This window comes from Candoia aspera, chromosome 1 (assembly GCF_035149785.1).
Source record: "Candoia aspera isolate rCanAsp1 chromosome 1, rCanAsp1.hap2, whole genome shotgun sequence".
Lineage (NCBI taxonomy): Eukaryota > Metazoa > Chordata > Lepidosauria > Squamata > Boidae > Candoia > Candoia aspera.
This window is the reverse complement of record NC_086153.1, coordinates 67,412,893-67,522,101: the sequence shown is the minus strand read 5'-3', so window position 1 is coordinate 67,522,101 and position 109,209 is coordinate 67,412,893. Positions and strand designations below refer to the sequence as shown.

At 37.6% G+C, this 109,209-nt stretch overlaps 4 protein-coding genes across 9 annotated transcripts; 2 read left to right on the top strand and 2 right to left on the bottom strand.

Moving 5' to 3' along the window:
* Positions 1–14,555: 14,555 nt before the first annotated feature.
* DPY30 (dpy-30 histone methyltransferase complex regulatory subunit) lies at positions 14,556–21,231 on the bottom strand. 2 transcript variants are annotated; one of them, XM_063305922.1, is made up of 5 exons: positions 21,059–21,231; positions 20,537–20,594; positions 20,384–20,431; positions 18,959–19,101; positions 14,556–14,775 (listed from the first exon to the last, which is right to left on the bottom strand). In XM_063305922.1, the coding sequence occupies exons 2-5, from the start codon at positions 20,570–20,572 to the stop codon at positions 14,703–14,705; spliced, it is 300 nt and encodes a 99-aa protein (XP_063161992.1). In that variant the 5' UTR covers positions 20,573–20,594; positions 21,059–21,231; the 3' UTR covers positions 14,556–14,702. The 2 variants fall into 2 exon arrangements, with proteins under 2 accessions (XP_063161992.1, XP_063162000.1); XM_063305930.1 differs by lacking the exon at positions 21,059–21,231 and adding an exon at positions 20,801–21,052.
* A 3,852-nt stretch (positions 21,232–25,083) lies between these two features.
* SPAST (spastin) lies at positions 25,084–63,833 on the top strand. Of its 5 annotated transcripts, none has more exons than XM_063305886.1 (17): positions 25,084–25,743; positions 30,476–30,559; positions 35,198–35,281; positions 42,080–42,175; positions 47,559–47,746; positions 49,243–49,376; positions 49,699–49,792; positions 53,027–53,101; positions 53,826–53,897; positions 54,940–55,015; positions 55,657–55,748; positions 56,168–56,247; positions 57,673–57,715; positions 59,052–59,131; positions 59,540–59,610; positions 61,436–61,476; positions 62,361–63,833. In XM_063305886.1, the coding sequence occupies exons 1-17, from the start codon at positions 25,356–25,358 to the stop codon at positions 62,481–62,483; spliced, it is 1,821 nt and encodes a 606-aa protein (XP_063161956.1). In that variant the 5' UTR covers positions 25,084–25,355; the 3' UTR covers positions 62,484–63,833. The 5 variants fall into 5 exon arrangements, with proteins under 5 accessions (XP_063161956.1, XP_063161947.1, XP_063161971.1 ...); XM_063305877.1 differs by having other exon boundaries at positions 30,473–30,559; XM_063305901.1 differs by lacking the exon at positions 42,080–42,175.
* A 4,017-nt stretch (positions 63,834–67,850) lies between these two features.
* SLC30A6 (solute carrier family 30 member 6) lies at positions 67,851–91,139 on the top strand. Its single transcript, XM_063305842.1, has 14 exons — positions 67,851–67,954; positions 68,944–69,030; positions 71,174–71,258; positions 75,673–75,715; positions 77,295–77,360; positions 78,723–78,803; positions 79,047–79,082; positions 80,490–80,584; positions 81,860–81,908; positions 85,455–85,574; positions 85,664–85,766; positions 87,197–87,244; positions 87,599–87,667; positions 87,878–91,139. The coding sequence occupies exons 1-14, from the start codon at positions 67,952–67,954 to the stop codon at positions 88,373–88,375; spliced, it is 1,383 nt and encodes a 460-aa protein (XP_063161912.1). The 5' UTR covers positions 67,851–67,951; the 3' UTR covers positions 88,376–91,139.
* Positions 91,140–92,182: 1,043 nt separating this feature from the next.
* Positions 92,183–108,676, bottom strand: QPCT (glutaminyl-peptide cyclotransferase). The gene is made up of 7 exons (XM_063305854.1): positions 108,328–108,676; positions 101,051–101,197; positions 97,621–97,902; positions 97,349–97,528; positions 95,352–95,451; positions 94,431–94,547; positions 92,183–93,029 (listed from the first exon to the last, which is right to left on the bottom strand). The coding sequence occupies exons 1-7, from the start codon at positions 108,457–108,459 to the stop codon at positions 92,881–92,883; spliced, it is 1,107 nt and encodes a 368-aa protein (XP_063161924.1). The 5' UTR covers positions 108,460–108,676; the 3' UTR covers positions 92,183–92,880.
* Between the last annotated feature and the right edge of the window lie 533 nt (positions 108,677–109,209).

The following is a 109,209-nucleotide window of genomic DNA, read 5'->3' as shown; positions in this document are numbered from 1 at the left end:
GCACCAAGGACTCCACACAGTGTGTTGGCTGGAGTTAACAACTGAGTTACTGTTAAGTTTGTTTTTTGACCAAGCTAAAAGGAAGTACAGCTTCAGATTTACAGTGATAAACAGAAAAGCCACCCAGAACTGAGTTCAAGAAAAGGACAATGCATCCATCAAATGTTTTTTTTCTGGATTTTTCAAACAAAGGTGACCTCTTGCTTTCCACCAAAAAGGGGGCTATAAGAGAACACAAATTTTGGTAGTATACATAGGATTATGTATATACATGGGTTTGGGGTTTTTTGGTACCTTTGAGTCAGTATTGAACCTGGCGACTGCCTGGACTAGTCCCTGCAGTTTTCTTGGCAAGGTTTTTTGGAAGTGGTTTGCCATTGCCTCCTCCCTAGGGCTGAGAGAGAGTGATTGGCCCAAGATCACCCAACTGGCTTCATGCCTAAAGGTGGGATTATAACACACAGTCTCGCAGTTTCTAGCCTGATTCCTTAACCACTGCACCAAACTGGGTCTCTTATACATGTACTTATATAAATATAGAAAGAATTACTGTAATTTAAGTTCAAATACATGCTACCTAACCATAGTGGGGAAGATTTTGTCTTCTACTCCACACAGATGTTATATCTCATCAGAGTGTCAACTCTAGGAACAGTCAGCATGGGTGTCCTGTAGAGATTTACACAGCAAGGTAAAAAGTGAAGCTAAGCCCAAGGTTAAGTAATTAGCACAGGAGGCTTATAAAGCAAAGATATGGCCAAGGTCCATTCAGAGTTGAGTCAAAATGTTTTGGTATCTCTAGCAAGTTTCAGAGTTGCAAGGTATTGGCATGGGTCTGGCAGAGCTCAAAATATACACATTGTCGGAGCAAGGACCAGGTTCAAGGCAGAATATGTACAGCTGAACTGTCACAGATATCATTCAAGAGTATGAGCCCAGGCAAAGGTTTTTTTTATCTTAGATAACTCCTGATTTCTACCCAAGCACAGCTGGACTGTTAGATTAAATTTGTTTCTCTACTTTGTAGCAACAGCCAACTCCCAACTAGACTGCTACTCACATGCCATGTCTCCATCACTCTGGGAGTGGGTGCTCAGTTCAGTGACAAGGCCTTTCTAGTATTTCCCACTTATCTCAAAATTATGAAAGATGTACTTTATGCCCATTTTCTAAGAATTGTGAATATTGTGTGGTTCTGTCTATTATGGGGCTCCTGAACAGTAACTGCATTTTGGAAAACTAGTGCAATCACACATGAAAAATAGTCTACATAATTTTGTGTATCAATATTTATACTAAATAAATAAGCCACTCAGTTGGCTAATGGCAACATGGATGCCACTACCTTTTCTCCACATGGCTTCTTAATAAGGTTCAGTGACTTTTCTATAATTAAGCCTATCACTGAAACACAATTTCCTATTAGCACCAGAATTTGAAACCAAGGTTAATTGTTGGATGCTAAGGCTCTCTGGATACTAATTGAGAATGGCAGCTGCTCCTGGTTCAGATTATATTCTTAGCCATAAGAAAGCAACCCAAGTGGTTTAGGATCTCATGAGGACCAATGTAATACAAGTAATGAGCCACTGAGCAGATTCAAGATCTAGAATAGGAACAGGAAATTCTGGGAGAATATGTTGATGGAATGGCATTCCACCTCCTAGCTAAGAGCAGGCTGGTGTGATCATACTCAGAATTAAAGATGTTTGTTTGTTTGTTTATTTCAGGATTTTAGGGCCACCCAACTCAGACTGTGTGACTCTGGGCATCATACTACATAAACACATAATAAATCAAAGCAAAGAAAAAAAGCAAAGCTATATAACAACAAACAATATATACAGTAAATACAAAATCTATTTTGTATTTATTGAAAGCTAAAGCTTACAAGTGCTTTATGTTAACTAAAACTAAAAAATCAGATGACAAGTTTCTTTCTTGTCTTTATCCAGAGATGCTTCTTCTCCAGGAACATTGCAAAGCTTAAAATCTCCTTCAACCATTTCCTCTTTAGTAGATCTTCCTACCAAGTTTTGGTGAGCTGCTACTTTTCTTGAGATCAAAAGTACATTAACTATTCCTTTACTCAAGGTTTTCAGACAAGATTCTTTCCTAATATTAGTTGGAGATCCCGGGGATTGAAATTGGCACTCTTTGCATACAAAACCAGATGTTCTGGACTGAGCTATGGGTCTTCTCCAAGACTGATGCAGCTGTATAATCTCAAAAATAGCCACTTCCTTCGAAGTCTCCAGTGAGCTACAATTTTCTCATGTAACAAATGCAAACCCATTGCCTTGATTTTAGGACTGTGAATATAGCAAATTTCTCATAGACAGATCACCACAGCAGATATTCCAATTTTGACTCACCTAACAAGCACATGTTTTAAGAGAAGGCAGTTATGATAGCTAGATGGGACTCCAAAACTGCAACCTAGTATATTTTGCATTATGACACAAAATACATTTTTGCAGCTGCTTGGAACAGCAAAATGTAGTGGGCTATTCCCCAAACAAATTGGCCATAGGCAGAGATTTATAAAAGAAAAGGTAGATTGGAATACAGGCCAAAACAGAAAGGCAAGTGAGAATTGTATCCAAATCACTTCTGACAGCCATATGAACTCCAAGCTCAGGAGTTTCTGTGTGATAGAAAGCTAATAATTCCCAAATGTAAAGTCCTACAAGCATGGAAATGTTTGTTTAGTTTAAACAGCTCAATAATCTAGCAACAGGAGGACTAAAATATGCACACTTTTTACTGCTGCACGCTTGGTTTCACTTTGATGGGATGAAACAGGATCCTGGTAGGTTATACAAAGGCAGGCACTTAATCCACTTCAACTGTTCGCCCACCTAATTTGTCATCTGGTATATTATTGGACTGCTGCCATGGAGACACCAACAGCCCTCAAAGGCCTCTTCTTCAAAAATAGCTAATAAGGTTGAACTGGGAAAAGTGGGGCGGGGGGGATTACAATCATCATTGGACAGGAGAGGGGGAGTAAAGAAAGGCAGAGCCAATGAAGTCAGCAAAGAGGAAGAACAGAACAACAAAAGCTAAGGTGTATGGAATGGAATTAGTGCCTAACAATGGAATCTCCCAAATGTTCATTAAAGTTCCATTATTGTTGTTATTTCTGTAACAACAACAACAACAATAATTTCAGATGCTTTAGAGTAACAGATACCAGCATCTAATATAATATGCTGGATATTCATAAGAAATAGAAGATTTGGCTGATGTTGGTCTTCATGTTTTCTTTTCCCAGTTCATGAAATCGCTATGAAATGCTGTATGCGAGTCTCATAGGCACTGGCAGTGGTAAGCAGCCTTCAGCTTTGTGGAATGTACTTTTTTTTTTGCTTTGTTTTTTTTTTTTTTACAAGATCTTGAGAACCTCCACCAGGAGATTGCACGAGTCTTGCATGAAATAATTTGTTTCTGGTGCCAAGACTGAAAGGAGCTCCAAGCACTCCTGCACAAGAATCCACTATATCTTATTCTTCTTTATAAACGGTGTGATTTTGTTGCCATTATTATTAAGAGAAAGAGAAATCACCTGCAAATCATCCAGATATCTATAATAAATTGAGAGCTGCCCTCTGCCTGTCTCTGGCTGTGTCCAGAAGAACTTTAAATGTATAATGCATGTGGCTAATGACCACATTTTTGTGGAGCCTCTGGATGACACTCTATTAACTGAATTGGGATAATCCATTTAAGTATGAAGACCCAAAATAGAACTGTCAGTCTCTCAAAGCATGGATATATTACTATTAAGCTTAATTCAGTGACACTTTGGTAGGCATGGCTTTACATCAGCAGTAATGGTCATCTTTTCTCCTTGGCCCTGCTCATCTCATATTGCCCCTCCCCCATCACCTTACTGTAAAAGAGAAATACTTCTGCAGTGATTTGTGTTCATCCATAGATATGCAGGAAGCTATTTCCTTTTGAGATAAGCCACACACTATGCAAAGCATTGAAAAGGAGTAAGAAATGGTAAGCAATGAAATTAAAGGCATGAAACAACTTGCTCTGGGTTGGAGGGTTTTTTTTTGTGGGGGGGTCATTTATATATAATTTATAATTGTTTGCTTCATTTTTCCTGGCCAGCATAACTTTCAGTCTTTGTTACATTTAATTTTCAGATCCATTCCCCTTGTTGCATGATACAATCTATCTAACATTCACTGCAAATCATTTAGGTTTCCAGCCAGCCACATGGTATCATCTGTGTTTAAAGATAAACGCATATTTACATCCCCAACCATCACACATCTACCATTACCACAAACATTCCTTATGTATTTATCCATACATATAAAATAATCAAGGAAATGTCAAATACTCTTGCCTTACTCCTTGCTTACTCAGAAGTATTAATTAAGCATTCAATTTATTCTCACATAAGCCATATATGTACGGCTTTTATCAAGTTCAGCAACTAACCTTCAACACTGAAAAAGTATTAGAAGGTAATTAATCTGCCAATAGAAATGAATAGAAAATGGACATAAGGAAAGAGAATGTGGAAGCTGCTTAGAACAGATTAAAAAGAATTACAGTATGTTCCAGAGTGCCACAAAAGTTCTATGGAGTTATACTAATGGCAAGTATAAAAAAGGTTGCTTGGCAAAATGATGATGTGGTGAAGCTAAAGATGAGAGGGAAATGCGTATAAGACAACAGTGCTACAATAAATGTGCATGAGAGCACTCTATTAGATAAGTATATAGAGAAAAAAGATAGTTGCAAAGAATGTAGTGAAAGAGAGCCATGAAGATCTAAAGCAGTTCTTTGAGTAATTATTTGTTCTGAAAATAAGAAAGGTAGAATAGAATAGGCCAGAAATAGTCAGAGACTACATTCCAAGGCCCACCCTTATTTTCCATCTCATGGAAAGAGAGCAGCAGCAGGTGTCAAGATCTAGTGAAGATCTCAGAGTGAAATATAATTATTTGGTTACAGACTACTGTATGGAAATCAAACAAATTTAAAAGCAGTTAAGTGCTGTATTATATTTATATCATATATTGTAATATTATATTTCTTCTAAGCAAGCCAAGACAATTAGATCACTTTTATTTGTGTACTATTATCCCACCGAGCTGAATTGGAGCTCAGCTCAATGGGATAATTGCAAGATGAGTTCATGGCAATTTTAGTAGAAAGAATATCTGGCTGCTTTACTCTGGTGTCCATTTCATATGCAATGGATTACATGAAAATTTTCTGCATCTACATGTGGTAACGAAGTCTATATTTAGAACTAATAAAACAGAAAATATCTGTGATCCATAATCAGCAGCATGTGTGTATGTATCTAATTTCAATTTGTTCATGTATATTTTGAGTACAAATAGTCTCTTTAGTTGTTAGATTAGCTGAAATTAAGCTCTTAGAATGAGCACAATATATTAATTCCCCATTATTTTGTAAGTATACAACCTGCTCACTCCTATCCAGTGCCTTGAATTTGCTCAGCAAAAGCTGGTATCTGGACAGCAGGTAACAGACACTTAAGTTATCTTTCTACAATCATTCATACTATGGAGAAATAAGTAATTGTATTTAAATTATAGTCAAGTTTCATCTCTTAAATTTCATGCCACTTTGGGATAGTCACAGAAGGTAATTGAATACTAAATGTTTGAAGCTAAACATATGTAGCCTTTGGCTATTTAATAAAAATGAAAGAACTGACTTTTTAATACTTTGCTTGGCATTGTGAATTACTTGTGATAATTCTCTAACTTGTAGATCCTTTTGATTTGTCCTTTGCTTCTGTTTAAACACGTTATTTTTGTGGCTTACTTTTCCTATACACATTTTCCAAATAATTATTTACGATGCAAATATATAATCTTGGAAAGCATCCATGTATGTGTGTGTATGTATGTATGTATGTGTGTGTGTGTGTGTATGTATGTATGTATGTATATATATATATATATATATATATATATATATGCTTTCCAAGATTATATATTTGCATTGTAAATAATTAAAGTGTTCAATATACCATAAACATTACCTTTCTGCCCCTGCCAGAAAATACACACCTAATTTAAAATGTTCTACTGGTCCTGAAGACAGGAAGATAGTTGAGACACAACAAAAACACATTGTTGCCAACCAAAGTTGTACTTTATAATACCTAAGGATTGTTAGGATTCTTTGAGAAAGTAGAAGATTAAAGGATGCTTCCTGAACACTTTTGGAGACAGGATGTTCCAAAATTTTTAGACATGCAATATATAAAATGTATTATTGTAATACATTTTAAAGACTGAGAAAGCCAAGTGTATACCTCCTTAAAAGAAAATGCTGTATTTTGAAGATGATGCCCAGTATTTTCCTCCACTTCTTTTCAATGACCTGGAACTAGGGTGGCATCTCAAACTGTTCTTTAGCTCTATTAAGTGTTTGGGGAATTTCTTATATATACTAGCATTGATGCCATTGATCTCACTAAACAAAATAAATGCAACTGCATTTTGGTCCTTCACAGTTGCTTTAATTTTGTTATTTTCCTGTCAATCAGATTCTAGATTGGTCTCTTCTTGCTTCAGACACTTCCAAATATCCTATCTAATAAGCCCTTTGCAAATGATTACTTTTGATTTATTATTTTTTCTTCCTCCTGTCTTGCCCAGATAACGGGTGACCCATTATATTTTGAGCAACGTTGACATGAGAGACAGCTGGATGATAGCAATTGTGACTGTATACAGCAGCTGAGCTAGCAAGTATGTTAAGAAGTTTGCTCTTGGAAATGCAAGTTAGCTCTTCCAAAGAAATAGCTCCTAACATTATTTGAAACTTGTGCTGTAAAATGCTTTTCAAACCCAAGTAAATAACACTTTTATTCATCATTAAATCTTTTTCATATCATTCCCTCTCCCTCCCCACTACACGCAGCAATTAGACATAAAATATCTCTCATTCACTCATTCACATTATTTACAGTAAATCCAAACTGTTAAGCAGAAATGTGGTTAGGAGAGATGGGCAAGACCAAGAAGAAGACGTCGTTGCCCATATCTGCCTTGGATCCCACTCCTCCCATAGGTGTATCACCACTGAAACATAATGTTTCATTAGTAGAATGGGAAGTTTGTGGACTAAACAATGGGAACCATAATTCACTGTTTCACTGCTTCAGAGAGACAGATGACTCAACTCAAGTTGTTTTAAAAAAATCAACTGACAGCCTTCTGTTCAATCCTTGGGATGTGGACAGTCACTTTAGTTATGGTGGAAGGAAAAAAAACTGTGAACCTGAATATTTGTACTCTTGCTTTAGATGTTTTCTGCTTTGAATCTGAAACAATATTGTTTTATTGCTTAATTCTGCAGCTACAGTATTTCCCTTTTCTACTTCTGATTTGTGCCTGTTCTTAGATTATAAATCCCTTTATGGTAGGGTTCTGTTAAAACACTTTTTAAAAATATGCTATTAAATATATAGACATATAAGACTCACTTTGTGTTTAAAATACCTAGGACGACTCTTTAGATTTGGAAGAGAACCCACTTAGACTACAGATGCATACAAATTGGATTAGATGACTGAGCAATAATGGGAGAACACATTATGCAGAGGTGTAGAAAGAAAAGTTATCTGTTTTCCCAGCAATTATTAAATGATCCTCTGTGATCAAATTCATCTATTTCTATTATTTCACCAGTGGAAACTGGTCATGGATCCTGGATCCTTGAAGAAATATTTTAAGTAGAAGAGACCAGGGGAAATTGGCTCAAACCAGTCCAGCATTACCTTAAAACATTATTGAAAAATGGTCTTATGAATATATTATAGAATGGTAGAATTCACTCACTGTACAGCAGTCAGCCTCTTTTCTCCTCCTCAGTTACGTTTTTCTTTGAAAGTTTAATTGCAGTCTCTGGTTAGTCTTGCTTTGCATAATATACTTTACTGAATAAACCCCAATTGGCTAGGTGTCAGCCCCACTATGTAGACCAGATCAAGAAATCAACTCCACAAGGTGGCTAAAACTACTTTTATTAATATTGGCTATAATAACAGAATCTTGCAAGTCTGATTGTGCTTTACTTCCACCCCCACCCCCCCAATACATATATGAATTAGGGAGGTATCTGCATGAGTCACTTGTGCATGCCTCCTTGTTTTGACTTAAGCTCTGTTTTCCCCTTATCGCTTTGGTAACAGATCTGGCCTATCTTTGTCAAGGTCATCTTCCTTACTCTGTGTACTGGGTTTACGCAAAATGTTGAGCCACAAAACAGGTATTATAAACTACACTGGCTAGTTCTTGTACAATGCTAAGCTGAAGAATCAACATCATAGCCTTGTATGATGTGTGACCTAGTCATTAAGACTCTACTCAGTTTCTCCCTACACAGAAAGGTCCTACTCTCCTGGCACCGCAAGGAACATGGTGCCATTGCTGTGGGGGGCTTAGCTTTGCCTTCAGACAGCATGATTGTCCAGTTCAATCTACTTTTTAAAAATTTAACCTTTTTTTGCTAAGCCTGTTCCCAGCATCCTTGGACCTAATCAGGTTAAATTATTACAATGCAATCTACAGTATCTGCTTCCGAAGACACTACAGTATAGCCATTTCAGCTGATGCAGATTTTAGCAGATTTTCTGCTTACAGGCTTTTTGATATACCTTATCTCTTTGATACACCTGAACCAGTTTTCTACTTGTTCTTATATTTAAATGATAGAAAATATTTGATAATAAGATTTAAATGATCTACATGATTTGGGTTTTGATTAACACCCAGAAATATCTTGTCTTATATGAACCTTCTGCCCCACCCTGCCCACCAACCCCTGCTCCAAATTTTATCTTATGAGAATACAAGATTAGCCTGGAAGTCATTTGCTAATGCTGTAGAACTCGCTTTCTAATGTAGTTAATCCAACTTCTTTCTCTTAGTCCTTAGACAGCAAGTAAAAACATGCCTGTTTCAGTTTGTTTTTGATAATTGTCTGGTTTGGTACCATCCTATTTTGGTTTTTGCCATATGGTTTTCCTTATAATTGTATGACTTTAGATGTTAATGTTTCACAAATATATACTTCAAGACAGCCAAAATAATGAAACACAACAATAAAAATATTCCATAACTATGGTAAGTCAATTCAACAGGCTACAAATAAGTGAAGGCAGAAGAACGGGGAAAAAAAGAATAAAAGAACCTCCTACAATTTTATAACAAACCAAAACAATTTTCCTTTAAAAAAAAAAGTCTCTTAATTTTAGACATCGTGGCTTCAATATGCACCTTGGAGATGAGAGAAATCACAGGAGCCCCCTTTTTAGCACCATTCAAAAGAAAACAGATGTTTTTCTCAAGGGTTCCCTCTCCTGGTTATGCCTGGGTCAGCAGTACCAGTGATTTAATTAAACAAGGGCAACTTTTCTTATTTATTTGTTAGTTTTTCACCCTGCTTTCCTCCAAGAGAGGAGCCCAAGGCAATGCACATAACTCTTCCTCCTCCAGTTTTTCCCACAGTAACAACTTCGTGAGGTAGGCGGAGAGAGCTTGTCCCAAATCTCCTAAGTCAGCTATAATAACTAGACCATGCTGACTCTCAAGAAGTATGATTACAACTACTCAGAACATTAAAAAGCATATATATGGCTGATGAAGCCGGAGAAATGTAAAAAAGGAGGATGAAATTTAAGGCAAAATCAGAAAATTCAGTGTACATGTGCCTATATGTAAGCATGACAGCTAAATACAAATGAATTGATCCCCCTAATAATATGGCTACCTCTAATATTCTGCAAAAAGCAGTACTGTATTTGATTTAGGGTTTCCAACTAATGGACTAACATTTCAATTGATGCATTAGTGGAGTTTGAAAATAAGATACTTTATTGAAGCTACTTTGGTTCTGGTTTCTTATGACAGAATAGGAACAGTAAAGATTTCTTTAAAAAATTTTTTTTTAATGATACTATTAAAAACAAGTAAGGGTGGGATCTGAATGGATTATCAGGTCAAAAGAGTATTCAGACATTTCTTATAGACTCTCAGGAATCTGAAATAGAGAAATAGACAGGTTGTAGCTTTACTGCAAAATGGGGCAGGGCCAAAAGATAATGTTAAAGGTGAGTGACACCAGGAAAATTTTATATAATAGTATTTTTATTTAACCACTAATGAGGTTCCATATCATTATTTGACAGCAACAAAATTGGAGCTTAGCCAGAGGAGCTGTTAATATGATTCTCTGGATGCTCTCAAAAATACAAATCCAATTTATTTTGCTGGCACTTATGCCTACTCAGTTGCATGTGTACATATAACTGTTTTTCAATCTTTACCCCTCATCATAAACTTAGAATTTTCTTCTGATTTTGTTTTAGATTTTTTTTAATCCCACCTTTATTAGTTTTATAAATAACTCAAGGTGGGGAACATACGTAATACTCCTTCCTCCTCCTGTTTTCCCCACAACAGCAACCCTGTGAGGTGAGTTGGGCTGAGAGAGAGTGACTGGCCCAAGGTCACCCAGCCGGCTTTCATGCCTCAGGTGGGACTAGAACTCTCAGTCTCCTGGTTTCTAGCCCGGTGCCTTAACCACTAGACCAAACTGGCTGTAGTGGTTAAGTGGTTAATAACTTGTTTAAAATCAAGCCTACTACTGTAAATCCATCCATTTCACCACATTGTTTTTTTTTATATTGACTATGGTGGGGGAGCAGAGATGGTTGTGGGTAGCTTCTAAGTGATGAGGTGAGTATTCAGGGACAGCAGGGGTAGAATTCCAGACTACTGCCCCATTGATGGATGTGGATGCCAGTTGTTTGCTCCGATCAGGACAGTGGGGAGGGGGAGGCAGAATTGTGGAGCCTCAGGGGTTGAGAATGTGGGGAAACAGATAGGAATCTACCATGGTTAATGTATTTGCAAACAACTGGAAAAATAAAGAGAGATTTCAGAGGAGGAGGAGGGATCTTGAGAAAAATTGTGTAAGAGTTTGAAACATTTATTGTCACCCCTTCCAGGTAAACCAGACAGGAAACACAGCTAGATGAACTAATTCTATTTTATTGTAAGGCTACATTAACAGAATCTTGCAAGTCTGAAAGTACAAATCTCCCGCCCTATTTATTGCTTCATCGGTCAGGGCGGGTCTTTCCTAAGTTTCTTCTTTAGACCGTTACCCTCTCAGGGACTTCCTTTCCTTTTATCTGATTGTTCCCCAGGCAGCATCTCTTCCCTGTTCTCCAAGGTCACCCTCACATTCCATCACACTTACACAGAACCAATGTAATTTATTTATTTGTTACTGAAATATGATAGGGAGGCTGAACAAATAAAAAGTCATATGATAAAATGGATGCAAAATTTTACAGAAGTAATACAGTATTGTTATGGCAGTTTTTAGTCTGGGCGGTCCGTTTTATGTTTTTGTTTTTTTTTAATCCCTTATTTAGATTTTGTAAGCTGCCCAGAGTCTACTGGAATGGGCAGCCATAACAAATGTAAGCAAACAAATAACAACAGCAATAATATTGATTTTTTAAAAAAATAAATGTTACTTATGTAAATAGGGATTACTCTATGTATGTAGTCATATGCATGTATGCATTCTATAACTCACCCTTTTTGTTTTTCCTGTTGCTTTTTACTTAATAAAAATATATATAAAAAAGTTAAAAACAGAATGTGGGATAACATATATGCATATTTATAGGCAATGAGAGGTATAATAGGGTGGCTGTTACAGAAGGGGATCATGCAGTTGTGCTGATCCACACTGCCTCTTCGCTGGATCTAGGGAGTAGGATCACTGGGTACTTTGGCCACCAGTTGTTGCTGGTTAATGTCAGGTCTGTGAGCAATCAGAATGAATCCCTACTCAGTTTGGTGGTAAATGAGCAAATGGATGTGGCCTGAATCATGGTAACCTGGTTGTCCAAGTTTTACTCTCCTATGCTCCTGCCCAGAGGCTGCTATAACTGATTTTCATGCTGCAGGGAGGGGATGGTAGTGATTTTCCATGAGACCTTGTCTGTAACCAGAGGTGTTCACTCTGCAGGTAACCTGGTGTGAGTACTTGTATGTTAAGTTGGGCCTGAAAGACAAACTGGGGCTGCTATTAGTGTACTGTCTACGCTGCTGCCTGCCTTGTCCAAGCTCTTAGATCTCATAGCTGGGTTGATGGTAGTCCTCCATGCTGTCAGTGCTGTGACTCCATATCCTAGGGATAGGAACTGGATGGATTTGGGATTTCATGCATTTGTGCCAGATAGCTCAGGAATAACGCATGTAAACAATCATACACTAGATCTGGTAGTTACTGTACCTTGCAGCAGTAAAAATGTATCTAAAAAAGGACGTTGTCATCAGTCCTTTGTCATGGTCAGATCATTTTTTTAATCCACATGCATATTATCACCAAGCTGACTTCTACCGGGGTGGAGACTGGTTTGGTCTGTGCCAGCCTAGTGACATTGATTGAAAATGAAGAGTGACTAACCATGGTTATGTATGCAAGTTCAAGATCAGATAAGGTAATTGTGGTGATAAATTAAGCATAAATACTTTTGCATGATTTTTGCATCTGCAGATTCTTGACCAGCACACTCATTCAAGATTATCTGTACCCTTCAGAGGAAAGGATGAGCAGATATCTTGCAGGCTTTTAAGGTTCTTTGCAGATAAAATTACTCATATTTAGTCTGAGCTAGATACTGCTTGAGCAGTTGATTCAGATAAAGTATTGTGAGTTTATCTGTAATTTATTTGAGCATTAGGAGCCTGAGGAGGTGGATAAGGATCTGTAGTAATATCAGCACCACCATTTGTTATTTAACATCTATACGAAACCAGTGGGGGAGATAATCCATTGGTTTGGGGTGAGCTATCGTAACTATGCTAATAATACTCAACTGTACTTTTCCACCTCAGACTGGACTGCAGTTATGGAGATCCTTATCTGGTACCTGGATGCTGGATAGGATAAAACAAGCTCAAATTAAACCCATCAAGGCAGAGAGTACTATTCTCACTGGCTTTTGGTTCCAGTCCCAAAATTCATTCTGTACATGGTCACATTCCTTATAAAGCAAATCCATGACTTGAGGTCCTCCTGGATTCAGTTCTTGCTTGAACAGCAAGTGGAAGCTGGGACCAGAGGGCCTCTGCCCAGACTTAGCTAGTGTACTAGCTGTAGGCCCTTTTGGACTCAGAAGTTTTTATAGCAATGATTCACACCCTTCTTACCATGCATTTAGATTGCAATACGTTCTACATGGGGCTGCCTTTGAAGATTAACTGAAAACTGCAGCTGGTCCCAAATGCAATGGCCCGACTGCTAATGGGAATAAGTGTAGCAGTGTAATTCCAGAGCTTGGTTGCTGCATTGGTTACCAATAAACTTCCACTCTGATTCAAAGTACTATTTTGATCTGTAAAGCCCCATCTAGCTTGCCTCCTGTGTATCTTCAAGACCATCTTTTGTCTAGATTTGATTTTTATCCTGCCTTAATTTTTTGTCAACACAAGGGAGCGTACACACTTAACACTTTAGCCCATCCTGAGCATTTATCCCAAGAGGGGATGTTATTTTCTTGGATTAATAGTAGCTTTCCAGGGCCTTATAAAGACCAACCTGGCTTTGGAAACCTTTTGAAGTAGAGATTCTAGAGACAGGAACAAAGGTATACATCTTTGCAAAATGTTTTATCAGTGTTATCACTGAACAATGGCCTCCATTCCCCCAAATCATCAGAAATTGAAAAGGGGACAGTGTGAAGCTCCATTATCCTGAAATGCTTTACCTATCCATTAGCTATAATGCTTATGTTTAAAATGTATTTAATTCCAATGAATTCAACATGGTTAAATCACTAAAATAGCAGTTTAATGGGGTGTGTTTTTACAGCCACACAGCAACATTTATATGGTTTGTAATTAGTTGTGCTGTTTCCTTCACGTTAATCACCTCATTGTCATGATTTATTTTTATTTCTTTGTTGTTTTAACCTCAATTATTCATATTCTGTAAGCAACTTAGAGTCGCTATTGTGATTGAGACAGCTTATAAATTAAAGTTTCTACAAAGCCAATGAATCAGTTTTTATTCCAAATATTTATTTTCAGAAATAAGATGTCGTGGTAATTTTCCAACAGTGCATATAGTTGCACATGAATACATATGCATCCTTCCCTATTTCTGCAAAACATACTGAATACTGTACCACAGCAATCGTATTTTTGGTTATTCAATAGTTTGAGGACTGATAACCATTATCCTCAGTAGAAAATTAATATATCCTGATAAATATCTTACTACAGAGCTCTCCTATGGATGCTTCATTAGAATTAAGCTCTAAATTCTATTGGATTTATGCTAAATTAACTTATAAGTAGGACTTCAGTTTTGGAATTACTTATTTTCACCTGTGAAGTTTCCAAGGGTATCTGCAGTAAATGGGGGTCAAATGACAAAATGTGTTTGTGATGTCAGCTCTAGCCTTTTTGTATTTATATCATCATGGAGGCTGAATCATGACATCTTAATGCACATTTCATCATTTATGTAAGGTATTTTATTAAATAATTCAATAAATGGTCTGTACATGAGAATTTTGGTTCTGCAGGATTTATGTATTAGACAATGATTCATGTTTTTAGTACATAACACAGCAATCAATTGTTGCTCTCCAGATGAATTTAATTCCTGTCTTCAAACTGTGCCTTATTTTTTAACAGATACGATGCTAAGAATTCAATAGGGTTTGGAGGCCTGAAAAGAAAAAAGAGAAACAGTAGCTATGAATGAAAAGTTCTTTTAACTTCAATTAAAATATTAAATATTAAATCCATAGACATAATTCAAATCCATAATTTTAAATACTGAAATATTAAATCCACAGAATATGCTATTTAAAAAGAGGAAGAAAATACTTTGATCTTTGCTTCAGTTTGCCAGATACTTTATTTTACAACCAGCCTCTGAAGTATACAGAATAAATAATGACTAAATTAAAGCCCCTGCTAAGTCAAGTCAGAACTTCAATTTCATGTATAATGTGTGCTTCTGTTCTCATTTCATCTATTACTAAAGGGGAGATCTTTTTCAGTTGAGGACTGTGTGCTAGCTGTAGATCAAATCATCCTCTTTCTGAAATCTGTTACTTTGTGATATGGTCCTCCTCAGGGCCTTCTCTGCATATACCAATATGTTTTAATTCCAACCCCCATGCTTTCTTCTCTTCAACTCAATGTTTTTCCACATGTTTGATATTGCAAGTCATCTTTTAGCTGGTCATTGCCCACCACGAAACTAGAACTAGATGGAAGGACTTCTGGGGAAGAAATGGTGAACTGAAGATGACTCCGCTAAAGGTGGAGCTGATGACTGTGGCGGAATGAAGAGGCAGTGAGTAGACCAGCTCTTCATAATTCTTCTCCAGACAAGGTGATACTTGAGATTGCCCACAAGTGCTCCAGACAGTTACTGCTTGCGAGGAGACTGCAAGACAGCAGTCTCCAGCAGGTTTAGAGATCTGGGAGATGAGGGAATAGCCATCTTGCTCAAACCACAGTCAGCACCTTTAAAAGGACACTGGGTTCACATACTTCCTTTTCTAATCACGTTTGGAAATTGCCTGTTAACTGCTTTTCAGCTATTAGGAACCTCTGGATTGACAAGTCTGAAAACACAGGGTGAGTTTCCTTCAATCCTTAGTGAAAGAAGTTTTAAATACAAGTTTAAGGACTTAACTTTTTTTTCCTTTTGGAATAAACAGCAAAAGGGTGATTAGAACTTTGATTCTGGAAAGTTACAAACAGACTAAGGGTCCAGATGGATTTGAAATAAGATTTTAGAATTAATTATAAGAATCCTTCCTGTGGGAAAATGCTTTTGTTTTGAACTTTTAAAAAAACCGAGTAAGACTTTAAAAATTGGACACTAGAGGGAACTAGAGATTACAATTAAAGGAGAAGAACACTTAAATTTGATTTACAAATACATAATGAAGCAAAATATTTTAACATTGGACATACTGAAGGATATTTTTGAACAATGGACCCAGAGGTTAATTTTAAGAGGGTCTGCCTCTATAGATAGACTATGTTTAAAAGATGTTATGGAAGAGGAACAAGTTTTACCTTACAAGATTGGGACTGATTTGAAAGTAGATTTAAAAATGACTGCCTACAAGAATGATATGGAAAAAGATGCTACGTTGGACATACAAAAGAAACTGGCTGATGTCTTAATAATTAAAAGGGATATATAAAAATTTCCAAACCAAGAGAGGGACCTGGATAATTTTGCTATATTGGATTTACAAAAGAGGCTTGTTAAAGCTTCGAAGAATTTTGTGAGAAGGGACAAAATTGGCTGACATCAGGTCTGAAATGACGAGGCTTTAAGGATTTGTTTATAGATAAAAGATGGGATATGGGAAGAAGAGATTGTTTGTTGTATTTTAAGAGGAGGCAGTAAGTTACTAAAATAGTTTATACTTGTTGTGATGAAGGGAAAGTCATTTCTTTATATATTTCTTTACTATTCTTTTTCTATTTTTCCTTTTCTGTACCTATTTTTTCTTTTTATTCTCTTTTTTTAGTTTGTATTCATTTGTATTGTTGTAATTTCTAAAATCAAATTACTATAAAAAAGACATGGTCACTGGCTTATTTAATATTTATTGAATCACTGGTGACTAGTAAAACAAAGTACTGATTATTTGAGTTTTGCTTTTCTAGCTTGTTTCTGCAAGGGTAGAGGGCAAGCTCAAAGAATACTTGTGAGGACTCACATAAAAAAACTGGGCATGTGCATGATCCACCATAGGTTATGCTTATCATGTTATCCAAATGCACTGTGTATCTAATACACAAATACAACAAAGTTGCAGAGAAAGTATTGGAATAATGGGGAATGCTGGCCAAATACCACTTATGAGCTAATGGTTCCCAATCCCAGTATTTCAGGCTAAACTTTAATACTGCAAAAGAATGATAAATGTATACATATTCTCATTGGATCTGCTTTCCAATTCAAACTTATTTTATTTACAGTTTTTGTATACTGCCCAATCACTTGGTCTCTGGATGGTGCACAATAAGCCAAACAAACTAGCAGTAAGGCAAAGAATGTAATGTTTAACATAATAAACAATACTTGCTCAACAAAAATACTATGTGCCAAAGGACGCTTAGAATAAAAGACTCTAGGGTTTTTCTAAACAAAATATTTTTTATCATTTCTACACTTACAGAAAAGCCCCATGGCCTTGTCCTTCCCTCAGGGATTTCTTGGGAATCCCATTGGTGGGAATGATTTTCTCAACAGGTTCTCTTTTGCTGACCACACTTGACGGGTAGATTCAGAATCATGCTTGGTAAGATGGACCCTGGGCGCATTAACTACTAATATCCAGTCCAGTGCCTTAAAAATAGGTCTAGTCCTACAATAGCAGGTTTACCCAGCTAACAGCCTAGCCATCATTTTCTGAACCAGTTGTAGCTTCCATATAATCTTCAAAGGCAGACTCATGGAGTGTGTTACAACTGCCCCAATCATGTGATAATCAGAGCATAAGCAACTGTCATTAGAGAATCCTGGTCCAGATAGGGCTTTAAACTGGAATACCAGCTGGTGTTTTAGTACCTCATACTGGAGCACCCAAGGACTTGACTACTCATCCCCTACAACTACTATCTAAAACCATCCACTCAGCTAAGAGCAGAAACACTGTAAAAAGGTACTGCCTCCTCCCAATCCTTGGAGGCAGTCCAGTAGGATACAATGGTCAATAGTATCAAACACTACTGGGGGATTCAATGGGAATTGAGTAGGCACACTCCCCTATCCAAGTCCTGAAAAAGGGAATCTAGAATGACCTCTGCTGCTTCTGTTCTATGCCTGGGCCTGAACCCTGAATGAAATGGATCCAGGTAATCTGCTTCCTATAGGATCCTCTGTAGCTCATTCACCATCACTTAGTCAACAAGGTTGGAGATAGGGCAAGCTGTCAGGATTCACCAGTGCTTGAGATCGACCAGTCTAATTGGCCTAGTAGTAGTCCAAATAAGCTATAATCCAGTTTGACTAGAAAGCATCTAACCATGACAAAAGAGAGATGTTAATGTCCTCCACATCCAGATTATGATTCATATGCCCTGAGATAAAAACCAGATCAAGTTTGTGCCAACCTATGTGCATCAAAAATGAAATTACTTGTGTCAAGCCCATGGATACCATGAACCCACTAGACTGTGAAATCATCTTTCAGAAAACATCTTTTAGGAAACAGAGGCTGCAAAATCACTAAAGATCATAAGCTTTGGGGATTCCAATTCCAGCCCCAAAATGTGATCTGCGAAATGATGAAGGGCTAATGACAGCTAGGCAGTCAGTACATGAGCAACAGCCCTAGCTTGTCTATGCAACCCAACTTAACATACAGATACTTGTAACAAGTTACATCTGGAACGCTCTACTGGTCACTACGATGTTTTCACCCATGACTGCAGCCCCCCTTTGTCCTGACCCTGGTGTTGTGGCTGTTGCAGCAAACCCAGATGGGCATTATTTCTGATGGGATTAAACTTGCATTGCTGTTCAGCCAGGTCTTGTTAATACATACCATGTTAAGTATAGATTCAATCTTATGTTCAGCAGGAGTTGGCTACTTGGGCCTAAGGTAGGGGCCACAGCTTAGATTAGAAGAAAGGACCTGCATTAGCATGGATAGCCCATCCACACCCCTCATCATACTTTCCCCTCTCATGACAGTTCCAATATACTGGGTCAGTTCTTTATATTTTTCTATTAGGGAAAAAGCTATAATTCCTAAGATACTAATTCCTTCAGCAAAATCCTGCCTTCTCTCCTTCCACTTGGTATGTATAATGCACACAAATCAAAAGTCATTAGGACTAAACTCACAAAACACAAACAAGCAACTTACCTCTCCTTTGCAAGGACTGCAAGGCCTTGTAATAAGATAGGCACAACTGTCTGATCCAGATATGCACGTGTAGGTAACGACTGAAGGTCCACTTTCTGCTTTGATGTTTTTTCTGTACCTGCTTTCTCATTATCCACCATCCGCTTAAAATTATAAACATATGCTCTGTGAAGATATCTATCCCATCTTTAACTGAAATCCCACATTTCTTAATTAAATTACACACAGCCTCTGGCATTCCTTTTGTGGCCCTCAGAATGAGTGGGACCAAAAATGTGGGAGGTTGGTTTCTTGCATTTTTGAGGTTTTAAGGAACAAAATTAGTGCCCTAAAATTTGGAGGTACATAAATCATCCAGTTAAAACTTTTGCAGCCTCATCCATTTTTGCAGTGCAACCTTCAACTCATCACGTGTAGCCTGACATGCCCTTCAAGCTGACAGAAGTTGCATGCCACCTATTCAGAATGTTTCCAAAGATCCATGGGTTTTATTTTAGTCTACACAAGGAAAATAATAATCTTCTGAATAGTACAGAACCCCAAGCAACAAAGCTGATTTATTTGCTTTAAAATGCTCATGGTTACAAGTTCTACAGCAGGTGATTGAACTGTGTTATACCAAATTACACATATGAACATGCAAATGTATTCTGGAGATTTGGGTGACCAATCCAGAATCCCATGACTGCATGAGCCTTTGGAGCCCCTTGAACTGTAACAGCTGAAACTCACTACTGCGGTTTCCCACATTTTTGAGGCGTGAAACAGAAGGGCTTAAAGGAAGCTTAGCGTAGTTTTAAAAATGCCATAAATACCCCATAGGTACTCCCAAGCCATGAAAAAAAAATTCAGAATTCCATCTCTAACAATATTTGTAGCATCACCCCTCCTACTTTGCATCATTGCTCCACCTACAGTGGCCTTCCCCAACTACCAGAAAGCAGCCTACCCCTGCCTAAAATAACTGTACTCTGAACATAAAGATTTAATCAACAAATTAACCAAGGAATTTATCTTCATTTTATTTACTGTGCTTTTAGGCTGCTCTGAACGCTTGTACCTTTCCAAGGCAATATACAAAGAAATACATTAAGAATATAAATATTACAAATAAACACAGCAGCCCCAAAATACAGCGTAGAAGAAAAACATAATGAGAACTACAGAGCAAACAGCCAAAGCTTTTTGCAAGGACAGTTATGAAAACTAATCTTGCATTCCAAGATTTTTTTTACAAAGCAATACAAATCTCTCCAATTCTCAGTACCGCTATCAGTCTCAGAACCAAGATTCAATCAAATATTCTAATGCATAACATACGTGAGGCTCCACTCACCAACTGCAGTTCCATAACCGAGATTATATACTGTAAGACAATGCTAAAAGGACACTAATTTCAGTTAGGAATAATCAAATCTCAATTACCTCTACATTCTCTGAAAGGCCATATTCTGCATGTGGATTTTCTGGAACCTGAAAAGCAATACACATCCATAAATTGACAACAAAGGAATATTTACCTTTTCATAAAACAAGAACTTCAAAGAATTATTATTACCGTTGCTGTTTTAGCCTTACCTGTGGCTGGCCCTCCATAATCTGTTCAGTATCCATGGTGTACAGAAGTTAAAAAAGTCTGAGAGAACTTTAAAAAATGACAATTGATAATTGATAATACAAGTTAATATACTGAGACATATAACATTGTTAATAGCCTGAACCTCAAAGGATATTTTGCTATTCTTCCAGATTCTGAGTACTTTTTATATTAAGCCAGTAAAACAAAACCCTTAAGAATGCGATAAAGTGATCTCACGCCTTTGGTTAGGTTATCGAAATTACCTGGAGGCGATAGACTGAGGAGGAACTAATCCCATTAGTAGAAAGACTGCGGATGGAAGGTATATTTATTGATTCAAAAGGAAGCCCGATTCACTTCAAGTAAGCGGAGATGGGATTGTAGCCTTTACTTGGCGCACTAACAAAGCCCCCCCTCTTTTTTTTTTTTTTGGCATAGAAAACCCAAGCATGGAGGGAAAAAGTGAATCCGGGATATTCTCCGGCCTAAGGCTTCAAAGCGCTTCTCCTCCTCTTACTTACACTTCGTCAACTAAATTCGGTTCGCTGATATAACCGGCAAGAAACGGCCCGTCGCGGAGCAACAAGAGAAACAACCCTCGTTGCAAGTCGTAAAAAGATCTTGCCTGTCGTACAATGTTGTGCCGTAGAAAGCAGGGAAAGTGCACTTCACGGGCGACGGTGATTTTGCTATTTGTGCGCCTGCGTAATAATGAAACGTCTCCACCCCAGAGCGCCTGCGCGGAGGCGGTAGGTGGATGTTGACAGATACACCCCTCTGACTTGCTTTGAGCGGTTTAAGGAGCTGGCTAAGCATCTTCAAACTCAAAAGGATTCTTAGCCACAAAATTAATCAGAGTTAAAGAAGCCCTACTTTCAGATGTTTGCTCTAAATTTGAGAACACAGAGAACAAGCTATCACCTAAAGACCTTAGAATGAAGCAGAATTTTGTTCTGGACCGAGTACTGGTTCATTTGCTGTGATAGGCTTCTTTAAGTTACGAGGATTCAGTGTTTTCCCTACTCAGAAAAACTCAGACGGGGAAAAAGTGAGGCTATCAGATCTGGGCTGCTGAAATCCAGTCGACTTGGTGTTTTCTGTATGTTTGTTGCCATCTAATGATTGTCCAGATTGTTGCAGCCCAGCTCTGCAAAATGGAGGGTATAAAAACTGCTTGTGTAGATCCTGATGTTTTAAGGGTCTTTGTAGAGGCAACTTGACCTTCATAAAATAAACAGCTTGATTCCAAATGAATTCCCCAGTGAAAAATTACTGTAAAGTTAAGTCCTGCTCTTCTAGTATCTTTGTACAGTCAATTATTTAGTATTTAGCACACTCCACTGTTCAATAATGCTCCAACTAGGACACATTATCAAATATACTTAACTCTTTTCCACCATGCAACAGGGCAAGAATGCTTCTTTCTGCCTTCAGAGGACAACTGTTATTTCTGGCACAGAGAGCAGAAAGGAAGTTTCCTGCTTCTTTGGGTGGGTGGAGCAGGACTGGTCACTGCATGAAATCCCTTGGAAGGAAAGGGTGAAGTTTTCCACTCCTTTCCTGATTTATTGCACAGTTTAGAATATGTCAGATCACACTAATGTGCCACAAGTAAGATTTGATAAACACTTTTTACAATTAGGCCATCAAGGAAAAGAATGTATCACTTAATGCCTTAGAATGAGAATGTTTACAACATACAGTCAGTGACATAATCTCAAAAGTTGGAGGGAATAAGGATTCACTGCAGTTCTTTGATGCAGCTTCCTCTGAATTGAAGGAAACCTTTACAAACCTTTACAAAAGAGGCTTGTTAAAGCTTTGAAGAATTTTGTGAGAAGGGACAAAGAAAAAGTGAAAAGAAATCAAGTTTCTAGGACGTGATTTGAAGGGACTAAAGATCAAGATTGTTAGAAGTAAAAGAAAGGAATATAAACTTGGTTTATTTGATCAAGGTTAAAATAGGTATGTTGTTATCTCTGGTAACCCTTAATGGACTTTTGCTGACATTAGGATTGAAATGATGAGGCTTTAAGGATTTGTTTATAGATAAGAGATGGGATATGGGAAGAAGAGATTGTTGTATTTTAAGAGGAGGCAGTAAGTTACTAAAATTGTTAATACTTGTTGTGATGAAGGGGAAGTCATTTCTTTATATATTTTTCTTTACTATTTTTTCTTTTCTATTTTTCTTTCTATTTTTTCTTTTCTGCATTTATTTTTTCTTTTCATTTTATTTTTTTAGTGTATTAGTTTGTATTGCTGTAATTGTAATTTTTAATAAAGTTACTATTAAAAAAACAGAACATAGCTAGTGTGATCTTTTTCTGAACAGATATATAAGATTGCAGTGTAGATCCCTTATACACTGATAGACTGTGGTGTATACTGTCTTCCAGTTCTTTAAGATTATGCAAAAAAGAGAGAACAGCATTGTTGTTGACAATGATCAAAATAGCACTGGAATACCGAATATGGCTTTTACTATGTTCTTGTTTGAAATCATGGGGCTTTTATTTCAAGACATAACAGTTTGGACTGGGGCATCAAAAAAGTCAAGATGATGGATGCAACACTGAAGTCTCCCCTCTCTATGTGCATCGTATGAGGCTCATAAAAAAGTGATGGGCTTCAATTGCATGGTTGCAGCTGCCATCTTAAATTTTTTCATCCCAAAGTGCCCCTGATTTAGACATCACGCCATATGAATATTTCAGTAGAGCATAATGAAAACCTATTATTTTCACACATTGTTGCTTTTGTTTGTAATTAGTTTTCTTGGAGTGCGGCAGTGCACAAAAATAATTTAATTAATAAACAAGGCAGTAAACGTTATTTTTCTCTGAACCTTTTTTAGGGATTTGTTGAAAATTTCTATCATATAATTGTTATAGCCAAAATGAAAGCAAGAGTGGGCAGATTTTAGATTCAGCGAAATACAAGTAATAGTGGTAAGTTTCTAAAAGCACAAATTTCATAGCCTTCAGAACCTTTTGAGTGTGTCAGATTTACAGATCTTCTGATGTTTATGTAAGAGGTAGTCCTCCACTTACAACCACAATAGGGACTAGAAAATTAGTTATTAAGCAGTGTGGTCATTACATGAGGCATCATGCAACTGCACCCAATTTTATGACCCTTTTTGCTGCAGCTGTTAAGCAAATCACCCACGGTCGTTACATGAGACATCATGTGACTGCGATTGGTGACCTCCTGCTGGCTTCCACATTGACTTTGCTTGTGGGAAGCTGGCTGGGAAGGTCACAAATGGTGATCACATGACTGCAGGACACTGCAACTCTTGTAAGTGCAAGCAGATTACCAAGCGCCTGGATCGCGATCATGTGACCATGGGGATGCTGCAATGGTCATAAGTGCTAGGATCAGTCATAAGTCACTTTTTAGCACCATAATTTCAAATGGTCACTAAATGAATGGTCATTAAGTGAGGGTTACCTGTAGTGAAAACTCAAGGCAGAACAACATTGTATCATTTGAGTTGATAGACTGGATTTTACATTTCAAGACTTTAGGTGACAGATGACAGTTTAAAGTGCCCCCCCAATGCAAACTTTGTAAGAGCAAAGCTATCATAATAGAGAAAAGACTGAGCTTCTATAAAGTTCTGTTTTGTGCATTTGAAAATATCCATATACCTGAAGTATGAAATCTGATTGCTTAGATGAGCAAATCTGACAGCTAGGAAGCTCCTGGTTTCTCAGCTAGCGAGTTGAGCTCTTAGTTCATCTATGTCTTAATATGTAGGCAATTATGTGCAAGATTGCAGTTGAATTTATCTACTTCTCCAGAGCTAAAGTTATTAATGAACATGAAAACTATTGTCCTTGTATGTTTTAGGAATGACAGGAGAGGAAAGGGATGTTTTCATAAGAGGAAATATAGTCACAAAATAAATGAACAAAATTTGGAAGCAGATATTTTGATACATGGTATACTGATTTCTGTATTGCTTATTCAAGTCAGTAATTTTGTAGTTGTTCCTATAGCACTTGGAAGTAGTATAGCAGTAACTGACAATCATATAATCTTTGTAGATCTAATGATCTGTAAAAAATAAAAAGACTGAACTCTTTTACTATATTATTTCTGGAATGTCATGTGTTAACATGAAGTAAAAGAAAAGAAAGGCAAAATAACCTAACATTCGGTATAAGTCTAAATAGGAGCTATAATTACTGTATTTACACACAACGCTAATCTGAATTTTTTAAAAGAATGATTAATTGACCAAACCATAATGGCATGGCTCACACATGCTTCATCTTACAAGACTAAGCCCAAAGCAACATTACTGTTTATTGGGGTGTGCAAACCAGGCCACGGAGTTCGATACATCGTATCGCTTTAGTTTACATCAGGCAAGAAACAGCTCTTGCTAATTTTGAGAACACGGAGGAGGTTTATAAAGCAACCACATTTCCAGGTTTTATATTCTGACAAGAGATCACGAGGAAAAACATTCTGACTCCCATTAAGCAAACGCTCCCTAACGACTACATTACCCAGAGTGCATTGCTCTCATACAAAGGGCTAACAATCTAAAGTGGAGCGGACCTCAAACTTCCGCTATTCCTGTGAAAAGCATTGCGTAGTGCCGTTGAACGCGCAAACTAACAATAGACCTCCGAAAGGACCTTACGGGGCCTCTTATTCAGAAAGGCTCGCTGCGTAGAATTTCTCGTGCGTGCGTGTGAGATAGTGGGGTTGAGCAAAAGGGGCGTAGCCTCCGCTATGGCAGGCCCTTGCAGGTGGTGGTTGTCAGTCCGTGGCAGCGGGTTATGGCGACAGTGGTGATGAATGAATTCTCCGGGAGCGAGAGGGAAGAAAAAGGGCTTAGGCGCCTCCAGCTCCCCAACTCGGGCCGCCGGGGCCTCCCCTTCATCCGCGGCCGGCCCGGCTCCCGCCCCACACCGCCAACAGGCGGCGGTGGCTTCTCCTCACAAGCGGAATCTCTACTATTTCTCGTATCCGCTTTTCGCGGTCTTCGCGCTGCTTCGCTTCCTCGCCTTCCAGCTCGGGCTGCTCTTCGCCTGGCTCTGCGAGCGTTTCTCCCGCGGCGGGGCGTTGATGGCAGCCGCCAAGGGCACCAGCCGGGCCGGGGATGCGCCCGAGTCGGTACGAACCTGTCACAAGCGCGCCTTCGAGTGCATCTCCACGGCGCTGCGCATCGACGAAGACGAGGCCGGTAAGCCCGGGGGAAGCGGGCAGGGCCGGGTCACGAGTTGCTTGAGGGGGAAAGCGGGGAGACCGCGGGAAGGCTGCGATGCTCGGGAGGAGGAGTTGGGGGGTTAAGGAAAGCCCTCCTATTTCGGCACCTCACGCTTACTTCGTTTCAATGCAGGGTCGGTGTTTCCTGCTTCGTCATAGCCGCCGTTTTACTCCCAGGCTTTTTGGCGAAGCAGCAGCCGGCATTGCTGTACAAGGACCATACACCTGCCGCTGCCCTGTTGCTTAATGTGGATGTGCATTAGAGCTGCTTCACCTGTGTTAGCGACTCATCTCTAGGAGCAGGCGGGGTGGTGGCGGCTGAAGGGGCAAGAATGGTCTCAGGCTCTGCATGGATCGAACTTGCATCCAGGATTTGAGCGCCAGCAGCTCTTAAGATCACTTTTGGCTCAATAGGAACAAAGAAGATAGGCTCTTATATAGGCCCACAGTGCTGGGGGCGGGATTGCAAGGGTTGAATTGCCATGACCGAAAAGACCCATGTTAGAGCCACAGCAGTAAAGGGTTCCTATGCATGGAGGGTATTGATAGGAAGGGCTTGTGGGTGGAGTCCATGTGAGGGAGGCTTTGTTGTGAATCTGAAAGAGACTTTGTGCTTTTCGGTTAGTCTCTTTGTTCTCTAGGTTCAGGTTGCATCTTATTCATACATTCTTCCTAGTCTCCTCTGTTGTTTATAGTGACTCTTGGGCTTGCATTTTTATGTTGTTACATTATTAATGTGGCTAGCAGGGTGAGTGTATGCCTTCGAGTCGATTTTTTACTCCTGGCGACTGCCTGGACAAGACCCTGAAGATTTCTTGGCAAGTTTTTTGGAAGTGGTTTGCCATTGCCTCCTTTCTAGGGCTGAGAAAGAGTGACTGGCCCAGGGTCACCCAGCTGGCTTCATGCCTAAGGTGGGATTAGAACTCACTGTTTTCCGGTTTCTAGCCTGATTCCTTAACCACTACACCAAACTGCCTTAACTACTACACCGAACTGGCTCTATGGCTAGCAGCACAGAGGAGAAAAATATTTCTGGTAAAATGGTGAGCTATGGAGGCAAGCTATCCAAAATGGCCTTTTCATTATACAGCTGGGCTGATATACAGTAATAACTTAAGAGGAGTGTGTTAGTATTAGGAGTTTGGATGGTACAAGTTGTGACATGTCAGTAGCAGACTTGCAATGACTGATACCAGCTTGCTGACAGTAAAGTTTTGGGGCAGAGATAACCCATTGATAGAAGTGCTTAAATATCTACACCTTGCAAATGTGTAGATTTTGCAAGATCCATTACTAGAAATCTTTCTTAATGAAGTAGATGAAACTACCTTAACGTGTTAATTTTGATCAGCAACACTATGCTAGATTAGATCAGAACAGATGGATTCATTTTTTGCCTTCTGTAAAATATATTCAAAGCAATTCACCACATACACACTGGAAGCAATAATGGTTAAATAGTAACACCTGTAGTGCTGTTTTCTTGTGCCTACTTATTCAATCATGCATCAAAGTGAGACTTCCCCAAATATACTTGTTGGAAAACAATATATACAACTACCTTATACTGAATCAGACCATTAGTTAATTATTGCCTAATCGTAGTATATTTGAAAGCCAACAATTCTCCAAACAAAAGATCCGCCACATCACTGTTACATAGGATTTTAAAAACTGGAGATGCCAGGCATTGAACCTGCATACTTATATGTGCTAATAAACGTTGAAATGCTCTATTACTAGGCAGTAATTCAGTTTTGCTTATTTTTGAGTTTCATGTCTGTGTTTAAAAAATTAAAAGCTATTTTGAGAACTTGATGAAAATTTCTGCTCTGAAGTTCTGTTTGTATTCTGCAACAAGTAAATGAACTTTCTGCTTTGTATACAGCATAAGATTTACTCTAGTTAATTCTGTACAGTATCACAGGATGAAATATTTTGATTAAACTTTAACAGCAGTGATGAATTTCCACTATCTATTTGGCTGTGGTTGCATGACATACAGACCTACATACTTTAATGTTCATATTCAATCAGTGCGGTTAGTTTATGGCAAATTGAGTAAACCATGGTTAACTATGAGTTAGTGTGATGCAGTCACAGCCATCCTCAGATCTCTGTTTGTATATGGGGAAATTGTTGTCCCCTCTTGCAAAGTTGCTTGTTTGTTACTAAGCATGTGTCTCCCTCAGATGATATATAAATACTAGTTATTAAAGGATTAAAGGCAATTATAGACTTACGTGTGAATTTGGTGCTAGAGGGATACTGTTAACCCATCAGAAGACTTGGTCCCTCTCCTTCTGGTAGCTCTGAAATTGCCCTTTGATTCTTGAACTAAAGTCAACAAGAATAAAAAAATACTTCTAAGCTGAGAACTCCACAAGCACACATAGACATTTTCCTCATAGGTTTTATGAAACTAACAACATGCTTTAAAGTGGCTTCTGAATGCTAGCAATGAAAAAATCACTGAGCTTTATTTAAGATTGTATTTTCTTGTAATATGGAAGCTAATAAAAGTAAGAAAAATATACAAAGTGAAGGATAGCAAAATATAATATAGACATTTTAATTAGGATTAAAAATACTGCCTAATGCACATACATTCCACTATTGAAATGATTGTTAATGCATGTTCACCTATATTCAATGACAAATCTATGAGAACAATCTGTCATCCAGTTCCCAGATAATCAAACTGAGTATCTTGAAAAGTTCTATAAAACATCCTCATACTTTTAATGCAGGCATATGTGTAGAAAAAAAATTCTGGATTGTTGATTTCATTAACACAATCACATTAAAAGCTTTGATAGCTTGTAGATAAATGATGTAGTACTGCCTGTCTCTAATAGTTTCTGCCCACCTGGTATATTCAGGCAGAGGGAGTACTGTCCAGGTTCCCTCAATTAAATGTTGTCATCTTGAGGAAGCGTGCCTTTTGTGTCACAGCTGGTGCCCTTTGGAATAGCATCCCACTAGAGAGAGAGATGGTGCCAACTCTTCTGAAGGCCTTTAAGACCTGGCTCCATTCTCAGGCTGGTGTTAGAGTGTTTGCAGAGCCACTGCTGTACTTTTGAGTGTTATAGTTGATCTCTTGTTTGGGCTGTTATTAATTTATTAATTTATTTATTAATCAAATTTATCACCACCCATCTCCTGAAAGGGACTCTGTTATGTTTTTTGTTACATTTTTAATGGTTTTGATATATTTAAAGCATATATTTTTGATACATACGTTTCAAACATATATTTTTGATATGTTGTAAGCCACCCAGAGTAGGCAGTTGCAATTTATTTATTATGATTAATAGTAGTGATAAATAATGCACTTCAATTTTATTCTCTATGAGGTCACAGAGAAAATCATCAAAGAATGTTTTGATGAAGACTTTATAACTACAGATAGAAAACTAAGAGGGAAGTGACCCATGTTCAGAATAAATTATCTTGCTTGATAACATGTGAATGGTCCCTGCAGAAGTAAGAGAACTGTATTTGCACCATACACTAACCATAGCTTAGCGTGATTATTTTTTGCTAATTCTCTACTTCTTTGGTTAGTATACATCAGTGTTTGTGGTGGCTGGCAGCTGCAATTCCTGAGTGTTCTTTTATAGAAGAGTAGTGATTTAACCATTCATGTTTTATTATTCACATGTGTTTTCTATTATGAAATATGAATAATTTAAGTAAAAACTAAAAAAAAACTTATTGCATAAATTGAGTAATGATTTATTTCAGTACCTCTATGCTGCCACTCGGGATAACCTTCCTAAGTGATTTATAAGCAACATAAATAATTGTAAACAAAAATAAAGTACATTTTTTGAAAAACATAGAATCCTTTCTGCAGGTCAGCTGATAGTAATGAGGGCAAAGAAGAGAATCCAGTGCAACAGGTTTCTGTGGTAGCTGTCGTCATTGTCTGCCTTCTTTCTGGCCTTTGAGAGATACTTCCCAAAGGGCAGTTGATGGAAGATGGAGTAGAGGAAGAGTCAAACTGAGTAGACTTCCATGATGGCAGTGATTGCTACCTGCCTTTCAGCATGTTCCTTCAGTTTTTATATTATAATATCTGTAATAGAATCAAATAATATAAGTGTTTGGGCTTAACTCTTTTAAGTGTTCCGGAAAGTACAGTATTAAATGGCAATCGTATACATTTAACTACTCATGCTATTAGTATGTTAGGCTGCTTTATTTCCTCTTTGTAGTGCTGACTTTGTCAGCTACATACTTTTTAAGCTACTGCTGGGTTTAGATTATACTGCCTTTCACTGATTCTGATATAATGCTAGTTGATATAGTCATTTTGCCTCTATTTACTTTTTTAAAAAATAACACGTTTAACATGTTTCAGTTAAATTCTGTGCCTGTGGTGGGGTCTGGTACAGGACAATTTATACTAGATGTCACTGCCTACCAACATGCTGTGGATTGAACAGATCTTGTTTGTAAAATCAGCGTTTACTTTTTTTTGGGCAAACTATGTAGGATCAAATTTACAAAGTATAGTTGATTTTTCTGCATCTCTTTGTTTTAATAAAGAGAAATATATCTAAATTTCTCTAAGACTACTAGGAGTACTTGTGTTTATATCTTCTTGCAAATTTTGGTTATTGTAGCACAAATAGTTATGCTTTGTCTAGTGTCTGATGTTTCTTCATAATGAAAATAATAGAAACAATTTTTTTTCTCAGCAGGACAAAAGGAACAAGCTGTTGAATGGTATAGAAAGGGAATTGAAGAACTGGAGAAAGGAATAGCTGTATTAGTTACTGGTCAAGGTAAGTTCATTTTTGGTGTTACATGAATGAGAGAAGCTGGAATGTGGTTTAAAAATTCTGAGTAGATAAATAATTTGGATGAAATCTGAAAAATCCCTAGGATTTATTTGTTTGTTTGTTTGTTTGTTTCAAAAATTGTATACCACCGAATTATAGTAATATGAAATAAGCATCCCAATGGTCTCAATTAAATTCAGATAAAATGTGCACTTTTTAATAAAACGACATGCTGGTCCCTTAGCACAGCTTAGACACCAAAAAAGTTGTTTTGTAATGTTTTAAATGTCAAAAGAGAGATGCCCAGGTACACTGCTGGGGCAGTGTATTTCATATTGTATATGTAACCATGGAGAAGGCCTGCCTTTTGGTCCACAATTTTCTCATGTCACACCAAGGCAGGACCTTGAGGAAGCCTTGCATAAGTGTGAAGTTTCAAGTTGATGAAAAGCAAGGATTTGACCTGTACTTGATATGCAAAATTAGCATGTAAAGTTTTCCTCAATATGGAAATAAACTTTCTCATTTCAGTGACTGCACAGCAAACTGTTGTTAAAGGAGCTGTTCAGTGAGAGGTTAATTTTGGAAGTCTTTATTACTTCCTGTACAATATTTCTCTGTACAATAAGTTTGTCTGAATTATTCTAAATTCTGTATGTGTTAAATTATTACTTGTTGATGCATCTTTCTCCTTGTCTAGATATCAATCCCAAACAAAGTTAGATTAAATTCAGATGTTCATTTCAACCATTATTTAGTTCAGGATGCGGAACTTTTGGCTACCCATATGTTGGACTATAATCCTATTGATCCTAACCATAATGGCCAGTGCTCAGGAATGATTATAATTGTAGTCCTGCATCGTTTGAAGAAACATGACTTTCCTATCACTGGTTTAGATTATCACGACTGTAGCCTTACTCTTTCAGAATTCCATTAAGGAGTTGCTGTATTCTGTACTATGTGTAGGTAGTCCTTGCTTAACAACAGTAATTGGGACTGGAATTTCCATTGCTAAGCAATGTAGTTGTAAAGCACAACATCACGTGACTGCATCACTTAGTGACAACAATCCCAGCAGTCCCAGTTGCCATCATTAAATGAGGATTGCAGGTTTTTAAGCGAGGACCTTGTGTGACTGCAGCTTGTGACCTCCTGCCAGCTTTCAACAAGCAAAGTCAATGGGGAAGCCGGCAGGAAGTTGCAAGTCCCAGGTGGCTCACAAGCAGGCCAGTGGGTGGGTGAGTGCCATGGAGTGTAGCCGAGTGGAGGGATGGCTGCTGCGGAGCAAGTGCAGCTGGGCAGGGGGGTTGCTGTGGGGTTCGGGAGGGTGCACAGGTGGCTGTTGCGGCACGAGCTCAGGGGTGCTGCGGCTGAGCGGGCAGGCGTGTGCTATGGAGTGCGGTTGGGGGGTGTTGCAGGTGTGCATGCACTACAGAGTGTGAGTTTCCATAGCCAGGCTCCTCAGAAGAAAAAGCGGGAGCAACTTGCAACCTTCCCTGCCAGCTTCCCCATTGATTTTGCTTGTGGGAAGCCAGCGGGGAAGGTCGCAGTTGGTGATCATGTGACACTGGGACATTGTAACCATTGTAAATGTGAGCTGGTTGCCAAGCGCCTGAATTGGTGATCATGTGACCATGGGGGCACCGGGATGGCCAGAATTTTGAGGAGTACCACTCATTCAGTGCCGAATGGTTGCTGAACGAGTGATCATTAACTGAGGACTACTTGTAATGCACTGCAGGGCTAACTACCATTAGAAGACTTGCTGGTTGTTGCTATAATGTGTATTCTCATAAAAACTCAAATACATTTGGCAAATCTAGATTACTATGATGCTTTTAATTTTGAAGACAAGAAACTTGTTCCAAAATAAAACTGCAGAGTCGCTAACTGGAATTGGCTGATATCATATCATACCCTTTTCAGTCAGGATTCGGGCTGGGCTATAGTATTGAGGCAGCATTGGTTGTACTTGTGGATGGCCTCTGGAGAGCTTGTGATGGTGGTGGTGTGTCCATCCTGGCCCATTTGGATCTCTCAGTGGCTTTTGATACCATTGACCACGGTATCTTGCTGGACTGGCTCCAAGGATTGGGAGTGGAGGGCACTGTTTTGCAGTGGTTCTCTTCCTTTCACCATGGCAAGTACCAGTCAGTGTTTGTGAGGTGAAGAGGTCCAGCCCTAGCCCCGTGTTATGTGGGGTGCCTCAGGGTCTCTCTATTCTCCTACTTAACACCTATATGAAGCTGCTGGGAGAGGTCATCAGCCAGCAGGGGTTTTGGTATCATCAGTATGCTGATGATACCCAATTACAGATCTCTTCCCAATGCTGGGCAAGTGATGCTGTTCAGGTGCTGGCTCAGAACCTGGAAGCTGTAGGGGCCTGGATGGGGACAAACTGGCTGTGACTCAACCCTAGCAAGATGGAGTGGTTGTGGGTTTTTGGCCCCCCAGAGTCAAGAGAATTGACATCTCTGACTCTGGACAGGGTAACATTCCCCTAAACAGATCTGGTGTGCAATTTGGGGGTCCTCTTGGATGTGGCTCCTGCAGGTGGCAGATGTGGCCCAAGGGTCCTTTGCACAAATCCATCTTGTGTGCCAAATACCCATTCCTGGACCAGGAGACCTTGCTCAGTCGCTCATGCCTTAGTCACCTCCGATTTGGATTACTGCAGTGTGCTCTACATGGAGCTGCCCTTGAAGACCATGCAGATGCTGTGATTGGTCCAGAATGCAGCAGCTGCAGAGTTTTGGATGTCCCGCAGTTTATCTGAGTACACCACTGCTGCATGAGCTGCACTGGCTGCCAGTTGCTTTCCCGGTTCAATTCAAGGTGGTGGTTACCATTTTTAAAGCCCTACATGGCAGAGAACCAGGTTACTTGTGGGACTACCCCTCCCTGAGGGTATCTGCCCGTTCTACTGGGTTAGATAGGGTGGGCACACTCCAGGTCCCCTCCCTTAAAAGTTGCCATGTGATGGGATCTTGGAGGTTTGCCTTGGTGGCTGCCGCAGTCCAGCCTCCCACCTGAGATCCAAGGGATCCCTACCCTTTTAGCCTTCCAGAGGGCTAGAACTATTATATGAGATAGACGACCATATATGTCCTGTAAGTAAGCAAGTACATAAATATCAGTGGTCCATCTACTGCACTGGCTATTGTACTGCTTCCAGATCCAATTCGAGGCTGATCCTTAAACCCCTGAACGTTTTGGGAAGAAAATATTTCATAGGAATACTTTCTCCATTATATATGTTCTCAGGCTGTTCAGTCATTGTTCGAGGCCCTCTTCTGTGTTATTCTGATAGGTAAAGTGAGGCAGAGACAGTCTTCTCTATTGTAGAGTTGTTATGGAAGCTCTTCCTAGGGAGGTATGGTTCCTGTGCTTTGCTGCCAAGCAAAACCTTCCTTTTTTTTAAAACTAAAATTACTATAGTTTGTGTTCAGTTTGAATTTTTATTACCTGTATTACCCTGCAATGGTGCATTTTATATTTTATAGCTATTCTGCACAACTGATTGATTGCATTGCCTTCTACTATTGCTTCTGTTTGTTTTGCTTTTTAGTGTTAATTTTTTCTTAATGATTTCAGTCCTGTTATTATGTAATCTGCCTAGATAAATTGGATTGGCTGTTACTTATATTGAAACTGATCATTGGCTAAGAATAATTGTAAAATAATATAGTTATGTTATATTAAATAATTAAGAAAGAACTATGACAGAGACATTTTCTAGAACATGTGGGTCCTTTTCCACCGTTTATATCATGTCTCTTGCCTTTTATGTTTTTGAAAGGAATGGAATGGACAGGTCATAGAAACGAAAGAATAATAAGAATCCTCCAAGTTCATAGCTCATGCCAATTTGCAGGGATGAGTTTATTATGCAGCAACTGTTTGTTTAGTTGAATCAATAATTAGAACATAAAATCTGGATTTGTATGTTTTGCTTTAGTTATGATTATGGCTTTAGTGAGTTTTTCTGATGATAGTTTTAGCTGGGAAGATGTGGTAGTATAAAAGTCAGAATTTTGGATCATGTTTATTTTGATTCCCTGGTATTAAGATGGCAATAGAGATATACTTAATTAACAGGCAATGTACTATATAAAAATTGTAATGTGAGTTAATACATTACAATTATTTTTTTATAATTTAAGACACAAGGCTACGATCCAATCAAATAAACACCTTGAAGTACTTTTGATTTTTATTAAAGATACTTAAAAATAATTTACTTTTTGAAATTAATAGTCCTCAATAGGACAATAGTACTTCCTTTGGGCTAGATTTACAAATCTGTAATTGTAGTGTACCACTTTTCAGAAGGAACCCTAAAACTGGTAGTACTTCTTTGTGAGTATTTTGGAACAGAAAATACATATTTTTATTTCTCATATCTGCAGCTATTCTTAGAGAAGACTACGGTTTGTAACCCTAGGTAATTGTAGAAGCATCCTAGAGGTTTCTAGCCAAACTTTTCACTTCTAGATTCATTTGTTCCAAGTCAGTACAGTATTATATTATATAGTAGTATTATATTATTTACTATTTGTATTTATATTTTCTTTTGATGGAGTAGAAGATAGATATTGCTATTATACCTATGCCTGAATGTTTAACTTTCTCTTTAAGGAGACCGTTATGATCGAGCTCGTCGCCTCCAGTCTAAAATGATGACAAATTTGGCAATGGCCAAGGACCGTTTGCAGCTGTTAGGTACTACTTAATGTTGTTACTTTAGAAAATTGTGGAAATGATAGTTATACAGTATATATTTAAGAACTTATTTATCAATGATGGAGAGAAAAATGATTTAAAACTCTTAATTTATTAAAACTTTTGAAACATAAGTTTCAGCAATAGATTTCAGTTGCACAAAATTGGTGTACAAGTTCAGAGATGCAAGTATACTCTCAATGTTTGGCTTCCTGATATTTTAAAAGGGAAGCTGAAAAACTAGTGGGATTTTTTTTTGCAAAAAACATTTTAAAATGCAGAGTGAATATAATTTGCTCTTTGAAATGGCTAAGACTATTGGTGCAAAATTAGCATTAATGGAACATAGTACAAAGTGCATCTTAGAAGAAAAATCCATAGGAAAAAATGATTCGAATTTAAGCTAAATAAGTTTTAACTGCAGATACTTTGATGAAAAGTGGTTAATTATTGAACAAAATAATCTTGAAGTCAGTTCACCTTTTTGAAATACCTAATGAGCTTAGTGATGCCTGTTTCATCAGACTGTAATAAATTGAAGTCCTTTAAATCAAAGGATATATTGAGTGAAGCAAAATAAAACTAGATGGCAGCGTATATATCTGGAGGGGGCAAGGAATGAAACATGCCATGATCTCATGAGGCAAGTTCTGCAGTTTACCTACTTGGATCAAATGCTAGGACAGAAGTAAAGAAGGGTGGGGTTTGTATCATATTACCATATACGGTACATGTCATTTTTCAGTCATCTCAATTATCTGTCGATATCCAGGGACAGCAGTAGCTGATCTAATTTATTTTCTGCTGGCTTCCTCACAAATGCTGTTAAAATCATTTAAAATTATAGCATTTCCCCTTTATCTATGTTACATGGTTTATGTAGCATAGATAGGGCTGTAGCTGGGATAGCACTGTATGCCTTGCTTATTTACTAGGTGGAGCAAAGACATAGAACCCCTGCCTAGAAAAGATGAAGTTCCCAAATCAGATGGCTTATGATTTTGTAAATCCCGTTTACTATCTGTTAAGTGACCTTGATTGTTTTTGAAACCAGCGTTCACCAAGAAATACAGGTTTTTATTTTATATTTATTTATTTATAGTTCAAATTTCGTCAAAGCCCATCTCGCATGAAAACAATAGGTACATTCCTTAGTTTCCCTAGTTTGTTGTTCTGTAAAACAGTTGTAGCGCATTCCCATGTGTTTTTCAGGTTTATTCAATCATTTTTAGTACATTTCTTTTGCAATTAGTCTGTAGATCTAGTTGTCATTTTGAATTAGGTAGTCTCCAGAGCCACCATTTTGTTGCGGGACCCAACAGTATCTCAAATTTCAAATGTACCTCACAGGCTAAAAAGATTGGCAATCCGTGGTGTACAGTAATCAAAATCAGCAACAGAACATTTATGTTTGGAGGAATGGCACCAGGAAGAGAATGTTTATTCTTTTTTTTTTTTTGCTTGAAATTGCATCTCTAAATGCATCGACTCTGAGCAGAAGAATTGTGAGATAGGAAAACAGTAAGTAGCCTTTCCCCCACCGTTTTTTCCATCAGATATGCAGCTGTGCCTTATCTAATTTATGAATATGTAATTTATAAAAATAAGTATTTGATAGCCATTTACAAACTCCAGCTTTTTAAGAAGAATAAAGTTACGCAGCTGCAGCATATATTGGATTAACATACATAGCCGTTAAATATATGAGGTATCAAATGTAAATGACGATTCTGTGATGTGGAGCTGTACTTTTTGTTGATTCCTTACCCTTTCCTGTACCTCCAGTTTTGATAATAGTGAGTTTTTTTCCCTACAGGGCTTATAGAATATAACTTCAGTGTTTTTTTGAAAGGTTCCCAATTACTGTTGCTCTCTTCTGGAGGCCTAGAGCAATCTAGAGTCTTGGCCATGGCAAAGGATAGAGTTTTAGCTACATTTTTAAGGTGTTATAGGACACTTTGCTTTATTTGGTTTTGCTTTTAGAGACTTAACAAGGCTACCTCATATGTCTATAAGAAGATCAATAGGTAGGAAAATGTACCATAACACCTTTATATTAATGAGTCTCTACTTAAATATTTCCATTTACTTTAGTAGGACTTATTCCCGGATTATTTATTTATTTATCTATCTATCTGATTTATCCCCACCCATCTCCTCCCGTCGGAGGCCTCTGGGCAGTTTACAACAAGTGATTAAAACCATCAGAATAATACAAAAAATAAAATACAGTAAAAATACTATAAATAGAAATAAAAAATAAAGAATAAAAAATCCAAGCGATGAAACATCTAAGTATGCATATGCTTATAGCCAAAAAATCAGGGGTATAAGCCTGAAAAACATTATAGATATTATACTGGCAGCAGTTTTTTGGAATTTTGAGAGTTTATATTCTAACTTGTATTAAAATAATCAATTTTTAATTTTTATTGTGAATTTTATTTTAAAAATTGAACAATCTATTATAAATTATTATCATTTTTAATACCGTGCATTGGCACAAGCCAGCATACAGATGAAAGCCTTTAACATTGAACATGATATATAAACATGCCTTATTTAATTCCTAATCCTTGAAATTTGGTGCAACAAAAATATTTAGTTTTTGAATGTCTACTGACAAGGTTTTATAGTAATTGCTGAAATATTTCGTAGTTAATTAAGTGACTGAAATGCTGCAGTTACCATACTGTGGGTCTCAAAATATGAAATATGATTTGCTTTTTCTACACATTATGACCATGTTGTTCCTGATCATTTTTATTGTTATAACTCAATTTTAAAGAGATGACTACGTTCTCCAGCCATGCAAGTCTTAGTTATTGGATATAAATGAGAGGAATTTTCAAAGAGAACATTTGGAACTATGTTTTGACAACTGAGAGCTCTTGAGAGTGAAGAGTTTATTTAAAATACTTTAATGCTCCATTCAAAATTTTCACAATAGTATACAACAATAAAACACAATAAAAAGAGTGAGAGCTAAAAATCACTGCCTTGATATGTTGATAGTTTTGACGCTACCAAGGTCTCTGGTGGTGTCAAAAAACCACTAGCGTAAGTACCAGCATCCCCTATATGAACTCTCAGGAGAAAGTTCCATGAATAAGGTAAAGCACTACAACTAAAAAAGTCCTCTCCCATATAGCCTTTCATCTCTGTTCAGATGGCAAAATAGCTTGAATATCTTAAGGAGCTTCAGAATTATGTAGCAACTTTTTTTTTCCACATAAGAAATAAGGTAGAAGAAACAGAAAACACTGGTGGTAAATGTAGGAAACAGTGTCATCTGAAACTCTGGTCCATTCTGTGAATGAAGAAGGGGGATGGTACAATAAAGATTTAATCTAGAAGCCCCCTTTAATTATGCGCAGGTTGTTGAGTCCCATTCTTTAAGTGAGAATGATGGAAAGTTGGAGAAGAGCCACTGAAGCTATCAAGGGTAACCACATATAGATCTTATTGCAGTAGCCATGTTCGGATGCAACCAAAATGTGGATTATTGGTACCAAATAAGATTGGCTCAGGAAGGGTTACAGCTAGTGCAGTAGCTGTAATTGTGTAAACACATTCCCTGTCACCTGTGAATTTGAAGACAAGTACTCCCAGACTGTTGGCCTGGGTGAGAGTGCATTGTTATCGAAAACAGGTTGAACACCATCCCACAGTTCAGTCCTATTTATAATAGCACCTCTCTCTTACTGGATTTAATATCAGCTTATTCAGCCCATTGTCAAACTCAAGTAATGTTCCAGAATTCAGTTGCTTTCTTGGAGTTGGATGAAGTATTGCACTGAGCAATAGGGCACTGAAGTTCTCCTAGTGGTTTCAGGTAGATATTGAACAGTATAGGGGACAAGATGGAACCATGTGGGACACTATTATTAATGGTTTAGATGTTGAAGATAGCAATCCAGCACCATCTTTGGTACTAGGCCTGAAAGGAAGGACTGGAACCAATGCAAAACAGTATCACAAGGCCCATATCAACCAGACGATGTAGAAGAATACCAAGCTAGGTGGTACTAAAGCCCCAAAGGTATCCAAGAGACCTAGCAAGGTTGCACCACCAATTTAGTTTATAGAGTAGGTCATCGTCAGAGTAGTTTCGGTGCCATATTCTTGTTGAAAGCCAGTTGATACAGATACAAATAATTAGTATCATCCAGATGTATCTGAATTGGGAAGTCATGTCCTTGTTAATCACTTTTCCAGAAACTGAATATTTGAGATTATCCAATATTTGCACAGATGTTCCCAGGTAAGAGCGTGTTTTCAGTAGAGGTCTTATAATTACTTCCTTTAAGCTGGGGGACAATATCTGTCACTTACAAAGATGTATTGATAATTGTGCTTAACCTGAGGCAGTTGAGTAGGTAGGTGCTAGTTTTCATATTGCCATATACCATTTGCATCGTTGTGATATATAAGCCAAAACAGGACAAACAATTGTGGGGGTTATATCCCCGAGACCTGCTCCAACATCGATGTTCAGTTCAAGTGGGTCTTCTCAGTTTAACTAAAGAGCGTAATACGTTCTGGCCTCGTCCTTCCACTTCTTGGTAAAGGAGATGCCTCGTGCTGAGAAAAGCAATTTTTGTCTGTTCTGTTTAAACATAATGGGGTAGAGGAATAAGTATTTTTTGCCACCATGATGCTGAACTTCAAACTGACCTTTAGAAAGGACTGATCTGTCATTGGCCCAAATTCCTTCATTTACTTCTCAGCTGGTATCCTGTCCTCTTCACTGACCCCTACTAGCTATTTAATAAACCAGTTTGGTTTTGTATAGGGAAGAAAGCACTTAAGAATGAAAGTGTCAGCTTGAAAATCTCTGTATGGTTTTGCCAGTTATATTTCTATCCATAGTATATAGTTGGCAGTATGCCCAGTCACCACTTCTACTCTGCCATGTTATCAGTAATTCTTATGGGAGATAGTCTCTCAAATACTAAGATTCTACTGTGTAAGCAAACATCAGTGCTGTGAATTATGTTTGGAAATGAACATGAAGGCAGTGAAACTTTCATTACTTGTTAGATACATTTTTCATGCATATGGACAGTAGCCCTAAACTAGTGTTTACCCTGGAAATGAAATAAAGGAAGCATAAGGAGTTAATTTTCATACAGTTTTTAGAAACGATTTAGCAGTCTTAATTAATTATATCCTAGATCAGCCTTTCTCAACCTTTTTACCCTGGAGGAATCTTTGAAATAATTTTCAGATCTCAGTGAACCCTGCATAAAAATTATACAGCTATTTTTTTGCAAAAAATATGAAAACTTTACAGTTTGTTTGTAACCCATACAATCCACATTTTGCAACATTTCCAGCAGCAAAGTGGTGGCCAGCAGCTGAATTGCGATGCATAAAAATTCCCACTGCTGTGAGTGCTAGCATTGTGTGATGCACAAAGTTAAAGGATTTTTTTTTCCAATCATGATGTCTCTCAGAACCCTTAGAGATCTCTCACGGAACTCCTGTTGAGAAAGGTTGCAGTTGAGAAAGGTTGACGTAGATAATATGGAACAAATGTTCTGTATACATACAGTATGCCTTTGCAATGTGATGAAATGACCACCTGAGGGTCATCTTTTTGACTAAGGACTGTTGGGTAACATATACAAGAAAGGAGCATAGAGAAGAAATATTAGATAGGTATGACAGTCTTCAGTTTCTTTAACCTTTGGCCATCTTATTTAAGGTTTTAGAAAGGACTGGGTAAGAATTTTTTTTAAAAAAACCATATATTAAAAATTGAATTTGTGTTTTGTGTGATGCCTCTTTTAGTTAAAGATACATTGCAGTACTCTTTTGTATGAAAATACATGATAGTATCAAAAAGGAATCTGGATTGTGCTGAGATGGTGACAAAGTAGTAATTACAGAATACCATTTTTTTTCTGAGCTAAATGTGTATTGAAAAGCTATTGATTTTTTTTAAATGGCTGGTTTTATTTTTGAAGTACAAAAAAGAGATTAGTATTGCCCTGTTTTCCAAAAAAACAAAACAACCCCCCCATGCTTTTACAAATAGGTTATGCATGAATCTAAAGATTGTTGTGAACTGGTGACCAGTCAGATTCAGAATGATATCTAATAAGTTGTTCATTCAAAAAGGTAATAAATGATTCTAAAACTAATACAAGAAATTGTTGTAGAATTTTTTAATGATCATTTGTGAGCCTTCATCAGTCTAATTCATTTCTGCTACTTATAATGCAGTGCTAAATCTTATTGATAGTAAACTAGTAATTATATTTAATTATGTAACAATAAATAATGGAGGATGTTCACTTGGTCAGAAAGGAGGGCTCTTGCTCTCATTTATATAATTTTGTAGCAGCTTGAAATAAGCTGTAGATTACAAATGTATCACAACATTAGCTGCTTAATATGGAATGTTAATCATAAACAAATACTTGTTAACAAAACTTAGTATGACATCTGTTGCAAATTGAACCAACAGGTTTTAGACTGTCTTAGATCTATACCGTAGGTAGAAATCATCATAATTCTTTGCACATTCATTTTAAAGTATCCCACTAGTCTTTTTCTTTGATATTTCTGAATAATGCAGTTACTGACTGCAGTTCACAGCTTTTACATAAACTGTACTTTATTAGATGTGACTTCATAACACTGTAAACATTAGACATAAGCTTTGTAACATTAATCCATATCAATCCAACTGAAGACAAAGTCATTTTGGTGTTACTAGTGTACGTAACTTTCATTGGTTCATTTTTTGTCTTTTATTTGTCCTTTTCCCTCCTCTGTTCCGTTGCATAGAGAAGATGCAGGCAGTTAAGCAAATTCCCAAGCCGCAAATGGAAGTCTGTAGTGACAATACTAACCTGGTATGCCGCAATGGACATCTCCAGTCAGGTGGGTTTGGTTTTCCCAGCACCTAATTAATTAGGGGGATGTCTCTCAGTATCTACTCTATCACAGACAAAATATGCAGCGCTAAATACCCTGCTCCTAATATATTTTTAAAGGATTCAGTCTATGCTGAGTCAATGTTGTTTTCACCAAACTGCTTTCCTTATATATTTTAAAGTTTCTTAAAACTTTAAAAGACAAGGCATTAGTTTTAAAGTTTATAGTATTTTAAAATGAAGTTTGGAATTTTGGAAAACTATTTAGAGCCCTTATAAAATGCAGTAGTAGAAAAAAATAAGCTGAGAGATTTCATTTAAAGATATGTGAATCTATATTAGATGATGTTGATTGCTATTTTCTATAAAAGCAAAAGTAGAGAATAAGTTTTTTCCTGCACCTCCTATTGAAGGATATTGCTTCCTGGCTTTCTTTGTCAGCATGCATGCATAAGATAAAACCATGAGAAAACCTGCTTAAAGTTCATTTATAAGAGAAAATTATTGGTGCTCATCATTCTTAAAGTATGTATTAAAAATAAGAGGCAAATTTTAGGTGGTGTACTGTGAATGTTTAGTGATCTGCTTTAGCTAAGATGCTTTGGAAACTTATTTGCTATGAATTTTTATGAGGTTTGTAGCTTGTAACTTCAGTCATTTTTATTCTTCATAAGACATGCTTCTGAAATAACTCCAAATACTATCAAATGTACAAATAATTTTCTCACTGATATTTTTGCTCTATAAAGGGTTAGATTTCTTTTTTTTTCTTAAAGAATACAATCTGCTTTTTAAAAAAAAATACATGTAATATTTAGATTTGGACCCTTTATGTCTTTTTTTGCCACTAATATTTTTCTCAGACTCATTTGAGAACAGTATGCTGTCACTAGTGGATTTAGGGATGTGGTGCTTTGCTTGAAACAATTAATGCTGGTATACAGTATGAATCTACAGTTGGCATTTTTCTTCATTCTGGTAACTAGAATTTGTCAAAGTATCTGTACATGGCTTTGTGCAAGACAGTTATGTTTGTAGGAGAACAGTGTGACTTCATCCATTGTGATGTACTGACAGCAGCTCTAATCCTGTATAGGAAGCAGCATAATGGGAATCGGCATTTCACTGTAGAAGAAAAGCCTGGTTACTCCTTGCAATTGCAGCTATTTTTCTTGGTATTTTACAACTCAAATAACGATACAGACTAGGTTGTATGGAAAGCAGTTTGTGTTCTAATAAATGTCACACCTGAAAGAAATTTCAGTAGAAAATAAGGTTTTGTGACTTTTCCTGCTTCTTCCTTTTAACTTTCCTGCAGATAATCAACTATTCAATAGTTTTGTTGATTTATCGAATTAAATTATTTGGCATACCTCACTAAACAAAAACAAAAAAAACAGATTGCAATTCTGATCAGCATAGTTGTCCCTTTCTGTGCCACTTTGAAAAATACAGTATGCTTATCACATCTGTCAGATCCCCCCCGATCAAAGGGTTCACAGAACCCCTTATCGGAGCATCTGCCATCATTTCCTTGTCAAAGGGTATAGACTCTGTGTCGCCAGATGGGAGGGGGTGTGAGGTTGGAGTGTGAAGTGTATTATTATGGCTATGGAAGACATCAAGGACAATGGGTTGAGATACCCCAGGAACACCACCTGGATGGGAGGGGGGGTGACATACTTTCGTGGGAAAGGGAACCAGTTAAGGGAATGTAGTTTTAAATCTAGGTTTGAGCGGGAACTCTCCATTCGCAGCTTTACTTCTGTACCGTTCATTTTGCTTCATTAAAGCAGTTAAGGGATCCCAGCTTCCTGACTGTGATTGTGTGAATGCTCGAATGAACAGGTGCTGACACCTGAATTGGGAATTTATGTGAAGTCCAGCATTTGCTTGGTGTGAAGTGTTATTGTGAGTGGTATTTGCTTGATAAATCGGAGTACAGATTTTAATTGGTAATAATTGTTTTAAATATTCTAGAAAATATATTTATTCCTTACCCCAAGAGCAAAGCAAAAAGAAGAGGGCTAAATAATAGAAAACAATGATAAATTAGCTTTTTTGCAAAATCTACAGGAAATCTGAAAAAGAAATTTGCTGAGAAGTATTTATTCAAAATAGAATCTTACAACAGAAAGCAAAGGTACATCTTGAGGCTTCCTATTTCTATTACATTTTTCAATTAACATGTACACAGAGAGTTGCTAAATACTATTTATTCGTATATGCTAAAAGTTTCTCATAGGTTGTATAGCATTATTCATATAAACATATCACAGTTACTTTTGAAATGATATAAGCAAACTGTTCCACTGTGTATCTTTTAAATAAGGGGAAAATAAAGTTATATGAGCCTTGTTCATTCCTTCCTTCATGTGAAAGTTTACCAGTTCAGCCTGCAATTCACATCTAATCTAATATTGCAGGACAAATTAGTCAATTATTGTAGCATCGAGATGTGGGCAAGATGCTTGTATGGGACCAACAATATATGTTTTTGATCTTTCCTTTCTTGACTTATTAATCTAGTACAAACCTGGATCCAAAGGTGAAGTGCCTCTTTAATGGTCTAATTGGGGCTTTTGAAAAAAATCTCTACATGTTTTTGAAATTCTTGTTAGCCAATTCCAAATTTCTCCTCCCCTGGCAAAAAACCTTAAGGGGGAAATTGCCACTAGATTATTTCAGTTAGATTGAAGTTGAGTTGATTTGTTTATCCTGATAGATAATTGATACTAGAAGAGGTAAGGGGTGCAGTGAATTCTCTTGGATTTTTCAGCAGTCTCTGGTATTGTATGCCATAGATAGGTTATCTGAGTTGGGAACGGAGGCATTATATTGATTTCACATGTTTGTAAGAGATTAATTTCAAGAAGTTGTCTCTGTGAGTTGTGCTATAGCTTGCTGTCGTGGAATTTAAGTTAAGTCTTGTTGTTTTGGTCCCCTGAGCTTTTAACATATATGGAATTATTGAGTAAAATCATTCCGGGATTGGGAGTTGGGTTTTACCATTATATGGATAGTACTGAAGAGACAGATATGTATTCAAGAGACAGGCAAGTATTCTATCTCAATTTTACACTGGGGTCAGGAGAGGCACTATAAGTACCAAACTGTTATTTAGAATCAGTAGTGGCTTGTACAAAGACCAGAAGATTGAAGTTCCTGTATGGAATGCAAATGGACAATGGTTGCCTGGTGATACTGAAATCAACCTGTTCTGGCTGGGGCGGCAGGTTGATGATACTTTGGTCTAGTTAGTATTACTGTAATATTTTTATTTAACGTGCACTTATATCTAAGTCCAGTGCAAGATCAATCCCCCCCCCAAAAAACCAATTTCTGTTGTGTGTAATATTTTCATTGCTTAAGCCACATGGACTAGCTTCTGGGTTTTAAAATAGATTATTGCATGGCTTTAGTTATACACTCCTGCACTGCCTTTTGAAGCTTGTCTGGAAATCTAGTTAGTACTTTCATTGTCTTTTGACTATTTTCAAACAGAATTTAAAGCCTTGTTTGGAGCCAGGTATCCTGGGACCTAGTTTTTCTACTTTAACTTCCACAGATATTAATATGGGCTTCTTCAATACACTTGTGGCTCTAGCATCCAGCTTGTGGAGTCGTTATTCCTAGGCATCTTGCATGGTGTCTTTGCTGCTGTCTTTTAGACATCAAAGCAAATAAGGTTGATAACTTTATTGTTGCTCAATTTGTTTGATATCTTTTAATCCTTTGTGATTCATTCTGAAAATATTTAATTGAAAGGTGCTACATAATGTAAGTGAAGAGAGTGAATCTAACATTCTAAGATGTATTCAGAAATATTTTAACTGCTTGCTTTCTTGTTGATAGCCTTTACAGAGTAATCTAGAATAATGAAAATGTAATTCGGTAAAGAGAAATAGTCCATCGTATGTTAATTCATTCCACTTGGATCCAAGATTTCATGCACTGGGTCAGGGGTGGGTAATCTTTTTGCCATCAAGGAAGACATTCCCAATACAGTAATCGGTAAGGAGCCATATGTCAGTGGTAAATGGGACTTACATAAGTAGTGGATGGGAGCAGATCCATCTCTCTTTCGGAGATGCTTTTTTTCCCCTGATTTTTATGTCCTTAGCTATAGAACAAAAACTACTATTTCTGAATCTCTAAATTGATGGGTTAAAGGGTTCTTTTTGACAACGTTGAACATCATATGACATTTGTTGCCCAGGCTTGGGTCAAATTATATAGTATAGGCTAAATTATTTTTGAATTCTGAATTTCAAAATTATTTTCACTGTAAACATGCAGCACAATTTGAATAACATAAGAAATCAAAGTGCCAAAATATATTCCTTTAGAATTTTTATATTGGTCTTCATAGCTACATTATAATTTAACATTTCATGCTTCTTTGGCTGTATAGTAAAGTGTATGTTACCTTCTTCCACTGAATTTTTGATTATCTCAAGTCGCAGTCATGTGATGTCTTGCTTAACGATCACATCGCTTAGCGATGGAGTTGCTGGTCCCAATTGTGGTTGTTAAGCGAGGATTATCTGTACTGTGTTTTATTCTAAATTCATGGTGCTTGAATACTGCAAAGATATCTATATGCTGCCTGGTTAAAATTGTGCTTCTTCCATAAATATTGTAAGGAGTTTTAAGAAAAAAAAAAAGCTTTTTTATAAGGATGTTTTTGGTTATTCTTAATATATTTAGTATTACCCTGAAAGAGGCACAGCCCAGATATGTTGGCTATGCTTGCAGGAAATGATAGGAGTTTTAATCCTAAATTTTTCTAATAAAGCAACTTACACAATAATAATTATAAAACTCACTGTATAGTAAATCATATATGACATACATACATGTATGTATGTATGTATATATATATATATTATGAGGGATTAATTTACTACAGGTGCAGGTTATTTGGCAGCATAAAATTTATTTGTAGATAATGGGCTACTTTTTAACTATAGTTGGTAATTGAAAAATTAAAATAACTAATATGACTTGATGGTAGTCAGATGTTGTATTGATTTCTGAAGTTTTATGTAACTATTCTAATACCAGTGCAAACAGAAAGCAACATCTAGATGACTTGTTAAAACAGATACTGTCATGTTCCTGAGGTTGTCTGTTCACACCGATAGTTTGTTTACCCACTTATCTCTAATAGCTATAGATTATTGTGCTTTTATATTATTACGTGCTTTTATATTATTGTTCATTAGGTACTGTATCCTTATGTTAGTCACCCAGAGTCACTTTGTGAGATCAGCAGCCTTATAAATGAACTAAATTAATAGATAGTAACAATTTAAACTTAAGTAAATGTGCAACATGTTGATTGATTTGAATGTTTCATGTAACAAATTTGTTCTTTTTCTTTGTAGAAAGTGGAACTGTTCCAAAAAAGAAGGATCCATTGTCTCACAGTAGTAATTCACTTCCTCGTTTAAAATCTGTGGCAAAGGCTGGATCTGGAGGACTTTCTGGGCAGCAAAGAACACCTAGTTATACTGGAGTTTCTAATTTTTCTCTACCTAGAGTAGGAAGTGTTCCTTCAGCTGCAACTCAGAAGGTAAGACAATAGCTTTTGGGCACAGTATATTGCATATTTGTCAGCTTAGGAAATAGAAAAGTTGCAATTCAAAATTAAGGAATTGTATTTTATAAATCGCATGTTTTGCATGCAGCAGAACTTAAGTTCAGTTCTGGATAGTACTAGGTAAGGCTGGAAAAGACTGTTGTTTAAAATAGACCATATGAGCTAATGGAGCAAAGGTATGATTTAGTATAAGGGTGTTGTATAAGTTTGTAATCTCAAAGCTCATTTTAGGGAGAAAAAAACACTACTTTTAATAATGTTGTTTTGCTCTTAATTTTGATTGAGGTTGTAGTTATATCCAGTGACATTCTTGTTATCAGTAGAAGATACCTGCTACAAGAATGGAAAAATGATTTTCAATGTTTCAACAGTTGCAGAAAATACAAGGGGAAGGGCAAATCAGTATATAGCATTCTTCCCCATTTTGCTGATGGGAGGCTTCTATCATTGGAGATGGATTCTCCCCATATTTTACAAGTTGGAAACTCAATTGCAAAACTGCTCCAAGGATATGGAGATAGGGTGAGAAGTGATTTCACTGATGTTATGGGTACTTGCCAGAAGATACCTGGAGAATATTGGCATGAAAAGGGATGTAGAAAAGAGGAAACAAAATGATCAAAGAAGTTGAACACTTTTTTCTATTGGAAAGGCTAAAATATTTATGGACCTTAAATTAACAGTGTTGTGTGCATGCATATAGAAATTTTTATTTTCAGAATAGTAGAACTCTTAAGGATTAATGTAGAATTCAACTATTCCAATTTATTTTGCTGCCTATTTTAAAACCATAGATGTAAAATGTGGATGTGGTGGTACTGAGATTATTTCCTTCTAAGTTTATTATTCTAGGAATAGATAAACATAAATTAGTTTAAAATATCACTGCCATCATATCAAAGTGGTAATATAGAGTTCTTCTATACATTTTACGTTTTCTTTTTATCAGCATGGTATGTTAGGCATTGGGAGGGAAGGTTATTATATTCTGTCTCTTATTTATTCAGACAATCAGTTTAAAAGGAACTAAAACTTTCTTTGATAAATAATATAGGATAGAAGTTATTTCTGTTTAGAGGTATGGAACTCTGTTTATCTACAGAATAATATTGTACTTTACCACAGTGGTTTCTTTCCCTTCTATATTGTATTATATACTTGTACGTTTTTCCTTTCCTGAATTTATAATATTCTATGTTACATTATCATGGAGAAAATATATGTGGTCTTTAAGAGTTGGTAATAACTTGATGGCACATGATCAATATTATATTAAACTTTTGCAACATTTAATTAGCTGTTTTTTTCTCAATTTTAAAAAAGTAAAGTTGACTTGTGTCATATCAAAGTTTTGTTTCCTTGATTAGCCAGATGCTGAATGGAAGTTTGCTTCTTCTAGATTACTGAAGCTGATAGCTAATTTTCTTTTCAACAATACTGAAATACATTTGAAATAATTATTTCTTTAGGCTACTCCAAAAAATAATAGAGCTACCAGGCCTTCTACTCCTTCAACTGCTGTACGAAAAAAGAAAGACATGAAGATTTTTAAAAACGTGGATAGTAACCTTGCTAATCTTATTCTCAATGAAGTTGTAGACAGGTAAGTGGCAGCAGTGGCAGTTTTAATAAAAACTGGTAATTTGGGAGAGAAATGCTTTTTCATAAATATCAAGTGTGTTTATTTTCAGGGCAAGTAATGCTCATATTATTTTTTCTGTATCAGTTAACAGTAGGATTTGGATTGGAAGAACTAAAAAATATTCTTAGGAAATAGAATATTTTAATATACATGAGGATAATTTCTTAACTGTAAGGGGTTTTTGTTTTTGTTTTTAAATCAGTTGAGAGTATGAAATACTCAGCTGCACTCCAGAAGAATGAGATGCCTATTGTTGCACTAATTACTATTCTGTATTTGTTAGTGGGCCATCTGTCAAATTTGATGATATTGCTGGGCAGGAGTTGGCTAAACAGGCACTGCAAGAAATTGTTATCCTTCCATCACTTAGACCTGAAGTAAGCAATCTGTTTTCTGACTTGTTTTATTGCATCTTAGAAGTTTCCATTATGTGGTAGATTTTACTCTGATTTTTAAAAATTTACCATTTTGGATGTATTCAAGTAACATGTATTGGAGTAGTTTAGGAACATTGCCAAAGAAACTTTGTTATATTTGCATCTATTAATGTGTAATGATAACTCATGATTTTTCTATACTGAAGTCCAGTTGGAGTGAAACTGGCCGCCTGTTTCTGCTCCGCTTCCAGTAAGCGGCCAGCCAAATAGGAAACGGTAACGTCTTGTTCGTTTAAAGCCTCGAGGCTCGCCACAAATTCCATAGAGAAACCAGTGTCCATAATCCAATAAACGTAGTCCAGTGTACAGTAAATCCAATATCCAAGTACAGCAGTCAAATTGTCAAACAAACCAGCAGAGTAACAGGAAAATTCTTGAATATATAAAAATCAAATGGTGACTAATTTAATATTGGATTGATTCTGAAATTCATGTTTCGGATTTCAAATTTACCTGTGAGGCATAATTCTTGTGTTTCATTATTTTATTAAAACACATGCTTCTTTCCTTTCACTGAATTTTTGAGATCTTGTGAATTTTGCTGATGGGTGGTTATTGCAGTCTTCTCTTATTAGTGTTTGCTATACATCCTGTCCTTTTAGTCTGTTGTGAAAATTATCACAGCAAGAATCTAAAGGCCCCCATTGTGTTTCATACATACACTATTGTACCAATCGAAGCGAATATTTGTAGGTCAGGGTTGACCTGTGGAGTCCTTGGTGCTCTCTGAGCCTTGTTGTTTTCTTGCAGCTGTTTCATTGCCAGACTAGGCAACATCTTCAGTGCGAAGAGGGAGTGGGCCTTGCTCTCAGTTTATATACCGTGGCTTGCCCTGCTTGTGTTGGTAGGGGTGTTGCTCTCTCCTTGGGAGTTCTTTGATTGGGCTGTTGTTTGCTGCTTGGTTGATTGCCTGAGTTAACAGTTCCTTGATTAGGGTGCATTGTGCTGTTTGATGGTTCATCTGGTGTTAATCCTAGTGTTGATTTTTGCATATCTGGGTGTTGATTGCTGGCAAGGGAGTGTACTGGTCTTTTGGCTTTCCTATTGTCTCTTTTGAATGGTATGTAAATGTTGTTTACCTCTATGTGTCTGGATGTGAAGAGAGCTGTAACGTTGAATGATACCATGATCTCATCTTCTATTTTTATGTTTTTGATTTTCTGGAGGCACTGTAGTGGGGAGTTGATAGAATGTTCACTCTCCTCTGTGAGGTGTCTGAGTTTCTTTATAGGCTCTTTAGCTATGTTATATGTGGGAGTCCCTGGTAATGATACAATGGGCCGAAGTGGTATGCCCAGCTTGTGTGTCTTGGGGCGTCCGTAGAAGCGTGGGAGGACAGGTCCACTGCTTTTCATCTACCTCTGTTCTTCTTGTGTAATTTGACCTTTCTTGGTGAGGTCATTGAGAACTCCTGGAAGCCTGGCACTCAGACAAAGCAACCATCAACAGACACATAGAGGTAAACAACATTTACATACCATTCAAAAGAGACAATAGAAAAGCCAAAAGACCAGTACACTCCCTTACCAGCAATCAACACCCAGATATGCAAAAATCAACACTAGGATTAACACCAGATGAACCATCAAACAGTACAATACACCCTAATCAAGGAACTATTAACTCAGTCAATCAACTCAGCAGCAAACAACAGCCCAATCAAAGAACTCCCAAGGGGAGAACAACACCCCTACCAGCACAAGCAGGGCGAGCCACAGTATATAAACTGAGAGCAAGGCCCACTCCCTTTTTGCACTAAAGAGGTTGCCTCCTCTGGCAGTGAAAGGTCTGCAAGAAAACAACAAGGCTCAGAGAGCACCAAGGACTCCATACACTATTGTGTGTCACATTTTTTGCATCCATTGCAGCTCATTCCCTCTTCTAGCTATGTTTAAAGATATTGTAGTAGGAAAGGAAAAATGACAATTTGTTTGTTGTTGGTGCTATAATGCAAAACATCTTTGTATGATCATTCCAACTAATATACTCTGAATGTTACATATTCATTCTCTTAAGATAAAAACTAAAGGTAATTCACAAAATAAATTCACAGTAGAAATTGGTCAGAAAAGACCATTGGAGGCAGTCTTGCTGTCTCTTATTTCTTCTGCCAGATGGCCTGCACCTGATGCTATCTAAAATCCACTTTTTGTGAAGGAAATGTAGAACTGGTGTAATCCTGGATAAGTGGCTATACTAGTATTAGTGGCTTGAAAAATGAATAATACCCTATAGTAATAAAAAGGTAAATTCATTCCATTCTGGACAATGTACTAGAGGTAGTCCTGAACTTAGGACCACAATCAAGACCGGAATTTCCGTTGGTAAGCAATGCAGTCATAAAGTGAGATGACATGTGACCACATCGCTTACTGACCACATTCCCACCAATTCCCCTTGCCGTTGTTAAGCAGATTTCACTGGTCATTAGCTGAGGACCCACCTCAATCCAAGCTATTCTGGGCTTGGTCCCTCCCAACACCAAGCCTCAGTAAGGTAGATGGGAGGGATAAGTTGGGGCGGGGGGAGTTGAAGCACTCCTATTGTTGTAAGTGTGGGTAGGCTGGCAAGTACCCAAAGTTTGACCACGTAACTGGGGGCACTGCAACAGCCATAACTTCAGGCCTGGGCCATAAGTCCCTTTGTTCAGCGCTGTTGTAATTTCAAATAGTCGCTGAATGAATGGTCATAAGTCGAGGGCTACCTGTAATTGTTTCTATAGCACTTACAGCTTGGTGAATCCCAGATAATATCTCTTAAATTTATTTATTATTTATTATTCAAATTTAATACTGCCCATCTCCCCCAAAAGAGGGACTCTGGGCAGTTTACAATAAAATCAAACTATAATCATAAACGTTAAAATCTCATAAAACCTCATAAAACGTTAATTTAGTAATTTAAGCATTAGTTTCACAATTTTCTTTTGTACTATTTGATTTTTTTGCAGCCTGTTTTGGTTGTCTTTTCCTTGACTCTTACTTTAACCTGGTATCAAGTGAAAAAAAATGGAGCTAAATGGCAGAGTACCCAGTGATCTGGATGACCTGTGTTTTTCATATCTTTTGCAAAACACATTACTAATGCCTTACCTTAGCTGTAAAATTACCAATTTATATACTGTATAGTTTAGATTATGCCATGAAACAAAATTTAACTCAGTCAGTCTTCTAGTTGTTTACAGGACTTAGGGCTCCTGCACGTGGATTGTTGTTGTTTGGCCCACCAGGAAATGGGAAGACGATGCTGGTAAGAGCTGCTTTCCTCTGTCACATGGGTGGGCAATCTCCTCTTTTGTTCCCCAGGAGCCCCCTCTAAATCTGATATTTGCTGAACATTGGTGGTGTGTTTTTCTGTCATTTTAAGACAGAAAACAAACATGTGAGTTCTAAAAGAGGCTCAATTTTTTTTTAACCCTCAAAATTTCTCCCCTAAATCCTGAAAAATAAAAACAAAATCTCAGTTATGCCCATTTGTATCCTCAGCTCATTCATTGCAGCCCTTGTGCTCTTCCCAAACTTAGGTGCTGCCTTCAGCCACAAAATATTGTCTGTCTGTGCTTTGGCATATTGCTTATGGAAACAGTGTTTGAGCATTTCATTTTATATGTTTACAAAAGGAATATGCTTTCCTTCCATTTTTGAAATAGGATTGTATTTTCATGTTGGGCCATGGGAACTCCAGTTAGAAGAATGCTGAGAATTTCACAGCGCTGTATCTTACAAGAAAAAGTAAACTCTGAACTATATTAGCAGACATTGCCTTTAAAAGTAAAATATACGTTGCTAAATTGTTGATAGATTGAAATTTCCTTTACGTATCTAGGTAGTAATTTATGGGGCACATATTACTCTCCAGTCCAGCAGAACTCTGGCTAATAAGCATAATTATATTATGGTTATACATAGCTGAAAGCATATTATATGCTTTGTATTGTGTTGCAGCCTTAAATTAGTGTTTTCTTTTACTATAGGCCAAAGCAGTGGCTGCAGAATCAAATTCAACCTTCTTTAGCATAAGTGCTGCAAGTCTGACATCAAAATATGTGAGTAACAATATTATATTCTGGCTGTGGTTAAAGAGACACCTTAGGAACTTTTGAAAAATAAATGGAGATGTATTTGCACCAGACTCTAGTACATTGGAAATAATTTTATCTGTTTCTACAACTATTTCTAATTTTGCATATATATCTGTGTCTAATTTTGTTTTATTTCACTGAAATACTTAAAACTTCAAAGCTGTAATATAAATGTCTTGGAAGAAAATCTTTCATTCTTTTCCCTTCCCTCTCTTCAGTCATCTGTGCCCCTCTGAATAATGCTTTTATGGACTGTTGAAGTCCTCTTGGATATGGGGCTACAGAAAGAAATATTCAGGTGATTCTTTTTCCAATATATCCCCAGAACTGCGAATCTATCCAGATACCATGAAATGGATTTTTCAGGAATGGGGATTGGGTAAAAGAATTAGTAGGTGCCATTGGAAGGACATACCTGCATTGATTGGCAGCAATAGATTGTTGCTATGTATTGTGTTAACGTTTGAATTTATTTTTTTTTTCAAGAAAGGAGCAAAAAAGACTCTCCTGCTATATAGTCAAAGTTTTTGGAGTTTTATCACATACTTTCCAGGCTTTTCTCTTAAGCTATGCTTATCAATTCTGAGGCTGTGTTGATTCTTTAATGCTGTTGTATGATTTTGTATTTTTCTTTTGTTGATTAGTTTAGAATAATAAGTATGCATTAATTTTTTAAAAATCCATTTCCTTTTAACTCCCTTTCCATTCCACATTCTTCAGGATAGCCTGCTGACCTTCTTAAAAGCGTTTTATTTGCATGCCTGTCTATAGAGGGAGGTAGAGGTGGAAACTTTAATGAGCTTCTTCAAATGAATTTAATTAGGATCACAGTATTAAATTTAATGTTTAATAAAACAAGCAGTAAGTATAAATATAGCAGCACAAATTTAATGTCAAAGTCAGAATGGATCAAGTTGGCTGTGTTTTTGTATCCACTGATGATATGCCAGTTGGAAAGCATGTGACTCAATGAAACTGAGGTAGATATCCCCTTTTTTCCCCACAGGTTGGTGAAGGGGAGAAACTAGTGCGTGCACTTTTTGCAGTCGCCAGAGAACTTCAGCCTTCTATCATTTTTATTGGTAAAATTTCATGTATCTGAGAAATCAAAATGAAAGCTGAGTAAATTAAATTTAAAGTATAAACTTTTTAAAAATATTCCTTTAATTGAAAAAAACTAACGTTTTAATTATTATCCATATTATTGGTTTGAGTTGCACTTCAGAAATAATCTGTTCATAACCCATAGTTTTAAATTTATTTGATACTGTATATTACACAGTCTGATAATCCATACTGAAGAACAGGATTTTTTTTTAAAAAGCAACATTTTCCCCAATCAATGAGCTTAACAGGTCCATGTTCTTCTCTTAGCAAATGTATGGAAATGGAATCCCGTTACCACCTTCTTTTTTAACTTCTCAGTCTAGCCTATTATCCTAAGATTTTCTGGTGCGTCTCTTACTCAAGTACTAACCAGATCTGACCTTGCTTAGATTTCTAAGATAAGCCGTGTTTGGCTAAGTGCTTCACAGAAAATATACTAACAACCTGGACCATGAATTTTAATTGTTGTCATTCCTAAACATTTTAATAATTTACTTAACAGCTCTTGAGCAGTAGATGCTGTTCAGAATATACAATAGAGTATTGCACTATACAAGCTATTTTAAATTGTATTAAAATAAATACATTTAATATTGATTGCATATTTATATTTTAGATGAAGTGGATAGTTTATTATGTGAAAGAAGAGAAGGTGAACATGATGCTAGTCGACGTTTAAAAACAGAATTCTTAATCGAGTTTGATGGTGTAAGTATTAACTGCAGCACAGTATTACAGTGCTGGGTGTTAGTAGTTATATAGTATTTTTAACTCTAAAGATTGAACTTCTTTTTATTACTGAATTCTGTAATAAGGATAGGAAAAAGAAAGAGCAGTCAAAGTTTTTCTAGAAAAAGATGAACTGTTGCTGTTCTCCCCCCCCCCTTTTTTTTTTTTTGCTCAAGTTCAAATATTCTCCAATGTGCTTGCTGTTAAACATCAAGACCACTAAAACCAGTGAAGTTCTTTACATTTTTACAACGTACAATGAAATACAGTATTTATACATAAGGGCAAAGTGGTGGTGTTCAAACTATTTGTACCCATTTACAAGAGTATGTATTTTATTATAGTGTGATTTTTCCTTTTCTGATTTTATCTAAATTTTGCTTTCTGGGGAAAAAAAGGTACAGTCTTCAGGAGAAGATCGCATTTTAGTAATGGGAGCAACTAACAGGCCACAGGAGCTTGATGATGCTGTGCTCAGGTACATTAAATCATGCACGATTAATTAGTAATATATAATGTAAATTTACCTTTGGTGCTATTCTTGTTATTGCTACACTGTAATTTGATACGCCATGTATAGTAATGCTTAGAGTATATTTATTTTGGTAAAAAATGAAAAAAAAAATGCACAGGATCATCATCCAGGAATTGTTGGAAATATTTTCTAACTGTATGTTTTAATGCGGATCAATAGCTTATCTTCATTTTGCTATTGAAGGCAGGTTAAATACATTAAAAATGAAATATAAACTTCCATTCACCAAAACATGAGAGAACTTTCTGGCCAAATCCCATTCTGTTTCAAAGCATCTGTCAATTCTCCTATTTTTTTCTTACATGAATATCAGTTATGTCAAAATAATTGACTAAATACTAGCCATCAAAAGAGAGAGGGAAGAATCCCAACTGCCAGGGGAAAATTTAGTTTAGGCCCTACACATTTTGGAATATTTATTGCTTTTTCAGGGGTATTGTAGAAACAGAAACAATACAAAAGGCACAAGAATGACTTGCAACAGACTGAAAACAATATTTCTAAAAATGGGCAATTGAGTTCAAGAAACAAATATAAGGATATTTTCTGTAAATAATTTGTTTAGCTGTAGTTATAATTTGGGGCTATTTTATTTTAGATTTTTACTGAATTACTATAAATATAGACAAAGAGAATTGCGAAGTTTATAGAAATAGTTACTAAATATAATACATACATATTGAAAATTATTCTGGTATCCTTTTTTGCATTGTTTGTTTTTACAGCACACTGGAAAAAGCAACACATTTTCCAAAATGCATTTTTGACCTGAATTTAAATGTTATTAATGGCACTTATGATTCCCCTCTCCCTCTCTCCCTCCCTCTCTTGTTCACTTCACCTCTTCTTTCACTGTTAAATTCTAGTCAGTAAAGCCACTCTGAGCTATATTTTTAAATAAATAGAATTTTAGTAAGATGTCATTTTTATATATTTTAGCAAATTAAATTGGCACATTCATACAGAATTGGAAACTAAGACCTATGCCACTAAACAAATACATTTAAATGAAAAGTGCAGCTGCTTTGATGTTGAGTTGTGGCTCTTCCAGTTCTATTTATTATTTCCTGTTTTCTCATCTTTCCCTTTTCTTTTTTTGTTCTCCCTGTAGCAGCCTATGTTTCACTGTAGAACTTTCTAAAGCCCAATGTATATTTTTTCCTTATCTCATCTACAATTGTAACTACTCAATGCCAGCTTGAGTAGTGTGATCTTCAAATTCTAAAATTAACTGCTAGCTATAAACATAGGGCTAATTTTAAATTTTAGGATAAAAAAAAACAATTTTGCTAATTACAATCCTGGTTTGAAGCTTTTATTATACCTTGGATCTTAAGCTGAGCTTCTGTATTAATATCCCTTTTTCAGGCGATTCACCAAACGAGTATATATATCGTTACCCAGTGAAGAGGTATGTAGATTATGGTGGCATTTTTAAGTAAGAATGTCTCTTACCCAGTTCTCCTCATCAGTGCACATTAATGATAACAGCAAAACTGGTTTGTTCATGTTTAATTAGAGGATGAATGCTTATTCTGTCACAAGGGCTACCAGAGTTTCCGTAGTGATACCCTTTTCTTTTCCTCTTTTTTACTCTATCCCTTTGTCAACTGCCCTCTCTTGGCTCATTTCCCTAAATTTTCTTAGCTTTCTGGTTATTTTCCTTATAAAGAAGTGACAACTTTAATCTACATTCCAGCTGAAGAACAAACTACCATTACATCAGAATTACACTAAAGTATGGATGGAAGTTAATTGTCACTACATCATTTCTGAGTATGCCGTATTTGTAAAAGGATTGCATAAACAGAATTCATCTTTCTACTTCACAGTTTGCTTATTTTTCATATATTTGGAAATCTAAGCTTTCACTTTGTATCTGAAAGAAAACATTAAAGCAACAGCCAACTAAAATTAAATGGTATATTTGCATGATATGCCAAGCCAAATCTGGTGCTTACCATGGGATATCTATTTAAACCCAAGGTGTACTAGGTGTACTAGATGTTACAACAAATTATGTACTAGATATGTTACAGCAGATTATGGTCAGCTGTGAATTGCTCATTACCTTCAGTATCAGTCCCAATTAGATTATCATGGCTTTTTACATATTTAACTAATGTGTTATTAGGACTGATTGGAACCAATATTGTAGATTGAATAGGGGAATGCTGAACTCTTGCAATTTGCTCTGTGTTTTTATTAAGCTATTGTGAGGGTGAAAGGTCCCCTGTGCAAGTACCGAGTCATGTCTGACCCTTTGGGGGAATGCCGCTTTTGTGGCGCTTTCTAGGCAGACTATGGTGGGGTGGTTTGCCATTGCCTTCCCCAGTCGTCACCTTCCCCAACAAGCTGGGTACTCATTTTACTGACCTTGGAAGGATGGAAGGCTGAGTCGACCTGAGCCGGCTACCTGAGAATTCAGCTTCCGCTGGGATCGAATTCAGGTTGTGGGGAGAGTTTCGGCTGCAATACTGCCGCCTAACACTCTGCGCCACACTAGCATTTTGCTAATATTTGCATAATAGCAAGACACAGGGGCATAAGAATACTTTACTACTTAGCATCACTTTTACACCATGTGGTAGAACACAGTACAGGGAAAAAAATGGATTTCAAATCTAATCTTCTATGTTGGCTTTGCAAAGTGAAAATCCTTCTGTGCAATTTTCAGATGTATAGTGCCTTTGCTTCATTATTTAAACAGTTATGAGATTGCAAATAGAGAATGTTATATTTTGCAGACACGACTGCTTTTACTAAAAAATCTCTTGAGCAAACAAGGAAACCCACTAACCCAGAAGGAATTGGCACAGTTAGCTAGGTGAGTAAATTCTAACTTACTGCTAATTCTAGGTGGAGTGTATATAGTGCCTAGTGATATTTGCAGCTGTTGCTCATAAGAAGAAATGCTAAATATAACTGGCTCTGAGTAACGGCATAGTCATGTTTCCCTTCCTGACTTTGTATAAAGAAAAGATATCAGCACTTCATCCTTCACAAGTATAGTATGCTGATATCTTAAATGATAAGACTGCAGTTTAATATCATTAATATTAGAAAATTAAATAAAGCCTTTCTGAACTGTAGACCTAATTATTTTATTCAAAACTTACAAACTCTGTTTTACTGATTTGTATTGTCCTGCTTATAATAAAGAATGTAACATTGTAAACTTCATTAGCTTTCTGTAGAGCATATGAAATTTCTGAAATTGTGTTCTCTTCTAAAGAATGACAGACGGATACTCGGGTAGTGACTTAACAGCATTAGCGAAAGATGCAGCGTTGGGCCCTATACGAGGTAAGCATGATTAGCTTTCAGTAAAATGCATTTGTAAGATGGCTATAAAAAAGTGCTCACATGTGCCTCTTCTATTAAGTGTAATGGAATGTGAGAATGACCTTGGAAGATGGGGGGGAAGAGATGCTGCCTAGGGAACAACTTGATAAAAGAGGGAAGAGTCTGCAACTGAGTAACAGGCAAAGAAAGAAACTTAGAAGGGACCCGCCCTAACTGGTTAGGTGGTAAATAGGGACAGCGGGAGATTTGTACTGTCAGACTTGCAAAATTCTGTTAATGTAGCCTAACAATAAAGTAGAAGTAGCTCATCTCGTCGTGTTTCCTGTCTGGTTTACTTGGGAGGGCTGACATAAGCTAAGATCCAAAGAAATAGTTTAGTTTGCTCAAGACCTTGCTATACCTAATGGGATTTTAAAAATAATTTAAATAATCAGAATTAACTAGCCAACATTGGTTGTGAATTAGATAGATGCATATATATACACACACACACACACACACATACACATATACATATACATATACATACATACATATGTATATCAAATTTTTATTGGTCATAGTTTAGCACAGTGACAGCGTATAACAAAATTTGCAACCAATCCAATAAGGACAGCCTAAGCAGTAAAACATAAACTAAACATTAGGAAACCTGATAACAGTAGAAACAAGGTATAATTAATATGACAATTATGCAAAAGCAATAACATAAAAGTGAAGTCTAAAAAGCTGCAGTAATTAGAGTGATAAAAATATAGAGTATAAAAAGACAAAGTGCTAGCTTAAACAAATTTAGTGTATCAGATTGTTAAATGTAAAATAGTTGTAATATTTTCTCTTTTTGCTTTATAACAGGTAATATTAGCAAATAACCCTAATACTCAACAGTCCTCTTTGGGTTCTAGAGGCAATGTAACATTTAAAGAAATATTTAACTGTTGTTTTTTTTTTTGCTGTTTTGGGGGTTTTTAAGAATGGAAGTGAAAGTGGGAAGCCTTTTGGGAGGCAAATTCCTTCCTCTTCAACTTGTAGAAGTTCCCCAAATCATTGAAAGCCTAATGCTGCAGATTCAGTGGCAAAATGCCCAAATTCTGGCAGTTCAATTTCAGGCCCTTTTTGATGGGTTTAAGGAAGCAAATGGAAATGGTTTGTATGCTTGTATTCAGCAACATTTCCCCTTAGTTTCATGTGATTTAGTCCCCAGTAAGACTTTGGACAGTTGTTCTTTTCTGCTTCCTTACATCCCTTTAATTCTCAACAAACTTAGGGGATTGGGAAACAGTTCTAGAGACTGTCTCCATATTTTAGCTTAAAGCAAGATGCAGGCCACTCTTCAGTACCAAATTAGTAATACAGTCTTACTCAAATTGAGCTTGATTCCTGGTGACTTCACTGTGCAATTTTCTTGGAAGCACTGCAGAGTTGCCTGAGATGTTTCACAGAACTAAAATAAAACTAATGAGAATACCTTGACATCATTTTGAAAAAAAATCTACTGCTTAGAATTAAGCCCCATTGAGATCAATTACCTTATATAATTATGTACAGGAATGCAGCCTCCTAGAAGCAACTGTTTATTCAAACAGGAAGCTTCAAAGTCCCTTGAAGACTAATCATATGGTCGGAGAACAGTAAAATATTGTAGATTCTGCCTGCTCTTAATCTGCCTAGAGCCTTATCTTCAGGGTAAAGAAGCATGAACTTGAACATTTGGTTTAAATCAGATTTATTGCCAGAATTCAAAGAGTTGTCTTGCTTCAGAGATTAAGCCTTCTGATAGGATACATATTGATTTTGAAACTCATTGTGTTTCTTTAATTTACAGAGTTAAAACCAGAGCAGGTGAAGAACATGTCTGCTAGTGAGGTATGTGCTTTGCTAACTTAAACAATTTAGTCATTCTGAATCTTTTGTATCTTTTATTGTTTTCAGAGCACACTGAAAGCTCAAAGTCGTAAGTATTATTTAAAAATGCTGCTTGAGATATTTTTGAGAGCAGAACATTTATGTCTTAAGTTTTAAATGTGCTAAGTTGTCAGGTTGGTCTATGTAATACCAAAAAAGCAGAATGCTGCTAAAAGGCAACCAAACATCCTAAAAATATGTCATAGAAATAATCCCTCTAAGTAGACAATCTCTAACCCTAATTTTATGTTTGAGAACACAAACCCAGCTAAAAAGGACATGCAGCACTTTATAAAGAAGACTAGACATATAGCCACTTACACAGCACTATATTGTAAAAATTCCATTCCATGAGTACAAGATAGATTTTTCTATTCCATCCTGCAACCTTTAGTATGCTCTGGAAAGTCCCTTTAGAGACTCAAGAGTTCTTCTAAGTTTTCCCAGCCCAATGTTGAACTTCTCCCTTTCCTATTATGGCACAGTAGATTCTCTGTCTTCTAAAGTTTTCAGAAAAATGAAGAGTACAAAGACTGAAACAAAGAGCAGAGAGATCAGTGTGCGCTGTTGCCTTAAACCCTTTGTATTTTATTTAAGTCATTTTAGTAGGCTAGTAGTGGGAAAAAATGTGAATGGTATGAAATGATTCACGTACTTTAGTGCCATCTAGTGGAATCAACATGGTAAAGCTTATATAAGTTGAATTACTGTACTTTTGCTCTGCTTTTCAGTGCTGGTAGTCCCATGGTAATAATTTTTGAAAAAGTGATAGTTTAATAAACACATTTTGAATCCAGTTAACATGTGAGACCAAAAGACAGCTTAATTCTTTTCTTTGCTTTCAGATGAGGAACATTCGGCTGTCAGATTTTGATGAGTCTTTGAAGAAAATAAAATGCAGCCTTAGCCCTCAGACTCTAGATGCTTACATTCGCTGGAACAAGGCCTTTGGAGACACTACAGTTTGACAGACAGCTTTATCAAAGGAGGGGAGAATGCTGTCAGGAAAGGACAGCTGATTCAAACCAATGCTGGATGTTTAGAAGACATCAGCAGTTACTGCACTAAAGGCAAGACTGGTTTTTAAAAACAGAATACAATAGTTGATGAGCTCCCTAAACTTTAATACCAGGATTTACACCCAGCACACTATGAGAGCACAGTAAAATGAGTAAAATGGGGAGGAAAATTCTACCAAACAAATGATAGGGAAAAAATGTACTTTGCATTTTTTTTGTGTTTTACAAAAGTTGCTCATGATATTTACTTTTGTTTTATTTTTCTTAATCAGTAAGCCTTGTTTCTCTGTTTCTTGTGTATTGATAATGTGCCAAATTTTAAAAAATCCGTATGCATAAGGGTATTGTTTTGAAAGGCCCACAATACAAAGCGACTCTGTAGTCTGTTCTTTCTACCTGTGGAGTCCCACAGTCAATATAGTAGTATAACCAGCTGGTATACCAAATGGCTTAAAGTTGTCAATCTTTTTCCTGCAGTATTTCTTCAGTGCAGTTATAAATATCCATTACAGGATCATTGTTTTTGTATCATAGTCAAAGAAAGCTTGAATAGTACTAATTCAAATCAATGGCAGAGTTTCTCTTCAGTGCTAGGTTTGTGTTCACAATGACCAAAAGCCAGGGAATTTTTCACTCTGGTGATTTTCAAATATACGCACGTGATCATAACTGCAATTACTTGTTTAATTGTGTTGGTCTTTTGTATCTTCCATGTACTTCAGATTATAGTTAGGCAACAATTTTTTGAAGTTTTTATTAAATGACTTGTAAATTGATGGGCTTTTAATATTAAAGGAACAGATCTATTTACTTCTCTAATATGATTGGTGTTTACAAAATGGATAATTTATTCAATTATATGTTTGATTGCTATAATGGAAAGGATATGAAGTAAATACGTGACTAAAGACTAATTCATTTTTTAAAATTTAGTAGCTGTGCAAAAGGATAGAAAAAGTGAGACAAAGGCATACATTTCTGTTAAAATGTTGGCACTGTTTTTTGAAGGGTACTTTGGAACTTGAAGCAGAATTTCATGAACTTTATTTAAATTTTATTTGACAATTCATAGTAATATTTGCAAATCAACAATAAACTCCTGATCTTCAACTAAGCTTTTCACATTTCTACAGATCCCTTCAGTTGCTATATCATAGAAGAAACTATGCCATATGTGCAAAGGCAAATCTAAAAAACTAATATATTGTTCTATTTAGCTATTGCTAAATTGTTGTATGATTTGTTAAACCATCACAGCTTTATTTAAAATATAATACAAGTATATTACATGGCTCTTAATAGCTTGACCGAACAGGGCAAATATTTTAATATCTGAAACCTCATGGTAAATGAATTTTGATTTATCTTTGAGAATTTGGGAAACTGGCTTTCATACTATTGTGGACACCCTTTAATACCCTTCTCTAAAACTTCTCCTCCAGTTTTCTTTGCTTCCACATAAAGTGTGTGTGGGGGTGTATGGATGCATGCCTCCAGCAAATATTTGTAAGACATACCTGCTATGGAGTAAATTTAAGGTCTCCTTTTCTTATCTCTGAATATATTCAAAGCTGTATTAATGCATATGAATACAGAAATACTGCATAGTAAACTCCCTTCCCAAATACATTAATTAAAGAGGTTTGTTATAAAGGGCAATCCTGAAAGATAAATGACACCAGCTACTCCTGCTGTACATCTTACTCTTCATACTGGTGTGATTATGGCAAATGATACAAACAAATAATCATATAGTCTTATTTAAAGTTGTATTAGTTTTAATCCTTGAGCAAAGTATACTCATCTAAACCTGCCAGATCACTCAACTCTTTATTCTGAAATTGGATAATCTAATCCAAGGACATGGAACATTTTTATTTTGATTTTTGTCCTTGATATAGTTAAATCTTGTGGTTGCCTGAACTCTCAGTAAGGAATACCAGAATTGTCATTTTAAAACTACAAACACATCAGGCTTCAAAAATCAAATAATCAAAACTACTATTTGGCTTTAAGTAAAGGCTGCGGTAATCTGCCTTATTTTAACTTCAAGGACTAGACATTCCTGAATTACACTTGCAGTCAAGGCATGATTAATGAAAGCAAAGATTTTCTCAGGCAAGAACTATTTTTATGCTGTTTGAATCAGTATTACTGAGGTGATTTAGATATGTAAAAATAGAATGAAAACTGCCAAGTCAATTGGCTTAATTCCTTTTTATACATGTGTTAGGAGTATTTCAGATGCTTACTTGAATAGATTCTACAGATCCTAGTAATCTCCTTTATATCCTTATCAGTGTGTAGTAGCTTTGATTATTCTCTGTATTACAGGTTTTTTCACAAGAATTCAAATGGTTGAATTTTGAGTTTCATGTATAATTTGGTAAATGCAATGCTACCCCCTTTATCCTTAAGCCTTTTTTTCCCCCTGGGGGCAAACATCTGAAATTTCAATTATATATAAGTACTATAGTTAGCAAATTTTGAAAAATGGCGGGAGACTACATACTGTCTGCTTTTATGCAATAAATGTTGCTTTAAGACAAAGACAACACTTACACAACTTCATTCAAGCCATAATCCAATAAGAATTGTAATCATTTCCTTATATCAGATCTCTTTAATAGAAATATGTGTGAGAAACATTTAATATTTGTCTCATACCATTCTAATGATTCTTCTGTTGACCACAGTATTTTCTAGGAAAATAGTGTACTAGGCTCCTCTTCCTTTTTTTAATGTGCTGGCATTAATGAGAACCTGATAAAAGTTCCAAATTCATTCCAAGATAGATACAGGATTTGTTCATCATGTAGTGTAAATTGTTGCCATGTTTCTGCTCAGTTATCAAGCAAACCAGCATAATCTACCCCATGGCAGTTGGGTTTTTAACTGATGTTTGTTGCTTACTGTGTCATCTGGACCCATAAGAAATGCATCTTGGATGTCCAGTGAACAGACATCCTAGGCAATTTAAAATTTATGTTTTGAGATTCTTCTGAGAAATGTGTTATGCTACTTATAGGAAAAAATAGAAGAAAGTTTTCCTATCTATATATGTAACTTCCTGGAAAGATACATCCTAACAGGCATTTGTTATCTTTTGTGTAAAGAATGTTGTTCTCAATTAGTTATCTCATTTAATAAAAACTTGACATGTAAATATGTTTTTAATTTTAAATCAAAGGTGCTACTAAACTTAGGATTCTTCTTATTGAACAGATTTTCTGCTATGAAGAGATAACTTTGAATTCACTTTGAGAAAATTCTCATATTCTAGCCATTGCTATTAAGTATCAAAATATGAAATGTTATTGGGAAAACAAAATGTGTATAAGCATGAAAAATGTTCACATAGAATTAGATTGACAAATTTATTCGTTGCAGTTTGTCTTAATACTCAGTTTTACTCCATTTTGAGTTCCTGACTCATGACTTCCAAATCTGTTGCCTATTATTTTTTGCTGTTAATATTTCTCATATCATAATATAATGACTTTGTTGTGGGATATTTCCATTTGCTATCTCTGAAATAAGACTAGAAATCTAACTATTGAAATTCTAATTAAATGTGTTGAAAAAGACTATTTCATTTTATTTCCTGAGTTGTTAGATTCTAAATAAAAATGTGGAAACAGTAATTTGACTATTCAATATTTTATTTAAATATATTAAAGCAGATTTATTGTGATGTACATTTACATTCATTTTTTTATTATACTCAAACCAGATATGAAATATAACATTCCTCTACCTTGATCTAACTATCCTATGAATTAAGCCACCAGACAATATTTACTATAATGAGTTTTTGCACCTGTATGTATGTATGTATGAATTTTTGCCACCACCCATCTCCCCCCAAAGGGGTACTCTGGGCAGTTTACAATAAAGATAAAAACATCAAAATACCATAAACATAAATATCAGACACAAATATAATGTAAGCATATATACTGTATAAAATCCAGATGACAATAGTTGTACTGCTCATGTATATCTAAAGGGCCATTTTAGGGCACTATCCATCTCCAGGGGTGATTACTTCCCTTCCCACCCCAAGCGAGGTAGCAAACCAGGTCTTCAGTTGTTTTCGGAAGGACACAAGAGATGGAATCTGTCTTATCTCTGGGGGAAGAATGTTCCAGAGGGCAGGAGCCACGCAGAGAAGGCCCACTTCCTGGACCCCGCCAGATGGAATTCTCTTACAGACAGGGTCCGTAACATGTCATCCTCTGCATGATCGGGTGGGACCATCTTGGTGCTTCAGAATATTAGTCACTAGTTCTGTAACTAAAGTAAGTAAAAAAAAAAAAGCGCCAAATAGACATTTAGACTACAGATTTAGCACGTTAATAAAAACGTTCTTTAAAGCTGTTTTCAACTGGCTTTCTGTGCTGGTTGGGCACTCACTCTATGATGTGTCATTCTATTGGGATGGCATGAGGCTCCTAACACTATATAAAAAGAAAACGTTCTTGCCTTGGAGAACTAGGGAAACCAGGTCTCAAATGTGTGTGTTTGAAAATAAGTCCCATTGAAGGACAAATTACATTAGCATCACACACAATATTCTCCACCTCGAATACTATTTGGGGGGGGGGCAAAGGCTTGGAAAATAGAGGTGTTTTCCATGCAAAGGGCTCCTAGCAGTACTAGCACTACTAATCAGGAGTAATTAAGTCTACATTTTGTTAACCTGATTTGGTGGCTCACACAATGCCCAACCTCACCACATATGCTTGGTCTTTCCAGCATGCCAGATTAAAATATGGTCAGCTGGTTTATGTCTCGGAATCTCAAAACAGCCATCTTCACTGTGTGTTTTACGAACCTAGCCAATTGCAGCTTTTGAAAAGGGGCGAAGCCGATCTGTGATCGACGGCGTCCTGTATCTAACGGGAAGAGAGTTGGTTCCTCCACTGGTGCCCTCTACTTACGCTGAACTACAGTTCTTATAAGTTTTAAACCATTCCATTTCTCGTGGGTTTTGTTTGTGCGCGCGCGTGTAGTTCTTAGATGCCAATTGGTGACCGCAGCTCTGATATTTCTAATTGCAGTTCTACGGTTGCTACAAAGCATTCTTAACCACTTCTATCGGACATCGCTTCCTGAAAACCGTCCCGAAACGAAGAGCTTACCCACACCGAGAAATGAACCAATTTAAACTTTATTGGGAGCTACGGCTATATTACACACGCCCTCCGACGCAACGGAAGGCCGCACATGCGCATTTCATCCTCTGCCTGCTTCAACGCCGAGTGGGGCGCCCAGGGCGGAACGAGTTGCGTCACTTCCTGCTCGGTTCCGGGCTCGGCCAATTACACGTCAGCTCACTCAATTCCCACTCTTTTGTTTGGTGACAGAAGAAGCCCGCCTTTTCCGGCCCCGTTGGGAGCCGCTAGTTCCGCAACATGGTGAGTTCCCTTCTTTGGGGGCGGTTGAGGGCCTTGAATGCTGCGTGGTGAATCGGTATCTACATGCAGCGGAGGTTAACGTGGTGCACCGTGGGAGGGTGCTAGGAGGGGGACGTTGGCCGGCTTCCCCGTTCTGAAAGAGGCGACTTCCCTGCAGCAGGGAAGGGCAGCTGTCAAAGTTGGCATGGGTTTTCAGAGGGAAAATTCCGAGCTTTTCTGCACAGAAACCTCCAAGTGTGTAGAAGGCAAGCCTTGTTAATCTGCTGCAGTGGCAACCCTGTGCCACCTTAAAAACAAAATGTGGCTGGACTATAGTCCGCTGTATCAGAAGTGTGGAGTTTCCCTGAGGTGGGGGTGTGGTGCAGTGGCTGGAGGGATGGCTTGGCCCATGCTAGATAGCCTGGAAGTATTGTTTAATTAGGAATTTGATCAATTGGTGGTCATAAGTAGTTGTTTTTAGTTTTAGTTACATGTCAGGAAAAAGATCACTGGCTGACCTTTAGCTTTTTATTATATGACATCCTGATACTTCAATGGAAGAGTAGAAGTATAATTTAGTAGTAAATAAATAATAAGTATCTGTGGTCTCTGTTCAAGAGATAAGAGCAATCAATTAGCTTGCTGGGTGGCCTGGGTTCAGATCCTTTTTCAGCCATAAAAATCCTAAGGGTATCCATAAAGTGCCAGCTTTCAACCTAAGAAATGTTATGATGATCAGAAAGCCACCTAAAACTCTTTAAGGTTCTTAGCAGATAAGTGAGGTAAAAATGTAAAGAATGAACATTTTAAAGCTAGATGTTAACATATATGAGTGCATTTACCTTCTTTCTAAATTGTAGTGAGTGTTTTGTTGCTTTTTTTTAGTTAGCTAACATGGAGATAATGTTTATTGTGATAGATTGCAAGTAGAAATCAAGTTCATGATTTGGGAATGCTAAGAAAAAAAAATAGAAAATTTAGTAAATTAACTATTACTACCATGTTTGTAGGGAACAATCCATTTGTTTCGCAAAACACAGCGATCCCTTCTGGGCAAGTTGACACTGGAATTTAGATCAGTAGCTGCTGATCGAAGGGTAAGAGTTTTCATGTACTGACAAGAAAACATTCTAATTCAATAGATGCTTAAATATTTTTAAAAAGAGTCATAAGCATGTATTTATACATGTTTATAAATAAATGTTTTTTATTTAACTTTTTAAATTTTGGAGGAACTTCAGACAGTCACGACTGCTGAATTTTGAATAAAATAAATGATTTATTTATTAAAATCTAATGAATAACATGTGTTTTAATTGCTCTGGTTATATCATTTGGCTTAGTGTTTGCCGTACAATCCTATGGCTGTCTGCTTAGAAATAAGTCCCATTGACTGTCAGGCAAACATGCATAGAATTGCAATCTTAAGTGTTATTCCCTTTCAGATTTCTGTCTTAGAAGACTAGTTCACAGTTTCCCATATATGTGAGCTGTTCCCAGTGGTGTCCACAGCAGCTGCGAAACAAAATGTTAATAAGAATGTTTTTATAAAAATATCAAATTAATAAAGGAAAGTCTAAATGTCTCCCCATGCCTGTTGGGAGATTGTGATGTGACTTCTGCCTGTACATGCTTGTGTTCTGATGTCTCACACAAGTATGGAAATCACAGTATTTGCAACGTGATGCAAGTTTCTTGCCACCTTCTGCAGTTGTCCATGACTGTTCCAACCATTATTTGCCCACATATCAATTTGGTATTGTGGATTAGATACCATCATACCACATAGTTATATACTATAGTATTTTCTTACAGTAGTTGGTGAAAAAGGTGCAGGTGTGATTACTGTATAAAAAGGTTGATGCTCATTTTCATTCGTTAACTTAATTATGCTAGTGTTTCTGTTTTCATTGCAATGGCTGTTTGTATGTAGGGAAATAAACTGTGTGAACTGCTTAAGATTTCTTCTTCTGGTTTGTTCTTCAATCACTTTCAACCTACTGTATTTCATGTGCAAATTGCTTTCCCATACTTTCCTTATATTGTCTCCCATTGTTAGCTGTTTAACATTTTATTTATTTATTCTAGTGAATTGCATAATAACTCTGTCACTTCTTTGTTATGAGCAGCATCTAACATGCTGTTATTAAGCAATATGAAATATAATTAATAGTTATAAACAAACCTTTGACATGAAAGTGGGTTTTGGCTGATGGAAGCATGTTGAGATTTTATTCTTATTATTTTCTGGTGTTTTCCAATATGATTTAATTAAGCTTTCAGTTAAGTTTCATAATATTTTAAAATTATTCTTTTAGCCCTTTGAGTGCCATGTGGTTGTGGAAAGGGAGAATGTCAATCTAACAAGCAAACAAATGGGAAAAATGTTCCAGCAGTATTTTCTTTATTAGTTGTGAACATCTGAGATTTTGCTTTCTCTATTTTGTTACATCTGTTAATTTATCTAAGTCTATGTCTCTTTGACTTTTAGACTTTCCTTTATTAATTTGAGAGAGAGAGAGAGAGAGAGAGAGAGATGGTTATAAAAACATTCTTATTAACATTTTGTAGTGAGGGAAGCAAAATGTCCTCTAAATGCTTTGGATTACAATTCTCACAATTCTTTGCCATTGGTTATACTGCCTGGGGATAATGGGAATTGAAGTCTAAAGCATCTGGATGGCATAAGGTTGCCTCCCAATGGTTTAAAGTAATTGCAACACAGCAAGGTAAGGGGGAAAAGTGTTGTTCCTTTCCTTCATATGCCCTTTTTAATGTAAAAATGGTAAGCCATCTCTACTGTATTATCAGAAGCTTTCAATACAATCTTCTAGGAAGTCTCTGAGAACTCTCATGTTGCAGTGAACTTTTTGATTACTTTAGTCAGATTTTTAGCTGATTATGAGAATATTTATAGGGCAGTTGTCTATCTGTATGCATTTTATTTTTATTGGATTAACAAATATTAGTGTTCTGGGCCAAGGAACTCTGTCTAATGCTGAAGAGAGACAAATAGAAGGGGCTGTTGAACTTATCTGTAGTTCAATAAATCATAGTTTGTGAAGAATTATAAGTACATTGATCCTAGACTATCCTCCAGGATTCTTATGTCAGCAAAGAGATTAAAGCCATGGGAAATCTGAGCTGAATGTTCAATTTTTTATGTGTATGCTAGATTGTAAGGTTTTTTCCAATAAAACCCTGCTTTATTAAACTTGTTTCAATTGTTGTTATTTACAGTCCTGGAAGATCTTGCTGTTTGGCGCAATAAATGTAGTATGTACTGGTTTCCTGCTTATGTGGTGTAGTTCTACAAACAGCATAGGTATGTTACCTTGTTTTAATGAAATCATTCTAGATAATAAATGGATTATACTAATATAAGAAGGTGGTTTAATATTGATACAAAATGAGTTATATTTGTGAGCATCACTGATTGCTAGCAGTTTTTTTATTGTGCTCTGTTCCTAAGATCTTTCTTGTCACTTCTCCACTGATGATTTCTTTATTCAAAGTGCAAAAGGATATAAAGATGACTCAAGATTAATTCTGCTAAATGTAAAGCTTTGCTTAGATTTATTGGTGTCTACAACTCTACTAGTTGGATGCACATGCATCATGATGACATTGTGTTGAAATGTCCAGGAACTGAAACAGCTATTGCAATTGCAGGTAGTCCTTGAGTTACGACTACAATTGGGACCAGAATTTCTGTTCTAAGTGATGTGGTCATAAAGCACATAATCATGTGACCGCATCGCTTAGTGATGGCAATCCTTGCAGTCCCCGTTGCCGCCGTTAAGCAAGGATCGTGAGTCATTAAATGAGCACCTCCTTGCAACTTCCTTCTGCCTTCCAACAACCAAAGTCAGTGGGGAAGCCAGCAGGAAGTTGCAAGTCCCAGATGGCTTGCAAGCAGGCCAGCAGGCAGCAAGTGGCTGCTGCTGGGTGGGAGGGTGCGGGAGTGGCCAGGGAGGCGTGGTGCAAGCTCAGTGAGTGCAGAGGGGCTGGGGGAGGGTGCGTAGGTTGGGAAGACTTACCTGAACAACTTGCAACCTTCCCTGGTGGCTTCCCCATTGACTTTACTTGTGGGAAGCTGGCAGGGAAGGTCACAAATGGCAATCACGTGACCATGGGGGTGCTGGGACGGCTAGAATTTTGAGGATTGGTCATAACCACCACTTATTCAGCACTGTCATAACTTTGAAAGGTCACTGAACGAGTGGTCATTAACCAAGGACTACCTGTATTAGAATGCCTTTGTCATTCCCAGGTTATACAGCATAGATTATCTTTAGTGTTCCTTGTTATTCCTTTTTGTCCAGAGACTCAGGATATATAGAAAGAATTCCAGCTTTAAAACGTTTATTTTCACTTTCTGAGCGAAAAGCTCCACATAATGACTCCATTACTTACCTAGGTATATCCATCCAACTCAAAGTCCAGTTGGTCAGACTATGTCTGAGTTCCAGAAGAATGCAGAGAGGATGCTCACTGTGTGTAGTAGCTTGTACTGTATGGAGGGCTCTAAAGGACTACCATTTCCATGCATCTTTATAGTTTCCAAGGAAACCTGACTAATCAATCTTCACACTTCCCGGTACTTTACTACATGTCATTGGTTCATCCAGTTCAGTCAGAACCACATATTGTTCTGAGAACTACCTTTTGTTGTTGTGCCTTCAATTTTTTATTCTGGTGGTTTTTTACACACTGCATAAACTGAAATCTTCCTGAGCAAACTTTTCTACCTCTTTTTGGCCTGTTCTGAAAGGAACTAGCATATTTCATGTAAGTCAATTCATAAACGTACATGGCCTAAAGCTATATATTAATCACTGTGTGATGACATTATACATTGATTGTCATTAGTGATAATATACTGGCATGAATATACTGATGCATGGTTCACTAATTAATATGGCTATACATGATTAATATATTCTAACACGTTCTCCATCTTGATACCTTTAGTTTCAATGGTAGCATATATAGATTAATGAAAGGGTATAGTTGTTACATGCCATCCTTAAAAGCATGCAGCCTAAGATATAAATGCCTGGCTTTAACATGCATATATAGATATATATATTATTGCAATAAACAAAACTATGAGTCCAGTTCATAGCTGTAAAACAAGATGAACAGCAGTATTTTAAAACCTTGTGGCAGAGTGTCAGCTCCCTAGGTAGGCCAGGCAGGAAATCAAGCCCACAGGAAGACTGAAACTACTTTTCTTGAGATTGGCTATAATAAAAGAATCTTGCAAATCTGATTGTGCTGCGAAAAGAACATTTATATTAACAAAGATCCCACAAAGTAGGATGCGTAACTGCTTCTTATAGAGGTAGCGTTCTCCTGCTCTCCAGATGTTCTCTGGAGGAGCCCTATTTGCCACAACTTACAGAAAATAATCAGAGAGGGGGCTACATACATAACAAACCACCTTCTCCAACCTACCCTAAGCAACTACACCCGATAGTCAGCTATCTGGCAAAGCCACTCAGACTGGCTTAGGAACCACTTACCAATACTTCTGCACACTTCTTATTCAGCCCAAAGCCCCCTGAAAAACAGAGGGTTTTCATGGCAGCCTACCACTCTTTCACTAATGCCCAAAGGCTGAAGGGGCCACATCCATCTGTTCTCTCAGTCTAGGTAGGGGTACATTCCAGTTATCTCCTTCCCACCTGGGGAGGCCAGCCACATCTAGCACTTCAGCTGGCACCCACTGGGTAACAAATCTCCACTGGGGCAATAGTACAGATGACCTTAAGGAGCCCCTTAAGTTGTCTGGTGTAACCTGTATTGAACCAGGACCTTCAAGCACCAGGCCTTCAAGCACCAGGCCTTTAGTCCAGTACTGGGATCCTGGACTGAAAATACAGCTTTTTTTCCAAGTGCTCTAGGCAATACAGAACAGCATGTATCCGCATACCTCCCAGGCAAAGAAGTTGCTGGCAGCATCTGCCCTGGCTCCCTCCATTAGGCCCTGAAATATGCCTTCTGCCAACAAAATCACTCTGCCAGATCTCCTTTCACTTTCAGCCAGGTGGTGCTGTCACAGTCCTGCTGGTAAAATCATCCTTTCGTTCTGCCAATAATCATCTACCAGGCTGAGAGGATTTATTGATTTATTGACTTGTTTGTTTATTTATTGGCAAGTCTTATAAGCCATCCTAACTGAAGCCCATTTTGAGTGGTGTACCATTCCGCATTTTTGTAAATTCAGATTCAAAACAAAATTCAACAACAATATACTGGTAGTCCTCACTTAAAAACCACAATTGGGACCGGCAACTCCATCACTAAGTGACGTGGTCATTAAGCAAGACATCACGTGACCTTGATAGACTTACAACCCACTTCCTCTGTGGTCATTAAGTAAAACACCCACAGTTGTTAAGTGAGACATCACGTGACTGTGACTTGCGATTTTACTGCCAGCTTCTCCATTGACTCTGCTTGTCAGAAGCTGGCTGTGAAGCACGCAAATGGTGATCACGTGACCGCAGGACACTGCAACAGTCATAAACGTCTGCCAGTTGCAAAGCTCCCGAATCTCAATCACATGACCGTGGGGATGCTGCGACAGTTGTAAGTGCAAGGAACGGTTGTAAAGTTATTTTTTCAGTGTGTCATAAATTTGAACAGTTGCTAAAGAGGGCAGTCATTAAGCGAGGACTACCTGTAATAATAATGGCATCAGGGATCACTGCCAATTTGGTAAAAAGTCTTCATCTGAGGGTCAAATCCTGCTCAGGTCTCCAGCTTAGGCCACCTTCCTGCTCTATTCCCAGCTAGCTATAGCCATGTCAAGTATTGCATTTGACACTTGAACATATCAAGTACTGCAAGGCTGGCAAGCTGAGGAAACAGGAACCACTTTTCTGGAAAATCTTTATTGCTAGTAGGGTAATGAAACAGAGTCTTGAAAACCTACAAAACTAATCCTTCTGCATTACTTACATCTACTGTATTTAAGGCACAGTTACTCTGAGCCTCTTTCTCATGCTTCCCCCTTCCCCTGGACTCAGTAATTTCTTTTGTAACAGTCTGTGTCCTCCCTTCATTGTCTTGCTGCCCCCTCTGTGTTCCTAATGTCTGCTGGGCATTCCATCACACAACAGGAGACTTGGGCTGTCTAAGAGCCCCCACCCCACCCCACCCCCCAGTTATGACTTTGCCAAACAGTGTAACTTGCATAACCACACAGGGACCACTTTGACACCTCCACCTCATCCAAGGAACAATTCAACTAGGAACTAGGCTTCTCCAAGAGCCAATCAATCTCCAAAGGGTGACTTTCTGCTGCTGGTCAGATACTCTGTTTCTTTTCCTTAACTCTTCCAGTCTTCACTCTGCACTCCTCCATCCCATAGCACATACAAAGCTCCTGAAATCCTACCACTAAATCCTTACACCTATCACCTCCTTGTTGAATATCCACTATTATGCCATCCACAATAACATCCCCAAATTCCCACCCAAAACTCACTATAAAAAGCAACCCTCTGCCAGATGCCATTCTACAAAAACGTCCCAGAGGCCTAAACAGCTTCGTTGAGATGCCTTGTGATTCAATGGAGATTTATTTGGTAGATGCACATTTATGATGTAGGAAGTTGCATAAAGCCTGACAATTGTTTATTAACAGCAACATTACATTTATTTACCTTCAGGCAGGTAAATTCATTATTTATTTATGTGAGAGTAAAATGGGCATCTTCTTTCCACAGCTTTAACTGCATATACCTATCTAACAATCTTTGATCTTTTCAGGTATGTTTCCTTTTTAAATTCCTGAGTTAATTTTGTAACACTTGTGAAAAGATTATCCTTTTATCCCAATCCATGGGTTATGACAAATAGCTTTTAATATTCCCTAATAAATCCTGTTTCTGTTAGGTGGGATGCAGTGCTATTTATATCTACGCAGAATTAAATCCTATGGAATTAAGTGGAGATGATTGCCAGATATGTGATAAAAGATTGCAGCCTAAATGTCTTTTCATTTTATAGGAGATAAGTCCATAAAAAATGGTTCACATTGTTTTTTGATGTCACACACAGCTCAAAAATACTTTTGTCAGATTTCTGCAATCAAATGACATTTAAGTGTGCTTAAGTCCCATTATGACAGCAGTACATATTTTCTTTCATTACATTCTAAAAGTACCATTGTATTTCACACCTGAGAAGAGATTTAACTTAAATCTTTCCTATTTTATTCACCCCTAAACAATAATGGTGTCAATATTGCTGGTGTCAAGAGGACAGGGATGTTAATGAATATCATTGTTAAATCTTTAATCCTACTGTTGTTTTCTCTGAAACTTGGTGGTAAAAGCATTTGCTTCTTTAAAAAATGACAAGCACTTAAAAATCTTTGTCAGCCTCTCAAGGTAGGCCAGGTCAGGAAACAACTGGAAATCTGCTGGTTCCAGACACCACTGGCAGGGCTGCAACTGTGGGGGGGGGGGACAAGTGGGGCCTGTGCCCTGGGCACTGCACTGGGGGGTATGCCAAAATAAGCCCTGGGGGGGCACCAAAATGGGCATGGAACCCATGTTTGCCCCAGGTGACACCCTAGTTGCGGTCCTGACCACTGGAACTCTACTGTATTATCGTCAGGTATAATAACAGAATCTTCTGTACCTAATAGGTTTCTCCTTGTTCTGTTTTATACCAAAGAGAATCAAGGTGGTGTGATCTTAAGTTTCTTTCTCATCCCCTCCTCTTTCTCAAGACTGAGTTGATGTTTACATAACCACTCTTGCATTCCTTTTTCAAAATTAACTCCATACTCCCCACATTAACTGAGTATATATTACACTCATGTTTTATACGTGTTCTTACAAAAAAAGTACATCTATTAACACAGTGGAATTTAATTCTGACTAAACATGCATAGGGTAGTACCACTGCGTTAACTGATTTAATGAGCCTGTTAGTCAGAAAATCTGCCACAACCTGAAAGAAAACACTCGATTTGAGGACTTCAGATATAAGAGACAATTTTTGCAGGGGGCATCATTTGAGCTTAATGTGCCAAGTCCATTGTTTCTGAAATAGTCTGGTCAGTTTTCATCAGTTTTCATCATTTATGTCAATATACGTCATTTACATAATGATATAATTACATACATTAATGTAAATGACGTAAATTTGGATTTAACAGACATTCAGATTTAGCATATAGACCCCCCCTTGAATAGGCTGTTAAACTGAGGGTTTATTTTGTTATTGGCAATTCATCAATATGTTAAATGATAATTGAATTTTGAAATGTTGGATTTATTTTTATAAATTTTAATAGCTAGATTTCTTTTATTTTAATTTTCATTCCTTTTTTATTTAGCTTGATAACATGCTTAATAAGTTATTGGGTAATGATGAAGAAGCCCAGTCCATCGTATTCATTTGGGTAAGTTGGATAATTAATATTCTGTGTCTTTTGTAAATATTCTCTTAGTATGAAATAAGCATGTTATTAATTTACAGTATTAGAAAAAATGTTTGTTTATGAAGAGATACCATTTTAATTGAGTTTCACTAAATTTAAGAAAATTGTAATGCACGCATAAAAAAGGCGTTATATGTAATGTTTAATTCTATACTGATTTGTGCCCAAGAAATTAGAGGATACTGAATTTGAGATATGCATACTACATTCTTTTGATCAAGTCTGATACTACTAGCCCAGAAATTGCCAGCCTGTGGTTGATAGATCAGATCAGTCTCTATGCAGTTTTATGTAGCATCTGGGGACCTTTTTTTAAGTTTTACTCTGTTTATGGAAATAAGTAGTCTGCTTGTCACACAAGGGGAATAGTACACTTTTAAATTTCAAGAATGGAGAAGTGCTTTCATTTCACATCCCTCACTTAAAGCTGTGCACAATGTATTCCGTACCTCTGAAATCTTTGGTGCCTTGGGGGTTCAAACTGCATAGCTAAATAAACCTCCAATGTGTACACCTCTGTTTCAATTAGGAATGGTAAAATTAGTGGTGTGTAGGCTATGTCCTTTTAGACCCATTTTCTTTTATCAGTCGTATGCAGTTTTATAACCTGCCTTTGTCATGCAAATGCATTATCCAAGCCAACTTCTATGAATTGAATTTACAATATAAAATATAACAAGAATAACAACAATATAAATACCAAAGTGCAACAAACAGAAGTGCTATGTCCATACTGTTGCTAAGATAACTATGTGGACATCTTTGTGAAGTCTCCAAGAGACTAACCTAAGTAAGACTTTGCCCCTTTTTCAGCCTTGGCAAGTTCATTATGAACAGACAGCAGAGAAGACACAGTTTTTCATCAATATCAGTAACATATAGAATAAACAGTCTTATCTGCCACAAGGCAAAAATTGAGCTATCCAAACTTTAGGGTGCCCAACTTATTGTTTTGGAATTTGCTTGTAAAATCATATCTGATCGTGAGCTGTGCTCCCTAACAGTGATGCCCTTATTGCTAGGTGGCATGAATTAAAACATAGAATTAGGTCATGTTTGATAGAACTGAATACAGTAATTCCAAAATATATAGAAGTTATCCATAGTAGATGAAATACTACCCAAGTTATCTGTCCTTCCCTTAACGTACCACTAACATTTAAAATGTTTTTAATAAAAAAACTAACAGCAAATAAGTAAATAATACATGTTAATTTTCTAAACATGTTTTCTTGTACCCATCCCAGTTAATGCATTATACTTTCTGATTAATATTCTTTTTGGTTGTACTGATTTTTAAATACTTAATCTCCCGAACTGCAGATTTGAGAGATTTGAAGTCCTAGCAGTATTTGCTTCCACGGTTCTTGCACAGCTTGGAGCACTTTTTATTCTTAAAGAAAGGTAGGAACACCCCTTCCTTGTGCTTATAATGGATACATAACTGTTTAGCCACTGTGGAAGATAAGTTTTTCCAGTGCTAGAACACTTTTTTAAAAAAAGAGAAGTTCCAAGGGGCACTTTGATGTTTTATCTACAGTGAACCTCATAGGCTTGCTGGCACATGCAGGATGATATATGTGACTAACAGATTTCTAAAGAGAAGTAATAAGTTGATTGTAAAGATACCATTCTTGTGTCTTTCAGTGCTCAACGATTTCTTGAACAACCAGAGATTCATACGTAAGCATTTTTAATTGAGAAATGTTATTAATACTACAAGTATACAAAGTTGTATAATTAATACAGCAATTAGTACATTGTATTATGCTTTAAAGCGCAAAACTAAAAGTTATATGCTGTCATGACTTTGAGGTCAGTGGCAAAAATCCACTTGAGTTTGATGATCTTGGATAATTATTTAATACAGATGGATTTTATGTATAGATAATTTTAAATATAAGAGACACACATGTATATATAGTTAACTTTAAATATAACACATAATGAATTGGGCAGAAGTCTTTTTAAAAGGTTATGCGTTCACTACTGAAGATTTAAAATTCTGAGATAGATAGATAGATAGATAGATAGATAGATAGATAGATAGATAGATAGATCAGAAAGCTCCAGCAGTATCTCTTGATGAGGAACCATTTCCCCTGAAGGAGCTGGTCCACAAAGTTAGGGTCCTTCTGCACTCACAGCTCCTGCTTAAACAGCAGGTGGAAGCCATGGCCAGCGGAACCTTTGTCCAGCTTTGGCTAGCATGCCAATTGCAGCTCTACCTGGGGCAAGAGGACCTTGCTACAGTGATCCATTCCCTTGTTACCATTTACTTAGATTACTGCAACACATTCTACATGGGGCTGCCTTTAAAGACCACTTGGAAGCTTGCAGCGGCCTGTGTGCTATCTGGCACTTGCCAGTGGGAGTGCATTACACCTGCGCTACGAACCCTGCGTTGCCTTCCTATAAGCTTCCGGTTGCAATTTAAAGTGTTAGTGTTAACATATACTGTAAAGGCCTTTATGATTCAGCACTAAGCTACCTTCTAGTTCACCCACTAGAATTGATTTGACCTGTGTAGGTCATATGCTGGCTGGGGAATTCTGGGAGTTGAAGTCCACACAACTTAAAGCTGCCAAGGTTGAGAAACACTGGGCTTGACTATTTAGTCTTTAGAATTCTATCAGCTAGTGTTTCACCACTTTCAACAGGAGCAGAAGGCTGAGATGCTGTTTTTCCAAAGAAGTGCCCTTCATGTAGGCTGGCTCCAACTTTGGCTACCATCCAGAAGCAATTGAAAAATGATCTCTTCTGGAGGGTTGTTGAGACTTGAGGCCTAGTTGTTGTACGTTTCAGGGTTTTTATGATTGTAACTGGACTATGGGTGTTTTAATGACTCATGCATTCCTGTAAAACCACTGAGAGTCCTGTACGGTGGGGTAGAAGTGTAATAAATAATTTAGTTTATTTCTCTCTCAGCTAATAAATTCCCTATTTTGACTAAGAATTGAATATAATTAAATTGAATCCAATTAAAACTTTAAAATACTGTGATTAATGGAGCCTAATGGTAATGAAGAGTAACTATAACTATTCTTTGTACCCGATGACATGCTATATTGATAAAGATTTTTTTTTTAGGGGTCGATTGCTGGTTGGTACCTTTGTAGCACTCACTTTCAACTTGTTTACAATGCTTTCAGTTAGGAATAAGCCTTTTGCTTATGTGTCTGAAGGTATGTAATGAAAACTTTGAAAAACACAAAATGTTTTTAGTTTAGAAAAAGCTAAAAAATAACTGATGTTATATTAATTGGTAGCCAGCCATTATTTGTTGTTGCCACCAAGCCCACCACTTCCATCCCCTAAATCTTTTGATAATACATAGAAGAACTAAGAAGGAACCAGGGGTAGAGCAGAGGCTTCCTCATTTTCAATGTTTAAGCAAATGTGAAAAACACATTCCCAAACTGCACTGCAGGTGAGAACTCCCTTGCTGAGGATCTCTGCACTGCTGGATTTTCTCTTTCTATGAGGACCATAGACGACTTGGCCTTGCAAGTGGATTTTGGAAACTGTCTTATCTAGATGGTCTTTTATGTAAGAAACAAGGTTATGTTTATGCTGAACTACACAAATGACTTGTGTAGTTCTTCTAATGATTTCTTCGCCTACATATTTGTAACATTAAAGAGAGTTGCAAGATATGGACAGTCCTGCAAACCCTGTACCCAAATGCATGGCTGATTCTAAGGGACAGAAAGTGCAAGATAAGAAAGTAATTTGGGCTCATTGCCCAAATCAGTTTAATCTCATTTCAGATCTTAATGCAATGTGGGCAAAAATTCTTTAAAACAAAGATTTATGTAGAACTCCTAGGAGTCTCATATGCCCACTCATGTCCCACCCCAAATTCTTTCTGACTGATGTGTGTGCTATTGAAATACTTCCGGGTTTTATGTTTAATTGTAATTTAATTCTAATGTGTGATTTGGGTGGCAGCTTGGTCTTGAAATAATACCTGCAAATAATCCTTGACTTGCAAGTTAGTTTTCTAATAATCTTATATTCAGTTGGTCTTGTGATTCTGGCTAATAGTATTTTAAAAATATAATAACCATGCTGGCATTATAACTGAATAAAGCCCTTTCTCTTATTTTCTTTTTAATTCAATTTGACCAAAACATAGAGTTGTACTTTCAGTTAGTAGAACAGTATGTTGTTTATTTTCATTTAAATTTACTTTTAGGTTGATTGTAATAAAGAAAAGCAATTCCATTTACCCAGCATTCCAGAAATACAATTGAACGAAAAACCAATGAAACAAGTATGACTTAAGAGTGTCCGTTTTTTTGGTGGAGGGGAGATAATTTGTTATTGAAATAAAATTTTCAGATAGATAAAATACTAGCTGAACTTGGCCTACAGTTAAACTTGATACAGATTTGAGCAGGATTACATTAGATTTATGGTGCCTTGTTAATAATGATCAATTACACTTCTCTCTACAGCTGCAAGTACAAGTTGGCTTCAGGAACACGTTGCAGATCTCAGTAGGAGGTAAGTAAGACAGAAAAACATTCTGAATCAGAGTAAGCAACTTTTTTGGGGCTGATGGGCATATTTGGGATTTTGAGACTGTGTTGTGGGTGCTCTCACAAATAGTTGTAGGCAGGAAAGACTTTTTTTATTAACAAAATGGCTCCCATACTAAAACACCCATTAAGTAGAAGACTGACTGATGAAGTAGTTCCTTGTCATGGCTCAAAGTGGTAAACCTGAAGCTTTAGGACAATTTTTTTCAAAGTTGGCAAATTTAAGATGTGTGGATTTCAACTCCCAGAATTCCCCAGCCAACATGTTGCCATGTTTGAAAAAACACTGCTCTAGGACTTTATGGAGCCCCAAACTTTTTTTTTCTGCCTCCTGTGGTGTAAAGCATAGTTAAAATAACAACTGCTTTCCCACAGGCCAAAAATAAGACAAAATCCTGGTTTGATCCATGTACACAACAAGGCTCAATCCAGTTTGTTCCAGTATTGGTCTTCGCTTGCTCTCCTCCAAATTCAAAGTGTGGTACTTAGGCTACCCATAGCTCTTTTATCTCTGACATACTTTCTCCCACTACCAGCTTACCTTACTGTAGTCTTTCTTTTTGCAGATGAGTTTGGTTTGAGAGAAAGTCCTGGGTTGAAGCCACTCACTATTTTTATTTTCTAGGAATGCTTATTGTGCTCTAAAGCCACTGGGTTGCAGGGGTGATGCCAGAAGCTGGTGCTTACTTTGAAGCATGCCAGCTGGGCCATTACCTAAAAAATTAAACATATTTGTAAAATGAGTTGCTAAGCAGAGATAGTATTTAGAATACAAGGGTAAAACATCTCTAGCTCTTCATATGCATCATGTGCGCTTAATATTAGTTTAGAAACCTAATATGCTCGCATAGCCAGTCGTTCTAGATTTCAGCTTGATCTTTGAAGGAGTGGGTTCCTGGGACATGTTGTAAGGAGTAATAAATTTAAAAAGCTCAGGAAAAAGCAGACGCAATTTATTACAATGGTTCCTTCTTAGGCTACGCCCCTCTAGTTTATTTTAAAACAGCCCTCCCTGAAAATAGCTGGACAGTTTCTGTTTCTTAGCAACTTTGTGCTGTGACATAGACAGAGACAATGAGGCAAGCAGCCCAAGACTTGGGTGTGGGGCATTGTGCCATTCTTTTGATTTGCTGCCGTTGCCAAATAAATATCGTTTGGGGCATTGAAATAGCATCTTCCTGTCTTTCTTGTTCATAATCACTTTCTCAGAGAAGGGTGTTGGTTTTTATTTTTTAAAATACGTTTATTTTTCCTTTTGAGGAATGGCCAGATAATTTCTGTTTAATACGAATAAGGCTGACAAACTGTCATAGTCAAAGTTACAGTCATAGTGACAAGAATATGAAAATGATTGAGTTTGCAAGAAGAATATTAGATCAAAATGTATTCTTTTGTTAGGGAAGTGGCATGCTCCTTCCCACCCATTCCATCATCTTGTGCTACAAAAACAGAAACTGCTATGAAAACGCTTCTGAAAAGGCACTCTGAAGCGATTTGTTTTTAATACCTTTTGAAAGCCTGCACTGCAGGAATCATGGCTAGGCTCTTCAAACCAGCCCATTTCCCCAGCCCAGGAAGCCCTACTCCTTTTGGCGGAGAGTGTCTTTTAGATAGCGTAATCTAAATTGGGCATAGATTCAACAAGTAATGTATACCTTAATTGCAGTTGGTAAGGTACTAATACTAATAGACCTTGTGCAAAATTGGTGTTGTTGTTGTTTATTCGTTTAGTCGCTTCCGACTCTTCGTGACTTCATGGACTAGCCCACGCCAGAGCTTCCTGTCGGTCGTCAACACCCCCAGCTCCCCCAGGGATGAGTCCGTCACCTCTAGAATGTCATCCATCCACCTTGCCCTTGGTTGCCCCCTCTTCCTTTTGCCTTCCACTCTCCCTAGCATCAGCATCTTCTCCAGGGTGTCCTGTCTTCTCATTATGTGGCCAAAGTATTTCAGTTTTGCCTTTAATATCATTCCCTCAAGTGAGCAGTCTGGCTTTATTTCCTGGAGGATGGACTGGTTTGATCTTCTTGCAGTCCAAGGCACTCTCAGAATTTTCCTCCAACACCACAGTTCAAAAGCATCGATCTTCCTTCGCTCAGCCTTCCTTATGGTCCAGCTCTCACAGCCATATGTTACTACGGGGAACACCATTGCTTTAACTATGCGGACCTTTGTTGTCAGTGTGATGTCTCTGCTCTTAACTATTTTATCGAGATTTGTCATTGCTCTTCTCCCAAGGATTAAGCGTCTTCTGATTTCCTGACTGCAGTCAGCATCTGCAGTAATCTTTGCACCTAGGAATACAAAGTCTTTCACTGCTTCTACATTTTCTCCCTCTATTTGCCAGTTATCAATCAAGCTGGTTGCCATAATCTTGGTTTTTTTGAGGTTTAGCTGCAAACCAGCTTTTGCACTTTCTTCTTTCACCATCATAAGGCTCCTCAGTTCCTCTTCGCTTTCAGCCATCAAAGTGGTATCATCTGCATATCTGAGATTGTTAATGTTTCTTCCAGAGATTTTAACTTCAGCCTTGGATTCCTCAAGCCCAGCTTGTCGCATGATGTGTTCTGCATACAAGTTGAATAGGTAGGGTGAGAGTATACAGCCCTGCTGTACTCCTTTCCCAATCTTAAACCAGTCCGTTGTTCCGTGGTCTGTTCTTACTGTTGCTACTTGGTCATTAAATTGGTGTTATGTGCTCCAAATTTCTTATCCCTTCCAACATTCTGATAGAAATCAAACGCATCCCTCTCCTTCCACAGAAGAAACTGCCATGGCCAGTTCTGGCCAGTCTCAAAAGAGCTAAGCAGGATCAGACTGTTTAGTAGTCAGATACTAACTATGTACTAAGTACTAAAAAAATCCTGGAATAAGGCAATGGAAAAACACTTTTGTTGCCAAGAAAAATACATGGACATATATATGTAGTCATGAGGAATTGAATTTGACTTAAATGGGACGCGGTGGCGCTGCGGGTTAAACCGCTGAGCTGTCGATCGGAAGGTCGGCGGTTCGAATCCGCGCGGCGGGGTGAGCTCCCGTTGCTCGTCCCAGCTCCTGCTCACCTAGCAGTTCGAAAACATGCAAATGTGAGTAGATCAATAGGTACCGCTTCAGCGGGAAGGTAACGGCGTTCCAAGTCGTCATGCTGGCCACATGACCCGGAAGTGTCTATGACAACGCCGGCTCCAAGGCTTAGAAACGGAGATGAGCACCGCCCCCTAGAGTCGGATTCGACTGGACTTTACGTCAAGGGAAACCTTTACCTTTACCTTTACCTAAATGTGATTATATGGAGTCAAACTGTTTTCTGCCTTAGCTCTCTTTTGTCATCTCTACCAGCAATGTCCTAGATCTCTATTATTTGTTTCTTGCATTGTAGATAATCACGTTGGTATCAATCTATCTTCAGAGAGCAACTGAGGAGCTACTGCCATACAAATAATAAGAGTGTGCTGGCTTTTAGCTTCATCTTTATTCACTAATTGTTATTATTTATTGTTACTTTTAGCTTGTGCGGTATCATTCCTGGACTGAGCAGCATCTTTCTTCCTCGCATGAATCCATTCATCTTGATCGATCTTGCTGGGGCTTTAGCTCTTTGTATTACATACATGTTAATCGAAATTAAGTAAGTACTTCTGGATGGAATGATAATATTAATCGGCACCGGGTACTGAAAACAGGAATGCCCTGTAATGTTGTAATTTTCTCTTTCAGTAATTATTTTGCAGTTGATACTGCCTCTGCAGTAGCTATTGCCTTGATGACATTTGGAACCATGTATCCCATGAGTGTCTACAGTGGAAAGGTCTTGCTTCAGGTGAGATTAAGTGAGTTAAGACCTGTGTACTAGCAGTTAGAGAATGGATTTTAAAAAATAGCATTGCTTACTGTGGTCAGCAAAACAACCCCATTAATTCACTGTGTGAAAAGTTTAAACATTATTCTTTAATGCCAGATTCAGCATCAAAGAACTTGCCTTATAAACCTTTTCTTAACAATGTGTTGTTTAAAAATAGAGGTTAAGAGCCACTTTTTGCATTATTCCAGTGACCTCTAAATAGCTTTCTTTCTATAACATAACTTCTAACTTTATGTAAAATTAGTACTATCTAAAACTAGTTTTATCTACCTATCTGTTCATTAGCATATCTTCAGGGCTTGGTAGATCATTGCAATATGCATAAAGCTTTGTGGCATTCTTTCTCCAGTAGCTGTTACTGTAGGAATTAGTTAATTAAATTAATTTATTTAACTTATATATCCTTTGCAAGAAAGGAAGGGAAGATTTTCCTAGTAAGAAGAGCTGGAGTTAGAAGTTGATGGGAGAAAAAGAAAGATAGCAGACAGGGACAGCTCTCTTAAAAGGAAATGGTGATTCATCTGCTTCCTGAGGGGACAGACAGTAAGGTTAGTTATTTCAGAAAGGAGTAGAATGGGATCTGTGATTACCTAAACCATTGTGCTTATTTGTACTGTAAATTGCATGTGTACAGTTTGTTCTCTCGGTCTATTCTTAGTAGGTAGCTTGGATTAATACCAACATCTTATATGTAATTAGAATGATAGTTCTGTACCCAGACGGATCATCACCCCCTTAGTCTTGTTGTTCTGCAGTAACAACATTCTTGAAAATTAGAAAGCAAAAGGATTGTCCAGACTCAAAGATTGGGGGAAGGCTAACCTCCAACTCTAACAGATGATGGCAGCTCATCCTGGAGCAGGAAACTGCTGCTGTATCAGGCTCCTCTTTTGAGCTGTTGGGTGGCACCTGGCATGAGAAAAGGCCTGGGTTGGTCAGGGCATTAAGAGAAGAGGTGGACTGTGAGATGGAATGGACAGGGTTTACTCCACTGGGTGCCAATTAGAAAAATGGCTACATCTCTAGACAAATTCATAGTCAAATAAATAGATGGCACACAGTGTTATTAGATTTTTTTAAAATAACATGACAACTTTGAGCTACAAAAGAACAAATTGTCAAGGACTGTGTGGTTTGGTATGTCTGTATTCAAACTCAGAAAGGATGCTGTTTATACTGTAAGCTGCCACCCTCTCAGCATGTCTTTTAGAAAGCCATACCTGAATAATGCGTCTTTCTTTTCACACGCATTCATGTAATGAAGAACAACTAGTCAGACTGATTCCCTCATGTTGATTGTTCATACTTCAACAGCATCATAATAGTTAATATTTTGTATTGTGGCTGAATTAATTATATTATGAAAATGTAAATATTTTATTTTTTAGACAACACCACCTCATGTGATTGGACAGCTAGATAAACTTATACGAGAGGTAAGTTAATATAAAATGTTTCATATCTACATAATGATCAGGGCTATTCTTTCACCCGTGCATACACAGAGATATTTCTGTGCTCCCAGGGATAGAATTTGAGGGTGACTTCAGGCAGAAGCCTTTTTTACCTCTTGAATAGCTGTGGGGCGGTGTTGAAAAGCTTCTCTCATTTGGTTGAAAAATTTTATGGGATTGCTGGAGAGGACCTGTATACTAATTGTGGAACACTTCTGATGATAATCCGAACATACCTTCTTATTCATAAAATCGCTAGATCTGTTTTATTAAGTTATTACAAACAGTCATATGGTTTTATTACTATATACTGTATCTTTGTATGTCTTGAACCAGGTTTCTACTTTGGATGGAGTTCTAGAAGTTCGAAATGAACACTTCTGGACATTGGGGTTTGGTTCTCTGGTATGTATTTATCCACTTTAATGACTTTTTTCCCTAAAAAGCAAGTATGGATAACATAATGAAGAAATAAATTGTAATAGTTTCTCATCTAGGGATTGCAGGATGTACTAAATTCTTTCAAAGGTCTGTTTCCTTCTTATTGTGCATTTGTCCCAGTCTGTCAATTTTGTATGTCTCAGTCTGATGAGTTTTTCTTAATTTGCCTTCTAGGCTGGATCGGTTCATGTGAGAATTCGAAGAGATGCCAATGAACAGATGGTACTTGCACATGTGACAAATCGGTTAAATGCGCTGGTATCTATTTTGACTGTTCAGATTTTCAAAGATGACTGGATCAGGCCTACTTTGGCCACTGGACCTATTGGAAGCAATATGCTGAACCTTTCAGAACATTACATTATTCCAATGCCACCTCTAAAGGCAGCAGAACATTCCAACCCTGCTACATCCACTCCAACTAAACCAAGCAGTCCACCTCCAGAATTTGCTTTTAACACGCCAGGTAAAAATATGAACCCTATCATCCTCGTGAATACTCAGACAAGGCCCTATGGACTGAACTTCAACCATGGAACTGTACCGTATAGCAGTGTCTTCCCTCAAGGCTTTGGATTGCCAGGAACAGGGGTTGCCCAGGGATTCAGGACTGGCTTCATCAGTGTTCCTCAGAGATATGGAACTGGCACTCGAGGTCAATCTAGACCCTAATGAACTGTTTCTATATTTATTGTTTGAGATTACTTCTTCAATTGTTTTATTGCTTAGTTTTCTACAAGACTATTTGATTTCCCGGTAACTAGTATCAGATGTTTTCAAAATCATGAAAATGTGCATTCATGGATTGACTTAATTTTTGATGCAGTTATCCATTTCTGACTGTAAAGCCATAGCTTTATAAAAAGTCATTGCAATCACATTTTATTGCTGGTCTTGTAAATAATTTCAGCATGGTATGTGAAAGGAAGTCCAAAAAAATGACAATTTTGCAAAGTGGGATTCTGTATTATTGTCTTAAATTATTAGGGGAGTGTTGTCTATTAACAAAGTTCTTTTCATAAAACTTTGTCTCTGATGTAATCATGCAATCTTTTTTAAAACTTATACTTTCTGAACTAGGGAAAAGTGATTATTTGGTGAGTCCAGCAAATGCTCCTGAAATTCAGTTTGATATTAAAATGCTTGTGGGTAATCTTGTTTGAGGAGTTCAGGGGAGAACTAAATGAAATATGGCTGTGTGGGAGAACAACGAAGGTCATCCAGCTACCTGTAGCTGATCGTTATAAATATCATGTCCAACACATTTCTCACATGCACAGTTACTTTTCTGGAATAAAGGTGGCATCAAAGATTTTAAACAGGAACATGGGGACGGTTAGACTTTAGGAGGAAGATTCCCCCACCTCCAAAAGCATAGGCCTGAGGGGGAAAGCTGAAGTGGTCCTGGACGCCTGAAGAGCTGAAAATTCCAGAGAAAGGCCTACAACTGTGGTAGAGACCTAGAGAGAGGGATGCCTATGGTGGCGCCCAATTACGGAAGAGAGAGATGGAATTGAGAGCAGAGATGGAGCTTCAGAAACAGGGTGCAGCAAGGGAGGTCCTGCCTGTCTTTTCCTCCCCCACACCCCCGTACCAACATAGATTGCAGGCTGAGGAGAACTGCTGCAGGTGAACCAAAGGGAAAAGGCATTTGGATTTCCTGAAAGCTGGCAGGGAAGGAAATGCTAAAGAATACAGTCCAGAGCTGCCTAACAGTAAAATGAGCCTGATTTTGTCACCACCTGAAAGAACCTGCAACAGGATGGTTTTGTTAATCTAGCAGCCTGTTGTTGTGGAAACACTAACAGTAATTTCAGCATTCAACTGCTTTTTATTCTTTTCAGCCTGATTTGAAATAAATTAGTGCTGACTGCTCCATTTTAAGCTCCCTCACTCCTTCCCCTTGATTATGTGACCCAGAGCTTCTGCAGCCTTTGCTATCCTTTCTGGTGCACACATATGCACAAGCTAATATAGACAGCATGACCTCGAGCAGAAACACTTCACGTTCCTGCTACATGATACAATATGGGGCCTTCCATGGCTACTGCTGGGGAAGGGGTTGGAAAGAATTCCAAAAGCCATGTTCTGCAAGTTTTCCCCACCTTGTTAACACCCCTGGATGAAGGGCAGCAGGAGGTTTCACACGGGAGACCTAGCTCATATCTAGCTGGAGCCACAGATCGGCCCATCGGCTTTTCACCAGAAGTGTCAGGTTGAATATGTTTTGTCCTACTAATAAGTATTTGTGAGTGGTAGATAGTTGTATATTTACCTAGTTGCACTGTGTGTCATAATTGGTTTTCCCTCAGTGACATCTTCCGTTCTAATGAAGAAAATCAAGGGTAGTAATGACCAATTTGGGGCTAGCAAAGATTTCCACTGTGGGTAATCAGAAAGTGACTCACTTTTTGAACATTCAGCGTGCTTGGAACCCCATTTCTGCAGCAGCAGTGTGGAATCACTGCCCTTCTTTTTTTTCCAAAAAAAAAAAAGTGCCAGTTTACCCTGCAGCATTCAGTGTGGGCATGATTATCTCCACTGGATAAGTCAACCATTCCTTTATGACTAGAAGGTTCTTTGAAAACTCTGATTTATTTCCATCATGAAATTTTCCAATTATAAATGGGCAAATTGTTCTCTATAAATCAGAATTGTGGCAGCATCGTGGTGGATCTACAGATAAACGTTTTCTTGATCCATGCACTCTGCTCTCCCACTGAGATTATAGGCAATTTACTTGTAGCAGATACAAAGCTGGTATGGATCAACATACAGTGGTGCTTAAAAGTTTCTGAACCCTTCTGCATTTTCAATATTTCTGGATAAATATGACCTAAAACATAATCTCTTTTCCACGCAAGTCCTAAAAGTAGATAAAGAGAACCCAATTAAACAAATGAATCAAACTTTTAAGCACCACAGTATATGGATTAAACTGAAAACATACATTACTTGTAATTGTAAATAAAAGAAATTGTGGCTGACAATCCAGCATAATTCCAAGAAATTAAGCAAAGAAGGAAAATGATCACCAATTACAAGGTTGTATTTTATTGAACAATGATACATGCCTATTTATAGTGGTGCTCTCTTTCTAGCATACTTAAACCAGATTTTAAAAATTAAACTAATAGCCTCTGTTACCAAGTGCTATAACAAGGTGATCAGTTTATTTTCACTGAACATAATTTATGTTGGGTGCACTGCAATCAGTATTAAAAAGAGAAAACTGTACCTATGTGTGCTTTTTACCTTGGCCATAACAGTTCAGCCATTCTCATATTGTATATTCTCGCTCTGACACATTTAAATCTGCTGTGATGCACAGGAACTCCTACTGTCCAAAGTTATATTTAAACGTTGCTCCAATATGAATAGCTTCGCCTTCCCTAATATACAACTGTTATACAGATCATAAAATCTATGGAATTTCTTCCTTTTTATGCACTGTCCTCATTTTGTATATTTCAACTAACAACTCCTCCCTTGCACCTCTTTATATAATTACTACAGGGACAGAAAGAGCAGAATGTAATCTTAAAGACTTGGTTTTAGTGACAGCTACTGCTTGTTCAACAATATATGTGCAGAATCGACCCCATTAACTACAGTGTATTTATACTACCTTATATAACCTCCTTTCCATATTGAATTCTTAGTATGTCAAAAAAGTTCTGGGAAAGACAATGTCAAGCTGCTGACAGAACCACATATTGCCTGTCCTTAAAGCAAGATATGTTTAGATGAACAATGCTTATAGAATTAAGGTCTTGGAATTCAAATGTCTCAACTGTCAATATGGCACAATAGGTTACATAAAATTGGCTGTTATGTTCTCAGGCCCAGCACATGGCGCTGATACGATGCCATCACTGAAGAGGATTTTTTTCCCAAGAAGGGCTTGTTTTGTAATTTTAATTAGTGTATTAATATCAATTCACCCTTTTTATAATTAGGAGAGCCAGTTTGGTGTAGTGGTTAAGGCACTGGCTAGAAACTTGGGGATGTGAGTTCTAGTCCTACCATAGGCCCAAACCAAGCTGGATGTCCTTGGGCTACTCTCTCAGCCTAGGAAGAAGGCAAGGGCAAGCGTTTCTGAAACTGTTGCCAAGAAAAGTGCAGGGCTTGTCTATGTAGTTGCCAGGAGTCAAGACTAATTTGAAGGCACGCTTTTTAAATATAATAAATTGTTGAATCATGCTGCCATTTTGGGCAGTGTTTTCGGAGGGACTTCAGGGAATGCAATGAATGGATGGATGAATGAATGTTTGCTCACTCCTGCACTAGATGCTTAAATGTAGCCTGAAAATACGTTCATTGAAAATATTAGGGTGAGTTTGAATATTTAGTGGATATTCAATTTTCGCTACTGCCCATCTATGATTCACTTTCAAATTTGAATGTCATTGTTAAATAAAGGGATAATGGTGTGCTGAGATGAGTCAACATCAGATAAACAACTGGAATCAGGCAATGTATATTAACAACATGATTTAATGTGATGTGGACTGATGATTTCCATACCTGGTTTAGAACTGTAGTCCAGGCACGGTCACTCCCTGGTTTTTATTGGCACTCACAGCTACAGAAGACGACAATATTGGCACCTCAAACCATACTTGGGAATAATTTGAACAGCAGAATATTACAGTACAATAAGCCACATATATACTCTGTGTGGGTGTGTATTTTGCAGCCCTTGTCTTCTGCACGTGTGTGAATTGGCAAGCCAAAGGTGCTTAGATTCTCACCCTGAGATACTTAATAGTACTTTGTTCTTCTAAACGTTGCTGTAGTCAAATTATGAAATATGGATATTAAAGATTAATAAAAATAAGTTAATACCTAAGATGTGTAAAGGCTTCCCATTAATTCTTAAATTAAAAAGTGGATTAAATTAAAAGTGCTTCTTTTGATATTTTTTTTCATCCTGCTTCTCATAATAGCATAATTAGCTTTTACACTGCCAGGTATTTGTTGCTTGGGAATAAACTTTAAAACTTCACTAGCATTATTAAATCTGGATGCATAGTCTTTCTTTCAGTTTTTGTCAAGGGCAAGACATAAATTAGGAGGTCTGACTGCTATATCTACAGTAAAGGCCTATTCTTGGAAGAATCCTAAACAGAGGCTGGTGAAGTGTTCAGAACAAAGTATCAATTTAAGGGTAACAGTTATCCCAGGCTGAGATATTCCAATACAAAAACTTGCAGAATTTTGCTAAGATTGTCAATAGTTGGCTTATCAAGATTCTCTTCATTATCCTCCATAGTGTGCCATACTTTGGGGAAAGGTGATGGTATCAAGTGTAGGATTGGGACACCTGTTGGGAAGAGAGAACAAAAAGATGAAGGGTTGGTCCAACTTTTGAGACAACTGTATTTCTCAAGAGTGTTGTACAATATGTAAACTGAAGGCATGATGGTGTTAATGTTCTCGTCTTGTTATTTAGTCTACTGAATTTTAGAACATTATTAAAAGTCCATTGCTGTTAAAAGTGTAAGGACATTTAAAGAGCAACCATAGCTTTTTTGGCAAAAATAAAACAGGTTTTGGCTATCAGTGGTAAGTATTTTGAAGTGGGATCTATCTCTAAACATAAACATTCAAGCCCTGTGTATAAATGGCAAATCCACTTGTCATGCCATATTTTCCTCTGTACACCAGAAATGGCAAAAACCACGTCATCTGTTAACATTAAACATCTTTCTGTTTTTCACTTTTCGTATTGATACAAATAGATGTACCTGAATTTAAATGGGAGCTATTACGAGGGAAAAACTGATTTTGTTGATTAAAACAATTGCACAACTGTAGCATGTACTCTTAGCCTGTGTGAAAAGCCTCTGAAAATTAGGCAAAAATTATTCAACCTGGAATATGCTGGATGCACAATTAGTTAATGATTTAACCAAGGACATGAGTATTTCACATACCTTCTTGAATTCTGGAGGGCAGAAATCAGGAGGAGGATGTAAGATACAATCTTCTAGAAAACTGCTGCAATTGCTTCTGTGGCATTTTGATATTAGAAATGGCCATGAGTGAAGAAGAACAGAAGTGCCCCAAAGGGAGTTCCAAGCTTCTAAATATTTCACGTACCTCTAGAGCAGCAGTGTCCACAGGAAGGGTCAAAGAGTCTGACACAAACTGCTCCTTTTGTATGTGCTCTTTGAGGATATCTGCATATCCCAAAGGGCAAGGCTTATGGACACCCCTGCTCTAGAGAAGAGTATTTGGAGGAATAAACAGAAAAGAAATATGGCACAATGCCCTTTGAGCAAAGTCACTTTCTTTGTGAATTGGATAGACATTTGGCTTTAAATGTTTCATTTACATTTCCTTTTATGCTTATATAATACTGTGTTGGCTGACCCCTGCCAATGTAATTCCCTTAATTTGTATTGTTACTCTGAAAAAAAAAGATCCAGAACCCCTTAGCCTATCTTGCAGGGATGGGATGGAGAAAAGAAACAATTGTGCAATGTCTTTTAGCATAATTATAGTCACTGATTTCCTTGTTTTAATGTAATTGTCCCAGTATGATTTGTCAAAAGCAGAACAAGCCATAATTCTGAAAAATAGTTTGATGACAAGACCTTACTCTATAAAAATGAATGCTTGTACAATTCCATAAGTCTAGAGAGAGATTTGTGTAGATAAATGACACTTCTACATATGTTGCTGAATGTATATGAGCTAAAACACATTAAAATTTCCATACCTCTTCTCAAAAATGGAATATGGTCATCCTCAACTGGATGTCGGCGTAAATTACTCCGGAAGTACCGTCTCTCAGGAGAATAATTATTTAGCAAACCCAAATCATGAAGGTTTCGTTCTGCAGTTTTTTTTAAAAAGTAGTAAGTTGTGAATATCAAGGTGATTATTTAAAAAAAACCCTCAATCTGCAAAAATGAATTTTCCTTAGAATTTACATACCCTCAATGCTTTGTGAATACAAACTTGTTGTGATTGCTACTATATCCCAGAAAATGACCTCAGAACAGATATTTTGCTAAAGTCTTAATCTGTATTGTACTGTTTTGGTAGTATTTGCATAGTTTCTATCTTAATCAACAAAGTCCACAATGGTTAAAAAATATATGCATATAAGCAGCGGTGGCGCTGCGGGTTAAACCGCTGAGCTGTCGATCGGAAGGTCGGCGGTTCGAAACCGCGCGGCGGGGTGAGCTCCCGTTGCTCGTCCCAGCTCCTGCACACCAAGCAGTTCGAAAACATGCAAATGTGAGTAGATTAATTGGTACCGCTTCAGCGGGAAGGTAACGGCGTTCCGTGAGTCATGCTGGCCACATGACCCGGAAGTGTCTATGACAACGCCGGCTCCAAGGCTTTGAAACGGAGATGAGCACCGCCCCCTAGAGTCGGACTCGACTGGACTTTACGTCAAGGGAAACCTTTACCTTTACCTTTAAGCAGCTAGTTAAATTCTTGATATTTTTGTAATGCAATAAAGGACTTTTTGTTTAAACATTTCCTTCAAAGGGAAGAAGAGATGTGCATAGCAACACCTGTGATGTGAAATTCTAATAGCATGGTGCTGCTAGAAATACTCCACTGTATAAAACTAGGTGAGTGTCCCTTTACTAGGTGGAACTGATACTTTACAAAAGTAAGTCCTTACCAATTGCTTCAAGTCTCCCAAACCATCGAGCTGTGTTCAAGAAGTAAACAGGAAAAACAGGGTTTCGCGCACCAATTAAATCCAATAACACAAAAAGATCCTATGAGAAATCAGTCAAGACATTATCCCTTTTAATACCACTCCCTGAGCTCTATCCATAAGAATATATTAATGACTGTCTAAAACCAGTGAATGCTGACAATTCCAGAAAAGTATTTTAGAAGTCATACTTGCTGAACATAAATTGTTGAATATAAACATCTCATTGAGCCTGAAATCTACTCACAAACCTTGGTGTAACTCTTATTGTACTCAGTAAGGACTTGAGTCAGGATAATATGTCTACAAATAGACCTCAGATGACAACTGCTTTTTAATGGCACATCTCTGCATTTTTGTTTTAGCAATTAACTTCTCTTCACACCAGCGCTCTTCCTGCCAAAGCCTGTAAATGCTTGCAAACCTGAAAGTAAACAGCCTGCAACCCAACTCTGTATGCTCAGCCTGAAACAGGACAGGTCCCTTGTAAGGTTCTCCTGTCCCCCAAAGAATCTCTTCCCCTCTCCTGTTTGACAGATACACTTGGGGGGGGAAAGATCGCTTCCCCTCCCATTCACCATTCAGCCACCAGTCATGCAGCACTCATGCAACATCCCCTCTGAAGACCCCTTTGCCTTCCACCCTTGCAAACACTTGATCACCTGAAACTCACTCACTCTTAGGCATACCATATCTGGGCTCCAAAATGATGATGTGGCAGCAAAAAGGTATATCTAATGGGTGCCAGCCCCAGTATGATAGCCCTGACCTGCAATCAGGTTTATTGAAGACATGGGGCAAGGAGTGAGGAACAACTGAGAGCTGCTCCTCCAGAGTGCTGCCTTTACTATATTTACATCACTGACTAGGTTACTCTGGAGGTAGTTCATTTTCAATCAGTGTCTGGATCTGGAGTGAGATTTGAAAAACAGAACTCCATTCTCCCACAATCTAGCACAGGAAAACTAGTAGTAGTATTAGAATAGAACCACTTTTATAGCAAATGAGACTATTGTAAGATGATGAGGTAAATTTCACTAAAACTAATGCAAGGATCTTTAAATTCACACTCTTTTAAAATATGATTTTTTTAAAAAAAATTAAGTGCTTCTAGTTTAATTGCTTGAGATAGATGAAAAACATTGTACGAATCCTGTTGTGGGCCCATTTTTGTGCAATGAGAAGTGGTTATATGGAACAATAATGCTCTCGCCTGAATATGATGAAACTGATTGTTACAGATTGCAGTGGATGTATATGGGAGCAACTCACTTCACAAAACATGTTCATGCTACCAGTCAAGATGAGAGACTAGTGGACCAACCCCTAAAATTTTTATGTCCCCAAAAGGCTGTAAATGAGGCAATCAAGAATGTTGTGATTACAAGATTACTCTTGTTCGAAGGCAGGCAGCCTTGTCCATCACTGAGTCCAATACCCCCTGTCCCCATTGTGGCATTTTACTTAAACACTAAATGGTTTCTTCCCATTTTAGTGACCCTATCACAGTGCCACTCTTTCCAGCATGTGGAGCCCAGAACTGGAGTAACCAGGATTCAGACCTGTACACTCTCCCTGGGGTAAATGAAAATCTGTTCCAAATTATCTTGCCCATCCTCATAGTTTGGTTTTGGCTGACTCCAGTGTACACTATGAGTACAAACTTATCTTCCATTAAAAAAAAACAGTGCTTACATTTAGATTGTGACAAAGCTTGAACTATTAGACCCTACCTAAAACTAACAATAAGATTTGTCCACCTTTTAGTCATACTCATTTAAAGTACTAATTGCAAAACACTTTTGTCTTCCTCCTAACTTTTCTTTTGTGCATAGGCTTTCTTCCCAATTATTACATTTTAAAAACTGGAGCAATGGGAAATTAATGTTACACAAGAAACTTTGTGTAGCTCAGCCATTTTTAACCCACCATCCAGTATTTATAAAGCTTTCACTTACAATGCCTTGAATCTGATTTGTGTTTCGGGCACCTGGTGGATGAGGAGTAGATGCCATTTTCTGGGCCAAAGATCGAGAGCCATACAGGGAATCAGAAGGGGACCATCGAACAAAAGCTTCTTCACCATCGAAGAAAATAAGCTTCAGAGAAAGATCTGCCTTGGGAGATAAGCTGCTTTGCTATGGAATGAGTGGGAAACAGAATGGAAAGTCAGTCACCCTGCTTGGGATCATAGCAAATGCAGGAGCAACTTGAAAGAAACAGCAAATACCTTCAGAATATAAAGCTGTCTGTCCAAGGACCTTGCCAATTCTAGCATCATTGCACAAGGCACAGCTGAGTCGGTGGCTCCAACAAACACTTCACCATCCAGTTGCGGTGGAAAATATTTTGAGTCATAATGGCAGGCAAGCACCAGATGGCGCTTGGCAAGGGGATTGAGAGTACTGATTATATTTGAAAAGGTGCGGTATCCATAAGGAGTATGGCTCTGAAATGTATCTTCTTCAACAACCCAGCCAGCCTGTAATCCTTGCAGGCGATGCTTGATATGCTGAAATGTAAAGAACCAAAAATCAATGGTGATCAACAATGTTAATTTTTAAGCAACCCAATACAAATCAATCCTGTGGGAACTAGCAAATTTCCTGAAAAAGATTAGCAGTTTCCCTCTTAAACCTAATATGTTGGTTATCACCTTTAAAGCCCTACATGGCATGGGTCCAGGTTACCTAAGGGACAATCTCATCCCCATTACATCAACCCGTCCCACCCGCTCATGCAGAGAGGGCATGCTGCGGACCCCTTCTGCATGAGAATTCCATCTGGCGGAGTCCAGGAGGTGGGCCTTCTCTGCAGCAGCTCCCACCCTTTGGAACACCCTTCCCCTGGAAGTGAGGCTAGCCTCCTCTCTTTTGGACTTCAGGAAATGACTGAAGACCTGTCTTTGTCACCATGCCTGGAGTGGGGAGAGGAAGAGCCACTCTTGGGGTTGGCTGGCTCCCTAGTCCTGCCGAGGCCGGTCTTGTTCCCCTTTGGGTGGTATTAGATCTGCCATTACCTGGATCTCATTGCATTTTATATTTATTTATTGATATTGATAGATTAATGATATTATTATGATCTTATCAAATTTTAAACTGTTTTATTGTGAACCGCCCAGAGTCCCCCGTATGAGGGAGATGGGCGGTGATAAAGATATGATTGATAGATAAATAAATAAATATTCAAGAAATGCCCATTCACAGTTTTCTTATCAACACATTTCTCTTTAGGAGACCTTTTCAAGCAAACACAAGGCCTACTGATAATGAAGCAAGACAAGTCTTCTGTTTCAAACTGGAATTCTGTTTGTATAAGGCAAGACAAAATTTTGGAGTAACTAGCTCCATCAGCCTTTTTCAACATGGGGCCTTTCAGATGCAGTAAATACCCATAATCCTCTGCCTGTTCAGCATCTGGGAACAATTAACAAATACATCTGAAGGGCATCTGGTAGGAGAAGATGTGATAATATGTTTACATCTTTCCCATATTTAGCCTTTTAATATGAGAATGATTCAGAATGCTGGTACATTCACATACACCTCCATCTTGGGGTCTCTTTTTCCCCCATTCCCACATGTTGCACCAGAGCAAATCAGAGAGGCAATATATATATGGACAAATCTGAAGGTTCTGACCATTTTGAGCTCTGAACAAGAGTGCTTATTTCTAAATTAATCTTCATTACATTTTCTTCATGCTCCTAATTGCAAAAGGCATAGAAGCAGTTCAAAACATGAGAGAAAGGGATCTCAGCCAGCAATTCCAGCTTGAGACGCAAGGAAGACTTTTGAAAGTAACAGGTTCTCAATCCCAGCTGCTGTCACTTAATAATATATAATTGCTGTTCCCCCATCTGAGGATATATCTTTGGATGTTTCCTTAATAATGTTTTCTTAGCCACTCATTTCTATAGCAGCCCAAGAGTTGCTGCAATCAAGGCCTAAGAGAGCCTTCATTATCTTATAGAACATGTTGATACTTGTCTGTAAAAAACACTCTGTACAATTAAAATGGCAGAAGGATAGTTATTTATATATTTATTTATAAGGATAGAAAAATGTGTCTTCTATGAAATCAAACCAATGCATAGGAAAACCAGGATTTACTGCTAATCAGAATAAATGAAAGCTGGCTGGGCAGGGCTGCAACTGGGGGGGGGGCAAGCGGGGCATGTGCCCCAGGCGCCATGCTGGAGGGGGTGCCAAAATGTGAGGGGGGGGGGCAAAATGGGCACTGAATTCATGTTTGCCCTGGGTGACACAGACCCTAGTTGTGAGCCTGTGGCTGGGTGACCTTGGGCCAATCACTCTCTCTCAGCCCAACTCACCTCACAGGGTTGCTGTTGTGGGGAAAATAGGAGAAAGGAGTATTAGGTATGTTCGCCACCTTGAGTTATTTATAAAAATAATAAAGACGGGATAAAAATTAAATAAATAAATAAAGTTACAAAAGACATAATTATATATAAGAAAACACTGGCAATGAAAAGAAGAATATCACTATAACCACCTTTCCTTCTGTGAATTTACTAGAGCAAAATCTAAGTACCATCATATTAAGCTCAAAGTCCACGAAAGGTTCCCAATTTAGCTCATCACTCAAACTAAATAGTTTGGGGCTTTTTATTACCTATACCTTTCAGAGATTTTGAGAGGATAGAAAAGGACAAATGAATGTTATCTATGAGGAGAAAGATGACATATTTTAGAATGTGTACTAATTCCAGAAAAACATAATCATAGATTATCAGTGGTGCCCATGCTAGTCTGTAAGTGCTCATCAGCTATTTGGTAGTGGAAATTCTAGTATGCAGGAGACACTTGGTTTAGTTTTACAGCTTCAAAGAAATGAACATCAAAGACATATTTCTTACTAGGAAGTTTATTTTCAGATACTGTTCTTCTCCAGGAACAGTAGCACACATTCTTTCTTGGATGTGTTTAATTGCTGCAGTACTGGAGATACTATTTTTGTTTAGGCTATTTGTGAGAAATCTCCTAGGAAACAAACATTTAGTAGATATTCTTTGAAAGAGTTTATCTGCCTTGTTTGCTTCATAAATTGCAGATCATCAAGCTTACCTATCATCACATTCCAACTGTACTAAGAATGATCACCATTGCTTTTGGGCAACATCTCCAATTCATCAGGATTTGGCACAATAAATGTACTGCATATTTATGAGTGCATTTTGTGACTGGAGAATACAGTTCTTCTCCAAGGTGCAATATATCAGTTGCTAGTAGTTATTTCTTGTGCTGTCATTAGTGCTGACAACATAATTACCTTCTCCATTCCAGGAGCATTAACTGTGTTTCAATTAATGGTTACTCGTTCTGACACCTGTATACCACCTCCTGAATAATAAGCAGAATACCTTAAAAAAACGTGGGGGGAGGAATGGGAAGCAACTGAAGAGAGTTACTGCCTTTGTGTCCTGTCTCTAAACTTCCTGTTTAGAATCTCTAGTTTGTCATGTTGTGACAAAGAAGGCTGGATTAGATGGGCCTTTGGCTTGAGTTGGCAAGGCTCTTTTTATGTTCTTGCAATAGTATTTACTCTGTGACACATCTATTAAGTGTACTTACTCTATATTTGCTATCCCTGTTGAACTCTTTTGCCCCGTTCACTACTTTTAACCTGTTCTGTCTTACCTGCCGCACAGCATAACTCCCAGGTGATCCTGGATATCTCTCAATCAAGATTGGATGGAGGTCATTTTGCCACATGCGATTAACATTTGTCTGTAAGGTGACTTGCAGGATGCTGGTTGCATTTAAAATGGTTGGGCGATGGGAATACTGCAGAAAGAATTAAAGGAAAAATCAGGATGAGAAGATGCTACAGTATATTGCTTATCTGCTTTGTATCTGATAATGGTGATGGAACTATTTATTAAAATAGAACAGCTATTATCCATTCTTATTGTTAAAATGAAAACAACTAGCAATGAAAAAATGTTTCTACAGCACCCTTCTGAGGATCCAGAGTTTAGTCTGCTGAGACACTGCACATGGAAATGCATGGTATTTTTGTAAGATATTTTTACATATATATATGCTGAGCATAAGGACTGAAGGCATTACTACAGTAATTGATTCCTATTCTCTGTTAAATCTTTAGGGAAGCCACAGTGCCACAGAATTTCTTTCAGAAAGCAAAGATTATTTTGTACCTCTTCCTAAAACTCAGTTCTAGCACATACTAATTTTCTGGTACATGGAGAGATTTCATCCATCCCTTTTTTGAGTACTGGGAGAAAGAAAGATGAAGCTTGATACAAGTACTTTTCCACATCAGAGTATTTTTAAAACCTTTCCTGTTGCCAATTTAGTATTCTGCCAAAATTATAAATTTCTAAGAAACAATAGAAAATATACTAAGAGACTTTTCTTAAGGGCAGTTATATCAAAAATACGTATTAGCCAGCAGAGCTTTCAAGTGTAATGAAGATTAGAGTGTTTGTAGTTACGAAAATAATGGAATTTTTAAATTTAAAATTTTTAAAATTTATTTTAAAATGCAATTCCATTCTACCTGCCAAGCAAATGTTGCATAGAAATCAATAAAAGAATAATTTTAGTAAAGCAGTACAGGCATTTACTGGTGCCAGTTTATGTCCACTGAAAGACAAAACAAGATATTGCTATATAATCATGCTGCTGTTGAAGGAGCATCTCCCTTGCAATTTATTTATTTCTCCTAGGGTCAATTATGGATTAAAAAATAAAGCTGATGCATAAGAGTCTGACTGCATGTGATAAGCAGTCACCTGATTTTTTTCGTCTCTGTGAGTATTTAACAAAAAGCACTCTGTTTCTGTGGGACACAGAGAAGTCTTCAAATTCAGAAGGTGCTTGAAGATTTTCCAGTTCATCATTTCTTGGCTCAAAATCACTCTATCCTCCACAATCTGTTTTCTTCTGCAAACAAGAATATTTGCATGGGTTCTGTATCTTTCCCCCATTGGAAGGGAGCTTGGGTTGGACATTTTGAGCAAACAATTTGCCAACAGAAAGATCAAAGGTCTCGGTACTTTTTTGTTTTAAAGCACATAAACACACTAGCCTGGGCAGAAGAATTATGGAAATGAACCCAGGGATCATTGACCATCCATGCCCTTCACAAGTCAAGACAATAATTGAAGGAACCAGTATGTCCTTTTATAGTTCCATAAGCTTCCAGAAAAAGAAATGAATGAGAGGAATAGAATTGCTGAAAGAATGAACAGAAACCTGTGAAAATAGCCAATAGACATTTTAATACTGAGACCAGTTCAGGATGACCATGAATATTGTACTGTATTTACCTAAAAGAAAGACCAATTTGGACTTAAGATGATTACCACACTCTCCGGAAAGAGAAGGTAAAAAATAACATAATCCCCTTTTCTCTGCCTCTAATACTTTCTCTAAGCATATCTAAGATGATCAATTTTAAATTAAAAAATTTGAAAGATTGGGAAGATGAAAGATGATTCAAATGCTCTAACACCCTTGTGTGAAACTTCACAGCTAAAGTCTGTTTCAATGCAATCTAGGTGGTCCAAGACAAGTGGCTATGTATTATGGATATCTCCCTCCCTTTCTCTCTTCATTTTATTTATTTTATTTTGTGACTTATAGCTCTGCTAGGGAAGATCTGGACAATTATCTGATGGGGCCTAAGAAATTACAATAAACATTGCAGTGGGGACCAAGGCTGGAAAACAACTCTGCCTGGAACAATTTCTTATGGATGGAAAACTTTGAGAACATAACGGTAACTTTTTCTATCAACAACAGATTCTCTATATGGGTTGACAGCCTACTCATTCCAACTGTGAAACTAGACAAACTACAGCACCAATTTTGGCATCATTGAAAGTGTGCTTATGGTTACTAGAGGAATTATGAGACTCAGAGCATACTACAAGAGCAGATGCAATGAAGATTCTTATGTGGTAAACCTTTCTCAACATTGAGATCCTAATAAGTTTTTGGAAAAACTTCACCAGCTAGAAAACAAAATGGAGGGGTTGAGAACAGCTCTAGGATCCTTACAGAATGATATAAGAGATGGCCAGACTTTAGGGAGTGGCTAAACTGGCAATAAGGGAAGGACAATAAAGCTATTAACCAGCAATCAATGGGCTTTGATAAGATCAGGGGCAGCATATGTTAATAATATCTGCTGACCTCAAAGCAACTTAATTGTCTTCTATATTGGGAATATTGGTTTAAATCATCATCACTGGGGCAATAAGAAAGAACTATCATAGTCCCTGTGCCCTTTACTTGACTTGTAACCACTCTCAGTTGAGTATACAATCTTTTCTTCTATGTGCCAATCATCGTAAAAAATCTTCTAATGTAATGGTGATAAAGTTTATCTGGATGCATAGAATTCTGGAATCTTATCAAATATTTCTGTCCAAAGTGTTAAAGAACCAGTTCTGCTTCCCTCTGCTTAAGAAAAGTTTAAACTGGATGTGTAACTAATACAAAAAGAAAAAGTGACTTTCAGGAGATAAAATCAATAGAAGTGCCATGGCATTGAGCCAAATCCACACTTCTAGTCACAAGGATCCATGGAGCAGGTGGACCTGTAGACTGAGAGGCAAAGATTTAATAACATCAGAGGAGATAAAGAACTTGAAAGATTCATTTTGGATGTTTAAAGTAATCCTAAATATTTGGTCCAAAGAATAAGTTTGCTAATGGCCAAACAGCAAGAACTGAGAATCTCTCTGAAAGCATTCCTTTTGTAGCTAAAGCAACATCAAAGCCAACTAACCTTACATTCATGTTGAATTTGACTGTCAATATGATAGTGGACATTATAGCTTGTAATCATGAGCCTGATATTATGCCTCCTTTGGATTCCATGAACTATTTAGTGGTGGATGGCACTCTTGGCAAATTAGCTGAATAGTACGTCTCAGAAACATCTCTCCAAATGGTATGGCTGATATAAATGCCCTCAGCACCTAGTAAATTCCAATCAGTTCTGGAATTCCTTATCAACAATTGGTGTTACCAATCTATAAACAATAATACCAGTCTCACAGTAAGGCTGATCATCTCTCTAATAATATTCTAACAGTGAAAGAAGACAAACAAGGATATATATTGGCCCTGTTTTTGTTCAACTTTTATGCAAATTCGTAAATCGAACTATGATTTTCATGCACAAAACTGGTCAATAAGCATCTTCCAATTTTACTTTATACAGGAGATGCTACCATCTTATTAAAGAACCAAGTTGGACTCAGAAGTACCCTTAAGGCCTTAGCACAATTTTCAGGTAAGACCAGCTGATTATCAACTACCAAGAAACAAACATTATGGCATTTTCCAATAGCATCAAGACCATAGATGGTATGTAGATAATCAAGTAATAGAACAAGTAAATTGCTTTAGATTTCTAGGAGAGGTTTTCTAATCCTGTAGGAAGAAAATAGCTCAAAGAAAAGATGTTGCCTTTGAAATCTGACAGAGTGCATCAGAAATCTTAACATTTTACCAAAATCAGGGAGGGAATTATATCCCTGCTACAATTAAACTTTTTGTCAGTAAACCAGTAGCACAACTCTTATATGAGATGCAACTTGTTAGCCTACCGAAAAGTACAATCAAACTTTCAAGGCCCCTATTTAAAAGACACAAATGTGTTCCTAAAATGGCACTCAGATTGGAGGCTGCATCTCTAACTTTGAAGCCAGGGTCTGGCAAGAAATGATATTTACCTGACTAAGGCTAAGTCTTGCTCCTAATGGCTTACTCTCATTAACAGCTTTATATAATTATAGATTCAATCAATGGGAAAACATTACAGATAAAGTGCTTAGTTACGGTCTTTCATTAAGCCCCTGTTTCACTCCAGCTTAGGGAGAAACAAAGTTCTTAAGCAGAGGACTGCAGATGCAGAGTTTCAGTACAAATTAGGCCAAAATACAAGGCTGTTCAGTTCCATAAGAGTCAATCTAGTCACTTTCCAGTTGACGACCTAAATTCATGCCAATCCAAGCTACAGATGAAGTTTTGCTGGAGCTTGCTTTGATACTACCCCTTTGACCACACTTGATGGCAGACATAAGAACATGTAGGAACATACCAGTCATCCAAAAATGATCCCCATGGGACTTAGGAGAGGTAGAATTGATTGAACATGTTGTACATTTTATATAGAGGTTTAGTTATTACAACCCTTACTTAGCAAAATGCCAGGCACCCAGACAAATTTTATATTCTTTACCTATTGCCTGACAAAAATCCAAAGCTGACATATACCGCTGCAAAATTGTTACCTAGTAACAATGATTTGCAGCAGTGTGTTATCCTCTAAGGGAGTGGGTTGATTTTGATAATGTATATTGTATGCTGAGGTTACACTAGATGTTGTCGTTCATGGGTGCTTTCAAGTGTATGTACTCTTGACTAAGACTATAATAAACTATTTACTTAGTGTGTCGAATATTTGATTTAAAAAACCTTAATCTTTCTTTCAGGTAAGTAGAGCAATCTTCCAGTTCATAGAAGAAAACTTCTATTTCCATTAAAGATAAAAGGGTGTTGAAGTGTTGAAATTCTCCATTTATAGACTATACAGGCTGCCTGACCAGAACCTTTCTGCTATGGTAAACTGAATATATGTAAAACACAATTAGTAATATATAATTACTAAAATGTATCCAGATTAAGGTAATTGTTTTTACTGTATATTAAAATAAATGCAGAATAAATCCAACCAACATCCAGAACAATCCTCGTTATAAAGTACAATCCTTATGTGTTTTATACATAAATATTTTACCGCATAGCTACTGAGTAGAAAATCAGCTCATGGCAATTATTCTATTCTGAAGCAAAGAAAAGCAAATGCAACTTTCCTGAGAATGCACTGTTCCAAAATGAATTAAAAGTCTGATTATTTGAATATTTTGTAATGAGGACTTCTTCAGTACAGTATGGAGAAAGGGTTGTTCCTGCTTTCCTCAGCATGAGGATGTTGAGGTTTGATTAGGAATATTGTTTTGGGGGGAGGGGGAAAGTCCTTGACCCAAAATACCAGCCATGGATGCCATCTGTCCTTTTCTCTCTGTGTGGTCTTCACATCAGATCAGATTTCCCAACATTATTTGGTACTATTACAGGTGCATGGGTTCTTTCTGTGGTTCACATAACTATAATGATTGCCATTCTTTTGGAGCCAGTCAAATTTGGGGACAATTATCCATGCCTTAGTTATATTTTGATTTGGTAATCCACTTCTGGGGTCCATGCAGAGACCTAGTTTAATGTGCTTTTTTCTAGTCTGTGAGGCAGCTCAAAATTATGCCAGCATAATTTGCTCTATCTACATAGTCAGTCTTGACTCTGCTTCTGTAATGAGGTTGGTAGGTGGTGTTGTCTTAATAGTTTACTGCGGGGTAAGCTGAAGTGCATTGATTGGTGGGTTTTTCTGCTGGCAGGAAAAACCTCAGCCAATTGCTTCCCTTAATGTATGCTGCAGCTAAGGTTTGGCAGGTGACAGTGAGGCATTGCAATCGAAACTCTGCCACTTCTGCATGTGTATGTGAGATTGAGGTACATATAAAAGGCACTGAGCTTTGATTGCAACACATACCTGCCATCTTGCAGATTTTGACTCTCCTCTTGGACACCAGTATGCAGACATGTCCTTAAGGAATGGTTAGTGAGGCATCTTTGAGACAAAGTTAGGGAGATGTGTGTGGGCGTACCTTAAGTGGGTCTGCTCTTGAAAAGTATCCAGACGTTGTGATTAATGCAAAATGTAGGAGTTACACTGCTAATGAACACAAAAAGATCTTATAATGACTGTACTGAAAGGTCAGCGCTGTATGCCAGTTGCTTACTTGATACAATTTAAGCCGTTGGTACTAAAAGTCCTTGTTCCCTATTTAAAGGACTGCATTGCCTGTTATGCACCTGTTGTGATTTGCAGGTGAGGTGCTTTTAAAGATACCTCAGCTCTCAGAGGCCACATTCTTTCTGGCAAGTAGGAGGGGGCCTTCTCCGTGTTGCTCTGGTATGAGCTTTCCCACTCTCTTGGAAGGATTTAGAAAATTTACAGTATAACGATTCTTCTGTTCTATAAGACTTTCAACTGTTAATTGATTTTAGTAATAACTTCAAATACTTGCTAGAGTAAAATATAAATCAAACGAACAAATGAATCAATGCATTCCTTGCTAACGAAAGCTAAGCATATTTCTCTGGAGAAATCCCTCCATGGCAAATTGATTGAGTGCAATTCTCATCATGCTCCATTTGGAATCTGCCCAACTGACCTGCTTGGGGTCTACTCCTCTGTAAAGATAGAGAGGATCATCCTACTACATTTGCAGAGCAGAATGTTCCAATTTTGCCTTTTTTCCCTGATGGAATTCGAGGATCCCTCAATTGTAGGTCTGTATTTTGGATACTCTCTCATCAGGCGCTGACCCAATTCAGATTTTTGGCTTCAGCAATGCTGCTGTATCATGTGCCTTCAGACTGTGCCCATCTGCTGGTGAGGGTGCCCTTTCCCTCTCTAGAGTCTGAGGGCTGTGCCTGATGCTGGGATAACGCAGCTGAATAGAAGGCGTTTATTTGTACATCTGTCTTCCAGATCATTTATTTTTATGACACAGCCACCTCATCACCTTTTAAAAAGACATATGCAACCTGATTTCTGGCCAAGCCACAAATACAAATAGCAATAGAACAATGCTTCAAATGGTATAATACAAAAAAATTCACCCACCCTCGGGCCCCGTGCATCACATTATCATTAAAAAAATCTTGAGATACATTTTCTCCCCTTCATTCCCCCAAGGCCATAAACGCTAACCCCTGGACGCTCTTCCCTCCTGGCTCTGCTGTACCTGCGGGCCCTCCCTTCGCGTCCTGTTGCACCCCCAAAGCAGGGGACGCTGCAAGCAACCCACCTTCTCCTGGGTCCAGTCCGCTCTGTCGTCTCGGCCACCCACAGGCTGCGGGAAGCCCGGGAGAGCCAAGCAGAGTGCCCAGGCCAGGCAGAAGGATGCCACCGCCTTGCTCCCTCGCCTCCCCCTGGCCATGCCGCTCCAGAAGCAGCTCCCCTCGGCTGGGTGGGGGGCGAAGCCAACCGCGGCTGCTAATGCTTTCAGCGAGGGGGGTCGCTGGCGCCTCAGCGCGAGGCAGCTTCAGGCAAATAGGCGGGCGCAGTGGGCACAGCGTTGGGAGAGCAGGCGCGCGATGGGACGCTTCTGCCTTCCCGAGGCGCTTTTGGCTTCGTGTCCAGCTTTCTATCTTGCCTTGCCTACGTAACACAACGGGAGAGATGCTAATTCCCATCCCAATCAATCCGGCTTTCCCTCAGGAGTGGGTGGGCGTTTTGTCCCTGGCACCACGTCAGCAGCATCAGCAGGACAGCAGATGACTAATCCCGCCACTTTGGGCTGCCGCCACGCCACAGCAGGACAGCTAGGACAGCTCCCCCCGCCCCCTCCCCCCGTTTCCTCCGTTTCCTTCTTGTCTTTCCCCCGAAAGCGAGCGGGGCGGTTCTATTCTACAGACTCTGGTGATGTTTTTCCACTAATAAAGTGAGCAGCGAGGGGCGCTTCGTGATTTTTTAAAAAATTTAATATTCCTGTGGAGTAATGAATCAAAGCATATTCTATCTTTCTCTTGAGTATTTGCCATTCCAGACTGATCAGCCTCCAGAACAAGCACAAATTTACAGATTACTTGAAGGATATGGGATTTAGGAGACTTTTTGTACTTAAAAAAAAGGAAGAAACAATATCAATATTACTTTGTCAAGCTGCTTGTAAGAGTCTCGCTAATAC

What these genes read in the sequence shown, in the direction of transcription:
- DPY30 (XM_063305922.1), bottom strand. Translation starts at nt 20,572, where the DNA reads ATGGATACTGAACAGATTATGGAGGGCCAGCCACAG. An exon ending in TTATGGAGGGCCAGCCACAG is followed by an intron (nt 20,432 to 20,536) that starts GTAAGGCTAAAA and finishes ATTGCTTTTCAG; the next exon opens with GTTCCAGAAAATCCACATGC. An exon ending in GCCTTTCAGAGAATGTAGAG is followed by an intron (nt 19,102 to 20,383) that starts GTAATTGAGATT and finishes TATAATTTTAAG; the next exon opens with CGGATGGTGGATAATGAGAA.
- SLC30A6 (XM_063305842.1), top strand. An exon ending in ACAATCTTTGATCTTTTCAG is followed by an intron (nt 75,716 to 77,294) that starts GTATGTTTCCTT and finishes TTTTTTATTTAG; the next exon opens with CTTGATAACATGCTTAATAA. An exon ending in GTGGAAAGGTCTTGCTTCAG is followed by an intron (nt 85,767 to 87,196) that starts GTGAGATTAAGT and finishes TTTATTTTTTAG; the next exon opens with ACAACACCACCTCATGTGAT.
- SPAST (XM_063305877.1), top strand. Translation starts at nt 25,356, where the DNA reads ATGAATTCTCCGGGAGCGAGAGGGAAGAAAAAGGGCTTAGGCGCCTCC. An exon ending in TCTTAATCGAGTTTGATGGT is followed by an intron (nt 55,749 to 56,167) that starts GTAAGTATTAAC and finishes GGGGAAAAAAAG; the next exon opens with GTACAGTCTTCAGGAGAAGA. An exon ending in TATCGTTACCCAGTGAAGAG is followed by an intron (nt 57,716 to 59,051) that starts GTATGTAGATTA and finishes TATATTTTGCAG; the next exon opens with ACACGACTGCTTTTACTAAA.
- QPCT (XM_063305854.1), bottom strand. Translation starts at nt 108,459, where the DNA reads ATGGCCAGGGGGAGGCGAGGGAGCAAGGCGGTGGCATCCTTCTGCCTG. An exon ending in CGGACTGGACCCAGGAGAAG is followed by an intron (nt 101,198 to 108,327) that starts GTGGGTTGCTTG and finishes TTCTTTCTGCAG; the next exon opens with TATTCCCATCGCCCAACCAT. An exon ending in GGAGTTATGCTGTGCGGCAG is followed by an intron (nt 97,903 to 101,050) that starts GTAAGACAGAAC and finishes TTTACATTTCAG; the next exon opens with CATATCAAGCATCGCCTGCA.